Source organism: Nomascus leucogenys, chromosome 4 (assembly GCF_006542625.1).
Source record: "Nomascus leucogenys isolate Asia chromosome 4, Asia_NLE_v1, whole genome shotgun sequence".
NCBI classification, from domain to species: domain Eukaryota; kingdom Metazoa; phylum Chordata; class Mammalia; order Primates; family Hylobatidae; genus Nomascus; species Nomascus leucogenys.
This window is the reverse complement of record NC_044384.1, coordinates 142,969,993-143,114,171: the sequence shown is the minus strand read 5'-3', so window position 1 is coordinate 143,114,171 and position 144,179 is coordinate 142,969,993. Positions and strand designations below refer to the sequence as shown.

General features: G+C 43.8%; 1 protein-coding gene across 2 annotated transcripts; it reads right to left on the bottom strand.

Moving 5' to 3' along the window:
* Window positions 1-30,542: 30,542 nt before the first annotated feature.
* PRAG1 (PEAK1 related, kinase-activating pseudokinase 1) lies at window positions 30,543-107,611 on the bottom strand. Of its 2 annotated transcripts, none has more exons than XM_030812408.1 (6): window positions 107,434-107,611; window positions 102,235-102,651; window positions 97,176-99,019; window positions 59,255-59,412; window positions 40,541-41,292; window positions 30,543-32,086 (listed from the first exon to the last, which is right to left on the bottom strand). In XM_030812408.1, the coding sequence occupies exons 2-6, from the start codon at window positions 102,562-102,564 to the stop codon at window positions 30,947-30,949; spliced, it is 4,224 nt and encodes a 1,407-aa protein (XP_030668268.1). In that variant the 5' UTR covers window positions 102,565-102,651; window positions 107,434-107,611; the 3' UTR covers window positions 30,543-30,946. The 2 variants fall into 2 exon arrangements, with proteins under 2 accessions (XP_030668268.1, XP_030668269.1); XM_030812409.1 differs by lacking the exon at window positions 107,434-107,611 and adding an exon at window positions 106,756-107,352.
* Between the last annotated feature and the right edge of the window lie 36,568 nt (window positions 107,612-144,179).

Here is a 144,179-nt window from a genome sequence, read left to right as displayed (position 1 = left end):
TTTGAGACCAGCCTAGGCAACATAGGGAGGCCCCATCTCTACAGAAAAATAAATAAATAAATAAATAATTAGCTACGCATGGTGGTGCATGCCTGTAGTCCCAGCCAGCAGGCTAAGGCAGGAGAATTGCTTGAGTCCAGGAGTTCAAGGCTGCAGTGAGCTATGATTGTGCCAATGCACTCCAACCTGGGTGAGAGAGTGAGACCTTGTCTCTAAAAAATAATAAAATCAAATAAAAATGTTTCCATGGGAGAGAAGCATGGCATCTATTGTCTTCACACCTCAATCAAACCCAGACAGGAAGTGCCATTCTCACATTGCGTGAGTAAAGCACTCATCACTGGACTGTGTTTCATAACTAGCAGCTTTCTTGGTTCTCGTACCTCCATCTGAATTTCAGCCCCCGCTCCCTGTGTCTCAAATTGGGATCACGAAGCTCTCCAACATAACTTTTAATTTTTATTGTAACCAGAATCTAAAAATGTGACAAACACACAGCACAAGTTAATGCATGCGTATTCATTATCACAATGATATTCACAATCTCCGTCTTTCCCCCATCACACATATTTACGTGACGGGGAGAGGCTGGCGGAAGGGGAGAGGACAGATCTGAGGGGACAATAACGAGAGAGACAACTGTGGGGAAAAAGGAAGGCTTTAGGCATGGGGAGGACAGGGCAGGCTGTCGCAATGGAGACTTTGGGGAGCGGGAGCAGAAAAGAAGAATTTTGGGGTGTTTGGCTGTATGTGTAATGCACTCATTTAAATCCCTTTCAAGAAAACCTCAAAGAAACATCTACATTACTCTTGGAGGTTTCTGGAATAGTCTGCATGTTTTTCTTCTTTCTTTGTTATTCTTGTTGGCTAGGAAGGTTGGCTGTTGCAGGCAGAGGTTGGCTTCAGGTCAGCCCCTCTCTATTCAGGCTGCATTCCATGTTGTTGGATAAATACAGGTATGGCCAGTTGATTTCAGTTGTACTAATCACCCATAATCTTCAGGTGGGGTAACTGGATGTTCTCATTTATCCAGAACAGTCCCTATTATTGCCTCTTGCACCAGCATAATGAGTAATAACATCCCCTTTCACTCTCACTCTTGTCCTGGTTTGGATGATGGATGATACGGTCACTCTTCCTTTAAGTAACAGCCTTTGCCTTTACTGCAGTGCCTCTCTCTGCTTATCTGGCTTAAGACTAGAGACTGTCTCAGGGAAAATAAGAGAAGTCACAATTTATTTCTATTAACAAAAACAATTTGTGACTTGGAAGAAAAATTATTCGGGGACTTAGTAACACCTTTCATCCCCATCATCTAGAGACGTGAGAAATAATTTAATTAGCCTCTGTTGCAAAGGAAGTAGCCCAAATGCCTCTCTTCTTCCCCAGCCTGGATATACTTTAACATCAGTGACTCAGGGAGCCTGTTCTGCCCACATTGCTCCACACAGGCTGTTCCCTGTGTAAAGTGCTCCTGTCCCTCTCCTTCCCGACCAAAATATTTGTGGGAATTTCCAGACGTTCACTTTGCTACCAAACAAGCCTGACTACATCAGTACCCCCAAGATATCTGCTACATGCTTCATTTCCCACTCTCTCCTCTTTCCATGTCAGCTGCCTACTTGAAGGAGCCACATTCTTGCTATAGCTGATAGAATCCCAAATAAGGCCCAATGTCAGTGCAAAGGTACTTTCACCCAGTTCTCCCAAAGCCGCCCTTCCTCAACAGAGTTGGGCAGAGCTGGGCTCCAAGAACAGCTGCAGGAAAAGACTCCCTCTTGGCCAGTTTGTTACTGAGTCCCACGGCAGCATGCCTGTGCCTGCGCTCAGAGTCCTTCATTTTCTGGCCCTTAATCCTTATTTCCTTTGGGGTTCCAACCAGGCCATAGGGCTAGATAGGAAACCGTGTAGCCTCTGTTCTCTGTCTTCCGTTTCTCTTCCTCCTTTTGACGAGAACAAACCTTCCAATCCTATCACTTCATGCGCACAGATACCTGATGAAGGAGATGCAACCTTTTAGAAATACTCGAAATCAGCCTATCCTATCACAGAAGTCCTTTTTAATCATTAGAACTGTTTGAAAGTAGAATTACATGCTGGTTAGTTCATGGTTTGCCCACAATAGTGGTGATATTCTGGGAGTAACTGGATCCGGGGAATTAGAGAGGGTGTCCCTTCATTGGGGGAGAACTTAGATGTGAAGTCCACCAGGATACCTGCAATTCTGGGTTGGCCAGAATTCTAAAATTAAATTATTTACTCTCCATTAACAAACTTGGAGATATGGAAAAATAGACTCGTTGCATATTGATTAGATCATGATATTTATAAACTGGAAAATGACAATGAACAAAGGATTATTTTTCTTTTTTTCTTTCTTTTTTTTTTTGTGATGGAGTCTCACTCTGTCACCCAGGCTGTAGTGCAGCGGTGTGATCTTGGCTCACTGCAACCTCCGCCTCCTGGGTGGAAGTGATTCTCCTGCCTCGAAGTGGTTCTCCTGCCTCAGTCTCCCAAGTAGCTAGGACTACAGGCGCATGCCACCACGCCCAGAGAATTTTTGTATTTTTAGTAGACATGGGGTTTTGCCATGTTAGCCAGGCTGGTCTCGAACTCCTGACCCCGAGCGTAAGCAATGCTGTATTCTCTGCTTGCGAAATTGTCATCTTGCTCTCTTAACTAATATTTTGGCTTGCGACAAGACACTCCTTTTGGGCTCTTTATACTCTTGCCTCATTGACTCGGACCTGAATATCAAACCCTCTTAGAGCTGCACTTTATCACGGAGCAGAGGCTGTGCGCAGCAGGGTGTGTGCTGAATGAACCCAGCCCCTCCTGTGTGGCATGCATGTGGCAAGGTGCCCGGTATGCAATCACTCAACCGCCTTGCGTTCTCCACGGAGGTGAGGTTGTCCAGGTGTTTTATCACGTCCTTGTTTCCGGTCACACACTATTCATCAGGAGAGATCATTGACAGGATGTATACAAAGTCATGACTAATACTCATTCCCCCACATCACCTAATCTTTTATTTGGTTGCTGTTGCCATAGGATTAGCATTTATTACCAGGGCCAGAGGCCTGCTGAGTGGAAGGGCTGATGCATTTGTGAGGAAATGAAGTTGCAACAAAGGCTACTACATTAATTCCATTTGTAGAAAACTTAGGGCTCTGGAGAAGCAAAGAAAGCCAAGAAAGTCTAAATAATTTTTGAATGCTTAGTAACTCCCTCACATTTAAGAATACAACTTTACGTAAGCTATAGATATGCAAACCATGTGTGTTATCCACATCCATTCCCTCCTCCGGAAATGAAGGATTGGTATACTACTCCTATGCTCTCCCTCCACCAGACAATTCGATGTGCACCGAAGCACTATACACATGGAAATAACGAATTCTAGAAAACATAACTACCACACCAGCATGGTTTAAATGTGTTTACGTATACAAATAGTTGCATTTACCCAGCAAAAACAACAGTCAAATGTTTAAAAAATACATTTCCTGTCATATGCAAATAAACTAGGAGAGTGACCTTGCTCTGCTGGGGCACGGTGACAGTGACTTGAACACTTTTCCAACTCAGCCAGGTCTGGCTAAGTCGCATGCTGTTGCCTGTGCTTCTCTGCCTTCCTGGACCTTCCCCGTTGCATTCCTCCTTTCCCCTTGCCTATTTCTAAGGCTGATTCTCCAGTTTTTATCTTCATAGGGTAAGATTTTGGAATTTTGGAACTCTTTGGAGAAAAGCTGCTCCACAGAAAGAGACAGAGAGACAAAGAGAGAGGTTCCCTTTATCTCTGTTACCATCTGACTCTCCTTTCCTGTTTCTCTACCCTGGCTATCTCTTTAAGACCATTAAAATGATTTTATTAAACCTAAATATATGAGGAAAAGGCATATTGTGGTTCACTACACATGCAAAAAGATTGAATCATTAGCTACCTGGTAGGACCGAGAAATATTACCCTGCATGTTTTTCTTCTCTGCCCTACAAGTTTCTATTGCAGTTTGGGTTACAGCACAGGGTAATGCAATGTGCCCTGGAATTGGTCTTGGAAGATCAACGTTTGCATTGCTATTGAGGCTACTGCTAGGTTTCACAAGTCAGTTAGCCTCCTAAGGATCTCTTCCATGCTCACCATTTTCATTCGTGTCATGCAAACTTAAGGTACATGCAAATACGCTCATGAATACACACATAAACACTTGTAGATATACACACGTACTTTACAATCTTTATGTACTTTTTTTGCTTTGTTCAGTGTAAATTAATAGACCTTCACCTTGCCCCAAATTTTTCACTACCGGCATAGATTTTTTTGAGGATATGATAAGGTTGTTTTTCATTTTGCTTTCAAATAAATAATCATCCGTAGGAAAAGGAGATTATTATATGTATAAACATGTGTTCTCCGTGCAGGGGGTATCAGATGTATGCTAACTCTTTTGTGTAAAGAGATCATGTCTAAATCCCTTGAGTGGCTGTTCAGCTAAAGTTGAGAGTCTCTTAATCTTGTATTTGATGCTAAACCAAATAGGCCCTTAGGGAAGAATTAAGAATAAGCCAGACAGTATAAAATTCTTATTTTGTTAAAGTTGAATAGCATTCGTTGCATTAGGTATAACCAGCGTAATCACTACCAGGGTTAGTTGAGTATACTCTATGTACATATACACTCTAAAATAAAATGACCTAGGTATAGAGAAGGACTGAAGGGATTAAATATTTCTATATTATTATTTGACATTGAGAGCACTGCCCTTTTGTTGAAATGAAATGTCATTCAGATGAATACAAAAGGTCATGCCTCCAAGATCACAGTGAATCTAAATCAGGGGGAAAAATAAGTTGAGTAACAAATTTTTACTTAAATGCCATCAAATTTTATTTTGTATTTCTGAGTCTTGGATTTTGTCCACAGAAACATTCTAATATTGTTTAAGCAACAGGGAATAGAAAAGATTAATCAGTAATTAGCAAAGCTTTAAAAACTTGAAAATGGACCTGAGGCCTAAGACACACTGTGATTTTGGCATTTGTTGCTGTTGTTGCTGTTGTTGTTTTTGCTTTGTCTTCCAGGCTGGAGTGCGGTAGCGTGATCACAGCTCACCGCAGCCTTGGACTCCTGGGTTCAGGTGATCCTTCCACCTCAGCTTCCTGAGGAGTAGTGGGGGCTACAGGCTTGTGCCACTGCATTTGGCTAATTAAAAAAGAATTTTTTTTTGGTAGAGCCAGGATCTTGCTGTGTTGCCCAGGCTGGTCATGAACTAACACTGTGATTTTTTAAAGATGAGCTCTCCTTTGGGCAGGCATCGTAATAAAATAAAATATGTTCTTTTTTCTGAGGAAAAGAATGATTTATGGATGCATTTTTTCTTCATTAAAACACAGATTTAGCCTAAAGTCTAAGTCAAAATAAAAACAACTTAAATATTGCTCCATAAGGCTAGTAGTTGGTAATTTTTTTTCTTTTGAAATGGGATCTCACTCTGTCACCCAGACTGCAGGGCAGTAGTCAAATCTCAGCTCACTGCAAATTCTGCTTCCCGCATTCAGGCGATTCTTCTGTCTCAGGCTCCTGAGTAGCTGGGATTACAGATGTACACCTGGCTAACTTTTGTATTTTTAGTGGAGACGGGGTTTCACCATGTTGACCAGGCTGGTCTGGAATTCCCGACCTCAAATGATCCACCCACCTCACATCCCAAAGTCCTTGAATTACAGGTGTGGGCCACCATGCTTGGCTAGTTGGTCATCTTTTAAGGTGAGGTTGCATTTACAGTAGTCAGTTGCATTTACTGCCCTCGCCCCACATTTTGTTTTCAGGGATTCAGTGGAATTTGTTCTTGTATTTATTTGTGAATAAGATTACATATTTCACTTTTTTCCATTTCTTCTCTTTGGCTGTTGCTGTGCTGCATGCTTTAGTCATTATTACCAAGCCCCACCCTTGCTTCCAGATACCCAGGTGGCTTGTATTTGGTACCACGGCTCTGGTACGGATGCACTGCCTCTCCCGGATGCTACACAGGGTGAATTGGCCATGCTCAGGCTGAACACCGCCTGGCTGCTGGTGCTGCAGCCCCTGCCACCCTCTCTGGCCCTGCTTGGCATCACTGCCTCCAATTAGCTGCTTTCACTGCAGACACCCTGGAGCCCATACAGCAGATGCTGAGGTACTGGAACCTCAGGGTTGGGGAGGAGATGCTGAGCTGCATAATATTCCTTGGTAAAGTGGGAGACAATTCTTTCCTCCCTTTGAGGGCTGTGCTCCATTAAACTGGTCGGAAGTTTGGGTATAAAGCTTATACCCAAAGGTTTTGGAAAACAGGCATTTTCACTTGTAATTATATGATTACCTCTACTCTATTTATTTATTTATTTATTTTTTTGAGACAGAGTCTCCCTCTATCTCCCAGGCTGGAGTATGGTGGTACAATCTTGGCTCACTGCAACTTCCACCTCCCAGGTTCAAGCGATTCATTCTCCCACCTCAGCCTCCTGAGTCGCTGGGATTATAGGCGCCCACCACCACACCTGGCTAATTTTTGTATTTTTAGTAGAGATGGGGTTTCACCACGTTGGCCAGGCTGGTCTCAAACTCCTCATCTTAAGTGATCCACCTGCCTCGGCCTCCCAAAGTGCTGGGATTATAGATGGGAACCACCGTGCCCAGCCCCTACTCTATTTAAAATAAGATTCAGGCATGAGTCCGCTAGGCTGGACCAGGGAAAGATCTGAAAGACAAACATAGCCATTCTTCTCCTGGATAACTGACTCTTCAGTCTTGGAAGACATGGGCCGGCCTGCTCCTCTTTCCCCTTGGGACAAGTTTTATGTATGTGTGTATTTTTCTTCCCCGGGGGTCACTTGGGTTTTTGTGGAAATAGACTGCTGTTTGCCAAAGCCACGTCTGGGTCCCAGAGTTGATGTATTCAGACTGAACACTGTCAAGATACTCTGGATAATGCAACGCTGGCTGGTGAGAAGAGCAGGAAAGTTATATAGGAAGAGAATGAGAGGGAAGATTCCCAAACCCCTTACCTACTTATCATTGTAAGTTGGTGTTATATGCAGATTACTAATTCTTTTTTATTTTTATTGTTATTTTTGAGATGCAGCCTTGCTGTTACCTAAGCTGTAGTGCAGTGGCATAATCATAGCTCACTGCAGCCTCCATCTCCCAGACTCAAGTCATACTCCCTCCTCAGCGTCCCAAGTAGCTGGGACTAAAGGCATGCACCACCATAACCAGCTAATTTTCAAATTTTTAAATTTTATTTTACTATTATTTTTGAGGCAGAGTCTCGCACTTGTTGCCCAGGCTGGAGTGTAATGGCACGATCTTGGCTCACTGCAACCTCTGCCTCCCAGGTTCAAGCGATTCTCCTGCCTCAGCCTCCCGAGAAGCTGGGATTCCAGGCATGTGCCACCAGGACCAGCTAATTTTGTATTTTTAGTAGAGAAGGGATTTCTCCATGCTGGTCACGCTGGTCTCGAACTCTTGACCTCAAGTGATCCGCCTGCCTCAGCCTCCCAAAGTGCTGGAATTACAGGCATGAGCCACTGTGCCCAGCGTTTTAAAATTATTTTTTGTATAGACAGGGTCTGCCTATGTTACCCAGGCTGGTCTCCAACTCCTGGGCTCAGGTGATCTCCAGCCTTGACCTGCCAAAATGCTGGGATTACAGGCATAATCCACCACGCCCAGCCAGATTACTGATTCTAATCCATTGCATATAGCTGTAGGTTCTCTCTTCTGTGCCTCAGTCTCCCCATCTGGAAAGCAGGGATAATAATAGTATTCAACTCATAGGACTTCTGTGAGGCTTCAATGAGTTAACAAATGTTTTATGCTTAGAAATATACTTATATAGCTACTACTATGTAATTATTAGCTATTATTATTTTCCGGGCTTTTTTTAACTCATGCTCTCATATCCTGGATATCATCAGATAACTTAGTAGTTTCCACAGGTGACCTAAATTTGTTTTTCTCTTTCTAATTTTTGCCTCCCTACGTCCTGTGTGAGGATTTTTTTTTCTTTTCTTTTTTTTTTTTTGCATCCTTCCTGCTTTTGTTGAGCACTTTTGCTAGGATTCCTGACATGGTTGGTTTCTCCGTTCACACAGCTGCTGATCTCATTCATTTTTCCTCCCTGCTCTGGGCAAATGGGAGGGTAGGTGGTGCTTCAGGGTCAAATCAAGGACAAGCAGGAGCGAGTCAGGATCCAGGTGAGAGGATGTAGAAATAAATGATCCTGGAAAACAAGAAGAGGAGGGGGCTGAGAAGAGAGTTCTCGATCCTCCACACAGCCTCCTCCAGATTCACGGACTGTATGAGGCTTTGCCGACCCCGTGGAGAGTCCGGAAAGGGAAATTCAGCCCTGCGCCGAGCTCACCCTGCAGATTGTGCTTCAGTGCGCTCTGGGCACCCTCAGCTGCCGTGGCTCTCCAAACGCCGCATGCTTCTCACATTAGGAGCCTTCGTGCAGTTGTCTCTTCTTCCTGGATTGAGCGTCACTTGTCTCTTTGGGAAAACCATACTCCACCTTTCAAGACTCACCTCAAAGCATGGGCTTAACCATCCCCTAAGAAGTAGCCCCTCCTTCCCCGTGTCCCAGTCTAGTCCCTATTCCTTGGCCCTCTGTGCTCCCCTCTCATCACGAGCACAGGACTTACCTTGGGCTCTTGTGATGATGCGGTGGCATTTCCCTAATGGCACTGGGAGCCCATGGAGGCTGGGACTTTGCACCCCTGTCCTAATAAAGGGTTTGGCACTTGGTACTTGCTCAGCGGTAATTACATGCTGGATTCAATGAAAGAAGAAGAAAGATAAAGAGATACTTGGCAAGAGGAGAGATTGCCAGTGTGCAAAGAAAGGGCAATGGGATGCCGGTGAAGTCCAGCGTACTGAGGTGGCTCCATGTTGTAAGAGGCGAGAGTGGGAGGAGGCAATGGGAAGGCAGAATTCAATGGTTTTCCTCCTGTGAATGAGGCACTTGACTGGGCCTTACACTGAGAACCTGTTTCTGCCTCGCTGGCGCCCTCCTCCACCTAATCCCCCACCGCTTGACCATGGCTGAGGCCAAGTCCACCGCTTTCCACTCACCCCTTCCTGACTGTGCGATTGGCCTCTGCCAGTAGAATGAGGGGTGCTGAGTATGGTGTGGACCCCAGTACGTGAAACCACGCCTGGCACAGTAGATCATGCGTGTTATCCCAGCACTTTGGGAGGCCAAGGCAGGAGGATTGCTTAAGCCCAGCAGTTTAAGACCAGCCTGGGCAACATAGCAAGACCTTAACTCTACTAAAAATAATAATAATAAAAAAACCTTAACCACATGCTGTGGCACACGCCTGTAGTTGCGGCCACTTGGGAGGCCGAGATGGAGGGATCTCTTCGAGGCTGCGGTGAACCAAGATTGTGCCACTACACTCCAGCCTGGGCAACAAAGAGAGATCCTGTCCCTAAAAAAATAAAAATAAAAATAAGATAACATTCGAACAAAAAGCAGTAACTGTGAGAATCCAAGGCCAGCAAGCCCAGCTGATGCCCCCCTGCTGCAGGCCTGTTTCCCCACCCCTGGGCACTCTCCTGGATGATCTACCCGGCTCACAGCAGTGGCTTTAGAACCCTGGGCACCATGCCAGGGCTCCACGCAGCCTCACTGTTCAGCTGCAGTGTGGGACCCCCACAGCTTCACCCTGGCCTGTGGCCTCAGGTGCATGGCCGTGGAGCCCACTTAGGAAGGGCTGTGCTACCTCTGTGGAAACTACTGTTTTTTGGGTCACAAACCATATTCCACCATCAAGGTCACCATCATCTTCTCTCAGCTGCCAGTCTTCTCTTTGAACGTACCTCAAAGGAAAGGTGAGGTCAAAGAAAAAAAACAGAATAAAATAAAATAAATGGAAGTGCTGAGCCGTCAGTGCCATTTCTGAGCCAGCACCTTTTTTTTTTTTTTTAGATCTAACCCATTCTGTGGAGAAAATGTGACTCTGCAAAGACTGGAGAGCAGGATTTCTGGAAAGTGCTTCCCATGCAAAGCTCCCATTTTTCATGTCCCTGAATCAATATTTGTAGATTGACCCCATGTGCCAGGGGCAAGACACTGCCTCCCGTTGTCCACCTCTGATCGGATCCTCCCTTCCTTACGGAGGCTGCTAGCACAGGTAAGGGCTTCCTCTCACTTGCTCCCAAGGAGCCCAGAAAGAGTGAACCCATCATGGAGCAGCAGAAAGTTTCCATTTGTTTAAAGAGGAGAATGTGCTGGACTCGCTGGATGAAGCCTTGCGCCGAGAGTCCTGCCCTGTGCCCTAGAGCGGAGCTGAGTGACTCACCCCCTGTTCTCTGCTGGGAGTGAAGGGCCCATGCGGCTTTCCTCCCTTTCTTTCACCTGGTGTGCAGTTTTGCTCACAGCTTCTCTCCTATCCTCTGACTCATTGACCTTGATAGGAAGGGAGGGTTACCTGGAAGCATTCCAAGAGGCTGACTTCAGCAGTCACCTCCGCCCTGGGCCGAAGGGGCACTGGGGACACCAGTTCATGACTGTTCCCGGCTTGCTGCTTTCCTTCTCACATCCACTTTCTAATGGTGGGCTGTTTTCCTAGGAACTCAGCAAGTCATACTTTCTCAGAGACTTCTGCAGAGCAGCAAGACAAAGCTTACTCAGAGGCACCCACAGACCAGGAAGGTTGCGTCACCGGAGCAAGGCTACGGGGATCCTGACCCACTGTTTGCATCCTCTCTAGAGCAACAGGACATTTTCTTATTTCCAGGCCTCTGCGTGGTCGGGCTGTCAAGGGAGCCTCTGCCTTCAGCCAGGCTTGGAAGAACACCAGGAATGCAAAAGGTGGTGGTGGGGACCTTCTCCATGTTCATGGGTCCATGCTGAAAATCCCAGTATAGATATGAAAAAAGAGAACTCTTATGGGCAACGGAAAAGCTTAGATTGGTTCAAATAACACAGTGAAGCCTACTGATTTAAGATGATGCTTTGAATAGAACGCTTAAAATTTAGGTATTTCCTTAGCCTCCGAGTTGTATAAACCAGATGATGTAGGGACTTTGATGTCCTCCAGTTTCTTTCTTATTTGAACTGGAGCTAATGGTATCTCCTGCCAGCTCCCAGAAGGACACAGGGGAAATATAAACATTGAAGTGGTGGTGGCATCATAGCAAAAAAAAATCACGAGGGTTCATTTTGCTAAAGCAAGACTTGGAATGACGTGCTAAATGGCCAGGAAAGACAAACTGTGGGAAATAAATTCCTCTCCAGACTTTAGCTGTTGGGGTTAGGATTTCCGGTTCAAAGCTTTACTTAGGCAGGTGAGCAGGCTCAGAAAATGCGCAGCCCCCTTTGAGGGCTGACCACCCAGACAGGGCATCTGGCTCAGCTGGATAATTCCTCTGGATTAGGGGAACTCTGGGGGAGGGATTTTAACAAGCGGAAATGTCTCCCCACTCATGGAATAATGGGTTGAAACAAAGAGCAGGTGGAAATCAAGAGAAGGCCAAAGAGGGTGAGAGAGACAGATAATGTGACAAGAGGAAAGAAGAAAGGACCACTATCTATAGCAGAGGGTTCATTGTCGGGGGAAAACTCATGCTAACATTCAAGAAAACCTCTCCTAAAGTAAGCTGTTTGGCCATCTTGAGAAAGGCTTAGCCTCTGGAAGCAAAGTATTAGCTAAATAGAAAGACTTGGTATAGTTTGGATGTTTGTCCAAGCCTCAAGTTGAAATTTGATCTCCAATGTTGGACGTGGGGTCTAACGGGAGGTGCTGAGTCCTGGGGGCAGATCCCTCATGAATAGATTAATAAGCTCCCTGTAGGGGGTTGTGAGTAAGTTCTCTCTGAGTTCCTGCAAGAACTGGTTGTTTAAAAGAGCCTGGCACTTCCTCTCTCTCTCTTCTTCCCTCTGCATGTGATTTCTGCACCCGCTGGCTCCCCTCCAACTTCCACCAAGAGTGGAAGCAACCTGAGACCCTCACCGATGCAGATGCCCAAACTTGGACTTTTTCAGACACCAGCATTGTGAGCCAAATAAACATGTTTCTCTATCAATTACCCAGCCTCAGGCCTTCTTTCATAGCAATGCTAAATAGACTGAGATAACCCAATAGATATTTCAAAAGGATGGTGGTAAGAAGAACATGACAGAGACTCTTCAGTAACCTTGATTCTTAATGGTGTTTATTGAAGATCTTACTCATTCATCTGTTTGGCCATAGGATCTCTTGAGGCCAGAAGTTCAAGACCAGCCCAGGCAACATAGTGAGACATCATCCCTACAAAAAATTTTAAAAACTAGCCAGGTGTAGTGGCATGTGCCTGTAGTCTCAGTTATTCTTGAGGTTGAGGTGGGAGGATCACTTGAGCACAGGGGTCTGAGGCTGCAGTGAGCCATAATCGTGCCACTGCATTCTAGCCTGGGCAATAGAGGGAGACCCCCTCTTCTAAAAATAAATAAATAAATAAATAAATAAATAAATAAATAACTTTAATTGTAAGTTAAAAGAAGAGTTGCATCCAGTCATTAATAGTTCATCCTGTATCTTCTCATATTCCCCCAAGTCAAGGCCCTCACCTCTCCTACAAAGCACAGAAAAAGCCAACTCAGATGCTACCCTGTGACCATCAAAACAAGGGGGCACGTCAGACTCCCCTGCCTAGACCCCAATGTGAGCTAGCCACGCTGGGAAGGGATCACCTTGGTGCAGGCCCTCGGCTAGGTCTGGCTGGGGTTTGAAAAGAGTCATCCCATCCAGTCCCTTAGAGGTTGGGCTGAGCCAGTTGTCCAAGCAGATAAACCGCCACATTCTGCCAAACTGCCCATACGAAGAATGCTAACGGGCTAAAACTTGACAGGAAAAATAAAATCGTGGATCCCCAAGCTCACTGCTCAGGTAAGATGATGGGGCTGCAGCCATGATAAAGTTCTCTAACATCTGTGCAAAAGCAGAAACCTTCACTGCGAAAGAGACAGATGCAGTAGTCACTGATTTTTTTTTTTTTTAAGGGAAAATAGCCTTAGGAGAACCATAAAACTGTAAACGACATGAAAGATGACCTTCTAATGTAACCCCTGGGCTGAATTTTTCAAAGAAGATATTATAGATGGAGCAATTATTTAAAAAAAAGCATATCCATAAGTGATTACAAATAGTGAAGTGGTGCTCGAGAGACAGAAAAATAAAAGCTGCAGTTTTAATCAGGCTTTTAGGAACTCCAGTTAAATCCTACTCTTGGGCAAAAGCCAGCTCATGGTCTGGAAATCAGCCTTGGATGCTCATAACTATACCTTCCCATTCCCACCACAGTCTGCGTTTCCTCGATGTCTACCTCATCAACTCCAACCTACCTTATGCTTTGAAATCTTTACCCCTGAAAAGATTCAAGGAAGAGCAGGGGGCCATAGTGGAAGCCAACAATAATATCAAGAAACCCCCCAAAACCTTTCTTCTCCACACACACTACCCCAACTGAAGGATGGTACATGGGGCCTTGCAGTACAGGAATTTGGAGGGAAATGAAAGGGATTTTAGATGTGAAGTCCAATAAGATGAAATCTTTGGTAGGAAGGTAAACAGAAAGCAGAATTTTGTGAAAAACAATTCACGATATGAAACAAAAGAGTTAAAATGTTCATATCACCTCAATGACTCTTCTCCCAAAAAATCACAAGAAATCCTTCCCCCAAACCCACACACAAAACACACACAAATATGTAAAATTAAAATGATAAAGACTGGTCATGCCAAGTCACATAGAAGAATTGGAACTCTCATAGACAGCAGGCGATTATATATATAATGGCACAACCACTTTGGAAAACTATTTGGCAGGTTCTAAAAAGTTAAGCTAACACCTACTTTATGACCCAGTCTTTCTACTGCTATGTATTTACCCAAGAGAAAAGAAAGCATGTCTACACAGAGATACCGCAGAGATATTGTGGGTTCAGTTCCAGACCACTTCAATAAAGCGAATACCTCAATAAAGTGAGTCAAAAGGTTTTTTTGGTTTCCCGGTGCATATAAAAGTTATGTTCACACTATGCTGTACTCTCTTAAGGGTGTAATAGCATTATGTCTGAAAGCAATATACACACCTTAATTTTAAAATAGTTTATTGCTAAAAAATGCCAACGATCATCTGAGTCTTCAGGGAGTTGTAATCTGTTTCTGGTGGAGGGTCTTGCTTTAATATTGATGGCTGCTGACTGATCAGGATGGTGGTTGCTGAAAGTGAGGGTGGCTATGGCAGTTTCTTTAAATAAGACAACAATGCAGTTTCCACCATTGATTGACTCTTCTTTTCACAAAAGATTTCTCTGTAACATGTAAGAATGTTGCATAGCATTTTATCTATAATAGCACTTTCAAAATTGTAGTCAACTCTCTCAAATCCTGCCCCTGCTTTATCAACCAAATTTATGTAATATTTGAAATATTTTGTTGTCATTTCAGCAATGTTCACAGTGTCTTCACTAGTGATAGATTCCATCTCAAGAAACCACTTTCTTTGCTCATCCATAAGAAGCAACTTTTCATCTGTTCAAACTTTGTTTTGAGATTGCAGCAATTCAGTCACATCTTCAGGCTCATTTCTTATTCTGGTTCTCTTATTGTTTCCACCAGCTCTGCAGTTACCTCCTCACTGAAGACATAAGCCCCTCAAAGTCATCTATAAGGGTTGGAATCAATTTCTTCCAAACCCCTGTTAGTGTTGATGTTTCGACGTGTTCCATGAATAAGAATGTTCTTAATGGCATCTAGAATAGTAAATCCTTTTCGTAAGGTTTACAACTGATTTTGCCTAGATCCATCAGAGGAATCACTATGCATGGCAGTTACAGCCTTATGAGATGTATTTCTTAAATAATAACACTTGAAAGTCAAAATTACTTCTTGATTCGTGGGCTGCAGATGCATGTTGGGTTAGAAGGCATGAAAACAACATTTATCTCCTTGGACATCTCCATCAGAGCTCTTGGATAACCAGGTGCATTGTCAATGAACAGTAATATTTTGAAAGGAATCTTTTTCTGAGCAGTAGATATCAACAGTGAGCTTAAAATATTAAGCATACCATGCTGTAAACAGATGTGTTCTTAGCAGGCTTTGGTGTTCCATTTATACAGCACACACAGAGAAGATTTAGCATAATTTCTCAGGATCCTAGGATTTTTGCAATGGTAAATAAGCATTGGTTTCAACTCGAAGTCTCCAGCTGCATTACCCCCTAACAAGAGAGCCAGCCTGTCCTTCGAAGCTTTAAAGCCAGGTACGAGATTTTTCTCTCTAGCTATAAAAGTCCTAGATGGCATCTTCTTCCAAGAGAAGGCTGCTTCATCTACATTAAAAATCTGTTGTTAGTGTAGCCACCTTCATCAATGATCTTAGCTAGATCTCCTGGATAACTTGCTGTAACTTCTATATCAGCCCTTGTTGCTTTCATTTTGGACTTGTATGTTATGGAGATGTTTTAGTTCCTTAAACCTTATGAACCAACCTCTGCTTTCAAGTTTTCTTCTGCAGATTGCTCATCTGTTTCAGCCTCCATAGAACTGAAGAGAGGTAGGGCCTTCCTTTGAGTTAGGCTTTGGCTTAAGGAAATGTTGTGGCTGGTTTGATCTTCCATCCAGACCACTAAACTTTCTCCATCTCAGCAATAAGGTTGTTTCACTTCTTATCATTTGTGTGTTCACAGGAATAGCACTTTTAATTTTCTTCAGGAACTTTTCCTTTGCATTCACAGCTTGGATGTTTGGTAGAAGAGGCCAGTTTTGGCCTATCTTGACTTTCACCATATCTTCTTCTATCTATGGCAGTACATAGCCTTATTAAATGTATTTCTTAGATAAAAAGGCTTGAAAGTTCTTATTATGAAACTAAGCTTCATCATTTCTAGCTTTTGATTTAAATTGAGAGACATCTGACTCTTCCTTTCACTTGAACACAGAGGTCATTGTAGGATTATTAATTGGCTTAATTTTAATATTGTTGCATCTTTGAGAATAGGGAGGTCCAAGAAGAGGCAGAGAGATGGGGGAACAGCTGGTCAGTGGAGCTCTCAGAACACACACAGCATTTATCCCTTAATAATATAATGTGAGCACGATTTGTTATGCTGCAAAACAATTACAACGAAAAGCATCAAAGATCACACCGATTACAGATCACGCAACAGATGTGAAAGCTGATCATAAGAATTGGGTCATACTTGTCATACCCAACTGAAACAGAGACCAGAAGCCAGGGAGGAAAAGGCACTCAGGGTACAAAAGACTGTTTAAAGAACGCAATTCTCTGCAAGCCTGACTGCTGTAACAGCTTGTGGTAACCTGAAACCAGCATTATTTATCTTTGGTGATAACTTGCTGCAACTCTAGGACTAATTTTGCCTACTGCCATCGCTCACAAATCAGAGTTTGCCATCTCCCCAAACACTTACTAGCACCAAAAAACTTTGTGAAAAAGCAATATGTAACATTTCTTCTTTTTTTATAAAACTTCTAACCTTCTCTTTGTTTTTTGGACATCCTGGAGACCACCTAGTCTGTGTGTATGCCCCAAATTACAATTTTTTCCCCAATAAAACTTTAAATTTAGAGATTTGTCTCTACATTTTTATTTTGACTTCAGTGCAGACATAATAATAATGAAAAAGTTTGAAATACTGCGAGAACTACCAAAATGTGACACGGAGACATGAGGTCAGCATGTGCTGTTGGAAGAACAGCGTCAACAGACTTACTCAATGCAAGGTTGCCACAAATCTTCAATTGGTAAAAATGGTAATATATGTGAAGAGCAATAATGCAGAATGCATCAAAACAAGGCATGCCTATACAGAGACTTGTATGTAAGTGTCCCTAGTGGTTTTATTTACAGTAGCCCCAAACTGACAGCATTCAAATATCCACCAAAAAATGGTGAATACAACAAACTATGGTATAGCCATATGGGAGAATATCATTCAACAGTAAAAAGGAATAAACTCCTGATATACATAACAACACATGTCAGTCTCAAAATGTTTAATGCCAAATGAAAGAAGTCAGATAAAAAGGATATGTATTCTCTTATTTTAATGATATCAAATTCTAGAGAAATACAAATTAATCTATAGGGAAAGGACACATATCAGTGGCTTCCTCGGGATGCGTGGGCAGCAAGGCAGGAGGGAGGAATTACAGAGAAACACAGGAAATCTTTGTGGGTGATGAAAATGTTCATCGTTTATGAAAATTAGCCAGGTGTGCAGGCAGGTGCCTGTAATCCCAGCTACTTGGGAGGCTGAGGCAGGAGAATCGCTTGAATCGGGAGGCGGGGAAGTGGAGGTTGCAGTGAGCTGAGATTGCGCCACTGCACTCGTCTGGGCGTCAAGAATGAGACTCCATCTCAAAAAAAAAAAAAAAAAAAAAAAAAGAAGAAGAAGAAAATGTTCATCATCTTGATTATGGCAAAGATTTTATGGGCGTATATGTATGTCCAAACTTATCAACTTTTTATTTATCAATTTTATTTACACTTACATATATACAGTTTATTATGAAAATCAATTATACCTCAAACTAGCTGTTAAAAAATAAAAAGTCCCTCCCAATCTTGTCCATCTTGTAGACTTCGAATTATCCTTCAAAATTCACCTTCAAGGCTGGGTGAGGTAGCTCATGGCTGTAATCTCAGAACTCCGGGAGGCCAAGGTGGGTGGATTGCTTGAGCTCACGAGTTTGAGACCAGCCTGGGCAATGTGACAAAACTCTGTCTCTAAAGAAAAAGAAAAAAAAATTAGCCAGGCTTGATGGTGAGTGCCTGTAGACCCAGTTATTCATGAGGGAGGCTGAGGTGTGAGGACGGCTTGAGCCCAGAAGGTGGAGGTTACAGTGAGCAGAGATTGTGCCACTATACTCCAGCCCGGGCGATAGAGCCAGGCCTTGTCTCAAAAGCAACAACACCAACAAACAACAAAATTCACCTTCAATATAAGTCCCTCTGTGACCTTTCCAGTTCCTCTTCTTATCCACCTCATGAGCCAAAATTAGCTTTTTCTTCCTGTGTACTCTCCTTGCACCTTAGATCATTTTTCCATTATAGCTCATATTTAAGTCACTAATAATTTTTTGTTGCCTTTTCTTTTTAGTTACACTGGAACCATTCCTGTTGATGTTCCCATCAGCATTAAGATGCTTAGAAAAGTTTATGATAGAAATAACATCCTAAAGATGATATGATAAGCACCTTGATCTTCTAAGCAGAAAGGTACAATGGAAATCTCATAAGTAAGTCCTAAAGAAAACTTAAAGTTAATGTTTTACTAAAGGCAACCCTCAAGACATCAACTTGTAATGCCTGGCAGAAAGCAAAAGGAACCATGCAGTTTAATTAGCAAAAGAGCAAAGGGCATAAAGAGACCTTGTCTTGTTCTTGTTTTTGTGTGTGTGTGTGTGTGATTGTCTTTAAAAGTGGCTCCCCTTCAGACTGTCTTCTATACTTCAAACATTGATTGGAAATTGACAGTTATAAAACACTTCATTTTCTGACTTAAATTCAGTCTAAAAGCCAAAGAACTCTATGAGGCTTCCAGTTATACTCTAGGACTGGGAGAAAGAGTATTGTAAATTCAAGATCATTCTTTTTCTTCATTAAACTAAATCTTTTGGGTGATCTTGGAAAGACCAACTAACTTATTCTCTTTCAATTATTCCATGTACCAGTCTAATGGACTAAAAGTCCAAAGACAGGACTAGACCATCGCCCCTTAGACAGGTAAGTCAACCCCTCGAATTTCAGTTTCCTCATCTTTTAAATGTGGACAGCAGAACTTGCTGTCTGGATTACAAGAAGAAAATACTTTAAAAACCTAAGGCATGCCTCAGTAATTCCTCTCCTAGGTATATACCAAAAAGAGATGAAAATAGATTTTTTTTTGTTGAGTTTTTGAGACAGAGTTTCCCTCCGTCACCCAGGCTGGAGCGCGGTGGTGTGATCTTGGCTCACTGCAAACTCCGCCTCCCAGGTTCAAGCGATTCTTGTGCCTCAGCCCCCTGAGTAGCTGGGACTACAGGTAACTACCACCAAGCCCGGCTAATTCTTGTATTTTTAGTAGATATGGGGTTTCACCTTTTTGGCCAGGCTGGTCTCAAACCCCCAGCCTTAAACAATCTGACCATCTTGGCCTCCCAAAGTGCTGGAATTACAGGTGTAAGCCACTGTGCCTGGCCGAAAATCGATGTTCATACAGACACTTGTATGTGAATGTTCAAAGCAATTTTATTCATGACAGCCAAAGAGTGGACAACCCAGAGGTCCATCAACTGATGAATGGACCAACAGGCTACCCTGTTCCTTACTAAAGGAGGCTGGACAGGTGGTACACAAACTGAGAGTGAGAGTCTTACCTGGCTGTAAAAAGTGATTTGGGAAAACTCCCTGAGGTTATCATAGCTCTTAATAACTGCACAAGGTTGCAGATTTCTATCAGTGAAAAAAGCAATAATTGAGGACATTGTTTACGGTTGGGGACATTAAAGTCATGAGAAGCATGACTTCTCACTCCAGGATTCTGGTTTGTCCGTTTCATTTACTTTTGAATGCAGACAAATTTCCTGAGGAGGACTATGGGTATGAGAACCAGTCAGATACTAAGACTCACATATTTCTACCTTTTATGTGCTATTTCTAAACAATCAAATTTCAGCCAATCTCAAGATCCCAGATTTTACCCAGAGCTAGATATTACCAACTTAGCCAGAGGACTAAGAAGAGGTTCTACGGCCTTTTGCCACACCCAGCAGCCTCAGCCCATTTTCAGAGATTTTCAGTTCATGTTGATGGCCCTTGGAAAGATGGTTGGATTTCTGGTCTTAACTTCCTCTGATCTTTCTGGATAATGGGAGCCAGGGAAAAGGCATGGCAACCACAAATCTGCCCTGTTGCTGCCAGAAAGAGTCCATTGCAGGCAGCCCCCAGGTCTGGACATAGAAAATATTGTCTGTCACAGCCAAAATAAACAGTTCTCCATCTGGGAGGCCCACTGAGTGACAAGTAGCTTTTGATGTAGACATCACTCCCCCAGAGAGCTGTTTGTTTGGAGGCTGAGACAGGGAAAAGCTTCTCTGCCAAGATGCTGTGCTATCATATTTTTACTTCCTGCAATGCAAACTTCATGAGTCTGGGCAGAAGCGATTACCCTGGCACTTTAAAAGGAAAGTTGCTTCAGAAACCAGATTCTTCCTGGCAGAACTCAGACAAGCCTTTATTGGGGCTGATGAAATAATCAGCCCAGGGTTTAGTTCACTTTGACAGACCCTTCTGACCAGAAATAGGAAAGAAACTAGGCCAAGGTCTGGACCCTGCTAAGTGTAGCTGTCAGGGACACTGGAGTAGTTTCCATAAGTTCTCAGGAATTATTTTGGAAAACTGAATTCCTGCTATAAAAACATAACATTAGGAAACATCTCAAAAAGAAGGCATCCATGATCCATAGCCAAGAAATAGAAGTGTGTCTTTTAAAGCCGATCCAAATTTGGGGAAACCTAGAGAGCGTTTAACCCAACATACATGGAATATTTTGCTCATGGAATTTTGTCAATATTCCCTAAGAATCACTGACAAACTTTTAAGTTATCTGTATGTGTCTAGCATGCCTATGTTAGTTCATCTTCATGCTGCTATAAAGATACTTCCTGAAACGGGATAATTGTTAATGGAAAGAGGTTTAATTGTCTCACAGTTCCACATGGCTGGGGAAGCCTCAGGAAACTTACAATCATGGCAGAAGGTGAAGGGGAAGCAAGGACCTTCTTCACATGGTGACAGGAGAGAAAAGTGCAAACAGGGGAAATGCCAGATGCTTCATCAGATCTCATGAGCATTCACTCATTATCATGAGAACAGTATGGGGGGAACTGCCCCCATGATCCAATCTCCTCCCAAGGGGTCTCTCCCTCAACACCTGGAAATTACAAGTCAAGATGAGATTTGGGTGGGGACTCAAAGCCTAACCATATCAATGCCTTTCAGCACCAAATCTTGCTGACGTGAGACCCCTGAAAGAGGTTCAGTTCCTAATAGTGCAGGGACAGCCTCAGCATAAACCTGAGGTGGCTCATCAGGCTGGCGTTTCCTTAACACTCAGCCTCAGTTTTTGTCTTTTTTTGAGATACAGTCTCACTTTGTTGCCCAGGCTAGAGTGCAATGGTACAATCTCAGCTCACTGCTACCTCCGCCTCCTGGGTTCAAGCAATTCCCCTGCCTCAGCCTCTTGAGTAGCTGGGACTACAGGCACGTGCCACCATGCCTGGCTAATTTTTGTATTTTTAGTAGAGATAGTTTTTGCCATGTTGGCTAGGCTGGTCTCGAACTCCCGACTCAGGTGATCTATCCACCTCGGCGTCCCAAAATGCTGGGATTACAGGCGTTAGTCACTGCACTCAGCCCAGCCTCAGTTTTAAGGAGAAAAATCTTACAATACAGAAGGAAAAATAAGCAGCTTGGGAGGTGTGAGGACTCTTGCTCCCTTTCTGTCCTGGTAGTTTGGTGTAGAAAACGGAATGTGATGTTTTGTAGCAGCCTGGCAGCAGAACAGTACTATGCCTTTTGTCCACCTGTCCTGCTAGAAATTGGACACCAAACTGATAAGCCTGAGGTGTGGGTCACTTGGGCAGGTGATTGTGGAGGCGCAGCCACTTGCCTGCAGGTTTCTTGCCTAGGAGGATTGGGGGTGTGGCAGGTGGGCAGGAGCAGAGCCTGCGGCAGGGCCTGACAGGGGCTAAACTGGGCAAGCACCTTGAAATCCCCCATATGCCCACCTGACTAGCCCCACAAGGCCTCTAAGCAGTGGGGCAGCTTGGCATGTGGCTTGAGTCAAACGGGTGTGGCTTGAGTCAAACGTTAGAGGACTGGCTGGGTGTGGCGGCTCTTGCCTGTAATCTCAGCACTTTGGGAGGCCAAGGTGGGCGGATCACCTGAAGTCAGGAGTTCGAGACCAGCCTGGCCAACGTGGCAAAACTTCATCTCTACTAAAAATACAAAAATTAACCAGTCATGGTGGTGGGCGCCTATAATTCCAGCTAGTTGGGAGGCTGAAGCAGGAGAATTGATTGAAGCCGGGAGGCAGAGGTTGCAGTGAGCCCAGATCATGCCACTGCACTCCAGCCTGGACAGCAGAGTGAAACTCCATCTCAAAAAAAAAAAAAATTGAAGGACAGGCAAGATGCTGATGGGTACCCAGTAAACACTGGGGTATACACATGGAGGTACAGGGTACTTAGTAGAGAATGGAAGGCATACAGCCTAGACTCTAGTCCTGAATTTACACTTCACTTATCAACTCACTTTTCCACACAATTTTCTCTTAAAATAGAGATTATCTTTCTAGATTTCTCCTTATATCAGAGGAATGTTTTAAGAAGGTAAAATAATATTTCAAATGACAAGACTTTAAATCTTGGAGCAGAGAAGTCAGGTAAACAAAGACACTCTTATTCTGTCATTCATAGTTTTCCAACATTGTCATCAGACACCAAACTAAAATCTTCTGTTCAAGCAACCCAGGGAGTCTTTGGATGACAGGTCAGTGGCATTAATGAATTCCTTTCTCAGGGCTCAGCCCACAAAGATCTGTGAATGAAAATGAGACAGAGGACCCGGATGTAGTGCCAGTTTCTGTTTGCTAAACTGAGTAGTGTCCATTTACAGAAACACAGATACCCCGCAGAGCCAAGCTGTGGCCATTATCAGGGCTTGTATTATGCTCTTAACATCACTGCAGGAATATTCACTGTCTGTCTCCTGCATTGTTTCTTTCCCTTCCTGACAACCTTACGGTTACCACAAAGGAAACACTCCAGACCTCACCAAGCCTGTCCTACTGAAGGTCATGATTCCAACCCTTCATCAAACTGCTACCAGAGGCCTGTGACCCAGTGAAAACCCTTTTATGGGAGCACCTGTGACAGGTGTTGTTTAGAAATGATTATCTTGGCCTGGATGTGCTGACTCACACCTCCAATTCCAGCACTTTGGGTGATGGAGGTGGGAGGATGGCTTGAAACCAGGAGTTCGAGACCAGCCTGGGCAACACAGTGAGACCCCCATCTCTACAAAAAATTAGTCTGGTATGGTGGCATGAACCTGTAGCCCCAGCTACTTGGGACGCTGAAGTCAGAGGATCACTTCAGCCCAGGAAGTTGAGGCTGCAGTGAGCTATGATCATACCACTGCACTCCATCTGGGCAATGGAGCAAGGCTCTATCTCTGAAAAAAAAAAAAAAAAATAGAAATGAATATTCCACCAAAAGAATAAATAGCTGCCTTCGCCATTTGACATCGCCCTTGGTTTTCTTCATTTTGACTCTTTCTCCAATGAAGTGTTGCCTTTTCAGAGATGAAACAAAAGGGGTTGTTGGGTAATAAGCCAGGGCCCAGCAGCCGGCTCCAGCGAGGCCTGTCTGCAGGATGAACGCTGTGATCAAATGTGTGACTCATAGTTGGGAGGTGGCTGCCAACCCCGGCTGCAGGGCACAGTCCGCACTGGCCGGGAAGGCGCGCTGATCTGCACCCTTGTCTGCTTCCTGTGCTGGGAGCGCAGCCCTTATCCCACCTCATTCCCCCAACCCTATCTCCAAATGGAATTGTTCCACTGGCTCTCACCCACGGAGCCCCTTCTTTCTACCCATGTTCAGTTGGGTACTTGAAACAGCACATGACTCATGTTGTACTCAGCCAAGACTAACAGCATCAGGCTTCTATTGTTCAAGAGCTGACTCCAAGTTCCATGAACGATTTCAATGAGTGGAGTCCTTGTTGCTTACATTGCAGCTCTCTAAAGTCATGGAAAGAAATGACCACACTAGAGCCAGAGGAAAGCCAAGGCACAGAGTAGCACAACTTTACTCTTCCTTAAACACTATCTCTGAAACATCATCCCGAAGCATTTTCCTTGAAGAACCAACCATAGCCACCAGGTTGGGTTTGCCTCAAGGGACCAACACAGACCTTGTCAAAGAAGTGTTGAGCTGCAAGTGCAAAGACTAGCAGAGTCACTCCAGGGACTAGTAAGGGCCTGAGGGTGAATTTTATCATTAACTCAGGGCTCTGCTGCCAGTGTTAACTGCATTTTAGAGCAAGCCTCAGGATTCCATCTGGGAAGAAAAAGAGTCTGTATCTCCCAATGGAAATTAAATGAGTTGTCCTAAGACCAAAAACAAGGAGCAATACCAATAATAGATCATTAAAATTTTGATGAATTAATGCTCTCCAAGCAGTGCAAATGATGTTTTAACACCTGGGGAAAAGGTGATGAAACCTGTCAATTCCCTGGCTCAGGGGAGAAATCAAGTCACTTCTGCTCTTTAAGAAAGTTCCAGCTGAGCGCGGTGGTTCACACCTGTAATCCCAGCACTTTGGGAGGCTCAGGCGGGCAGATTACCTGAGGTCGGGAGCTCGAGACCAGCCTGACCAACATGGAGAAACCCCATCTCTATTAAAAATACAAAATAAGCCGGGTGTCATGGCGCATGACTGTAATCCTAGCTACTCAGGAGGCTGAGGAAGGACAATTGCTTGAACCCCAGAGAAGGAGGTTGCGGTGAGCCGAGATTGCACCATTGCACTCCAGCCTCAGCAACAAGAGCGAAACTCCATCTCAAAAAAAAAAAGAAAGAAAAGAAAAGAAAGAAACTTCTTGTTGAGATACTGCTAAGTGAGGAAAGCAAAGTGCTCTCGCATCTCAGGCATGGTAAATTCTGTGTAAGAAAGAAGGATATACTTGTATCTGCTCATTTGTGCACAAACACAAGAAGGATCAAGCAGAAATTGGTGAGTTTGGTGACCACAGTGGGTGGGTGCTCACAGGGGAAAGGAGGGGAGAATGGCATGGAGGAGAAAGCATGGAGGATTGGGATTGACACCTGCTCTGAATGCTCTGAGCATCCTTTTTTTTTTTTTTTTTTTTTTTAGACAGCCTCTCTCTGTCTCTCTGTCTCTCTGTCTCTCTGTTGCCCAAGCTGGAGTGCATTAGCACCACCCTGGCTCACTGCAGCTTTCATCATTCAGGATCCAGTGATCCTCTCACCTCAGCCTCCTGAGTAGCTAGGACTGCAGGTGTGTGCCACCATGCCTGGCTAACTTTTTTATTTTTTATTTTTTTGTAGAGACAGAGTCTCTCAATATTGCCCCGGGTTGGTCTCGAACTCCCGGCATCAAGGAATTCTTGGCCTCCCAAAGTGTTGGGATTATAGCTTTGGCCTTCCAAAATGCTGTGACAGGCGTGAGCCACTGTGCCCATCCCTGAGTATACCTGTTGGATAGTTTTATTTTTGAGTGCCATGTTAGGGCTTGCCTACTCAAATAAATAAAACCAACAAAGCTGAGCGGTAGGAAAAAGAAAATCCATTTCTCTTTTAGGAAAACCAGAACTTGCTTATGTCATTGTGGTGGTGGGAATGGCCAGTAAATAAAGGGTTTAAATAAAAGGCTCAATTGTTAAAGTCTTTCTGACTTTTTAAGGAATCTGCTGTAAGTTCTGAAATTGAACTCTACACAATCTAGAAAAGAGGAAATGGTTACAGCTTCCTCATTCCTGGAAACCTTTCAGAAGAGAATAGACATACAAATGTCTGTGTAATCCTAGTAAAGGAGTGAAGGCATGATTACCCTTTCAAGATTGTGGAAAGTCACCAGGACTGGATCCATGCATATGATATTAAATTGGTGCAAAGGCTATTGCTGTTTTTGCCATTAAAATTAATTAAAAAGTAATGGCAAAAGCCACAATAACTTTTGCACCAACTGAATAGAGCAGGTAGTTTGTCTTCGAATCTTGTGGTCTCAATTCCTGCCTTGTCTTCTCTCCTTAGACTTCCACATTCAATTCCCTCAACCTGTCTCCATGTCTGCTTTGCCCTGATAAGGCAGTAAAGCAGAAGTCTGCAGAGTGGCCTTTAAGTTTGTTACAGTGCACAAACATCTAAACAATCTAAGCCCATCTGGTGTCTAGGGCAGTATTTTTCAGGGAATAGCTGTAATCACCTCTGGTATAGCAGCTGGAAATATTTGAATCTAACATTTAGAATATGTGATCAATATCTATGTTCAAACCCCATGGGGATAATGCAATACAAAGTCAGCCTGTTGACATGCAGAAAAATCTTGAGTGAACTTGACTTTCCTTCCTCAGTTCCATAAGCTTGGCATGGATGTAGTCAAGTTCTCGGGGAAAAGATCCAGATCAGACAAGACTGAGTATCCTGGATCTGGTAAGGATGCAGATCGGTCACAGAAGTTCTGGCCCAACCCCAGAGTCCCCTAAACCAACAATATCACTTTTGAATGAATTTGGCCTCTTTTTCCGGAACCCTAGAGTCCATCGGGCTACCTCCTGACCACTTTCCCGGGGTGCAATTCCTTCCTCTAAGACATCTTTTACAGGGAGGTTGCCCCATTGCCTGCATTAATTAGCCCTGCAAAAAAGAAAGAAAGGGTAATTTGTCAAGAGAGTCATCCCATGGTACTTGTTCCAACCATTTTATTCTTGCCTTTTTTTTTTTTCAGCAATGACATCAGCTGAGTTAAACTTTGATTTCTAATAAATAAATTCCATTCACACCACCCTCTCTTAAAAATGGCAAGTTGGTTTTATGTTACAAATCTACTACTTTTAGTGGGATTTGGTATGCTAATCTTTAGATCTCCAAAGATTTTCAGATATTCAACAGAGCAGAAAAGGGCTGCCTCATTTATTGATTGTGTATTTTAAGAGCAAATTTACAACTCACTAAAGTAACACGTGTCTTCTTTTTAAAAAATCTTTATAATTATTTTGTGTACATGCGTACATCTCAAAAGAGTTTTTTCAGCCCTAAGCTCTTGGAAACCATGAAGTGTTATATAAAGTGGTAACTACGGCTCCCCAGAACCAGTCTTTTCAGATCTGAGCCATATGTTATGATAAATAAATAATCCCTAAAGCGCTTATCTGGCTTCTGGCAAGGATATAACCATTTAGATATGAGGCTTTATAACGCATACATTAAAAAATTAGAAGAAAAACGATTCCACATCTTGGCATGAAAATGAGAATGGCTTACAAACAACAAAAATTACATAGTGAAAAGCATAATGGGGGTGACTTGACTCAGTGGGAGAGAAGAAAAACTGGAGATTTAAATACCAGTAGTTGGGTTTAGAGACAAGAAAAATGGGAGATGAAGTCACTGATAACAGGAGTATTAAATTGCCAGATGCCCTGCAACTGTCCTCGTACAAAAGTCCCTGATTATTTCTGAACCTCAGTTCTGCAGAACAAACTACTGTTTCTGGGCATAATGGGTTTCATGCTAGAGTTTTCTGTGAGATAAAGCCATGCAGCCTAGGTGTATTTTGAAGTAACAAAAAACCAATTATATTGAACCTCTGAATTTACTGCGACTGAAGTTGTTTCCTAAACCTAGTATTTATAGCCACATGACTAATCATTTATGGAAAAGGCCAATCCATGGAGAGGAATGAGTGGCAATCATTTCCAGAGAGCTTGAGGAAACTAGGTTTTAACACTCCATATTTAAACTTCACCAATGGTAGCGATAAAAAAATGCCCTATCATATAGAGTACCCTTGACCTAACAAACTCCATCTTAGAATAAGACTTCATTTTATGTTTCAGAGGGCACTTTGCCAACAAGGATAAGATGTTTTAATAAATAAAAAAGATAAAGATTGCATCCAATCAGATAAAGACACAAACAAGCACATTATCCAAGATCAGTTCTCACCAGAGGACTCTGTGACTTTAAAATGTCAGGCCTTCAGCAGCTCGAAACGGGCCTGTCTTAACTGACACTGTCTTGCAGTCACTCATGATAAGAACTTGGCATCTGCTTCTGCCACCTCAAACACTCTTCCTTCCAAGACTGACCTGCTCCCACTGGACTGGTTCCTTAACCTTTCTCCTATCTCTTTCTCCTCTTGATGTTCAATGCTACTTTGTTTATTGCGGAATGTTTAATCTGTAACATATGTATATTGATTAAGCATACTATTATGTATGGTTTGCCATACTAAGATTTGCGGAGTGGCTCAAGCCTGTGTGCCTGTGGCTCTGACTACCAAGAGAACAGGAGGTACTAAAGAGAATTGCCTCCTTGGGAACTCCATGTAGCTTCTGGCTTTTGTGACTGAATTAGCATCAGTGAAAGCCTGACATTGTGGAAAGACACAAGCATGTGTGGACCCAGTTATTTTTAACCTGGCATCACTCATGACACCTATCTTCAAAAAAAATTTTTTTTTTTTCTTTTTAAAACTGCTATTGGGGCGTTATTCAACGTCTTCAAACACAGAATCCTTGACAAATTTCCTTCAGAACCAAGCACTGGGCAAAAATTTCTTCCTCCTGATGAACCGTTTCCTAAAATTGCACACAAAAAAGAATTCCGCAACCAGTTTTCTTTTTATAGGTTGGTGGGCAGCTCAGAAGTAAGTTTTATGTTTAATTGCTCTTATTCCTCTCATTCAGAATTTATTGCTATTGTTTCTTCTTTACCCTTTAATTTTTGGTTCATGTTGGTTTTTAGAACAGTTTTTACAACCTCGTTTTTTTTTTTTTTTCTGAAGTGGGTGGCATAAAAAAGTTGCAATTAATTCAGGAATTAAAAATCTGGCTCCTAAGACCTTTCTTTCTTTCTTTTCTTTCTTTCTTTTTTTCTTTCTTTCTCTTTCTCCTTCCTTCCGTCCTTCCTTTTTCCTTCCCTCTTCCTCTTTCTTTTCTTTCTTTTTTTTTGATAGAGTCTCACTCTGTTACCCAGGCTGGAGTGCAGTGGTATGATCTTGGCTCACTGTAACCTCCACCTCCTGGGTTCAAGTAGTTCTCCTGCTTCAGCCTCCCAAGTAGCTAGGATTACAGGCATGCGCCACGACACCGGCTAATTTTTGTATTTTTAGTAGAGACAGGCTTTCACCATGTTGGCCAGGCTGGTCTCAAGCTCCTGACCTTAGGTGATTGACTTGTCTTGGCCTCCCAAAGTGCTGGGATTACAGGCATGAGCCGCCACATCGGGCCTCATTTTCTAACGGCACTGCATTCCCCTGGCAGAATATTTACTTCTCCCTCTCCATTGTTTATTTCCTTGAAGTGAAAAAGGACAAAAAAGCAAAAGACAGCAAATTGATGGCAGAAGGTTTGCCTGGAAAATTCTGAGGAACAAAGAAAGAACTGGCAAATAATGCCCCCCCCGCCCCCCCGAAACAGATAGGTCCTAGGGAGAAATAAGATTTCCACGTTTGCAGACTCTTTCTCTTGTACAAATGGGTTGGGAGCTGGTTTTGGTTCAGCTCTTTCCTCAATGCTCAGAAAACAATTGAAATTACAAATGTGCCCCAGGTGCTGTCTTCACCACCGATGCATGGAAATATGAATGTGTTTACATGTACTCAGGGGCTGGAAGGTGGAACTCACAAAAGGATTGAAATTAATATGCAGAAGAGGACCTGGGAGAGTTCCCTGTCCTTTCTGCTAAGCGCATACCCAGGTTTCTAAAACATCCATTCAGATCCTTGTATTTGTTTTAATTTGTCCAGAGTTATTAACAAGGTTTAAGAAATTAATTAGTTCTGTAGTTGGAAGATTACCCATTAGGTAGAAATACAAGAGTCTTGGGGCTATTTCTCTTCAAATAGGTAATTTTTGACTTTTGTGCTTGTATCTAGTTTTGAGGAGGAAAGATCTGATGCCTCCTAATTTTCTTTGTGTGTTTTTAAAGGCATAGTAACAAATATTGACTACAGTAAGTTGTAGGTACCAATAGATGTGTTAAATGAGGTTTTAGAAAAGGAGACTTGAAGGAGGCCCGAACAGCAGAGGGAGTACTGGCCTGGGAGTTGAAACACCTGAATTCAATTCTTGCCCTGCCAGTATCCAGTACGGTAGGAACAGTGGGCTGTCTGCCACCTGGCATCCCACGCATTCTCTACCTCCTCCCTGCCCCAGGAGGCTTATCCTTCAGACTGCATCACCAAGGTCCCTTGCTGTCTGGCATCCTATTAGGTTGGAGATGACAGACGGGAAACAGAGACTCCCATCTCTGGCTGTAGAGATCTCAGTGCAAATACCTCCTGTACGTTCCCCTGTCCTGCTGTTCTGGCCCTTGCTTTTGGCCTTGTCACCCTTTGTTCTCATAACCCTGATCACACCTAGCTAAGTGGTCCCCTTAAGGTCTTTTCATCTGAGCCATCTGGGGTGGACTGTGTTTTCAGGCACGTCTCTGAATGATACAAATGGCAACCAGCTTTAGCAAACTGGAAATGGGTTTGAATTCCAAACCACTGGGATCACAGCGGCTGTGTCTGGATTCTTTCCAGGAGGCTGGCAGGTGGGAAGAGAAACAGGGAAGATTAATTGGTACCCACTTGCCTGGTCCTTTGTAGACTGCTGCTCTATCTCCCGAAAAGCGTAATACCAAACACAGGTTCGTTTTACCCATCAAACATATTAATGCACTCAGGCACTTAAGGATAAAGAGTTTTGCTCATGACTCAACCAAAAAAATTTTTAATGGAATTTTCTTCTTCTTCTTTTCTTTAAATAACAATTTGACAAAAGGGTGAAGAAATCCTAAAGGTATTGAGGCCAGTGTCCAGGCTGCATTCTGTTCACAGAACTGTCCTCAGGACGTTGCATGGAACTAGAAATGTATATAATTACAGAAGAAAACAGGGAGGACTTGGTGCAGAGAGGACACCAGTGTGGATGGGCAACAAAATCCTTAGTCTTTCATATTTATATATGGTATATGTATTTTCTCTATATATATTTATATATTTTACATCCAGGTATAACAGTCATCTGTACCATTTCCCAGGAAGACACGGGCGCTTCCAAGGCAAGGGTTAGGCAGGGAAGCGGCAGCAACAGTGCAGGCTGGGGCTTGGCTCACAACAGCTGCAGGAGCTTCAGCGACTGTAAGAGGGCTCCGGGCTCCGCAGACGCCAGGTACTGGCAGCAAAGCCAGTCCTCCAGCTCCACGCCCCGCCTGCGATCCACCGCCTTCTCCGCAAACTTCATCATCATCAGGGCCCGCTTCATGTCGATCCAGTTGTGCAGCGTGCCACACAGCGCCTCCTCGGAGGTGCCCGGCTGCTGCACCAGCTCGCGCCGGGGCCCCCACAGCAGGCACTGCAGCACGCGCTTGGCCTCGCCGATGCGGATACGCTTGATGGGGTCGGCCTCCAGCAGCAGATGTGCCAGCTGCTGCAGGCCGGGTGAGTACAGGGACACCGCGGGCAGCGGCGGCAGGTCCTCCTGCCTGTAGTCCCGCTCCCGCAGCTGGGCGCGCACCTCAAACGGGTTGGGTTGGTGCAGCAGCTCGTAGATCAGGATGCCTGTCTGGAACTCATCGAACTTGCGGTACTGGGAGGCAGACACGATCTCGGGGGCCAGCCGGGCCTGGCTCTTCTTCTGCTGCAGGTTTGGGGTGCCGCCCGGCTTCTGCTTGGCCTTCAAAAAGTTGCTGATGATGAGCCGGGGCAGCTGCTTCTCCCGGGGCCCTTCCGGGGAGGCGGGGCCGGCTGCGGGGCTGAGAGTGCCACCAGCTGGCAGGGCGGCAGAGGAGCAGGTAGGCGCGGCGGCGGCGGCGGGGGCGGGGGCGGGGACGGGCCCGGGTGCTGCCTGGAGGGTGCAGTGCACCAGTAGCAGGTTCTCCAGGCACAGGTCCCGGTGGATGATCCCGTGCTCCTTCAGGTGCTCCAGCCCGTTGCAGAGTTGCAGAAGCAGGAAGCACACGCGCCGTTCGTACGCCTCAGGCTCCGCCTGGTGGCTGGCCGCCGAGTCCCGCACGAAGTCGGAGGCGGTCTGATGTGGCACCTCTCGGGTGATGACCACGACGCAGTCCTGCTCCTGGGCAGGGGCGTGTGCGGACACGGCAGGCACAGGGTCCTTGGGCGCGTCGGGGGAGGTAAGCATGCTGGAGGGCACTGAGGCGACGAAGTGGCCGCAGTCCTGCTGGATGTTAAAGTGCACGGGCACGGACGGGCTGCAGTAGGAGACTGTTTTGGGCTCAGGGGTTTTACAGATCTGTAGGGAGAAGGAGAAGTGAAATCAAGAGTGGGGCCCATGGTTCTGCCCAACAAAAAGTGTGGAAACATTTGAGTATTTACGTGCAATAAGCCTATCCTCATAGGCTTAAGGGTAAGAGCAATCCATACACATGCTAGAAGAAAACATGGGACAGAGTCTTTGAGGCCTTGGGTTGGGCAAAGATTTCTTAACTGCCACACCAAGAGCATCATTCACAGAAGAAAAAAAAAATCACAAACTTAACCTCAAAGTTCTAAACTTTTGGGCTTCAAAAGATACCATTAAGAAAGTGGAAAGACAAGTAATATACTGGCAGAAAATGTCTGCCAAAATGTATCTGAAAATGGACTTGTTTGTGGAATTTATATTAAAAAAATGCTCTTTTACAACTCAATAATACAAACAACCCAATTAAAAAAGTATACAGAATCATGGCATGGAGGAAAAAAAAAAAAAACATGGGCAAGAGATATGAATAGGCAATTCACCAAAAAAAATTGTAAATGGCCACAAGCATGTGAAAAGATGTCGGACATCATTATTCATCAGGCAAATGCAAGTCAAAACCACAATGAGATATCAGTTCATACCCACTAGAATGAGTTCTAATAAAACACAGTCCCAAGTGTCTATGAAAATGAGCAGAAATGGGAACCCTCAGACATTGCTGATGGGAATTTAAATGCGGAAGACCCTTTGGAGCAGTTTGTCAATTTCTTAAAAAGTTCAACATAAAATGATCATATGACCCAGTGAGTGGGGTCCCTGCCGAGCAACACACAGTGTGGTAGGCAGGTATTGGTAGGAAGACATCCCTCTGTGCACAGTGCGGACAAATTCTCACAAAGCCAAATAGCGTTTATAAGAAAGCAGCCTCACTTCCCACATACTTTTCCTCCAAGGTGAGTCACAGCAGCTGAAAGAAACCAGAAAGCTCTCCAGGGAGGAAGGAACCAGAAGGAAGCCTCAGAGGAACCCCAGGGCACCATCTGAGATGAAGGTAGGAAAAACAAGATGGAAGGTCTCAAGCTTCTCTGTGGGAAACGTAGCTGGGGATCCGCACAACTGTGTCTTTCTCGCCTCCTCCATTTCTTCTTGTACAAATGACAGTGCCAGCCACCTGGGGATCTCTAGCAATCCTGGTCCTCATCTGGCTGCCACTCAACTAGAGAGTCTTGAACCAGCCGTTAACGGTCCTCTGTCAGGCCTCAATCTCCCTGTCATTACCCTGAAAGGGACTGAAGTCTCCTCTCTCAAATGAATATTATTATGCAACCTCACCCAGGCTTTGTAGAAAGACAAAGATCAGTGTGTAATGTAGAAAGACAAAGATCAGATGTGAGAAGAAAGGCATCACATCTACCTATAAAATATTTTCCCGCAAACACTCCCAAAATAACCCTGCCTTCAGGCTGCAGTGTTGGAATGATGATGACGCAGTGTTTTTGAAGTACCTCAATGCTTACAGGCGATACTTTTAGAAGTTCTATTGCAAGCACCTTTTCACGGAGATTTATTTATATTGCAGCTCCACAAACCTTCTCAGTATGAAACCTGGCATACAAGAGCTCAGCCTCCAAGAGATGTTTTTAAAGCTGATTGTGGGGAATGGTGGGTAACAATTTAATTTAGTAATCTCTCTGTTATAAAAGCAGAATGGTAATAAAAGGGAAAGACATTTACCCCAGACATTGCTTCCTATTACACTAACAAAAACGATTTTGAAATACATGTCTAAAAGACACTGTTCAGGCTCTTTCTTATTCTGGCCTACCCAACTGTACTCGGTTTTTATTTTCTACTTTTTGAGACAGGCTGGAGTACAGTGGTGCAATCACAGCTCACTGCAGTTTTGACCTCCCAGGTTAAAGCAATCCTCCCACCTCAGCCTCCCGAGTAGCTGGGACTAGAGGTGCGCATCACCACGTCCAACTAATTTTTGGAATTTCTGTAGAGACAAGGTTTTGCCATGTTGCCCAGGCTGGTCTTGAACTCCTGGGATCAAGTGATCCTCCCGCCTTGGCCTCCCAAAGTGCTGAGATTACAAGCATGAGCCACGGTGCCTGGCCGGCACTTGGTTTTTAAATGGCAGGCTTCTGGAGCACTATTAAACTAAAGGAAATTTGCGGCAATGGCGGTGGGGGGAGTCCTCAAAGAAAGCATCTTGCATGTATGCAGCTGTGTTGTCAGTGGAGATGTGGGGGGACATCACTGTTATTGTCTCACCCCTAACAGATACAGATTGGGCTCTTGCATTTGCAAGGACTGTGCCCACTTGAGGGTTCCATGCAGCATTTCATTCAATCTCATTAAATCCAAGGAGGAAGATGGTATTACAGAGGAGGAAACTGGGGCTTCCAGAGGTTAAATTATTTGCTCAGGACTATACAAATGAGAAGTGTTGCAGAGGTCAAAAGCATGGGCTCTGGAGTGAAAAAAGGCCTGGGTTTAAGTATTAGCTCTGTAACCTTCGGCAAGTTACAGGAGATTTTCATTATTTGCAGGAGTTATGTTCTGTGAAGGAGCCATACACACTGAATTAGTGAATAGTGAACCATTGCTCCTAGGGGAAAATACAAGGTAAGTTTCCTGGGAACCTCTGATCACAATATTTTCATTAATCCACCAGTATTCAACCTTGTTTCATGTATGCTTCTGTTTAGAGATATCTTGTTTAACATACCTTGTTCAGTCATTAACATGAACGCACAGGCAACCGCACTAGAGCTCATCCCTGAACAAAGCTTATCTAACACACATGTTTTTATCCATGAGGCACATCCCAGCCTTGTGGTGGTTAGGAATACTAGACAGCACTTCAGCCCTATGCTGGGGCCATTTTATTTTATATATATATATATATATATCTCTAGCTTGGGCCATTTTAAACAGCAAAATCACCAACATGTAAACCCAAAAATAAAATTCTAAGGCCCTCCAACCACCTGAAATGGACCCCTCCTCTCAGCCAAGGGCATTCCAAAGTGAACATAAAAAAATGACTTCAGGCCGGGCGCAGTGCCTCACGCTTGTAATCCCAGCACTTTGGGAGGCCAAGGCGGGCGGATCAGGAGGTCAGGAGATCGAGACCACGGTGAAACTCCGTCTCTACTAAAAATACAAAAAAATTAGCCAGGCGTGGTGGTGGGCGCCTGTAGTCCCAGCTACTCAGAGAGGCTGAGGCAGGAGAACGGCGTGAACCTGGGAGGCGGAGCTTGCAGTGAGCCGAGATTGCGCCACTGCACTCCAGCATGGGCGACAGAGCAAGACTCTGTCTCAAAAAAAAAAAAAAAAAAAAATGACTTCAGGCCATGATGGGAAGGGGGAGCTGGACATACCTCATGCTACCCTCCTCCCTGTTGGGATTACTGATAGGGCAGTCTCTTCAAGTCTGATAAAAACATTTACAGTGTGTTCTCACTGAAGCCTGCTACCTGGAGGCTGCGACTGCATGATAAAGCCTTGGTCTCCATAACCACTTCTCATAACCCAGACATTCCTTTCTATTGATAATAACTCTCTCAATCAAGTGCCAATCAGAAAATCTTTGAATCCACCTATCACTTGGGAGCTCCCCCGGCCCCATCAACTTCAGTGTACATCATACATGTATTGATTGAAACCTATGTCTCCCTAAAATGTAGAAAACCAAGTTGTGGCCTGACCACTTTGGGCACATGGTCTCAGGATCTCTTGAGGGCTGTGTCATGGGCCATAGGTGACTTATATTTAGCTCAGAATACATCTTTTCAATTATTTTACAGAGTTGGACTCTTTTCATTGACAAGCAAAAAGCACACAAATGTGAAAAACAAGACACTAAATAGACTGCAAAAAACGACCCTGGCTTCCAGGATGAGGGCTGAAACACTGTTGCCTCATTCCCCTTCAGCTGGAAACATGCACATTGGGTGATATGGTTTGGCTGTGTCCCCAAACGAATCTCATATTGAATTATACTTCTCATAATCCCCACGTGTGGTGGGAAGAACCTGGTGATGTTCTCATGATAGTGAGTGAGTTCTCATGAGATCTGATGTCTTTATAAGGGGCTTTCCCTATTCCCTCCCTTTTTTTTTTTTTTTTTTGAGACAGAGTCTTGCTCTGTTGCCCAGGCTGGAGTGCAGTGGCGCATCTCGGCTCAATGCAATCTCCGCCTCCTGCCTTCAAGTGATTCTTCTGCCTCAGCCTCCCGAGTAGCTGGGATTACAAGTACCTGCCACCACACTTGGCTAATTTTTGTATTTTTTATTTTTTAGTAGAGATGGGGTTTCACCATGTTGGCCAGGCTGGTCTTGAACTCCTGACCTCGTGATCCACCTGCCTTCGCCTCCCAAAGTGCTGGAATTACAGGCATGAACCACTGCACCTGGCTGCTTTGCCCCCTTTTGCTTGGCTTCTCCTTGCTGCCACCATGTGAAGAAGGACGTGTTTGCTTCCCCTTCCGCCATGATCGTAAGTTTCCTGAGGCTTCTCCAGCCATGCTGAACTGTGAATCAGTTAAATCTCTTTCCTTTGTAAATTACCCAGTCTCAGGTATGTCTTTGTTAGGAGCGTGAGAACTAAACATCAGGTGACTCAAATTTTTCCTTGCCTTACACATATCCAGAAATCACTGGAAAGCGCTTCGAGTATTGATTTTGGAATTACACATAAATTTGAGCAGGTAGATGATTTTGCAAATACAGAATCCATAAATAATCAAGATGGACGGTATTTATCTAAAAGCATGTTTTCTCCTCTGAATGACAGGGGCAGGGATAGTCCTTCCTCGTAGGGCCATTGTGAGCATCAGATGAAATGATGCAGGCAGGGCTCTCAGCGTCAGGCCCAGCCCAGCGCAAGCACAATGGGGAGAGTTGCTATGGTGACTGCTCTTGCCATCTCGGCTGTAGCCCTCTGGTGGTGCGGAGGTATTGTACAAACCCGAAGAGCACAGCTGCCCAGGAGCCTGGGAAGGGTTTTCAAGGCTCCTTTTTCTCAGGGATATGAAAAGCCTGGGCCCAGCAAACACTTGAGGCCTGGAGCTCCAGTCAGGCTGCTGACATTTTGCACAGAGATGTAAATGAAGGAGCAGAGTAAATGGCAACTGGGCTGGATGCATTTCAAAATCAGTGCACTGGGCCTTTGGCAAGACCCGCAGCTTCCTCAAAGCCCAGCAACGGAGAGGGCTGCGTTGGGCGCATGCTAACCAGCCCTGTGAGTGAGCTCTGCGCCCGCGCCAGAGATCATTCTGCAGCACTGGATGGGGGAAGGGGCGGTGAGGGAGGGAGCGGCTTTTTCTCCATCTCCATCTCCCTACTCCCTGCCCCCAACCTCATTTCATTTTCAGGGAGCCCTGCACTCAGATTTTTAGCTCTACAACTTTACATAGACTCTTGGTTCAGCTCAAGTTTCAAACGTTTTGCTGAGCCAGGACTCATTTAAACTTTGGAGTCAGGGCCTCATTCCCGGGCGTAAGTCTGGGCTAAATCATGTCTGTTAAATAAAAAAGGCCCAGCAGCTTAAAACGGGTCCCTAATTACCAAACTAGAATTCTGTCTAGATGGCTGAGAAATGAAACTGCTTCGAAAACGCACACACAACTCATGATTTTTTTTTCCTGTCACCTATTCATGCGGTGGAGCTACAAGAACCAGCTTTATCTCCTCACTGCTGCAGGGCGCTGAGCCCAAAGGAGTAGGTTCCAGCATCAGCAAGGAGCAGGTGTGACCCTGCTATTGTTAAATGGGATTCCGCGACCGAACGAGGCTCTGTGTGCCTTCAGTGCCGGCTCCCTGTTTAACATGCGCAGATGAAATACGCTCAGCCTCAGACAGGCAGCTCGCTGGCTGGGAAGGGAGACCCACTCTCCCTCCTGCGGATCCCCAGATGACTGTATTTCGTCTAGACTGGAGAGCTAATGAAGTGGAACAGCTGCCCGTGCGAAATGATGCTCCAGGGCCCCCACGGCCCACCCGCCCCCCACCCCCAATGACCAGGCGAGGCACATTTGCAAATTAATATTGTTCCTGGTAACCTTGTTCCCAGGATTACCATCCTCTGCATATTGGATGCTAGTCTCCAAATTTCCTTTTTCACTTCGCACAGACACGGTCCTTGAGCTAGCACGTCTCCAGGAAAGTCAAATAGGAAATCCCTGCCACTCTTGTTAGAGGGCTAAGGCTTATCTTTTGGTTTCTGTGTGGCTTCTATTTCTAATGAAACAAGGAGCAATACTTGCTTTTAACATTCTTGAGGAAAGTTAAATTCCTTTTGTGTTGTTTATTAGAGAATACAGCTAATTCTGCATTAATATATGGGGCACTAGAATCCAAGCTGCACAGCACAATTATTTATGTTTGTGAAAAACAAAACTGGCGGGGCATGGTGGCTCATGCCTGTAATCCCAGCACTTTCAGAGGCTGAGGCAGGTGGATCACAAGGTCAGGAGTTTGAGACCAGCCTGGCCAATATGGTGAAACCCCATCTCTACTAAAAATACAAAAATTAGCCAGGCATGGTGGGGGGCCAGTGCCTGTAGTACCAGTTACTCAGGAGGCTGAGACAGGAAAATCGCTTTAACCCAGGAGGTGGAGGTTGCAGTGAGCAGAGATTGCACCACGTACTCCAGCCTGGGCAACAGAGCGAGACACTGTCTCTAAATAAATACATTAATAATAATTAAAAAAAAAAACAAAACGTTTGTCCCAAGGGCCCCTTACTTATTGCAGAAGGGTCACCTCACTTTCTATACCATGGACAAGAGGAATTCAATCTCTTCCACCAGGCTTTTTCCTCCTCAAAACAGAAAGGTCAGCCGTCTCTTGATACTGATTAATATTATTCAGTATATATTATTTATAATAATACTATTACTACTACTATTAAGAATATTTGGTATATGTAAATAAAAAATAATTGTAAATAATATATACTGAATAGTAGTATTACTACTACTAATTATAACTACAATATATTATTTATATATACTGAATAATATTATTAATAGTAATAATATAATAACTTAAATATTATTTAATAGTATTATTTTTAAAATATTAGCAATATTATTTTTTAAAATTGTTGGTAAGCAAGCTACCCCACCAAGGCCATTTCAAATCAGCTTATTCTTTGCACTTTTCTAACTAGAAAAAAAGGATGTCTTAGGGCAGGTGATGAGAGAAGACAGCTCAGGGTCTCCCTCCTGACTCCCAGTAAAAGCCTACATTTATAGAAGGGCCAGGGTCTCAATAGGTAATCAAGGAACAGCAAAAGAAGATGAGAAATAGGGCCACAGGAAGAACTGGTGTTCATGGTAGAGACCCTAGGGGTCCAAATGAGTGCAGATGGCTGAACTAGCTCACACAGAGCTGCACTCTGACAGTGCAATGCAGTGTGGGTAGCAAGAGGCCTGATCCAGCATCAAAGGTTAAAGAGCTGTGCTGCCTTGAGCTAGTCGCTTAATGTCTCTGAACTTCATTTATCTTAAATGGTAGGGACATCACTTAGGCTTTGGAGACAGACACACCAGAGCTCAAATCCATTTCAGCCACCAACTAGCTGTGGGCAAATTACTTAACCACTTTGAGCCTCCGATCCCCCATCTGTAAAACCTACCTAACCTGTAGGATTACTGTTAGGATTAGAGGTAAGAGTCTAGTTGTAGAGTGAATGCTCACAAAAATGATATTATTACTATTATTGTTCGAGATGATTCCTAGGTCAAATGCTCTTTCTGGATCTAACACTAGAAGAATGACCTCATTATCCATCTCCCTCACTACATCATAGCTCTATAAGGAAGCTTATATTCACCCCTACATACTCAGATTGTGGCAAAGTACCTGGCATACAGTAGACACTCAATAAAAACCTGGTCAGTAAATGAATAAACTCTCTGTTGCATTAAAAGGCAACTGTTTTCTTAACTCAGCTAAAGCACAGGATGTGTCTTATATTCATACTACAAATCTCATTGCACCATGTCCTGGGGCAGAGAGAGAGTGAAGCTGTTGAGCACTAAGTGTTAAAAGAATGCTTAGGGGTCAGGGGTGGTGGCTCACACCTGTAATCCCAGCATTTTGGGTGGCCGAGGTGGGTGGATCATCTGAGGTCAGGAGTTCGAGACCAGCCTGGCCAACACGGTGAAACCCCATTTCTACCAAAAATGCAAAAATTGGCTGGGCATGGTGGTGCACACAAATAATCCCAGCTACTTGGGAGGATGAGGCAGGAGAATCACTTTAACGTGGGAGGTGGAGGCTGTAGTGAGCCAAGATTGTGCCACTGTACTCCAGCCTGGGCGACAAAGTGAGACTCTCTTATTTAAAAAAAAAAAAAAAGGAATGGTTAGGAATCAGCTCCCCTTCTAATGCCCAGACAGGTGAAATGACTTGCTCAGGCCACAGTTCTGCCCAAGCCAGCACCAGCCAGTGGCACAGCAGAATGCAAGGAGAGAGTGGTACCTACTTTCACAGCATAGGTGCTGCCGGGGTCCTCAGAGCAGGTGGCACAGTAATAAATGGCATCCCCTGAGTCACAGCAGGGCTTGTTACAAGTCAGCTTGAAGAGCGACCAGTTATTCTCATTGAAGTGGAGCTCCTTTTTCTGGCCGCCCATGAAGAGGTCCTCACATTTGGCTACAAGGCGGGCCAGGGACTGGGTGTAGAGTCCCCCCAGCTTGGCATAGGTGCCCTCCTTGCTGCTGATGTTGCTCAGGAGACCGTGCAGCTGAAGCTGGGTGCTCCCAGTGGAGGCTTGACTGGACACGCTCAGCTGGGAGGACGAGGCGGAGGGGGCCCCTTTGCACTGGAGGCCAGGGCTCCTGCAGCCGCCTCTGTTGCCCGCCAGCCCTGCTGCTGGAACCCAGTGGCCACTGCCTTTGAAAGCTTTCTCCAGAGGATCAGAAGAGGAGAAGACAGGACGGTGGCGGTTCCCGGGGCTCAACAAATAGCTAAAGTGAGACTCGTCGTGGACGTTGGTTTCTGAATGGCTTAAGTTCAGCTTGGGGCTTGCTGTTCGGGGCTTGGGGGAGCCTTGGGTCCAGAAGAAGCCATCCGGTGAAGAGGCTGCCCGGCTCACTATCTTTTTCTGGGGGAGTGGAGGGGGCTGCAGGGGGCCACTGGGGGACACATCCTCAGTAGAGCCTGAAGGAAACGGAACAGGAGCAAAGAGCTTCTTCCCGCTGTTGGTGGGCGAGTGAGCCAGCTCAGACGAGGGACCTGAAGAGGAGAGACAGAAACCATAAGACCAAGGCCAATGCCACTCAATTCTAGGGTCCTGAAGACTTTTTTCCCTTTATTTATTTATTTATTTGGTCAGAGCAATTAATTTTATTTTACTTGTTTTCTATTTCTCGAATAGACAATACATGCACAATGGAAAAAATCAAAATGCAAAAAAGGTATAGACTGACAATTAAGTCTTCCTCCTACCCTGTCCCTCAGCACCCAGCCTCTCTTATCAGAGGAAACCACTGTCAGTAGTGTTTCATCGTGTGCACATGCGCGCGCGCGCGCACACACACACACACACACACACACACACACACACATATAATTACATAGAAAAGAGCAAACAGTGGCTACTGTTTGGAATAATGCTTTTCTTTCACATCTTGGAGAGATTTTTTTAATCAAATATGCAGATCTGTTTAATTATTTTAAACAGTCTTACCATAATATATCATCATATGCAAGTATCATAATTTATTTAACCATCGCTTTTTGATGGACACTTAAATTGTTTCCAATATTTTGCAAACAATGCTGCAACAGCAATAACGAACTTGAACATGTGTGGTTTGAGTGGAATTTTTTAAAAGTCAGGTTTATAGAGGGTGTAATTGGCCAATGGTAAAATTCTCCATTTTGGCTGGGCGTGGCGGCTCATGCTTGCAATCCCAGCACTTTGGGAGGCCGAGGTGGGTGGATCACCTGAGGTCAGGAGTTTGAGACCAGCCTGGCCAACATGGCGAAAACCTGTCTCTACTAAAAATACAAAAACTAGCCAGGCATAGTGACAGATGCCTGTAATCCCAGCTACTTGGGAGGCTGAGGCAGGAGAACCACTTGAACATTGGAGGAGGAGGTTGCAGTGAGCTGAGATTGCGCCACTGAAATCTAGCCTGGGAAACAACAGTGAGACTCCATCTCAAAAAAAAAAAAAAATTCTCCCTTTTTAGCATGCAGTCCCTGGAGATTGCATGTATACCCTGCTGGCTTAGTGGGCAAGGCGGGCCCACAGAGATTTTAGAAGGCAGGAAGATCATGATTTTAGAAATGAGGAAATGGATCTTAAAGAAAAGTGAGTCTTTTCAAGGCCGCACAGTTTCCGGAGTGGTGCATATGGATAAAGAGTCTGCCTGGGCAAAGGCTCACTCAGGGATACAGGTGTCGGCAGGGCATGGGGACAATCAGAAAACCTTTCTAGGTAGCACACAAAATGGTGAGATGAAGGTCCAGTCTCTACAAACGTGAGGGCTGACCTCACTCTTGGCATCGAGGTATAAAATGGTGGCTTCACAATGAAAGAAGAGTTTAAGTAAAAGAAAAAAAAAAAATATATATATATATATGTATATATAAAAGAGACATACACTATTAGAGCAAAGGGCAAACTGAAATAGTACTTATTTCCTACATTCTCAGAACAGCTCTAAGGTGTTATCTGCTATTTTAATAACAGCTTTTAGGGGGATAAAAGAAATAATAAATCACATTCATAGTTTGTAAAATGCACCCTATTATCTTGAGGGTTAAAATATGAAAGAAATATGGCTTGCAGACGGAGTGTGGTGGCTCACACCTGTAATCCCAGCACTTTGGGAGGCTGAGGTGGATGGCTCACTTGAGCTCAGGAGTTTGAGACCAGCCTGGCCAACATGGTGAAATCCTGTATCTACTAAAAATACAAAGATTAGCTGGGGGTGGCGGTGCGCGCCTATAACCCCAGCTACTAAGTAGTCTGAGGCAGGAGAATCGCTTGAGCCCGGGAGATGGAGGTTGTAGTGAGCCAAGATTGTGCCACTACACTCAGCCTGGGTGACAGAGTGAAACTTCATCTAAAAGTAATAATAATAATAATGGGTTACAGCCCTAAGGAAATGCGTACTTAGGATGTGTACCCCTCAATGAGTTCTCCATGCCACATCACCCTAAGTGAAGAGCATGGAGTGTCTCTATGCCTTTCCACACCTTGGCAGTGGGACCAGAAAACTACAAAAAAAAAGCAGAACAAAAGCATAGCGGCAGACAAGGGGTAGAAGTCCCCAAAGGAAGCAAATTATGAGTCTTGTGTCACCACACTCAGCTGCACAGGACATTTCTAGGGCTGCTCCTGAACAGTTAATAACCTTCTAGCTCACACTGAGCCCTTCTCTGCTTTCTCCAACCCAACAGGGAGCAGAACAGACCCCTGAGCTCAAACACCATTTGCAAGCCACTCAGATCAAGACTGGGTCTCTTTATTTCTGCTGCTCCACAGGGTGGAGGGTCTCTCTAGGGAGCAAGATGGATGGCCATGGGCTGACATTCATGCCCCAGCCTCAGTGATCGAGGCAGCATTAGTGAGAGACAGCAGGGCACAACCTTGAATGCAACGCTGACGGGAGGACAAACACAGTGCACGCAACCTGTTGAATACAGGAGCAGAGAACCAATGGGTTCATGCAAAGAAAAGCCCTGGGCAGCTGAGCAAGACTATGGGGTCCCTGCATCAATTCCCTCCTGGGCTCTATCATCTATCATAAGACTCAACAGGGGCTGGGCACAGTGGCTTATGCCTGTAATCTCAGCACTTTCGGAGGCCAAGGTGGGAGGATCACTTGAGCTCAGGAGTTCGAGACCAGCCTGGGCAACAAGGCGAACCCCCAACTCTACAAAAGATACAAAAATTAGCTGGGCGTGGTGGTGCGCGCCTATAATCCCAGCTACTCAGGACGCTGAGGGGGAGGATCGCTTGAACTCAGGAGGCAGAAATTGCAGTGAGCCAAGACTGTGACACTGCACTCCCACCTGGGCTACAGAGTGAGACTATGACAAGTGAAAAAGAAATTCAAGAGGGAGCACCGTGTTTCTTAAGCTCGCCTTGCCCACTTTCCCATCTATAGTAAGCAATCCTTGTTTCCCTGTGGTTTATCAAGATCATAGGGAATCGTCCTTCCCATTTGCTAATGACAGGCGGGGCCCCTGGCAGCAAGGCTGAGTGAGTGATTTATATCCCTTCCAGGAGGGCTCAAGTTAATAATAAATCAAGCAGTGGTGGTGCAGTCTGGACCAGTCACTTTTACATGCCCACGAATTTCCCCCTCAATAGTCAGAATGAAGGGTGCACAAGAAATAGCGAGCCAGAAGAGGGAAGATCCAGATGGCAGTAATCTCAGCAGGTGCTGAAATCCTGCAGTCCACAGGTCTCCCCATCCCACGCTCCCCAGGAAAGCAACGGGAACAGACGGAGGCTAGGGCAGATGATTCACTTCCTCTCCCTCCTCCCTCTAGCAGAAGAGGCTGAGAGGAGGAGGTGGAGGACCACTTGCCACCTCCTGGATAAAAAAGGGAGGGCAAGACCACCTACTTATGGGGCTCTCAAAGGACTGTAAGCCTCAGCCACCAAACTCCCAGCCTGATGAGCAGGAGGACTGAGAGCCGTGAGCACACATCCACTTCCTGACCTTTCTGCATTCTGGGCAGCAGAAACCATCACCAGCGAGGCGTCTGATTGTCAATTTATCATCAACATGACAGAAGCTGAGGCTGGGGGATGGGAGTGGGGTGTGATCAGAACCCTGGTCAATGCTTTCATCGGTGCCCTAGGAGACAAGAACAACCTGCCTAGGGTCAGGATTCCTTCCCATGCCAAGTCCAGTCGGCCAGAGAGGTTCATAACAGATCAGTTTCCTGGTTAGTCTCTTCTTTAAGCCTTAGGCTTATTTCTCCATGTTAATTGCTTTTGTCTTCCTTGTCTTTATTACAAGGCTCTCCTGATGCCACCAGTATGCCCCTTTCTGCTTCTGCTCCAATTTGAGGGTGAGCAGTAGAGTGAACACTTCACCAGCTGTTGGCCTGCCCCGCCTGAGTTTCCTCCTTTAGAAAATGACTGATGACATCATTGTGAAGGCCCCTTGCAGCACTAATAGTCTATAATTTCAGCTAGTCTCTCCATTTTCAACCTCTCTAAACGTGCATTTTGTCTCAAAGCTGCCACTGAAATCAAATAGCTCTAGGCAGATCGTTATCTTGCTTCAATTGTTCTTCCTTCTATCTGTAGTTCCCACAAATTACCACTGGTACAGTTTCCAATCTGTGAGGAGACCAGGGATCTTTTAGCAACATAATCGGTAACACTTCTAATTCCCTAGATGACCAAAGAGAATCAAGAGGTTCTGCTTTAGACTGTATGGTAGGTCCCAGCACAAAAAACACTTCGTGTATTCAGGTAAAAGGAAGTGATTTTGTCCCTCCCTCTGTTTTCTCTTGCTTTCTTGTGGGAGCTGTTCGTCAGTGACTTTGATCAGATCTACACCCTATCACTACTTGGGTAAATCTGACAAGGGGTACCAGGTATTAGGACAGAAGCTTGATATCAAGGATTAGCACATGCGCTGATTAATTTTTCTTTATTTCTTAGATGCTATGAGTTTGGGGCACCCAACTCAGTACTCACTGCATTATACACATACTCATCAGAGGCTAGCACTGCATCCCCAAACATTCCCTAACCACGCCCTTGCCCAGCAGAAGTAAAGGCCTGTAGCTACCCAAACCTCATCAGGTGAAATACAGCTCCCCTGAAATGTGGACTTCACAGGGCTAACTGGGCATTATCTACACATATTATGATTTTTTTTTTTTTTTTGATGAAGTTTTGCTCTTGTTGCCCAGACTGGAGTTTAATGGTGGGATCTCGGCTCACTGCAAACTCTGCCTCCTGGGTTCAAGTGATTCTCCTGCATCAGCCTCCCAAGTAGCTGGGATTACAAGTACCCACCATCACGCCCAGCTAATTTTTTGTATTTTTAGTAGGGACGGGGTTTCACCATGTTGGCCAGGCTGGTCTTGAACTTCTGACCTTCAGGTGATCCACCCACCTCAGATTCCTAAAGTGCTAGGATTCCAGGTGTGAGCCACTGTGCCCGGCCTATTATGATTTTTGTATTCAGAAAAGATGTGCCTGGTTCTATGACAAGCATACTACATTCCAACCTAATGCATCCTTCCTCTGAGCTTAGGGATCTTTAAAGCTCTCCAGGTGTGGAATTACAGCTGGTGAGAGGTCAGAATTCACTCTTGGAGCCCCCACCCCCACCCCACCACCTCCAGGCCACTCCAGGCCTCTGAGGATTCTATAGTCTCTCAGGTGTTAATATTCTTGGGGATACTTTGAAATAGATGCTAACATGCAGCCCTTGTAGATGAAACTGATTTCTCCACTACATGGCAAATAGTAGCTGTCTTCTATGGAATCTGAAGGCACTCCTAAAGACCTCCTCTGGCTAATTCTCCTGATTTACCTGGGGAACTACCTCTCCATAAACACGGCCTTAGGCAACACAGCAGCTACGTTCTTACTGTTTGCAACAGCTGCCACACTCTGGATTAGGAAAGCTGGAAATAACAGGGAACAAATATACCCTGACACCTAAAATAGCTCTGAATTCACAGGCAAACCACCAGTTCAGAAAAGTGTGCCTAAAAAATCCTCCATGTCTTTAGCCAACAGCCGATATTCTCCAGACTTGGACCCCAAGGGACATGAGACTAATTCAAACACATTCTGGTTTGATGCTGGTGTTGGATTGCCGTTTCCAAATTCTGCCTTACAGTTAAGGGTGTAAAAGGGGTGAGAGGGGAGAACATTTTTCTGGGACCTTGGCCTATGTCTCAGTTGCCTCATTTGTTGGTTTTTAATAATTTTGCATGATAATTGGGCCAGTGGGCTCCAAACCCCAGGTCCTAAGTTTTCCTTCCAATTTCCAATTCTGCATATAAAGAAAGTTCCTGGCTATAGAGTACAACACGTTCCATGCCTTTAGTGAATGTGCTTCAGGGAAGAGAAAGCGTTTCTAGTGGGAAGCTACATATCACATATGCTGCACTGGATGGGATCTTAAAAAGACCAAGGGGGCCGGGCGCGGTGGCCCACGCCTGTAATCCCAGCACTTTGGGAGGCTGAGGCGGGCGGATCACGAGGTCAGGAGATCGAGACCATCCTGGCTAACACAGTGAAACCCCGTCTCTACAAAAAGGTAGGCGAGCGCGGTGGCGGGCGCCTGTGGTCCCAGCTACTCGGGAGGCTGAGGCAGGAGAATGGCGTGAACCCGGGAGGCGGAGCTTGCAGTGAGCCGAGATAGCGCCACTGCACTCCGGCCTGGGCGAAAGAGCGAGATTCTGTCTCAAAAAAAAAAAAAGACCAAGGGAAGATGCACTAGTTTGGTGTCATTATATTTAGAACGCAGAGATGAGAAATCAGGATTTCAGTGGTTGGGAAGAACAGCTTAACCTCTCTGCAGAAATGCAGGCCAGAAGTTCAAACATGGTACTCTGAGGTTTTCCTTATTATAGAGTCCTCTCTTCTTGCTGGGTTTTAATAGGCACTTTCATTGTTCTCTGCAGCCAAAATGAGAGCTATGCTGACAGAGGAAGTGGTCAGTCCTGTTTTGGCTCTTTCTTTGCACAGCTCTGCTGTCTGATAGCAGCTGGGTCAGAACAAACGCAGAAGCAAAGGGCAGCGTCCCAATTAAGTTTTCCCAAACCTTTAGCTTTTGTTTTGGACCATTCTCCAACTTTGAGTAAGGTAAAGCAAGAGGAATATAGATGGAGAAAACCTCACCCACACCCTGTGCCCTGTGGCCCTAGTGCAATTCTCTCATGTGAGAGGTGAGAAAACTAAAGCCATCTGCATGGGCACCTTGCCAATATCACCCAGGAAGTGGTTGTCATGCAGGTTTCTGCCAACCCCCATTAACTATTCCTGCATCGGAGAGGATGAAGGGTGGGGCAGAGGGATGCTTTGGCTTCACATGGACTTGTTCCTCTGAAGGCAAGTTTTGCAATCTCTTGTTTGGTTCCACAATCAGAGCAGGCTCAACATTAAATGCAGAAGAAAAAACAAAAACAAAAAGCAAAGCAGGCCGGGCTCGGTGACTCATGCCTGCAATCCCAGTAATTTGGTGAGCTGAGGCAGGCGGATCACCTGAGGTCTGGAGTTTGAGAACAGCCTGGCCAACATGGTGAAACCCCGTCTCTACTAAAAATATAAAAATTAGCTGGGCATAGTGGTGCTTGCCTGTAATCCCAGCTACTCAGAAGGCTGAGGCACAATAATCACTTGAGCCTGGAAGTGGAGGTTGCAATGAGCTGAGACTGCACCACTGCACTCCAGCCTTGGTGACTGAGGGAGACTCCATCTCAAAAAAAAAAAAAAAAAAAAAAAGCAAAGCGTTTCTTTAAAAGAAACGCTTTGCTTTTTTCAAGAAGATAAACGTGTTCTGAAACTGGAAGCAGGTTATTAACATTTTACAACTGGATGGAAAATGTGGCATTTGTGAGGAGTCTCTCCAAACCACTTAATCATCCCAGGAAACAATAATCAAGATGTGAACGTGATTTACATGCAAAAGAAGAGAAAGCTCTGTCACTTTGGAAAACAGGCTCTAAGTACCTCGAATGCCCTGCCTACAGCTCACATGTGGTCCTGGAACTGTGATCTTTCAATCTCCTGTTATAACATAATCATTAAGGGTTTTCTTCCAAGTTAGTAAAATTAAAAGTTAATTCAAAGCACTTTCCATGCCAGGAACGGTGGCTCATGCCTGTAATCCTAGCACTTTGGGAGGCTGAGGTGAGTGGATCACTTGAGATCAGGAGTTGAGACCAGCCTGGCCAACATGGCAAAACTCCGTCTCCACTAAAAACGGAAAAATTAGCCAGGTGTGGTGGCGCGCCTGCAGTCCTAGCTGCTGAAGCAGGAGAATCGTTTGAACCCTGGAGGTGGGGCTTGCAGTGAGCAGAGATTGTGCCACTCCAGCCTGGGCAACAGAGCAAGACACTGTCTCAAAAAAAAAAAAAAAAAAAAAAAAGCACTTTTCAGATGCTGTGATGGAAAAGTAAATTGACATTTTTAGAGGATACTTTGGTAATATTTATTTAAAATACACATACAGTTTGATATGTCAGTTCCATTTCTTCTAAGGATTTATCTTATAGATTTGCTCACCAAATCATGCTAATGTATGGCACAGAGTCTTACTGTAAGTCTTGCAATGAAATCAACCTAGACATGCATCAGCAAGAGAGGGATTTATAACCAATTCATACGATTAAAAATAAGCAGCAATTTCAAAAAATCAGGCAGTCCTAGCGTCAGGCCTCTGAGCTCAAGCCAAGCCATCGCATCCCCTGTGACTTGCACATATACATCCAGATGGCCTGAAGTAACTGAAGATCCACAAAAGAAGTAAAAATAGCCTTAACTAATGACATTCCACCATTGTGATTTGTTTCTGCCCCACCCTAACTGATCAATGTACTTTGTAATCTCCCCCACCCTTAAGAAGGTACTTTGTAATCTCTCCCACCCTTAAGAAAGTTCTTTGTAATTCTCCCCACCCCTGAGAATGTACTTTGCAAGATCCACCCCCTGCCCCCAAAACATTGTTCCTAACTCCACCGCCTATCCCAAAACCTGTAAGAACTAATGATAATCCACCACCCTTTGCTGACTCTCTTTTCAGACTCAGCCCACCTGCACCCAGGTGAAATAAACAGCCATGTTGCTCACACAAAGCCTGTTTGGTGGTCTCTTCATATGGACGCGCATGAAATTTGGTGCCGTGACTCGGATCGGGGGACCTCCCTTGGGAGATCAATCCCCTGTCCTCCTGCTCTTTGTTCCGTGAGAAAGATCCACCTACGTACGACCTCAGGTCCTCAGACCGACCAGCCCAAAAAACATCTCACCAATTTCAAATCTGGTAAGTGGCCTCTTTTTACTCTCTTCTCCAACCTCCCTCACTATCCCTCAACCTCTTTCTCCTCTCAATCTTGGCGCCACACTTCAATCACTCCCTTCTCTTAATTTCAATTCCTTTCATTTTTCTGGTACAGACAAAGGAGACACGTTTTATCCGTGGACCCAAAACTCCGGCGCCGGTCACAGACTAGGGAAGGCAGCCTTCCCTTGGTGTTTAATCATTGCAGGGATGCCTCTCTGATTATTCACCCAGGTTTCAGAGGTGTCAGACCATGCAGGGACACCTGCCTTGGTCCTTCACCCTTAGCAGCAAGTCCCGCTTTTCTGGGGGAGGGGCAGGAACCCCGACCTCTTATCTCTGCACCCTGATCCCTTATTTCCATGCCCCGCCCTCTTATCTCTGTGCCCCGATCCATTATTTCCACAACCTGATCTCTTATCTCTTTATTTGCCTCAACCCTTTATTTCTGTGCCCTGACCTCTTGTCTCTGCACCCCAACCCTTTATTTCTGTGCCCTGACCCCTTTCCCACTTTTCTGGAAGGCAAGAACACCCCACCCCTTCTCTCTGTGTCCCTACTCTCTCTTTTCTCTAGGCTTGCCTCCTTCACTACGAGCAAGCTTCCATCCTGCATTCCCCTTTCTTCTCCCTTAGCCTGTGTTCTTAAAAACCTAAAACCTCTTCAACTCATACCTGACCTAAAACCTAAATGCCTTATTTTCTTCTACAATGCCACTTGACCCCAATACAAACTTAACAGTAGTTCCAAATGGCCAGAAAACGGCCCTTTCAATTTTTCCATCCTACAAGATCTAGATAATTCTTGTCATAAAATGGGCAAACGGTCTGAGGTGCCTGACATCCAGGCATGCTTTTACACATCAGTCCCTCCCTAGTCTCTGTTTCCAATGCAACTTGTCCCAAATCTTCCTTCTTTCCCTCCCACCTGTCACCTCAGTCCCAACCCCGAGCATCGCTGAGTCTTTCTAATCTTCCTTTTCTACAGACCCATCTGACCTCCCCTCTCCTCGCTAGGCTGAACTAGGTCCCAATTCTTCCTCAGCCTCCGTTCCTCCACCCTATAATCCTTTTATCACCTCGCCTTCTCACACCAGGTCCAGCTTACAGTTTCATTCTGTGACTAGCCCTCCCCCACCTGCCCAGCAATTTCCTCTTAAAAAGGTGGCTGGAGCTAAAGGCATAGTCAAGGTTAATGCTCCTTTTTCTTTATCCCAAATCAGAGAGCGTTTAGGCTCTTTTTCATCAAATATAAAAATCCAGCCCAGTTCATGGCTCATTTGGCAGCAATCCTGAGACGCTTTACAGCCCTAGACCCTAAAAGGTCAAAAGGGCGTCTTATTCTCAATATACATTTTATTACCCAATCTGCTCCTGACATTAAATAAAGCTCCAAAAATTAAATTCTGGCCCTCAAACCCCACAACAGGACTTAATTAACCTCGCCTTCAAGGTGTACAATAATAGAGGAGAGGCAGCCAAGTAGCAGCATATTTCTGAGTTGCAATTCCTTGCCTCCACTGTGAGACAAACCCCAGCCACATCTCCAGCACACAAGAACTTCCAAACGCCTAAAGCGCAGTGGCCAGGCATTCCTCCAGAACCGCCTCCCCCAGGAGCTTGCTACAAGTGCCAGAAATCTGGCCACCAGGCCAAGGAATGCCCACAGACCAGGATTCCTCCTAAGCCATGTCCCATCTGTGCGGGACCCCACTAGAAATTGGACTATTCAAGTCACCTGGCAGCCACTCCCAGAGCCCCTGGAACTCTGGCCCAAGGCTCTCTGACTGACTCCTTCCCATATCTTCTTGGCTTAGCAGCTGAAGACTGACACTGTCCGATCGATTGCCTCTGAAGCCTACAGGACCATCACAGACGCTCTAGGTAACTCTCACATTGGAGGGTAAGTCCATCCCCTTCTTAATCAATACAGAGGCTACCCACTTCACATTACCTTCTTTTCAAGGGCCTGTTTCCCTTGCCTCCATAACTGTTGTGGGTATTGACAGCCAGGCTTCTAAACCTCTTAAAACTCCCCAACTCTGGTGCCAACTTAGACAATACTCTTTTAAGCACTCCTTTTTAGTTATCCTCACCTGCCCAGTTCCCTTATTAGGCCGAGATACTTTAACTAAATTATCTGCTTCCCTGACTATTCCTGGACTACAGCTACATCTCATTGCCACCCAGCTTAACCCACAAGTAGAAGATACCTCTACTCCCTCCTTGGCGACCTAACATGCACCCCTTACCATCTCATTAAAACGTAATCACCCTTACCCCGTTCAATGCCAATATCCCAACCCACAGCGTGCTTTGAAAGGATTAAAGCCTGTTATCACTCACCTGCTACAGCATGGCCTTTTAAAGCCTATACACTCTCCTTACAATTCCCCAATTTTACCTGTCCTAAAACCAGACAAGGCTTACAAGTTAGTTCAGGATCTATGCCTTATCAACCAAATTGTTTTGCCTACCCACCCCATGGTGCCAAACCCATATACTCTCCTATCCTCAATTCCTCCCTCCACAACCCATTATTCTGTTCTGGATATCAAACATGCTTTCTTTACTATTCCTTTGCACCCTTCCTCCCAGACACTCTTCGCTTTCACTTGGATTGACCCTGACACCCATCAGGCTCAGCAAATTACCTGGGCTGTACTGCCGCAGAGTTTCACAGACAGCCCCCATTACTTCAGCCAAGCTCAAATTTCTTCCTTATCTGTTACCTATCTCAGCATAATTCTCATAAAAACACACGTGCTCTCCCTGCCGATCGTGTCTGACTAATCTCTCCAACCCCAACCCCTTCTACAAAACAACAACTCCTTTCCTTCCTGGGCATGGTTGGATACTTTTGCCTTTAGATACTGGGTTTTGCCATCCTAAAAAAACCACTATATAAACTCACAAAAGGAAACCTAGCTGACCCCATAGATCCTAAATCCTTCCCCCACTCCTCTTTCCATTCCTTGAAGACAGCTTTAAAGACTGCCCCACCCTACCTCTCCCTGACTCATCCCAACCCTTTTCATTACATACAGCCGAAGTGCAGGGCTGTGCAGTCGAAATTCTTACACAAGGACCACGATCGCGTCCTGTAGCTGTTTTGTCCAAACAACTTGACCTTACTGTTTTAGGCTGGCCATTATGTCTCCGTACAGCAGCTGCTGCCACCCTAATACTTTTAGAGGCCCTTACAATCACAAACTATGCTCAGCTCACTCTCTACAGCTCTCATAATTTCCAAAATCTATTTTCTTCCTCACACCTGCCACATATACTTTCTGCTCCCCAGCTCCTTCAGCTGTACTCACTCTTTGTTGAGTCTCCCATAATTACCATTGTTCTTGGCCCAGACTTCAATCCGGCCTCCCACATTATTCCTGATACCACACCTGACCCCCATGACTGTATCTCTCTGATCCACCTGACATTCACCCCATTTCCCCACATTTCCTTCTTCCCTGTTTCTCACCCTGATCACACTTAGTTTCTTGATAGCAGTTCCACCAGGCCTAATCGCCACACACCAGCAAAGGCAGGCTATGCTATAGTAGAAGCCACTAGCCCACCTCTTAGAACCTCTCATTTCCTTTCCATTGTGGAAATCTATCCTCAAAGAAATAACTTCTCAGTGTTCCATCTGCTATGCTACTACTCCTCAGGGATTCTTCAGGCCCCCTCCCTTCCCTACACATCAAGCTCAGGGATTTGCCCCCACCCAGGACTGGCAAATTAGCTTTACTCAATGTGCCCCGAGTCAGGAAACTAAAATACCTCTTGGTCTAGGTAGACACTTTCACTGCATAGGTAGAGGCCTTTCCCACAATGTCTAAGAAGGCCACCACGGTCATTTCTTCCCTTCTGTCAGACATTATTTCTCAGTTTAGCCTTCTCACCTCTATACAGTCTGATAACAGACCAGCCTTTATTAGTCAAATCAGCCAAGCTGTTTTTCAGGCTCTTAGTATTCAGTGAAACCTTTATATCCCTTACGGTCCTCCATCTTCAAGAAAAGTAGAACGGACTAAAGGTCTTTTAAAAACACACCTCACCAGGCTCAGCCACCAACTTAAAAAGGACTGGACAATACTTTTGCCACTTTCCCTTCTCAGAAGTCAGACCTGTCCACAGAATGCTACAAGGTACAGCCCATTTGAGCTCCTGTATACACGCTCCTTTTTATTAGGCCCCAGTCTCATTCCAGACACCAGACCAACTTACACTGTGCCCCCCAAAAAACTTGTCATCCCTACTATCTCCTGTCTACTCATACTCCTATTCACCATTCTCAACTACTCATACACGCCCTGCTCTTGTTTACACTACCGGTTTACACTGTTTCTCCAAGCCAGCACAGCTGATATTTCCTGGTGCTATCCCCAAACTGCCACTCTTAGCTCTTGAAGTAAATAAATAATCTTTGCTGGCAGGACTATGCTGAATCTCCTTAGGCACTCTCTAATCAGATGTCCTAGGTCCTCCCAATTCTTAGACCTTTTATACCTGTTTTTCTCCTTCTCTTATTCCATTTAGTGTTTCAATTCATACAAAACCGTATCTAGGCCATCACCAATAATTCTATACGACAAATGTTTCTTCTAACAACCCCACAATATCACCCCTTACCATAAAATCTTCCCTCAGCTTAATCTCTCCCACTCTAGGTTCCCACGCCGCCCCTAATCCCGCTTGAAGCAGCCCTGAGAAACATCGCCCATTCTCTCTCCACACCACCCTCCAAAAATTTTCACCACCCCAAGACTTCAACACTATTTTGTTTTATTTTTCTTATTAATATAAGAAGGCAGGAATGTCAGGCCTCTGAGCCCAAGCCAAGCCATCGCATCCCCTGTGACTTGCACATATACATCCAGATGGCCTGAAGTAACTGAAGATCCACAAAAGAAGTAAACATAGCCTTAACTAATGACATTCCACCATTGTGATTTGTTTCTGCCCCACCCTAACTGATCAATGTACTTTGTAATCTCTCCCACCCTTAAGAAGGTTCTTTGTAATTCTCCCCACCCCTGAGAATGTACTTTTCGAGATCCACCCCTGCCCCCAAAACATTGCTCCTAACTCCACCATTCTGATTTGAAAGGCCCCAAGATATATTAAGTGCAAAAATCTGTAGAACTGAATTTTATATTTGACGTATGGATACACATACGTTTTTAGGACGGTACAGAAAAAAAACTTAAAAATGATGGTAGGAGCTGGGATGCGGTGTCAGAAAACTGACTTTTCATTTTATTCCTTTCTCTGTTGTTTGAATTTTTATAAAAAAAGTATTAACTTTATCGGAGCAATAATATATTATTTAAAATTCAGTTTAACAGGGAAGGTTTAAATTAAGTTGAAGCTTCACTTCAGTGATATTATGGCTCAGGCCACAGAAAATTTTTAAAAATAAATGTTTTTTTCCTTTGGGGCACCCCCACCCCTCCCCACCCTGTTCCTGGCTTGATATTTCTCCTGGCACTCGCTGCCTTCTGACCAGTAGCTACTTTACATCTTATCTTTCTTATTGTTTATCTCTCCTACCAGAATGTAAGCCCCTTGAAGGGACTGGGAATGATTTCCATTGCTGAAACTTCAGCATCTAGAATTGTACCCAGCACAGAGTTTGCACTCAACAATATCTATCAAATGAATGACTGAATTAATATACGTTTTTTAAAAATTTGCCAGTAGTAGCCAGCTTGTTGAGAAAAACAAGCTGACTGACTACCGTCAATATATTTAATTAGTGTTCTGTATCTCTGGTTTGCCAGCTATAAAAATAAGAATGATATCACTGCCCTAGCACATATATTCATGCAAGTGAGAATATCTATATGAGCTGTATTTTCAGACCTCTTATCTACTGCTGGTGCCAATGGTTTCAGTTCAACAGAGAACTCTCTAATCTCCTCTAATCTCCAGGCATTCAGAAATGTTTGCTGAACTGCTGAACTGAATTTTAATGGTATCCTACATCAAAGAGGGAAAAGATCTCAATGAGACATTAGGTTTGCAAATTTACAAGTAACCACTTAAAGCAAAAAGGTCTCCTGATGACCATTTCTGATCATCATTTCCCTCATAGATCCAACCATTCATTCCCTGCAAAAACCTTCCCCTTGGCAGCCTTCATGGATCTGTCCTGACACATGCAATCTGTCCCTCCTAAACCAAGCATAAACCAAACAACTGCTTCAACAAATTTTCCTTGCACTGAGTTGACTGGCTGTTCAATTGAATTGGACAAATGGGATAACAGATGCACTGGAGGAATATGTAATCTGATACAAGTATAAAGAGGTGAAATTAACATTGATACAAAAGTGGCATTTTGTTTGCCACTGTAACATTTAGAATAAGCACCTGTTTTAAACATGTAACAAAGTTAGAGATTTCGATTAGGTTTTCCTTATACAACTAAAACCTCCCCCCGCCCCGCCCCGCATAAAACTCGAATCATTAACTTTAGCCATTAACTCTGATAAAAGTATAAAAAGGTGAAATTAACATTGATACAAAAGTGGCATTTTGCCACTGAAACATTTAGAATAAACACCTGTTTTAAAAATGTAACAAAGTTACAGATTTCTGTTAGGGTTTTCCCTATACAACTAAAACCTTCCCCCCACCCTCCCTGCCCCCCTCCCCCTGCCATAAAACCTGAATCACTAACTTTAGCCATTAACTCTGATACATTTGCAAGAAATTTACACAAACTACTATCATGATATGCCCTGGAATGACTTTTTCCTCCACTCATGCAGGCCAGCCTATACTGTGGATGGAAAAAGTCAATGAAACGCATAGTTTTCACTAGCAGATTCTTACTGACAAAATAAATGTAGAGTCTAATGGTATCTTTTGGCTTAATGTATAATATTAGAAAGGCAGACACTACATTCGTTTCAAAGAACTTCAGCATGAACTAGTTCTGCTTCTATTTGGATCTAATCTCTCAGCTTCGGTACTGCATGCCAAACAGTAACTAAAGTTGCAATGGATAAATATTTCAGTTACAAGATAAAAGTGAGTTAAGGATCCATGGGACTGGAAGATAACTGTGCAATAACAGATCTAAGCTGCTTTGGTAAGCAGTGAGAATTGAATGAAGGATTTCTCATATTACATGACCAGTAGTTCTGTATATTCTCCAGATTAATGATTAGTGTTTAAAAGATGTCAAAAAGAAGAGAGACAGAGAGAGAGAGAGAATGTCATGCCTTTGGTCTCTTGCCAGTTTCAAAACATGGTTCCGGGTACAGAGAGCCATGCCCAGGGGCAGCAGATAGAATGGTTGGCTCTCAGGGGCCAGAGTCCAGGGACAAGGTACATATCTTCTTGTTGGTCTGGGAGTCCAAGTTTTGAAGTGCATTTCTACTGAACAACTAGCTTGTGATAAAGGAATACCATGACAATATATTCATTTTAATTCATATTATTCAGAAACGAACATGAGAAAATGTCTGAATAGGTTTCCCCATCGAACTCGCAAACTTCCAGCATTGAACTCACAAACCTCCAGCAGCTCTGTCTCCCACCTGCACAGATTGTTGTGAGAGCCATGTACAATTCAGCCATGTACAATTAGCTTCCGACCAAGCTCATGTCCCATTTCCCCTTGCCGGTGTCTAATAAGCACGTCAGACTGGTCTCATCCTTCTCCCACGTGCACTGCCATCCCTGTGGCTTCGTTTCTCTGTTATTGTTTTCTGAACCTGGAAAGCCCTCTCCTCCTCACCCCCTACCTCCCCAATTCTGGCCATATTTCAGATATGATCTCTACATCCCATGTTCTCATAAAGTCTTCCCTAAACCCTCCATCAGCCTTCAGTGATTTCTCTCTCTTCTGGAAGCCTTTATAAGAAGCACTCACGTTCTGGGCTGCCCAGTTTCCTACCGTATCCCATCCACCCATGTGCCATGTGTTTTAACCTTATCTTTCCTAGTCAGTTCTTAGGAACCCTGCGAGTGGACGTCATGATTTACTGGTTCTGGGAAACAAAGTAGTGAAGCCATGAAGTCCAGTTTGCCCGACACCCGCTGGCTGGTGACTGATGGTTCATTGTAGATCACTCCCCAGAACTGGTTACAATCTCCCAGAGAGTGGATCAGAGCTGACCAGCACAGGGGCTCATGGTCGAGATGCCCTGCCCTCTATGGAATAATCTGCCTTGTTGAATTTGTTGTACAATGGGCTGGGAAAAGGAAGAAGATAAGAGCCTACAAAAATCTACAGAAAAGGAAAATCTGTTGTTGCTACATTCCTCCCAAATCAAGGCTAAGATATTTCCTGTTTTTAAGTAAGAACTGTCAGAGGTTTCTCACCAGAACACACTACAGACTGACTTATAACACACACTTTTGTCTCAGCCAGTACCTATCGTTTAGGTAGAATAAGGTTGCTGACAGTAAATTTGCAATGGAACCCTCTACTGTGTCATTGCCTACTGAGAAGAAATATTTCCATAGGAGTGAAAAAGGAAGTCATGTGAGTACAAGCCTAAATCCAACATGCTAACGCATGTCTAAGAGAAACGCAGGAAAGGACACATACACAAAGAATGCTGAAAGGGTGAGAGGGTTTAAATATGACCCATCCAGGCCACAACTATGGAAAAACAAGAATTCCTTTTTAGGGACATGCCCAGTGGAGGACAGACCCACCCACAGGCCTTAGAGCTTAATCCAAAAAGCAGGCTAGATGGTGGCCGAATGAAGTCTTCATGCTTAATTCAGCAAACATTATGTAAACATCTGCTGTGTCCAGTAAGTGTGTGCACGTGCGGACATGCACATATAGATGCAAAAGAGAGAGAGAGAGAGAGAGAGATGGTGAGACCGTGTGGTTCAGGACTCATCCTGAGGACAGAAGTAGAAAGCAGGCCTGTACACAGATGGTTCACTGCCCAAGGAAATAGGAGCCTTTCAACCTCATCTTCCTCCCACCATGTTGCCACGTACACACTCTTATAATTTGGAGAGGGCAATATGGATGGGCTGGCTTGCCATATATTCAGTAGATAATCGACTTCAACAGCTCCCTGGAAGAGTCTACTTCACTGAGAAAGCAGGACCAAGGCAGTAGTCCTTGCTCAGCCCTTCCAATCCTGCAAGCAACGCAGGACTGATCTTGAAGGTCCAGGAGAACCTAAGCCTCTCCGTCAAGGTCAAGTTTGTTACCTCCATCGCTGCAGGTCCTGGAGTCTGAGGCCAGGCTGTCCGTGGAGCCGGTGGTGAAGCTGACGTGGACACCCCTGAAGGATGGGCTGAGGCTTTCTGCAGAGCCCTGGCTCACTTTTTCCAAATCAGAGCTGCTCTTGTTCATTTTTAAAAGGTGCCTGGAAAAGGTAGGAACAAACAATACAAATAACTCATTCGGTTTCCATTCAGAAACCAGGCTGATGGATCATGAACTTACCATGCTCTTGAAACCTGGCCAATGTCAGCAAGTTTATTAAAAGAAAAAAAAAAAAGATTCTGGGGAGACAGTAGAGGTTCTCTTCTGAGTTCTTATGTGCATGAATGACAGGAGACTTCGGGAGTGTGGTTAGGAGAAGCGAGTCTATTAAATTTAAACAAGCACCAAAATTCTTACATGGAAGGAACTGCCTTCATATTCTGACCCCATCTGCCAAAACAATTGTATCACCTATTATATCCTGTGTAAAATCTCTACAAAGAGAAATGAAGACATTATCATACACACCAATGTATAGAGATATACAGAGATTGGGTTGTTTTTGCAAGATCCCAGGACAAATGAATTGCAAACTAGGCCTTTACAAGTGGGATTTCTTTTTTTACCTGGTACTCTTTTGCCAAAGCTTCAAAGGGTCTAGATTGTTTCTTGGAATTAAGGAAAACTTTAGATGTGAACCAGACTTCCAGTGACATGCTTAGATAGAACCAAGTTGACATAACCCTTATTCCAGAACAATGGAACCAACCTTTTGATTTTCTATGAAATCTTTCGTTGCAACTCTAAAAAGCACCACCAACAGATCAAGGACAGAAATACCAACTTCAAGAGAAAAACACTCACACTGGAGAAAACAGTTCTTTTATTAGGTTGGGTGTTTAGCTTATTGATTTCTCCTTCCCACTTTCCAAGGGCCACATGAATATTCATTTCTGATCTGACATTTTCACCATGAAGGGAGACAGATCACACCAGGTCCAGCTCTTTCCCTGTTGGGGGAAACCCACATTTGTCTGAACTGATATTTCCTGATGACATTCCTGTTCCTACTACAACAGATCCATATCTCAATATCTGCTATGGGAAATACACAATACAGTATTGATTTGGCATCAGAACTGCCTTATTTAATGCACATGACCTTACAGTCAAGAATTTATCGGCTGTTCTTTGTGTTCAACGTTGCCAGGCCCTGTTTTAATTTTCACAGTCACAGGAATCCCTTGTGTATTAACAGGAGCGTTTAAAGTTTGTTTGGTACCACAAAAAACGCTCCTTAGAAAACACGTCCCTCTCCCCACTCCCAATCTTTCGAATCGTATTTGTGTTAAAGCTGTCAAAAAAATGTGACAGTGACGGCAACATTATGACTAATCTTCATCTTTGTATCTCAGTATCGCTGTTGGAATCTTGGAAATATCAATTCCTTAGGAAATGCTGTGGCAGTAGCTGATCCTTATTTAATCTCCTGGCAAAATAAAATCAAAGACAGTTTCATACAATATTCTTATATTCACATCAGATCTCTCACTAATAGTTTTCTCTAAGGGAAGCCAGGATATGAAGTCATGCATAACAACTCCTCAGTCTAGGAGAGAAGCCAGAGCCAGCTCTGTGGCTGTCCCCTACTTTGCCCCTTCCAAAGTGCTCTCTAGAGTTTCTTGGTCTTCAGGCCCAGAAAATCACCAAGGGAGAAACTCCAGCACCATGGCTACAGAGCTGGCACAGCTTCCCACTCCACAAACTTCATGAAATGTATGTAAATAGACAAAACTAAAAAATACATAAATATGTGTATGTATGAGTATATATATATTCATACACATATGCACACACACACTTATGTAAAGTAACAGCCAAGATTAAAAGAAAGAACAATTCTCAGGTGCCAGATACAAAGAGGGAAGTCCACACACAGGCAGTCCAAGGGATGCTTCAATACTAAGTGTATGTTTACTATAGGTTTCAGTAGACACTCTTTATCAGGCTAAGGATCTTTATTTCTATTTCAAGTTTTCTAAGGTTTTGTATTTCAAAATCATTTTTGGCTATTAGGGTTTATTAAATGCCTTTTCTACATCTATGGGAAAAAATCGTATCATGTTTCTCCTTTACTCTGTGAATGTGATGAGTTATGTTAATAGCTTTTCTTCATTAAGCCATGCTTGCACATGTTGTATGAACTTATTTTACTACACATTGCTGGATTCAGTTTTACTAATATTTAGTTTAAGATTTTTACATTTACATTCAAATAGAGGCTAGCCCATAATTTTTCTTTCTTGTCCTGCCCTTGTCCAATTTCGATATAAAGGTTAAATTAGAATTTGAAAATGACATCCCGGTACGGTGGCTCCCTCCTGTAATCCCAGCACTTTAGGAGGTCAAGGCGGGCAGATCACTTGAGGTCAGGAGTTCAAGACTGGCCTGGCCAACAGGCCAACCCCATCTCTACTAATAATACAAAAACTTAGCCAGGCATAGTGGCGTGTGCCTGTAATCCCAGCCACTTGGGAAACTGAGGCAGTAGAATCGCTTGAACCGAGGAGGCGGAGGTTGCAGTGAGCCAAGATGGCGCCACTGCACTCCACCCTGGGTGACAGAGTGAAACTGTGTCTCAAAAAAAAAATAATAATAATAAAATGAATTGAGTAACTTTCACTTTTTCAATTATCTCACATGTAATTTTTTTTTTTTTTTTTTTTTGAGACTGAGTCTCGCTCTGTTGCCCAGGCTGGAGTGCAGTGGCACCATCTTGGCTCACACAAGCTATGCCTCCCGGGTTCACGCCATTCTCCTGCCTCAGCCTCCAGAGTAGCTGGAACTACAGGTGCCCGCCACCACGCCCCGCTAATTTTTTTGTATTTTTAGTAGAGACGGGGTTTCACCGTGTTAGCCAGGATGGTCTCGACCTCCTGACCTCGTAATCCGCCTGCCTCAACCTCCCAAAGTGGTGGGACTAGAGGCGTGAGCCACTGCGCCCGGCCTTAGCTCATGTAATTTTTATAAGATAAACATTATGTGTTCTCTGAAAGATTGCAAAAACTTGCCTATAAAACCATCAAGGACCAGATGCTGTATAAATGAGATCAGTAAAGATCTGGTTCTGACAAATCTAGGACCAACATTTCCAGGACAGAGAGCTAAGAAACAGACTGGAGGATTAACAAGTCAATTCATGGTACTCACACCAGCTATTTATGATGTGAAGAAAAAAAGAAAGTAGAGCCACATCTCATACCATGCAGAAACACGAATTTTCAACAGAAAAGAAACACCCATTAAATTTTAAATTCATCAGAAAATGTAACAGAAAACTTTATGAACTTGGGGTAGGAAATAATTTTTAAAATAAGGGCTAAAAATTAGCAATATAAAGAAAAAGATAAATCTGACTACTTTAAAATTTAAAACTTCTGCCTGATAACATAAAAGGCACCATTAAAAAGTGAAAAAAAACAAACCTTGGAGTGGCCAACTCACATCTTTGCAACCCACATAACTAATAAAGTATTGGTATGCAGAATAGAAAAAGAGTGCTTATAAATCTAAGAAACAGACAAATGACTCCATTTTTAAAATGGAAATGAACACGCAACTCACAAATGAAACACGAGAGGCCAGTCGACACATGAAAAGATGATTAAATTTACGAATGATCAGATTATAATTAAAACAAGATTCCATTTCATACCCATCAGATCAGACTGGCAACATCAGATTTTGTTAAAGTTATAGGGAAATAGGAACTCTCTTACACTGTTTGTGAGACTGTAGATTGGTAAACTCACACACAGGACAACAATGTGATGAATCTTGTAAAATTAAATATACACATTCCTATAATCCAGTCACTCCATTTTTGGGTATACGTCCTTGAGCAATGTTACTTAAATAACTAGTAATGAATGAATGGCTAAGTCACTTGAGTGGGTCACTAGCAGTTTATTGACCAGCAGTTTATTTTAACAAAATAGAACAGAACAGAAAATATGAAAATATATAGAAGGATTTGTAAAACTTTGTTTTGTAAAATTTTGTTTCAGATGTGTGTTTGTTGGGTCATGATATTAAATATGTTCCTTATTGTGGGTCATGGTTTTTAAAAAAGGTTAAAAATTACTGCTGTAGAATATGAGTCAACAAACTTTTCCTTAAAGGGCCAGATGGTAAATATTGTAGGCTCGTGGACCATAAGGATTCTGTTGCAACTAGAGAACTCTGCTGTTGTAGCTGGAAAGCCGCCATAGAAATTAGTGGCATGTTTTCTAATAAAGCTTTATTTACAAAAACAGATGGCTGGCATGTGGGCAATCAGTTACTGGCTGGTCTTGACCAGCCTTGTCCAACAGAATTATAATGCAAGCCATATATGTAATTTTAAGTTTTCTAGTAGCCACATTTAAAAAATGTAAAATAAATGGGAAAAAATAATTTTAGTAATATATTTTATTTAACATAATGTATTTAAAATATTGTCATTTTAATCTGTAATCAGTATAACCCATCTCAATTATTAATAATTACAGATTTACAATCAAGTAAATTATTAATTATTAATAACTAACCCTAACCCTAACCCTAAATTAATATAAAATGCAATGGCATGCATTTTATATTTACTCACATTGCAATTCTGACTCACCACATTTTAAGCTACTGGCTACCATACTGTGCAGTACAGAGCTAGAGAAACTCTCATAAGTGGAGAAAGGTGTTCACAATGTTACAAATAGCAAATAACCTTCTAAACTGTTGAACTGTGCTTCAACAAAGGAATGAAAACATTGTGGTATAGTCTTTTGGTGGGATACTTTATAGCAGTCGAAAAAAATGAACTGGATTTTAGGGTAGCAATATGAAAAAATATTTTAAAATGCTGACTATTAAAAGTAATTTACAAAAGGCTCAAGTGTGATGCCATTTGTATACAGATTAAAAACATATAAGGATATATCCATGTTTTATGGAGCACATAATAAAATGTAAATGATACTCATCAACTTCAAGACAGTCATTGCTCTGGGTAGCAATGGGAGGTTGAAATGGGAATTGGATAGGGAGGGATCTTCTGCAGTAGCAGTAATATTTTATTTTTAAAAAATCTAAAGCAAATGGGAAAATGTTAATATTTGAAAAATCTTAGGGAACACCTGCAGGTCAGTTAAATTATTATCTGAACTTCATTGCATGCTTGGAATATTTGATACGCTAAAAATGAAAATTTCTAGTGAGAAAGCAAACCACAGGGCCTGAATGAGGCAGAGGTGGCCGCTCCTGTTGATCTGTTGTTGGGCCTCTGGGAGGCAAGGAACACACAAAATAACACAGTGGGATTTCCATCAGACCCCTCAGCGGGAACAGGCAGTCTCAAGGAGGGTTGGTTCCACCACAGAGCACCCCTGTGGCTGGAAACAGTTGCATCATAGACCTAACTACTCTTTTAAGACTTGGGAGTTAATTCTTCTGTCTGTAGTTACTATGAGGCAGAAGTCACTGCTGTCAAAACTCTCATCAAGTGAATGCAGACAAAATTAGTCTATCCCTGTAATTATAGGATAAATTATCCACAGGGTGTGTGTGTGTGTGTGTGTGTGTGTGTGTGTGTGTGTGTGTGTGTGTGTTTTAGGGAGGAAGGGAGCCTCCCAAAGTGGACTTTGGTAAATCTTAGTTTCTAAGCCACAAGTGGAATTTTCATGGTTTTTGGGATCTAACCGCTGCTTCTTTACTGGAAAAGCTCAAGAAATCCAGGTTCCTGCCAGGTCGTTAAAACCCAATAAGTGACCAGGCATCGTGGCCCAAGCCTGTAATCCCAGCACTTTAGGAGGCTGAGGTGGGAGGATCACTTGAGCCTGGAAGTTTGAGACCAGCCTAAGCAACATAGTGAGACCCTGTCTCCACAAAGAAAGAAAGAAGAAAATCAGAAATCAGTAGGCATTTGGAATGCTCAGTCCTAAATGGGGATATAACAGGTCTTCTAATACACACGTAGGTGACCCTTTTGCTTAATAGCAAAATCTTAAGGCTGGGCACAGTGGCTCACACGTGTAATCCCAGCACTTTGGGAGGCAGAGGCGGGTGGATCACTTGAGGCCAGGAGTTTGAGACCACCCTGGCCAACATGGTGAAATGCCATCTCCACTAAAAACAAACCAAAAAATTAGCCGAGCATGGTGGTGTATGCCTGTAGTCCCAGCTATTCAGGAGACTAAGGCAGGAGAATCGCTCGAACCCAGGAGGCGGAGGTTGCAGTGAGCTGAGATGGCACCACTGCACTCCAGCCTGGGTGACAGAGCGAGACTCCGTCTCAAAAAATAATAATAATAAATAAAATAAAATAAAATAAAACAAAACCTTAGGACTGATGACTCTTTCCTATGAACTGCATTAAAAAGCATCTGCCCTGGAAACCTGTGCAATCTGCACTTTTTGAGAACTGCCACTTTAATTAGGGCATGAGCAAAACCACATCAAATTTGAAAATGAAAAGGAAGCTTGCCATCAAAGCACAAATTTACAATCAAGTTGTTTTTGTGTCTTTACACCGTGTGTGAAATAGACTTCTTAAGAATCCCTGGAAAAGACTTACTATTGCAAAGGTGACTTTTCTGAGCCCTAATGGATTGTTCTATCAGATGTGAGGCCAAATGACGATGAGTGTACTCAACACGGTATAGCAATACTACTTAGTTTTTTTAAAGGCATTTTTCCCTCATTAATAATAATTTGATCTGTCTTTCACAAAACTGGTGCAAACCATCTGCAAAATACTTCCACAGACAAAAACCTCATACTTCAGTCTTTTCTCTCTGGTTGGTGAATAACATTCTTATCATCTACAGTGAGAGTACAGTCTCCACAGATGTCTTCACTCACGTAGTGTGATAAAACACGTCTCGTGCTTAACCTCAAACTTCCTTTCTGCCTCCCACTGTTGATTACATACAGTCCAGGCAGGCAGGGTGAAATGTACAGGCCAGTGGCACGGTGTCCTCAGAGCCCCAGCCTTGCAGCTGCTGCCCAGTGTTTTGAGAATAGCTTTTCCCTCCATTGTCCTTAGAGAGAGAGGTCTTTCCATAGGTCTCCGTACTGTGTTGGTGGAAAGCTGGAAAAAAAGACTCCAGCCGGAAGAGCCATCTGCCAGACTTCCGCATTTGTAGGAACAAGCCTCATCTAAAAATACCCCCGAAGCTTTCAGAATGAGAGCTTTCAGAATGCCCACAATCCTTAACGGATGCCGGGCCCCAGAGTGCAGCAGAGAGTGAATCTCAGACTTTCCGTGGCTGTTAGAATCCTCATATGACAGCGATATTCAAAGTGTGATTGAGGCCAATTTTCATTCTCACTGCCCCTGACTTTTGTTCGGTTCACATGCATTTGGCCGAGAGCTTTCCACCACTGGAGCGGAACGTTTGAAAACCCACATAGTGCCAGCATGCAGTTTCAGACTGGCTCTCGCAATCCCAGCACGCATTCACACCGCTGGCTCTTGGGATTGGTCAAATACACTAGTACGTTTAGTAATGATCTGGAGAAGATCTAAAGGAAAGTTTTAGAGAATCAAAAGAATGCTCTGAAAGCATAAACAAGTTTTTAAAAAGTCTATACATGTTTTTTCAATTACGAAGAAGAAAGGAAAAGACTGGTTTTAAACTCAAACAACCAATAATTGTCTCAATCAAAGACTGAGAACCTCTTACCATTCTAGACTCGGGCCCGTAGTGCTGTCCTCATCAGTGAGGCCTCCCCGGCCTTGTGACTAGCTGGGACAGTGACTTCAGGGTCCCAGGGGGCAGCCCTTGGGGGTGAAGAGGCAGCCGGAATGCTTCTCCAGGCTGCTGTGAATTCACCAGCTCAGAGCTCTCTGTTTCCCCCCAGTTCCTCTCTGACTTTTCTATAAAATGCACTTCCTGCAAAAGCACAGGAAAACAGAGACGGCTCTGCCTCTCTGACCTGCAGCTTTCAATCTCCAATTGTCTTATTTGGCTCCATGATTCAAAGCAATTCAACTATGCTCTAAAATACATTAAGTTTCTCTTCATTTATTCTCTACTATTTAGCCACTCACTAAAGTCAAAATCATTAAGCAATTCGAGTTTTCTTGGTGAATAAGAACACCCTGTTTTTAACTTATCATATGCCTGTGTTACCTGCAGCGGATCTTCCTCTTTGTCTATCCTGAATACTTTTCCCAGGCTTTTCAGCATTAAGCCTACTCTGTGCCAAGTGCTGTCAGGTGTTGGGGACACAGTGGTTAACAGAGCTGACAAAATCCCTGTGCTTGAACAAACCTGCAGACCTAGAAGAGAAATATTTATCAAGCTCCTCTAGTGAGAGATCAGTTCACATCTTTTTTTTTTTTATTTTTTGAGGCAAAGTCTCAATCTGTCGCCCAGGCTGGAGTGCAGTGGCGTCATCTTGGCTCACTACAACCTCTGCCTCCCAGGTTCAAGAGATTCTCATGCTTCAGGCTCCCATGTGGCTGGGACTACAGGTGCACACCACCACACCCAGCTAAGTATTGTATTTTTAATAGAGACAGGGTTTCTCCATGTTGGCTAGGCTGGTCCCGAACTCCTGACCTGAAGTAATCCCCCTGCCTCGGCCTTTCAAAGTTCTGGGATTACAGGCATGAGCCACCACACCCAGCAATTCACATCTTCAGAGAATATTTGCAACCTTGGTGAAAGCACTCTGACTCAAAATCTTTGTAAAATACTGTTCTCATAATGATGGACGATCCTGAAAGGGTCCTACCTGGCACTCCTATAAGGATTCTCTCTAGCTTACTCACCATGTTGGATTGACTCAGGTCCTCTGTAGTGACAGAAACACACATCTCAAATTTTCTTTGACAATCTCAACTTCCAATATTCCCCCCATAGTCTATTCATTCCATTGTACACATTCCAACACATTCCTAGACTTCTGGTTTAGAAAACAAAGTATCACCATTTTCCTTAACATACTGCTATTTCCTCTCCTAACTTCTCTGTTCCAAGCAGGCTCATCTTTGTCTTCTGATTGTCCCCAAAGCACCAAAGTGCTCCTTCTCTTCTCCTAACTGTGGCTCAGAGGAAATGCTCCTCTCTCCCTTTCAAACCATCTCCATCCTCAAAACCCAGCATCAGTTTCACTTACCTACGAATTCCTCCCAAACTATTTCAGTCTTCTCTGACCCTTCTCATTCTTCTGGAGCCCACACTGCACTGAGTCTGAATCACATCACTGAGAATTTGGTTATAATCCTGGTTAAATTATTCTAATTGTTTGATGTGAAACAGGCTTGTAACCATCCCAAAATTATAAATGGTTTGAGGAGCTGTGTCACAGTTGAGACGTGCTGGAACACAGAGTCATTATTAAATAGTTCTTGATTAAGTTTATCTGCCTCTGTTTGGAGGCCACAGTGGCATCTGGGAGAATAAATGTTTCCTTTAAGAAAGAATTACACTTGCCCAGCAAAACTTACAAAAGGCAGGAACACAGAGCAACTAATAACCATCAAAAATACCAGATGCAATAGCTGAAATTTTCTCATATCTACTAGCTTGGTGCAAAAGTAATTGTGGTTTTTGCCATTAGTACAAAATACACCCGTTCTAAAATATTCTGAATTTTCAGAAATCTTGTAGTTTTTAAATGCATTTTTATCCAGAACATGAGAAAGGCAGACAACTAAGCTGGGGAGGTTTCTATTATGTATGTATGTATGTATGTATGTATGTATGTATGTATGTATGTATTTATTTATTGAGATGGCGTCTCGCTCTGTCACTCAGGCTGGAGTGCAGTGGCGCAATCTCGCCTTACTGCAAGAGCCTCCTCCCAGGTTCACACCATTCTCCTGTCTCAGCCTCCTTAGTAGCTGGGACTACAGGAACCCGCTACCTCGCCCGGCTAATTTTTTTATATTTTTAGTAGGGACAGCGTTTCACCGTGTTAGCCAGGATGGTCTCAATCTGCTGACCTCGTGATCCACCCACCTTGGCCTCCCAAAGTCCTGGGATTACGGGCGTGAGCCACCGCGCCCTGCCGGTTTCTATTATTTTTATCGTTGGAGCTTTTTGATGAAGATGCTAAGGGAGCTATTTTGCAAACGTCTAAATGCCACCTGAAGAAACTGATAGGGCCAATCTGCTCTGGGGGCATGCTTTCCCCCTGCTGATTTATTAGCATGCATAAATATAGGAAAGCAGTTTCATCTTTGGTCAGATGACCTCTGTGGTCCCCATGGTGCAGGCCTGTTAATTTGCATTTTCAGTTAATGCACTAGTGACTCTTCTGGAGCTCTACAAGTTTAAAAGCCCTTTATTTTAACTTGATATTCAGTAGAAACCATTTAACACAAGAGTAAAGTCATAGTTACATTAAAAGATAGGAAAATACACACACACACACACACACACAGACACCACACAAACACACATACATGCACACACACACACACATTTGGGTTACTAGTTGGTTTCAGTCAAGGATAAAAATTCTTAAATTGGTCAGATGGAAGTCTGCCCTGACTATATACAGATATACTTTAGCATGAGAGATACAAACATTTTTTTAAAGATGACCATTCAGATTTCAGAAAAGCAAGTCTTTTATTTGTGGCCCCAGCCTACATACTTGTGGAGTTTTCCAAAGAAGTGCTGCGCTGCCTGGTGCAGCAGTGAGAATGGCAGATGTTTGGGGGTATCCAGGTGCGGAGGTTTCAGCTGAGGCTGCAGACAGGGAGATGGAGCTGCTGAGAGCAGGTAAGAGAGTGATAAAGAACTCGTAGCATGGCTCCATCACCCTTCTACACTACACTTTCATCTCTAAAATGATCATCTAAGAACAATGTGTTCCAACTCATGGCCTGGAAAGTCAAGGAGGAAACTCAACATCTGTTCACACAAGACGAGCAGATGGGAAGAGAGGGAGACGAAAAGAGGAAAAGTGGGAACTAAAGACAGAGTAACTGCAATCCACAAATGGCCTCTCCTACCAGCTGCCTTGCCTATAGGCAAGCACAGTGTCCCAGGGCCCTCAGGAGCTACTGGGAAGAACAATGATGCTAGCAGTTGAGTAACTTCCTAGACGGATTTCAGAGGCACCAAGGATGGCCAATGATATGGTGGTTAAAAGCATGAACACTGGTGCTTCACCGCCTGGGTTCAGGTCCTGACTCACTGCTTATTGGCTGTGTGTTTTGGAAAAGGCCCTTAATCTCTCTCTGTTTCAGCTTCCCATCTATAAAACGTGGATAACGTCAATACATACCTCATGCAGTTATTAGAAAGATTCAATGAGTTAATATTTATAAACTGCTAAAAACAGCACCATGTACATAGAAAGTGCTGGTTAAATGGATGGATGGATGGATGGATGGATGGATAGATGGATGGATCAACGGATGGATAAACAGGCAGACAGAGGACTTCTGCAGTCTCCAGTAAACTGAGTGTATTAGTTTGTTCTCATATTGCTATAAAGAAATACCTCGGATGGGTAATGTATAAAGAAAACAGGTTTAATTGGCTCATGGTTCCACAGGCTGTACAGGAAGCATGATATTGGCACATGGTGGGCTTCTGGGTAGGCCTCATGAAACTTACAAACATGGCAGAAGGCAAATGGGGAGTGAGCACTTCACATGGCAAGAGTAGGAGGAAGAGAGTGAGGGAGGTGACACACACTGTTTTGAACAACCAGATCTCATGAGAACCCTATCATGAGAACAGCACCAAAGGGGGAAATCCACTCCCATGATCGAATCACCTCCCACCAGACCCCATCTCCAATATTGGGGATTATAATTCAACATGAGATTTAGGTGGGGACACAGATCCAAACCATATGACTGAGTAATTCTTTTTGCTATCGACAGAAGCAGAAATCTTCAGATAGTCTAGAAGTTCACCCTACTTTGATCTCTCTACTTTTACTACAACACTTCAAAGATCTGCAAGGAAAGATAAATATAATGATGCTTTGAGGACATCCATTATTCTAAAATCATGAGAAAGAGTTGATTTGTCCATTGATGAGACCTCATTTTGAATTTGTGTGTTCAAGAACTAAATAATTTATAGGATAGCCCCAGACCCAGGAGTTGACATATTCCTCAGCTAATCAGGTTGCTTAGCTCTATCACTTCCCTTTCAGTATATAAAGATCTAGAAAGAGAACAACCTATTTTATTACATCAGCTGGCCTTCCCCGTGCAAAAAAAGAATCTCCCATGAATACCCTTAGCCTCCTAGAACTTTCCTTTCTCCCTTCACACCATCTCCTCATCCCCCAGCACACACCTACCTCTGGTGTTTGGTTAAACAAAAACACTAGTGAGTTGTTACCTACTTGGGAGTCACTGCAGTTCTGAGCTTGATCGAATCCTATTGAAATCCCACCAAGATCACTTGTGCCTGACCAAGATCTTTGTGTTTCTAGACTAATGGTTTTGGTGACCTTGCTTTCAGAATTCTCAGACCCTAATTTTCTTGATTTGGTGAATTTCCCAAATCCACTTTGTTGACCCAGCTTCAGTGTATTTTATACTAGACTTCATTTCTAACCTCCTAGCTTGGGAGGTTATTTGGACCAAAGCTCTTAGGATGAGCTACTTCCCCATTCTTCATGCTGGGGCAGCCTTTTGCTCAATAAGGAGCAGACACCATCACAGGTTGTCTCCACACTCCCTGATCAATTCTTCACTCTCTTACCTGCATCTCAACAGGTCCAGCTCTCTGTCTTCAGACTCAGTTGACCTCCCCATTCTGGATATCCCCAAGCATTTTCCATCCTCATTCCTGTACCAGGCAGCCCAGTGCTTCTCCAGGAAAGTCCACAACTATGCAGGTTGGGGCCACAGTTAATTCATACTAGCTCTCAGGGTTCCCTGGTAATGCTTCTACTTGACCCAAATCAGCTGTTCCAAGCATTCATCACTTTTATTCATCTTCTTAGTCACCATACTCATCTCTCTCAAGTAGGTCCTCTCTCTATTTCTCCATGACTCACAATTTCTCTTCCTGTTAGTTCTTAAGTGCAGAGTAGTGAGATGATCATATGCCTAATTAATGATACATTTTTACATTGGTCTGCATTATTTTACTTTTTCCCTTCATCTCTACCTCTACTCTAATTCGTCACTTTCCCAGTATCTCACTTCTAGGTATACACACTATATTTGGTATACCTGTAAGTTTGTTGTATATCGTGAGTTTTTCTTTGAATAAAGATTTTGTACTTGCTTACAAAAAATCCATTTTAGCTTTAAGGGCATACATAAGCTGAAGGTGAAGGGATGGAAGAAGATATTCCATGCAAATAACAACCAAAAGAGAGCAGAGGTGGCAATACTTATATGAGATAAAATAGACTCCAAGTCAAAAATGGTTACAAGAGACAAAGAAGGGGATCATTTAATAATAAAGGGGGTAATTTATCAAGAGAACATAACAATTGTAAATACATAGGTATAAACATTAAAGTATCTAAATATAAAAAGCAAATGTTAATGAACATAAAAGAAGAAATAGATAGCAGTATAATTATAGTAGGAGACTTCAACACCTCATTTTCAACAATGTGATAGATCAACCAGACAGAAAATTAATAAATACTGAACTGGAATTAAGCTTTAGACCAAATGGACCTAAAAAGCATATAGAGAACTTTCCATATAACAGCAGCATTCTTCTCTAGCACACATGGAACTTTTTCCAGGATAGACCGTATGTTGGGCCATAAAACAAATCTTAGAAATTCAGGAAAATTGAAATCATATCTAGTATTGTTTCCAACCACAACAGTGTGAAATTAGAATACAATAATATGAGGAATTTTGTAAAACTCACAGATATGTAAGAATTAAACAACATGCTCCCACAACAACCAGTAGTTAAAGAAAAAAATCACGGAAATTAAAAAACTGTCAAGAAAAATGACGAAACACAACATATCAAAACGTATAAGATGCAGAAAAAGTAGTTCTAAGATGAAATTTTATAGCAATAAATGCCTTCATTAAAAAAGAGAGAAAGATCCCAAATAAATGGTGTAACATTATATACCTCAAGGAAGTAGAAAAAGGACAAAACCAGGTGTGGTGGCTTATGCCCATAATCCCAGTACTTTGGGAGGCCAAGGCTGAAAGACTGTTTGAGCCTAGGAGTTTGAGTCCGTAGTAAGCTATGACTGATCCATTGCATTCTAGCCTGAGGGACAGAGCGAGGCCCTGTTTCAAAAGGGAAGAAGATGAAGAAGAGGAAGAAGAAGTAGTAGTAGGAGTGGTAGTATTAGTAGTAGTGGAAGAGGAAGAGGAAGACCACCCATTGCACAAGGGAGGAAATAATAAAGATTAGAACAAAAATAAATAAAATAAAGAACAGAAAAGCCACATAAGGAAAAAAAAAGTCAATAGAACTGAGAATTGGTTCTCTGAAAAAAACAAGCAAAATCAACAAACCCCTAGATAGACTAAGAAAATAAGGAGAGAAGACTCAAATAAAATCAGAAATGAAAGCAGGGACATTGTAACAGATGTCTCAGAAATAAAAATGATCATAAGGAACTATTATGAACAATTATATGCCAACAAATTGGATGACAGAGAGAAAATGGATAAATTCCTAGATTCAATATTGAATCAGGAAGAAATAAAAAGCTTGAACAGACCAGTAACAAATAAAGAGATTGAAGAAGTAATTAAAAACCTTCCAACGAAGAAAACCCGAGGACCAGATGGCTTCACAGCTGAATTCCACCAAACATTCAAAGAACAATTATTACCAATACTTCTTAAATTCTTACAAAAAAAAATAAAGCTAGAGGGAATACTTCCAAAAACATTTTATGAGGCCAGCATCACCTTGATACTGAAGCTTGACAAAGATACCGCAAGAAAAGAAAAAGTACAGGCCAATGTTGCTGATGAACATTACTTCAATTCTCAATAAAGTATTGCAGACTGAATTCAACAATACATTCAAAAGATTAGGTAATGTGACCAAGTGGGATTTATCCCTGGCATGCAAGGCTGGTTTGGCATATACAAATAAATCATTGTGATATGTCACATTAACAGAATGAAAGATAGAAACCACATCTAAACTGACATAGAAAAAGCATTTGACAAGGTCCGGCATCCTTTCTTGATAAAAACTCTTAACAGCTTGGGGATAAAAGAAAAGTTCCTCAACATAATAAAGGCCATTTATGAAAAACTCACAGCTAATATAATAATCAATGGGGAACAACTAAATGTTTTTCCATTAAGATCCAGTACTAAGCAAATACACCCACTTCTACCACTTCATATTCATCATTGTATTGGAGGTATTAGCAAGAGCAATCAGACAAGAAAAAGAAAAGGCATCCAAATAAAAAAGGAAGAAGTAAAATTATCTGTATTTACAGATGACATAATCTTTTATGTAGAAAATCCCAAGAATTCCACCAAAAAAAGAACTAAAATGAATTCAGTAAAGTTGCAGGATAGAAGATCTACATACGAAAACCAGTAGCATTTCTACACACAACAATATAGCTGAAAAAACAAAAATCAAGAAAACAATCCAACTTACAATGGCAAAAAAAGTTAGGAATAAATTTAACCAATGAGGTGAAAGATTTGTATACTGAAAACTATAAAACATTAAATGCAAGAAATTGAAGAGGATATAATTAAATGCAAAGATATACCATGTTCATGGATCAGAAGAATTAATATTGTTGAAATGTCCACACCACCAAAAGTGATATACAGATTTAACGCAATCTCTATCAAAATTCCAATGGCATTCTTCACAGAAATAGAAAAAACAATGCTAAAATTCATATGGAACAACAAAAAAACCCCTTCAAATAGTAAAAGCAATATTGAGAAAGAAAAAAGGAAAGAAGAATTTGGGGCCTTCATACATCCTGATTTTAAATTATATTACAAAGCTATACTAATCAGAAAAGAGTATGGTAGTGGCAAAAAACCAGAACCATAGAGCAATGAAACAGAATGGAGAGCTCAGAAATTGATCCAGACATACATGGTCAACCAGTTTTTGACAAGAGCATCAAAAGGGCACAATAGAAAAGATAATCTCTTTAATAAATGGTGCTGGGAAAACTGTATTTCCACATGAAAAAGAATGAAACTGAACCCTTATCTTATATCATACACAAAAATGAACTCAAAATGGATAGAAGTCCTAAATGTAGGACCTGAAGTCATAAAACTATGAGAAAAGAACATAGGAAAATCTCTTTGATATTGGCCTTGGAAATGATTTTTTGGATATCACACCAAAAGCTCAGACTACAAAAGCGAAAATAAATAAATGGAACTACATCAAACAGAAAACTTTCCACACAGCAAAGGAAACAATCAACAAAATGAAAAGGCAACTTAGGAACTGGGAAAAAATGTTTGGAACCCATGTGTCTGATAAGGGGTTAATGTCCAAAACTTATGAAGAATCCTTACAACTCAATAGCAGAGAAATAAGTAACCAAATTAAATATGGGCAAAGGATCTGAACAGACATTTATCTGAAGACATAAAACTCACCAAAGGATATATGAAAAGGTGTTCAACATCACTAATCAGGGAAATGCAAATTGAAACCACTGTGAGATATCACCTCGCACCCATTAGGATGGCTATTATCAATATGAAAGACAACAAATGTGGGTGAGGGTGTGGAGAAAAGAGAACCCTAGTGCATTTTTTGGTGGAAATGTAAATCATTATGAAAAATATACAGGTTTTTGTTTTGTTTGGTTTGTTTGTTTGTTTTGCGACAGGGTCTCACTCTATCACCTAGGCTGGAGTGCAGTGGTGCAATCACGGCTCACCACAGCCTTGACCTCTTGGGTTCAGGTGATCCTCCTGCCTCAGCCTCCCAAGTAGCTGTTACTACAGGAATGTGCCACTATGCCCAGCTAACTTTTTTGTATTTTTTGTAGAGATGAGGTTTCATTATGTTTCTCAGACTGGGCTCGAACTCCTGGGTTCAATGAATTTGCCCATCTCAGCCTTCCAAAGTGCTGGGATTTCAGGCTTGAACCACCACGACTGGCCTAGAGGTTCTCGGCGGCATTTTTTGCAGGAATAGAAACATACATCCTAAAATTCATATAAAACCTCAACATATCCTAATAGCCAAAACAATCTAGAAAAAGAACAAAGTTGGAGGTCTCACACTTTCTGATTTCAAAACTGATACAAAACTACAGTAATTAAAAAAGTGGGGTACTGGCACATAGACATATAGACTAATGTAATAGACTAGAAAGTCCAGAAATAAACTCTCATGTATATGGTCAAGTGATTTTCAACAAGAGTGCCAACAGCATTCAACGTGGAAATGACAGTCTTTTCAACGAATGGTGCTGGTAAAAGTGAATATCCACATGCAAAAAAATGAAAGTGGACCCTTGCCTAATATTGTATACAAAAATTATCTAAAAATGGGAAAGAGACCTAAACTTAAGACCTAAAACTATAAAATTCCTTGTGGAAAACAAAAAGAAAAAGCCTTAATGACATTGGATTTCGCAATGATTTCTTGGACATGACAACAAAAGCAAAGACAACAAAAGCAAAAATAGATAAATTGGATTACATGAGAATAAAAACATGTTGTGCATCAAAGGACATAATCAACAGTGAAAAGGCAATGCATGGGTTGGGAGAATATATTTCAAATCATACATCTGATAAGGGGTTAATATCCAAAATAAACAAACAACACTTAAAACTCAACAACAAGAAACCAAACAATCCAATTAAAAACTGGTCAAAGAACTTAAATTTGTCAAAAAAGAAAACAAAACAAAAACCCACAAGGGCCAGTAAGCACATGAAAAGATACTCAACATCTCTAATCATTTGGAAAATACAAATCAAAAGCACAATGAGACAACTCATCTCATTAGGATGCATACTATAAAAAACAAAAACAAAAACAAAACAAGTTTTGAAGACACATGTGGAGAAACTGGAACCCTTGTGCACTGTGGGTGGGAATACAAAATGGTACAGCTGCTACAGAAAACAGGCAGTCCCTCAAAAAATTAGAAATAGAATCACCAAATGAGCCAACAATTCCACTTTGGGGTATATATTCCGAAGAACTGAAAACAGGGTCTCTAAGAGGTATTTGCATACCTGTGTTCATAGCAGTATTATTCACAATAGCCAAAATGTAGAAGCAACTTAAGTATCTGTTAACAGATGAATAAATAAACACAATATGGTTCTGTGAATGTGTGGGAAAAACAAATTCAGCTCCTCCTATACTGTCACAATACAAAATACTTCTGCGACCTCAGATCTTGTTAGTTGTCCACCCCAACACCATGCAAGCAATCAATTCTGCAGCAAACACCAGCTGGTTACTACCAAATTCAATTCAATTCTGACACTATCTACCTAGAAGTAGAGTCAGATCCCACAGGTTGAGGGTTCAGTTTCAGAAGACTTCCCCCTACTTCCAATGCCAATCGAAAGCCCAGGTTGTTTTATCTGTGCTTCTGATCAATCAATTATAAATTGGGGCTCCCATAACCTCCTCCTTGGGTTCAATTAATTTGTTAGAGCAGCACATAGAACTCAGGGAAATGCTTACAAGTTTATTACAAAGTATATCACAAAGGATACAGAAGAGAAGCATGGGGCAAGGCATGTGGGAAGGGGCACGATGCCTCCATGCCCTCTCTGGACACACCACCCTCAAGGAAACCCCAGAGGTTATGCTCTTCAGAAACTCTCTGAACTCTGTCCTCTTAGGTTTTTATGGAGGCCTCATTACATAGTCATGATTAATTAAAGCATCAGCCATTAGTGATCAACTTAACCTTCAGCCTCTCTCCCCAACCCTGTGGGTTGGGGTGGGACTGAAAGTCTCAACCCTCTAATCTTGTCTTGGTTTTCAGGTGACCAACTCCCCTCCTGAAGTGACCAAGGAGCGGCCAGCCCTCAGTCAATTCATAAGCATACAAAAAGACACATCATTTCTGTTGGAAAAGAATGCTTATTCCTTGGTGCTACAAAGAACAATCAGCATTCAGACAAAAAGTTTTCTCAGCAAGACAATTTTACTTTCTGCAGAAAGAGTGCTGCCCATCAGCAATCCTGCCACAAGAGCACACTGAACAAACAGACAAAGGAATATTTATCCCTTATGCGTGAAGTCCCTATTGCTTTGCCCTACCTCCACTGACTGGAGCTGGACCTCACAGTCTAAGCTTAGCCCAACTGGCTAACAATCTAAAACTTTCCTAAATAGGTAAAGACAGTGCGAAACAAAGGAAAAGAGGAAGTTGCTTACGTAAAGGCTTATAGAAGCAATAACATTTCCAAATAAGGAAGGGACATAAGCTGTGAGCCGGGACATGCCTGAGCAAGCCAAAACTCATATCGTAGTTAAAGTATATACATATACATATACACATATATATAAATACATATATATACACATATATATAAATACATATATATACATATATAAATACATATATATACATAGATATACATAGATAGACATAGATATATACATATATACACATATATATACATATATACATATATATACATATATACATATATACACATATATACACATATATATACATATATACATATATATACATATATATAAAACGCTTATCCTTTTACACTAAATGACTATATAAGCTTTAATGAAGAGTTATTGTTAAGAGCTAGTCTTTAAGATAAACTATTAGTTCTAACACTTATGATTTATTCCATAATAAAAAAGGTAAGTTTGAAGAGGAACTTTTTACTTTTCACAATTCCCTCTTCTTTTTTTTTATAGGTTTTCCTCTTCAAACTGTTTTAATATTTCTTGGCTTAATTGCTCTGATTGAGTTTCTAAAAGGAGAATTTTTTCTGAATAAGGTGGAGGAGAGTTAAGATGGGTTTTAGTAAGAGTTGTTTTTATTAATCTTATTACTAATTCCCAGATGCATGCTATAATACAACACCCAAGAAGAAGGAGTACGCCTATTACAGTTGGTATAGAAGTAAGAATTTTAACGTTAAATCCTTTCCTAACAAATGGGTTCCCGCTTCAGGAATTAATAAAAATTGTATACAAGTCGATTGATCTTGTTATTTAACTTCCGTGTTTTCTAAAATTTTTGCCTTAAATCCTTCTCCTTTGACCCTGGAAACTGTCAGTTCCTGTGGGGAACGAGCTAAATCAGCTGGAGGAAAACCAACAGATGAGTGAGCTGCTCCTGAGTCGATCAAAAAGGTGATTAATTCATGTTTGGGTCCCACCTCCAAATTTATCAAGGGCTCTTGGTGGGACTTGAAATAGAAAAGACAGAGCCCCTGACCCCCCTATACATCTTCAAAAGTAGTCACAAATGGATGAGCTTCCTCTGCTTTCTCCAATTCAGGACATTCCTTCTTAAAATGACCTGGTCTCCCATATTTGTAACATCTGTCTTGCCCTCCCTGTCTTCCAAGCCCAGCGCCCCTTTTCTTCTCCTCTTTATTTTCACATCCACAGCCCCTGTGGCACTTACTTTTACCTTCTCCTCTAAAATACTGACCTTGCCTTCTTTCTCTCTGCATTCCTGAATTACCAAACTTTCTCCTCTTGCCTCCTCTAGAAAATCCTACAGGCGTGGGTCTAGACTTAGCCCTCTACATCATCTGTCCTGGTGAATTCTGCCAAAAGATTTTCACTTTCTGCCTTTGTCTTTCCTCATCTCTCCTCACATATACCTTCTGAGCTTCTCCTAACAACTCCTCTATTGACTTATTCTTCCAATTCTCTAATTTTTGTAACTTCTTAGCAATGTCTGGCCAACTCTTAGTAACAAACTGCAGTTTTAATATTGCTTGCCCAAGTGGGCTTTCTGGGTCTAAATCTGCAAATTTTTTCATTTGTTCTCTTAGTCTATCTAAGAAACTCATAGGTCCTTCATCCTTTTCTTGTTGTATGTTAAATGCCTCGGAAAGATTTTCGGTTCAGGGTGCTGATTGCCAAATCCCCTTGATTATTATTTCCCTTAAATCTTTCATATTATCTCAGCGGGCAGCATTAGTGTTATCCTACTGCGGGTCCTGAACAGGGAATTTGTAATCTGCTGCCAGAATATTTTGACCTGGAGGATGCTCACATTCCCAAATTGCCATAGCAGTTCAATGGATCATATTTCTTTCTTTCCCTGAAAAGAGGATACCCAGGATGGACATTAATTCGGCCGAAGTATATAACTGAGGGCCTAAAAACTGATGACTTTGATCTGACATCCCATAAGGATCATCTAACAGTGGACTGAGTTCCTTTTTCAGACTTCAGACTTCAGACCCAGTTAGGGGAGCATTTACAAAGTCAACATCCCCCTCAATGAGGACCTTCCCTTAAAGGAAAGAACGTTGAAGTTGACTTCGTAGAAGGGGAGGAAAGGGAAGATTCTGAATATCCTTTTTACATTGCTCTATCTCCCGCTGAAGTCCTTTCTTTAAAGAAAGATATTTAGAATGCCCAGATTCCTGGAATTCCCAAGAATCTGGGTTATATGTCGGGGGCAAATAACATGGAAGGGCCTGGAGCAGCAGTCGGGTCTGGGATCGGGTCCGGAAGGGGGTCCAGGGCAGCAGCAGCTGCCTGGGGAGGTGGCGGTGGGTTATTAAGAAATGGGGGAAGGTGGTCTAGAGGGTCCCATTTCTTATCACATGAGGCAGTCTCTGACTCTTTCTTGTTCTCCTGTCCCCCTTCACCTGTTTTCAGAGGGTAAAGAAGAACAGGTCCTTGCCCCCAGCATAGAGCATAATCTATTTCTTCTTGTGATACAGGACTCTTGTCATTAACATACATTATTAAAAGTTGACAGACTCAATCTTCATCTGACCCAAATTTTGGCCAAAAAACTGCTACCTTGAGGATTGGCTCTTTAGTCCAAATGAGGCAACAGTACTTAATCATCTACTGCTTCTTTTTGAATTTAGTTATTTCATTATCTTACCAATCTTTAACATAAACCCTAAAGGATTATTAGGGGGAATCTGATCACTTGCATCTTTCTTCGCTCCAGATTTACTAGAAACATTTCCCATATTGAATGCTGGGTAGACTCAACTTCATTTTTTTTTTTTTCAGAGTCTTAAAAACTTCTATTTATTACTGGACAGGAAAGTAAGAAAATAAAGCAAAATTTCTTTAAGTGCAAAAAGTTAAGAAATAAGCAGTAAAACCAGCTTAAGAAGGAAAAAGTAATTAAAATCAAAATTAAAATTAAAGCATAATTAATATATTAGAATGCTTTGTAAAAAATGTATTTTATTAACATAAGGGCTAAATGTTGGAGAGAGAGAATCTAAATAAAGCAATAACTATTTTAATTAAGAAGTATGGTAATCCTTCGAAGAGCTAAAAGCAGAACTAACATTCAACCCAGCAATTTCATTACTGGTTATATATCCAGAGGAATACAAAGCATTCTACCATAAAGACAAATGCACATGAATGTTCACCACAGCACCGTTCACAACAGCAAAGACACGGACCCAACTTCAGTGCCCATCAATGACAGACTGGCTGAAGGAAATGTGGCACATATACACCATGGAATATCATTCATCCACAAAAAAGAATGAGATCACATCCTTTTTTTTTTTTCCTGGATTCTCTACCAATATTTGTTTTATTATACTTTAAATTTTAAGGTACATGTGCACAATGTGCAGGTTTGTTATATATGTATCCATGTGCCATGTTAGTGTGCTGCACCCATTAACTCGTCATTTAGCATTAGATATATCTCCTAATGCTGTCCCTCCCCCCTCCCCCCACCCCACAACGGTCCCCAGAGTGTGATGTTCCCCTTCCTGTGTCCATGTGTTCTCATTGTTCAATTCTCACCTATGAGTGACAACATGCGGTGTTTGGTTTTTTGTCCTTGCGACAGTTTACTGAGAATGATGGTTTCCAGTTTCATCCATGTCCCTACAAAGGACATGAACTCATCATTTTTTATGGCTGCATAGTATTCCATGGTGTATATGTGCCACATTTTCTTAATCCAGTCTATCATTGTTGGACATTTGGGCTGGCTCCAAGTCTTTGCCATTGTGAACAGTGCCGCAACAAACACACGTGTGCATGTGTCTCTACAGCAGCATGATTTACAGTCCTTTCGGTATACACCCAGTAATGGGATGGCCGGGTCAAATGGTATTTCTAGTTCCAGATCCCCGAGGAACTGCAACACTGACTTCCACAATGGTTGAACTAGTTTACAGTCCCACCAACAGTATAAAAGTGTTCCTATTTCTCCACATCCTCTCCAGCACCTGTTGTTTCCTGACTTTTTAATGATGGCCATTCTAACTGGTGTGAGATGGTATCTCACTGTGGTTTTGATTTGCATTTCTCTGCTGGCCAATGATGATCATCTTTTCATGTGTTTTTTGGCTGCATAAATGTCTTCTTTTGAGAAGTGTCTGTTCATGTCCTTTGCCCACTTTTTGATGGGGTTGTTTTTTTCTTGATCAACTTCTTAACTCTAGAGACTTCTTGTCTATCCTGTTTTTCCCTGGCTTGCTTAAATTCTTAACCTCAGGCACTTGAGGTTTCATTTTCCCTGGGGAGGATCTTAGCTCCTCTTCCCCCACCCCCGGAGGTTTCTTACACTCTTCACTCACTTCATCCTACCTAGCTGCTTCCCTAATGGAAATTTAGGCTCCTCTTAGCATTGGAATGCCGATATAAACCTCACGGCAGGATCCACCCTAAGCTGTATGAGGTGGCCATGGAACTGCACGTAGGACCCACCCACTCCATCCAGCAGGACTTGTCACCATCCACACAAGCAACACCGCATGGCTTGAGACCATTCACACACACTTTCAACTTCCAGAGTATCCGGACCACCAAGGAAGTACTTTGTCACACCCTTGTGACGTTTCTTACCTTGGTCTGTGCACAGAGTTTACCTGCTTGCCACAGCAGTGCAAGCCTGTCCATCCTTTCCCATGTTGCTGAGACTCTGGGTTTATTCATTGCAACAGCTGAGTTCTGATTCCCAACCCGAGGCCACCGCAAAAAGGCAGTGGGGCACCTCCCCTGAGGGAAAGATCAGAGACCCTGCCCCAGAGGAGAATGGGTGGTCCTGGATGAGCCCCCAAACTGTTGGAAATAAATGCTTATTCCTCAGTGCCACAAAGAAGAATCAGTAGTCAGATAAAAAGTTTTCTCAGTACTTTCTGCAGAAAGGGTGCTGCCCATCAGCAATCCTGCCACGAGAGCACATTGAACGAAGAGACACAGGAGTATTTATCCCTTACATGTAAAGTCCCTATTGCTGTGTCCTATCTCTGGCTGGAGCTGGACCTCACAGTCTAAGCTTAGCCTGATTGGCTAACAATCTAAAACTTTCCTAAATAGGTAAAGAATGTGTGGAACAAAGGAAAAGAGGAAGTCACTTATGTAAAGGCTTACAGAAGCAATAACATTTCCAAATAAGGAAGAGACATAAGCTGTGAGCTGGGACATACCTGGGCATGCTGAGACATGCCTGAGCAAGCCAAAACTAATACTGTAGTTAAAGTATAAAGATATATATATATACACACACACATATATATAACATGCTTATCCTTGTACACTTAATGACTATATAAGGTTTAACAGTTACTGCAAAAAGCTAGTCTTTAAGAGAAACTATTAGTTCTAACACTTATGATTTATTCCTTAATAAAAAGGAAACTTTGAAGAGGAACTTTTTAATTTTCACAACTTTCAAGATACCAAAAATTTTAGGAGTTGTTTGCCAGGACACTGGAAAAAGACCAAATATGTATTTCACAATAGTACAATGGTATATACATGCAATGGAATATCACTCAACTTTTAAAAGGAAGGAAATTCTGACACATGCTACAAGATGGATGAACCTTGAGAACATTATGCTAAGTGAAACAACCAAATGACAAAAAGACAAGTACTGGATGATTCCATTTATATGAGGTAGCTAGAGTAGTCAAAATCAGAGACACAAAGTAATAGTGATTCCCAGAGGCTAAGGGAAGGGAGAAATAGGAAGTTGTTGAAAGGTGGAGAGTTTCCGTTTTGCAAAATGAAAAGACTTCCCTGGAGACTGATTTAATATATAACAAATGGAAAATACTACTAAACTTTATAGTTTAAAATGGTTACAATGGTGAATTTTATGTTATATGTAACATACTTACATATTTTATGTGTATGTTTATTTTTTAAAAACTACATAAAAGGTAAGAATGCAGCTTTCCTTAAAAAGAGACATAGTGTTATTTTATGAATCTGTTTATATTTTATTTATATTAAATATATTGTGCTATAGATTTCATTCTCTTAGTTATTTCAGTCAATACCAGTATGAGGTTCACCCATTTTTCTGGACATACTTCTAGTTCATTGCTTCTGACTGCTATTAAATAGTTTATTTCATAATCATAACATTTTACTTATTTCGCTAGAGATGAATACCTCGACTTGTGCTAACTCCCTGCTACTATAATGTTATGACGAACTTCCTTGTTTATATCCCCTTACTGACCTGTGTGAATATACACTCAGGAATGAAGGTTGTGGGGACATGATGTAGTCTCATACTTAATTTAACAGCTGTTTAATAGCCATTTTCCTGTATTTTTGCTGAAATTTGGTATTATCCCACCTTGTAATTTTCATCAATCTGATGGACACAACATGCTATTTTACTGCTTTATGCTTCTCTGATTATTAATGAAGTTAAGTAGCTCTTCAAATTCTTGCCCTGCATTTAGCTTTTCCCTCCTGTTAACTGCCTATCCATGTTTTTTACCCGTTTTTCTACTGGTTTCCACATATTGTTCTGCTTGAATTACAAGAGCACCTTACGTGTTAATCACTTGTCAGTCTTTGATACACTGCTTTAATTTCTCACCCACCTATTAACTGCTGATGGCATCCTCAGTTCAACAAAAATCCTTAATTTGATGAAGTCAAAGTCATCATTTTATGGCTTATTCTTCTAGGGTCTTAAAAATGCTGTGAATGTTTTTAAATTTGGTTTTTGGTCTTATTTCTCTCATTTGGATCATTATTCCATCTGCAGTCCACTTTTACATACACTATATGACACTATATGGTAGGATTTCAATGTGGTTTTTTTTTTCTCCATACGGTCAACAAGTGTGCCAAAATCATCTCATAAGCAGTCTGTACTTTTCCTACCAATGTACGGTCATGGCTCCACCTACAGCAAGTCTTCAATATTTAGCGATCAAATTAATGTCAAGATGGAATCTCAGACCCTGAACTGTAAGGATCTTGTCTATTCTACGTGCAGAGTACTCCTTATCTTTCTCAGGTTTCTGCTTTTTGTAGGAAACACAAACATCGAGAGTGCTTGAGACCAAGGGTCTGGAAATAGTCTGTATAGACAATTTCCCTGTTTCACGTCTTGAAGATGACATGAATACAGAGAAGATATTTTGAAAGATTTGGAGAAAGGATACCAAGGAAACATAACAGATCAGCAAATATCTCTGTCCTGGTTTTCTTCTACTTTCTCCTAGGGAGACATGACCTGTTTTCAATCAAGCATCTCTATAAAAACGGTGGTCTATCTTTTCACCAGTGGAGAAGATTCAGAAAAACTATAAGCAGCATGTGCTGGGAAAACAATAGTTTTGTTTTCATCTTCCCAATTTAAATTTATGTTACATCACTGAATTTTCATTGTTAAACTATCCCTCCCAAAGATTCTGACACAGCTCCTGCATCTGCCACCTCACTCCGCAATCCTGGACACTGAAAATCAATACAATTGCCGGCTCACACCTGTAATCCCAACACTGTGGGAGGCGAAGCAGGTGGATCACCTGAGGTCAGGAGTTCAAGACCGCCTGACCAACATGGCGAAACCCCGTCTCTACTAAAAATACAAAAAATTGGCCCAGCATGGTGGCAGGTGCCTGTAATCCCAGCTACTTGGGAGGCTGAGGCAGGAGAATCACTTGAACCCCAGAGTTGGAGGTTGTGGTGAGCTGAGATCACGCCATTGCACTCCAGCCTGGGCAACAAGAGTGAAACTCCAACTCAAAAATAAATAAATAAATAAACAAACAAATAAATACATGCAACAAGCCAAAGAGAATAAGGCTAAGTGGGCCGGGTGCAGTGGCTCACCCCTGTAATTCCAGGACTTTGGGAGGCCAAGGAGGGCGGATCACCTGAGGTCAGGAGTTTGAGATCAGCCTGGCCAATGTGGTGAAACCCTATATACATATATAAAAATTAGCTGGACATGGTGGTATGCCCCTGTAATCCCAGCTACTTGGGAGGCTGAGGCAGGGGAATCTCTTGAACCCAAGAGGCGGAGGTTGCAGTGAACTGAGATCGCGCTTGCACTCCAGCCTGGGCAACAGAGTGAGACCCTGTCTCAAAACAAACAAACCAACAAAATAAGGCTAAGTGAAAACACATTGCTTAATAAGATTTAGGATAGAAACAGTAAATTGAAGGTCTATAAAGGAAAATAATCCTTTAAATAATGGGTAACAAACTTAACTGTTATTTACCAAAATTCAGAGTTCCAAAAATGGTTAAAATTCATGGGCCATTCATAATCACTCACTAAGAGGAAACAAGACATTGTGGCATTTCAGTCTAAAATTAGAGTCTGTATTCAAAGAGAATGGCCGTCATCTGCCAAACAGAAGTGGCTAGATAGAGTCCCCCCCACCACCCAAACACATGGGAATTCTTTTTTTTTTTTTTTTTTTTTGAGACTGAGTTTCACTCTTGTCATCCAGGCTACAGTGCAATGGCATGATCTCCGCTCACTGAAACATCCATCGCCCGGGTTCAAGCAATTCTCCTGCCTCAGCCTCCTGAGTAGCTGAGATTACAGGCATCTGCCACAATGTCTGGCTAATTTTTGTATTTTTAGTAGAGACAGGGTTTGACCATGTTGGCCAGGCTGGTCTTGAACTCCTGACCTCAGATGATCCTCCTGTCTAGGCCTTCTAAAGTGCTGGAATTACAGATGTAAGTCACTGAGCCCAGCCAGGAATTCTTAAACTCTTGAATTACTAACAAAAAGGGGTATTCACCACAGAAGATTTTGCACTTTATTTTTATCTTTTTTTTTTGAGACAAGATCTGACCTTGTCACCCAGGGTGGAGTGCAATGGTGTGATCATGGCTGACTGCAGTCTTGACCTCCTGACTCAAGCAATCCTCCCACCTCAGCCTCCCAAGTAGCTGTGACTACAGGTATGTGCCACCATGCCCTATTGATTTTTGTATTTTTTTAGACGTAGTGTCTTACTATGTTGTCCAGGCTGGTCTTGAACTTCTGGGTGCAAGTCATTCTCCCGCTTCCCAAAACGGCTTGGATTACAGGTATGAGCCACTATGCCCAGCCACAGTATGCATTTTAGAAAACAAATTTTAGATTTTATGGCTGAATCAGCAAATATCCAGCACGTGACATGTATCTGCACCCCCACCTCCCTATAACCTGCAGACACCACGAGTAGATCATGGCCAGCTTTCCTGATGCATGGGCTCCAAATGATCAGAATTGGCAAGGAGGATACAATCCAAGTGTCCTCATGGTTCAAGAATATGCAGTCATAAAATCTTAACATCTTTTTGATCTGTACATATTATAAGATTTATGGGTGGATCACCTGAGGTCAGGAGTTCAAGACCAGTCTGGCCAGCATGGTGAACCCCATCTCTACTAATAATACAAAAATCAGCCAGGCATGGTGGCGGGCGCCTGTAATCCCAGCTACTTGGGAGGATGAGACGGGCGAATTGCTTGAACCCCGGAGGCAGAGGTTGCAGTGAGCTGAGGTCATGCCACTGCACTCCAGCCTGGGTGAAAGGAGCAAGATTCCACCTCAAAAAAAAAAAAAAAGAATTACGTTAAGTGATGCCACCACTCTGACTGCTTTTAAAACGGGACTCTCCCTCCTTTTCTTCCTGACCTTCAAGGTCATAAGGTCATATTACTTACTACTATGTCAATTTATCTCAACTGTTCTTGCATGTATCTAGTGGTTTTGTTTTTTGTTTTATGGTTTTGGTTTTTTTGAGATGGAGTCTCACTCTGTCACCCAGGCGGGAGTGCAGTGGATCGATCTCAGCTCACTGCAACCTCTGCCTCCTGAGTTCAAGTGATTCTCCTGCCTCAGCCTCCCGAGTAGCTGGGATTACAGGTGCGTGCCACCATGCCCAGCTAATTTGTTGTATTTTTTAGTAGAGACGGGGTTTCACCATGTTAGCCAGGATAGTCTCAATCTCCTGACCTTGTGATCCACCTGCCTCAGCCTCCCAAAATGGTGGGAATGCAGGCGTGTGCGCTTGCACCTGGCCGTGTCTACTGTTTTTTAATTTCATTAATTTTGACTGCCGTATGGAGCTCCCAAAGAGCAGAAGCTATTCCGAAGAGCTTTCTACAACTCAGGAACATAAAGTAATGTCACCACCAGCTATTTGTTTAGGTTTTAGACTTTAGAAAAGATATCATAGCACACGTATAAATTGGTATGAAATGGCTAAAAACCAAACTACTGGGAAGTTGGGGGGAACATTTAACAGCGATAGGTATACTGGAGAGAAAATATCTGAGAATAAAAAGGAATGACTTTTTAAAGTAGCCTTCGGTCTAGAAGCTCCCCTCGTCATCCAACAAAGAACAGCTGTTTATATAAATCTGCCTGTCAGAGAAGCACAGAGAAGAAGCCATCCAGTGCATCGAACTGAAGGTAATTAAAGCAGGGAATTTTACACAGTTGTATGGGAACAGTATAAACACTCCTAACGCCCAACATTTTTAGGGTTCTGCCCAAAAGTCAATAGAAAGAAATAATGAGCAATGCAAGCACAGAGGATGCAGACTCTGATCTTTAAACTCTGAAACTTATTACTGCAGAAAGGCACACAGGATATTCTTTGTAGGTATATCAACCTTGATAGAAGGAAATGTAAGATCTTTAATGAGGACATTAACAATCCCAAAATAACAAAAAATTCCTTGGGCCACTAACACAGAAAATTTCCTACCAATTGGTGAGTTTCACAACCAATAATGCAGACCAAATGTAGGCTGGCCATTATAGGAACAAAGTCCCTCTGACGACGTGAGAGACAGAGGGGGACTGACCATACTGCCTAAGCTTGTATTTTCCAATGCACCTGAGAAAGCATGAAAAATCTATTCTCAGAGAAGCAAAACCACACCCTGGAATTCCTTGTAACTCTCTGGTGGAAAAAAAAAAGTGTTTAGATGATTACTACCTGAGAAAACATTATTTTGGCAAGAGTGTGCTGGCTCTACACACCTGCTCAGGTTGAAAAAAAAAAAAAGTAGGGTAATAGAGACCAGTAGCAAGAGTGAAATGTACAATCATTGGAGAGTGATTAATCCATGAAAGGATGCATTGTGCCCAGATGGTGTTTGCCCACCTTGAATCATTAATAATGATTAACCTTAGCCTGTTAGCTTCTTTAACTCAAGGTGGTAATGTTCTTTTGAGCGAGAATAGTTACAGAATCATGATGGGTCCCCAGTGAAATATCAGGCCAGGAACTATTACATGTGTAGTTCACTCTGGCTTACTTTTTTTTTTTTTTTTTAGAAAATTCAGTAACTTACCATTGAATATCTACTACATATCCAACTCTGTGCTAAGGTATACTATGGAGAAGTCAAGGAAGAATGTATGAGACACATCCCGGCACTCCCAGGAGTTTATAATTTGTTGAGGAGATGCAAACATGGACCCATTTTAATGTAATAAAAGATACACTGTGTTAACAGCCAAAACGGAGGCCTAAAAAGAGTACTGGGGCAACCTGGAAATCTGGTTTTAGGATACACTGCATTCAAAGCAATTTGCCTTTTTCTTCAACATTTCTTGACCACCTCTTATGTGCAAAGCAAGGAGTCAGGTGTCTTTCTGGAAAATGAAATAAACACGGCACTGTCTCTGTTTACGACTGTCCATTTAACAAACATTTCTTGAGCATCTACTACACGCGATGCATTGAGCTCAACCTTAGGAGTTGCAGATGGTTAAGAATGTGCTTTACCTTCAAAGTACATCTGGTCTATTTTGTAAAAAATAATTTTTTTTTTTTTTTTTTTTTTTTTACAAGCTTGTACTAATCCTGATCTTGGATCAAGCTGAAACAAACACAGTTAAGGGAGAGGACTATAAGGTACTCCTTGACACAGAGCTGAGCTTACCTTTGTGTTCCCTAAACAGAACAGAGGATGTGGTGAGAATCCAGGTCCTATAAGAACCTGTCTCAACAAAGGGAATCAAAGCACGGGTGAAACTTTGACAGTCAAATTGCACACCTGCTGATTTAATTCTTATCAACTCAAGTCTCAGGATCCTTAAGGAACAGAACCCCAGTAACTGGCTTTTTAGCACCTTGCACAGAGCCTAATCAAAAGTAGACAATTAAATTAATAAATTAAATTGATAAATTAAATTAATAAATTTATCAATTTATAAATTTATTATATAATTATATATTGTATATATATTTATTATATAAATAAATATATATTATATAAATAAATATTGCATATTTATATATTATATAAATATTGCATATTTATATAATATATAAATAAATATTGTATATATAATATATATATTATATAATTATATACAATATATTGTATGTTGTATAAATATACATTGTATATATTATATTATATAAATATATTATATAAATCAATAAATTAAATTGATAAAGAATCTCTGATTGCTAGCCTTGGTCAAGAATGTATGCTCAAAATTAGAAAGTCTTAAATGTTGAATACACACTGCTGTCAATTCAGTAATTTTTAAAGAAATTGTAGAACAAGACTCTAGGAATCAATTTCAATGGTCCCTGCTTACAGCATCTTTAGACGTCCTGTGTTTCAAGGTTCCATCCCCATACTTATGGGAACAGGCCAACTATGAACCTGGCACGGAACAGAATATAAACATGCATTGTTGGTACATACGCTTTGTTCTGTTTGCCAAACTCTCTGTATCTGTGGGGGCCACTGAAATACAGCCAGTATTCATTCTCCCCTGACCAACTTGACCTCCAGCCTACTTATTTAAGTTTTATCAAAAAGACTAAACACAGTCCATGAAGATTCTCTAAATACACTGCTTCCGAATACAAACCGTGATTTTCAAAATGCCTCGCAGAAAAGGCCGTTACGCATCAAGAGTATGGGATTTCCTAGTAAAATGTTGCCACCCAAATGTCATCCATTATAGCAGAAAGGGCCTCTAGAAGAACACATTGGAAGCTCTAATCAGATTGGATGTGGACACTGGAGACAAACACCCATCTCACTCATCCTATGCCCATCCTTCCGGTTCACGGCCAGAGATCATGTTACAGGAGAGACCACAGTGAAATCATGCCAGTTCCTCTGGTTACTGACATGGCCACCTCTGTGGACAGAAATGAACTCCACTCATGACACTGTCACACCTGTCTACTGAGAAGCAGCTCCAGAGGAGAATTAGGAGTGCGCAAAAGACCAGGGGGCTGTAGCTCACACCTGTAATCCCAGCACTTTGGCAGGTGGATTACTCGAAGTCAGGGGTTCGAGATCAGCCTGAGCAAAATGGCGACACCCCATCTCTACTAAAATACAAAAATTAGCCATGCGTGGTGGCACGCCTGTAATCCCAGCTACTTGGGAGGCTGAGGCAGGAAAATCACTTGAACCTGGGAGGCAGAAGTTGCAGTAAGGCAAGGTACCACCACTGTACTCCAGCCTAAGCGACAGAGATTGTCTCAAAAAAAAAAAAAAAAAAGGGTGAGCAAAGGCCCAAGCATAGATTTAACCTCTGCTCCCCAGCAGCCCCACAGAAAAAGGGGTGAATTTAGCAAGTAGTGGGTTAAAATTCAAATTCAATTGAGTGATAACTTTCTTTTTTTTTTTTAAGGTGGAGTCTTGCTCTGTGGCCCAGGATGGAGTGCAGTGGCGCGATCTCGGCTCACTGCAAGCTCCGCCGCCCGGCTTCACGACATTCTCCTGCCTCAGCCTCCTGAGTAGCTGGGACTACTGGCACCCGCCATCACGTCTGGCTAATTTTTTGTACTTTTAGTAGAGACGGGGGTTTCACCGTGTTAGCCAGGATGGTCTCGATCTCCTGACCTCGTGATCCACCCGCCTCGGCCTACCAAAGTGCTGGGATTACAGGTGTGAGCCACCGTGCCCGGCCATGAGTGATAACTTTCAAACAAAGACATCAGCTGGGCGTGGTGGCTCATGCCTGCAATCCCAACACTTTGGGAGGCTGAGGCAGGTGGATTGTTTGAGCCCAGGAGTTTGAGACCAGCCTGGGAAACATGGTGAAACACTGTCTCTACAAAAATATAAAAATTAGTGGGGCATGGTGGTACGTGCCGGTGGTCCCAGCTACTCAGGAGGCTGGGGTGAGAGGATCACCTGAGTCTCACAAGTGCAGGCTGCAGTGAGATGGCACCACTGCACTCCAGCCTGAGCAGCAGAGTGAGACTGTCTCAAAACAAAACACGCAAAAAACAAAGACGTCACCCACTTTCTCGGGGAAACTTTTCTTTTGATTAGTCTCACCTGGGGCCAGACCATTTAGACACTGAAACCACATAAATCTGTCTTATTTCTTAGTCGCCTGTCATCCTCTATTCCACCTGGGCTCAGGCCTCTTCTCCTAATTTGAGGTCTGTTTGTGAAACGCTTGTCTGCACTAACCAGATGATTCTCTTTCAACTGACCTGGTCACCCAAAAGCCGTTAAGTCATTTAAAACCGGGTTTGCATCTGTGAAAAAGCAAAAGGCAGAAAGCAATTTGGTTCTTTCTCATCTTAATTGTTTCCCCAGCTCTGCTGTTCTCATTAATGTTGGCCAGGCTGGTCTTGAACCCCTTACCCCAAGGGATCCACCTGTCTTGGCCTCCCTAAGTTGGGATTATAGGCGTGAGCCACAGTGCCTGGCCAAAGTGCCATTAAGTCTTAAGCATGACATTTAAACTAAGAGTTCACCCTTCTTTCCTGAAGTATTTTTGTGTCCTAACCAGCAGTACTTGTTCATCCTCATCTTATAATTCTGCCTTATATTGGGACAGCGGTGACCCAGAGACTCTGTGAGATCCATCATTCTTAGTAAGTGTGACTTTGTGGGTATAAAAGGTTGACAGCAACAGGGAAGGAAGTATCCAGGCCTTGCCGTACCCGCCTGGGGAGGAGGGTTGGGCATGCACTTAAACTCCTCCAAAGAAGAACTGTTCTGTGTATAAAATGAGCATGGAGAGCCTTTGTCCTGCAGGCCCTCCAACAAGAGGTTTCTCAGGAACATGAAAGGGAGTTTACAGAGCACAATATCTCAAAAAGACAGATAAGCTACTGCCAAACATTCAAAACAGGACCACAGGAAAGCCAAGTCATTCTTAACATCTATTTTTTTTCCCCCAGGTCAGAATCAGTTTTGTAAAATACGGCGATAAACAGAACAACAGGCAAAAGAGAAAATCATTCCCTGTTCTTCCATAATGGCCTAAGGAAGCAGACGATCTGACTCTCTCACACCATATAAGTGAACAGGAACAGTGTCCTGTATGAAGCAAGGCCTTTCTCTAGACGTGTGAGCGTAGGTAATGCACATAATGAAGCTGATTGTTAGAAATAGGATCTATTTCACAAATGGGCCCATGTGAAGAAATCAAGTTGACCTTGAATGTTGCCTGAAGACCTTCCACGTTTTTCCATTTTGGAAAACTGACATCAGCCTGCCACAATGTGCTGGAATTGGTGCCGGATCAACTGTTGGCTGCATTCTCACTAACACTCTGATTTGCCAACACCCTGACCTACTAGGTTGGAAGACTCTGGGGTTCCTGGCACTATCCCCAGAGGAGGTACTGAGTTCCAGAATTAAAAGTCAGCATATGTTCCCAGGCCTGCCCTCTTATCTTCTCACAGGGAGATTCCAAAGATAATGTCAGTAATGATTGAGAAATGAAAATGCTTCCCCAAATGAAAATATATTCTAGTTCATTTCAAATAATATAAGATGCTCTTCTTTTTCTGTGTTCTCTTAAGCTAATTTTATTTTATAGATTTTTTCTTTTTTTGAGACAGGGTCTTGCTCTGTTGCTCAGGCAGGAGTATAGTGGCACAATCCTAGCTCACTGCAACCTCCACTTCCTAGGCTCAAGCCATCCTCCCACCTCAGCCCCCAGAGAAGCTGGGATGATAGGCATGTGCCACCATGCGTGGCTGAGTTTCTTATCTTTTTTGGTGGAGACTGGGTTTCACCATGTTGCCCAGGTTGGTCTCAAACTCCTGGGCTCAAGCGGTCCATCTGCCTTGGCCTCCCAAAGTGCTATGATTACAGGCATGAGCCATGAAGTCCGGCCCTTCTTTTTAATTCTTTTTTCTCCTCTAACTTGTTTATTTTTTAAGAGCTGAAACCTTGAACCTCCAAGATTCCCATCAAGCTTGAGCTATATGCAATCTAAGGGTTTTATCATAACAAACTGGGCCGAAAAAACTCTGATCTCAACCCAGATGCTAATTAAAACCCTACCTGAGTCATGTTGCTATGGTTACTGGGATTTCTCCAAACCCTGAGATTCTTAAAGGAGTAAATTTTAGTTACTTCTCCAAGGCTCAGAGTGGCATTACTGGGATTGAGCCACGCTAGTTCCCATAGGGTGTGGGTGTCATTGCACAATCAGCAGCCCAGGTGGCTTCTGCCTACATCATAACTAACCTCTGCATTGGATTCCATTTTTTGTCTCATTAGAGGTTTACAATAGCAGGGTGTTATCAAAGTACTATTATCATCTCATTTTAGAGAAGAGACTCCAGACTCTCAGTTTAGAGACCCACTCTTCTAGAGAAGGGACTGGAGACTCAGTCACGGTGAGTGGCTTATACAAGTTCACTCCATTTGTGACAGAGAGGGAATAGGAACTTGGTTTTCTAGTGCCAACACCTGTGCTTTCCACTAATTTACCCAGGACTGAGGCAGGCAGATACAATTCGGATGTTTTACTCTCACTCCCTGCTCAATTTCCATCCTCCTCGATGTCCTGTAGGTTCAGGAGGAGGGTAGACTTAAGAGTCTTGCAGGTACGGCAGGAACCTTAGGCTGGTTACTCTAGCTCTCTGTCTCTGCTTTGTCATCTGTAAATTGGGGCTGGCAATTCCTACCTCTTAGGGCTGTTCTGAGTAGGAAATGAGTTGTTATGTCTAACTCTTTTAACTCCATGCCTGGCCCATAGTGAGTGCCGTATAAATGGAAGCTCATCTTAGCTGCTGAATCCCTCATTCATTCGGGGACTTCACGCAGCTGCCAAAGAGTTGCAGTCATCTCAGGATCTGGAAGATGTCTGTTCTCCATGGTGGGCGGCCAATGCAATACCAGAACAAAGTAGTGGTCATGAGAAAAAAACCCACGTTAGATCACATCAGTGCCTGAGACGCCTTGATGTTCAAAGTCAAGTGTCCGGACTGCTTCTCTCTCTGGTCAATTTCCTTGTTTCTGATATCAGCCCAGAGGCACATCAGCTGAAATAGAACCACTGGAAATGACATAACTCGAGAAAGTCTGTTCAGAAAGGCTATAATTTTTTGAAAAACAGTAGGTTTCTCCTTTTCCTAACAGGAATCAGTTTTGCTCTAATTGAGAGAAATTTTTTTTTCCCAGCATTTAAATCCCATGCACAGCTCAATAACTGAAAAAAAAAAAATTATTTTTCTGTATCCTTTAAAAGGTACTTTAAACTGATAGGAGACAGCAGGGAAGCAGTAGAGAAAACTGAGTTTCACCATGCTAACACAAAACTACTTTTTTTTTTTTTTTTGAGACAGTCTCACTCTGTTGCCCATGCTAGAGTGTAGTGGCGCCATATCGGCTCACTGCAAGCTCCACCTCCCGGGTTCACGCCATTCTCCTGCCTCAGCCTCCGGAGTAGCTGGGACTACAGGCACCCGCCACCACACCCGGCTAATTTTTTGTATTTTTAGTAGAGACGGGGTTCCACCGTGTTGGTCAGGATGGTCTCAATCTCCTGACCTTGTGATCTGCCCGCCTCAGCCTCCCAAAGCGCTGAGATTACAGGTGTGAGCCATCATGCCCGGCCCTATTTTTTTCTTTAAAAACCCACATCTGAGGGTTCCTAACCACATGTAAAGCTTCCTCTTTTCTGCTTTTGGCCCCAAGACCTAATCACCATTGTGGTAACAGTTTATTGGGCACACATTTATTTAGCATTAACTGTTTGCCTCCCCAAATCTTTAAAAAAATGTTTTTTAACTTTAGCTTTAAAAATTTTATTATTTAAAGAAAATAGAGACAGGATGTCACTATGTTATCTAGCCTGGTCTCAAACTCCTGGGCTCAAGTAATCCTCCCGCTTCTGCCTCCCAAAGTGTTAGGATTACAGGTGTGAGCCATCATACGCAGCTCTCCCTAAATCTTATAGCATAACCTCCTTTTGCCCTCTTTTGCATATTTAAATTGAATGAAAATATTCAGGACTTCCTGGAAAAAGCCCACTGAAGACACTTCAGAGAACTGGGGAATAAAAAGGCAACCAGATTATAAAAATACAGGCACCAACAAATGGCAACAGCTTGGTTAAAGACTGGTTTCAATCACGAATCCCAAGCAGGGCCCCACGTGTAGGTTTGTTTGCTGGGTACAAAGAGGGCCACAACTCCTGCTCTCTGAGGGCTGCAATGGGAACCTGGGAAATTTACATAAAGGCACAATGGCCTTTGGGCAGATTCTGGGACCTGGGCCTGAAAGCTTTGATGAGGGCAAAGGTTTCTGGAAGAGCCCTTTGCCCTGCAGACAGAGTCCCAGGCAGACAATGGTACTCACCTTGACTTTGGAGGCGGAGGAGGAGGTGAGAATGTCTCAATCCCACTTCTGTCCTTGGGGAACTCAAAGGCAAAAGAGGCCGATTTGCTCATCCCGGTCCCAACTTTGCTGTTGTGCCCAGAGGAGCCACCTGTGGGGTGGAGACGGTGCCAAGTCGTGGAGTTTGAATGGTCTGTGGGGCCATTTTTGGTCTCTCTTCCCCAGCTGTGACTCAGCAATTCCTGCTCCACCTCCTCTTCTTCCTCTATCCGGCACTGACGACTCCAGGTGCCTGCCTGGAACCTGGGCCGCCTCTGTTCCAAGGCTGCGGAGGCCGCAGGCTGGGGACACCTGGATGGGTCACTGATAGTCACACCGTTGGTCCGGCAAGGAGGAGCTGGGTCAGCAGGACTTCGGGATGGAGGCTGGGGCCCAATGCCACTGCCGCCAGAACTCCCGTCACTGAGGTCAGCCAGCGGTGACACTGGGGGCCCTCCGGCAGATGGTGACACCGGGGACCCTCCGGGACTACTCTTGGACAACTTGGGGGGAATGGCGGGCCTCTCCTTGGGCTTGCTCTCGCTGGCACTGTGAGCGTGGCTTTCCCTGGAGCTCAGCCCCTGCTCAGCCGAAGTCTCCTCTTCACCCACCTCGGAGTTCTGGCTCACAGGCCCTCGTGGCCACTGCACCCCCACTGCAGAGTCAGGGCTGCTCAGGTAGATCGTCCGATGGTCCTCTTCCGGGTGGGCTGCCATGACTGTAATGGTGGCTGACACCTGGAGAGTTGGGTCTGGGCTGTCCCGGCCCCAGCCAGATGCTGTTTTCTGGGCCCAGGCATTACCTGTCCATACCTGGCCCTGGCCTTGACCCTGGCCTTGGCCCTGGGCAGCCGCTGCATGTTCTGTCTTGGTCTGTGGCTTGGAAGGCACCGGAGCTGCCTTCTTCCTCTTGGTGCTCTCAGCATAGATGGGTTCAGGCTGTGTATCTTCCCGGGGGTGGGCCGGGGGCTGGGGCTCCCCCGTCAGCCCAATGCATCTGCTAGGGGTCACCCCTGGGCAGCCAGGGTCCTGCTGCTTCTCTGGGGCAGGTTCCTTCATGAGGGAGCAGTAATCACTCTCGAGGTGGGGGACGAAGGGGCTACTGGCGCCGCTGCCGCTGCCGCTACCACAAGAGAGGCCATCAGAAGAAATGGCAGCCTCCGAGGTGAGGGACGGTTTCTTGGGGCCCAGGCAGGATGGGTGGGCAGTGGGGCCCTGGCTACAGCACTCCTTGGGGAAGCTCGGGCCCCGCTTCTCCTGCTCTGCGGGCCCCGCACACTTCCCCTGCTCGCAGCATGTGGGTGAGCAGTCCCTGCCACCATGCCTGCCCCGGGAACCTGCACTCTGGGAGGCAGCCTTCGCAACAGGGCTTCCAGGGCAGCAGTCCAGGATGGAGCAGTACTCTCCACCCTCGCTGTCCCCAGAGGGCGAGCACCTTTGATCACTGTCATCCTCCGAGGGCAGGGGTTCCCGCAGGGGCCCAGGGCCCTGGTGACAGCCAGATGTGGTCCCAGCAAAGGCAGCCAATTTCTGGCGGAAGCTCTCCTGGGTGGAGGGCCGGTCTTGATAAGGAAATGAGGGTTTTTCTTTGTGCCCAGCCTTCTCGTCCGGGAAGCTCAGTGGGTGGAAGGCAATGTTCCTCTCGCCGCGGGGCTCAAGGTTGTGCAGGCCGACCATGGTGTAAGCTGGGGGACAGCGAGAATTGCCATCAGGGGAGGTAGAGGGACCAGCAGGCTTCTGTACACCTCGGAAGCTGCCCAGGTAGACGACGGGGGCATCCTCCTGCTTCGGGAGGGGAAGCTTGCCGGGGGCTCGTCTCCAGATGACCTACACACAAGCCCAACGCAAAAAGACTTATATTAGAAGTTGTCATAGAAAAAAGAGAGAGAGGAAAAGTGAGAGGGAAGGGCAGTGATACTGTAGCTTGTCTTCTGTAGTGCAGTGCAGGGGCGCTGGGGCTGGGGACTCAGTGCACGCCCACCTTCTCATCTCCCGACGGCCCTGTGATCATTGCTGGGGCACCCGCTGAGCCATTTGTCTTCCCAGACACTGAGCTGCGCTTCCCACCCATGGATTGTAATGCTTTTGGCTTAAGTCTGTGAAGTAGGAAAAGAAAAATATAACTCTGAAAAAGAACACTTTGCCTTCTTCCTCCCTCACAACCAGCTGCTGGGTGAGAGAAGTTGTTCCACTGGATTGGAAAATGGAGCTTGGGGTTTTGTCTAATTTTTGCTTTGAGTTTGTGGGTTTTTTGATAACCCAATCACAGTGCATGCCTGAAGAAATCGAAGTCTTAAGTGTTTTTAAAACACACTGAACACACTGGAGCCAGATGCCCTGGCTCATACCTGTAATCCCAGCACTATGGGGGGCCGAGGAGGGCAGATTGCTTGAGCCCAGGAGTTCAAGATGAGCCTGGGCAACATGGCAAAATCCCATCTCTACAAAAAATACAGAAACTTCGTGGGTGTGGTGGTGTGCGCCTGTAGTCCCAGCTACTTGGGAGGTTGAGGTGGAAGGATGTTTTGAACCCATGAGGTGGAGGTTGCAGTGACCCAAATCACGCCACCACACTCCAGCCTGGGCGACAGAGCCAGACTCTGTCTCAATAATAATAATAATAATAATAATAAAGTAAAAAGAAAAACATTGGGTGGGTGGGTGTGGGCAGAACAGGAGGGTGAGGGGTGGGTTCTGAACCGGATCAGGGTGAGGGGTGGTTTCTGAACCGGATCAGGGTGAGGGGTGGTTTCTGAACTAGATAAGGGTGAGAGGTGGCTTCTGAATTGGATCTGGGCTCCCTCGCTTCTTTCTGTGCTTTGCTTCCAACTATGCCAGATGTTCTCTTTCTCCCACCTACAGCAGTGACCTCAGCCTGAGCCTGTGCAAGTGGTTGGACTCGCTGGGCTATGAGACAGATGTGGACGGCTCATTACCATCCCTGAAGTCACCGTTTCCTCCTCCTTCTGATCTAAAGTCCTCCCTTACCCCCACTTTTACAAGCAGCCTTAAAGCAGGGCCTGCCTCTGGCTTCTTTCCGAGGTGGTTCTGAGCTTAAGAGTCCCTGGCTCAGGTTGGTAAAGGTTGAAGGTATTGAGAATGGCCTGGAGAATGGGTGTAACCAGCTTAGGAGAAAACAGAGCGGCCTTGAAGGGGACATCAAGTTCATTGCAACCAAACGAAATGCCTCTCCTCAGTGAAGACTCCCCTGATTTAGAATTGACCTTAGTTTTCATATATGCTCACACAGCCTTCCTGATGTACTCACCATATTGGTCAAGAAAACTATAACAGGCAAAGAGGTCAAACAGGTAGCAAGCAGTTCCTGGAATATGTCTTAGCCGCATAGCTTCCTACATGTGTCTAAAGACAGCAGAGGCCAGCAGACCTGGGCTATGTGCCCTCTGACTTTGTAAAGGTCACCTGTGGAATGAGCACAATGGTCTAGCCTCTAGGGTGTAACTGTTTTTAGTGACCCTAGAAAAAACTGGTAAAATCCAAGCTTCAAAATTGGAAACAGGAGTACTGGCTGGGTATTAGATAATATTAGGGAATTACTGCTAATATTTTGAAGTGGGGGGCCAGGCATGGTGGCTTATGCCTATAATCCCAGCACTATGGGAGGCTGAGGCAGATGGATCACTTCAGCCTAGGAGTTCGAGACCAGGAATTTAAGACCAGCCTGGGCAACATAGCAAGATCCTATCTCCACCAAAAAAAACAACAAACAAACAACAAACGAACAAAAAAACCGCCAAATTAGCCAAGCATGGTGGCATGTACCTCTACTCTCAGCTTCCTAGGATGCTGAGGCAGGAGGATCACTTGAGCCTGGGAGGTGGAGACTGCAGTGAGCCGAGATCGCAACACTGCACTCCAGCCTGAGCAACAGTGAGACCGTCTCAAAAAATAAAATAAAATTAAATTAAAATTAAAAACTAAAAAAATACGCCAGGTACAGTGGCTCACGCCTGTAATCTCAGCACTTTGGGAGGCTGAGGCGGGTGGATCACTTGAGGTCAGGAGTTAGAGACCAGCCTAACCAACATGGTAAAACCTTGTCTCTACTAAAAATACAAAAATTAGTTGGGCATGGTGGTATGTGCCTAGAGCCCCAGCTTCTTGGGAGGGTGAGGCAGGACAATAGCTTGAACCCTGGAGGTGGAAGGTGCAGTGAGCTGAGATCCAGCCTGAGTGACAGAAAAAAAAAATTAGCGGTACCTCATGCCTATAATCCCAGCACTTTGGAAGGCCGAGGTGGGCACATCACAAGGTCAAGAAATCGAGACCATCCTGGCCAACGTGGTGAAACCCATCTCTACTAAAAATACAAAAATTAGCTGGGCATGGTGGTGGGCGCCTGTAATCCCAGCTACTCAGGAGGCTGAGGCAGGAGAATCGCTTGAACCAGGGAGTCGGAGGTTGCAGTGAGCCGAGATCGCACCACTACACTCCAGCCTGGATGACAGAGCGAGACTCCGTCTCAAAAAAAAAAAAAAATTTAAGTGTGATAATGGTATTGTGGTTATGTTTTTCATAAAGACTTTATCTTTGAAAGGTATATATTGAAATGATGTGATATCTGGGGTTTGCTTTAAAATCATAGGGAAGAGGGGTCAGTGTGGGGGAGGTGAAATAAGATTGGTTATGACTTGATGGTTGCTGAAGTTCATATTGAAATGTACTGGGTGCATGCAATTCACTTTGCAATTACTGCTACTTGTGTATATATTTAAAATGATCAACTAAGAAAATTTAAAAGTTTTTTAAAAAAATGTTCATTTTTTTGTCTGCCCTACACAGTCTGCAAATCACAGGAGGAAATTCTGGGGGCCTGGATTAATGGTTCTTAGCCTAAAGGGACAGAGAAAAAGGAGAGCAGCTACAGCGAATCCCAGGCAGGAGCCATCTCAGGGCAAACTGACAGGAAGCCATCCTGCAGGTTTCTTGCTGGAACAGCCCTCCCTGGCTGCCAGCCAGTCACCAAGTGTTCAAACAGGAGCAGCCCCTGTAAAAATACCACGAGTGTTAGTCAGTCTCACCTGCGAGACTTCGGCACTCAGGTTGGCCTCTGTCCACACATCAGAGGCCTCGGAGCTCATCATGGTGGGCTTCACGGCAATTGTGGGCTTGGAGTAAGGTGAGCTGTTCACACCTTCATCTTCCAGGCGGCAGTTCTCAGGCCTGGGAGGCAGGCGCGGTGGAGGGGGCAGGCTGCCCGCTCTGGGCTGGGGAGGGCCGGCCACCAGCTGGTGGTCGCTCCGCAGGCAGAAGCAGTTCTTGCAGGACCCGGGTTTCCAGATGTGCTCCACAAAGTCACTGCACGCAGACATTTTCAGGCTCTCGGGGTTCAGGCGGAGGGTCTGGTGCATCTTGAGCCGACAGGGTGCTGGTTCATCTTGCTCCCGGCTCTCTTGTGTGGTCTTGTGGGATTCAGAGGTGGGTCACAGAGCGGCTTCCTAGAAAGGCAGGACACTTTCCTGATTAGAGATTTGCCATGTCAGACAATGGGTGCATTATCAATTAGAGTCTCATTATTTGATCAGGGAGGAGAAGGAAGAGAAAAAGGTAAAGATTAGGATCCCATTTATTTTGGGACCCTCACCCATTTGCCACAGGGCTCTTAAACATTCTCTGGTGGTGTGGCCTTATCAGAAGCTGTAAAAACTAAACATAGCCTTGTTGCTTTAAAAGAGTATATAAAAGACATTTCAGTCCTCTAAAATCCTGGGTGGGGAGTGCCCTAAAATCCTTGGAGGTTTGGGGCAGTTATGGGAAGAAAACACATAGGGGTTAAGATGAGAAGCCAGTACCTCATCCATGTATTCCCTGACACCAGGGGCCTAGAGTCTGGGACGCTGACCCAGAGAAACAAGAACTGTCAAGTAGTACAGCAAATAAAAACAATGGCTTTTGGAAAATAATTTTTGACCAAGAACTGTGTGAGAGGGGAGGCAGGTTTAGGCCCTGAAAGGTGCATTGTAATCCACACTTACAACCAGGTGGAGATAGGAATGGTTGGGAAAGGGGAGAAGTGGGGTGCTGGCCTGTCCTCTAGACCTTATGGAGAGGTCTGGCATCTTGAGAAATATCCCTTGCTTAATATACATTACTTGACCCTGTGCTGCTGAGGTCCACAATGCTGGGTGTTATAGGCCAAAGGGGCAAACCAGTAGCAAGACAAACTCATGGTCAAAGGTGGCTGGATAGATGATGAGAGAGAGAAGAGATTAACGAAGAGCTATTTCCCAGTGATGGCTCTGGAGAGAAGGCGATTGGCTTGCTCAAAAAATTCAGTGCTTCTGAGAGTAAAACTGCAAGTGACAGTTTGCACCATGGTCCCTTGTAAATTCACCACTGAGAAGGAGCTCAAAGGGTTCCAGCCATTAACCAATTACCTTGAAATCATTCCATCAGGTAGCTGTTGTCCCAATTTTACAGGTGGGGAAACTACGGCAAAAACAAGAACTTGGACCAGCCCATAGACACAGAGAGTTTGCCCGTTCTAGAAACAGAAGCCAACTTTGCAGGCAGCTCCTCACTGCAGAGGTGATCTGCGCGTTGCTCCTGGCTCTTCTTAGCCTATTTCAAATAAACTGACTTCCCATAAGGAGAATGTTCAAGAGAAAAATCTTCCTTAAGAACATAAGGTGAACAGGTTCTCATTAAATAGGGAGCATTTTGCCTTAGGGTTTTCTCTCCACTTTCCTCCCATAAGGATCTGCCTGAAGTCTGACAATCTCTAAACTGTCAACAGGACTAAACAGGTGGAATGAGCCAGATACCCCAAAAATCATTCCAGAGTGTTTGTGGGAAGTGCTCTCTCTTATCTCCACACTCATAGACAGGGGTGTTTATTCAACAAGTGCTGAAGCTACATGTGCCTCTTTTCCCTCCAAAGTGAAAAATGGGTTGGGGCCGGGCACAGTGGCTCACACCTATAATCCCAGCACTTTGGGAGGCCAAGGTGGGTGGATCACCTGAGGTCAGGAGTTCGAGACCAGCCTGACCAATATAGAGAAAACTGTCTCTACTAAAAATACAAAATTAGCTGGGCGTGGTGGCGCATGCCTGTAATCCCAGCTACTCAGGAGGCTGAGGCAGAGGAATTGCTTGAACCCAGGAGGCAGAAGTCACGGTGAGCTAAGATTGCGCCACTGCACACCAGCCTGGACAACAAGAGTGAAACTCCATCTCAAAAAAAAAAAAAAAAAAAATAGGTTGGGAGTGGTGGCTCACACCTATAATCCCACCACTTTGGGAGGCTGAGGCAGGAGGATCGCTTGAGCCCAGGAGTTTAAGACCAGCCTGGGCAACACAGAGACACTCTGTCTTTACAAAAATAATAACTATTAAAAAAAAATTATCCAGGTGTAGGTGTGCGTGCCTGTGGTCCCAGCTACTTGGGAGGCTGGGTAGGAGGATTGCCTGAGCCCTGGAGGTCAAGGCTGCAGTGAGCCATGATCACACCACTGCACTCCAGCCTGGGTGACAAGAGTGAGACCCTGTCTAAAAACCAAAAAAAAAAAGTTAAGAATAAAGCCCACTGCATCTTTAAGCTAAATAAATCCTCTGAAACAAAAGTATCTTTTAGCAATCACTGTTAGGGTCTCACAGGTCCTTTTCCTTAAGAAGACTGTTAGCTAGGTTCTTCTCTTCCAAATACGCCCAAGTAGCAGGTTCCTTCTTTGCCAAGTTCTCCAGAAGAGGTCACTGGGCTTCAACAAGCAGAGGAAACAGCCAGGTTTTGTCTTTCTCTTATAATCTCAGGCCACAGAGAAATGTAGGCTTGCTGCTAAGTTTTGGGAGGGGGAAAAAGCAGAGGAAGTATTCCAGCCTTCAGGAATAGGCAGTAGGTCCCTTCCTGGGATGCTCATGGGTGAAGACTGCCTACACCTTCTAGGCCACAGAAAGGACACTGCCCAGCCCACCTCCACTGCAGGCAGATGCTCCCATGCCTGCTCCGTGGGATGGAGGAAGACAGCCTGGAAACCAGCTCTGTGTGGGCTATGCAAGTTCCCACAGTTCCTCCTGACACTGGGCTATCTGAGGAGGTGGGTGCCCAACCACTTCCTCAGGGACTACCACAGATTCACAAAGCAGCGGTTTTGCTTGGCGACATGTTGCCTCCTCAACAGGCAAGTAAGAACACAAACTTGTTTTTGGGGAAGGGGTGACATTGGTATCAGAGGCCCTATTTTCTAAGATTCCCCAACCTTTGCACAGCCCTGGGAGTGTGAAAGGATGTAGATTGCCAGCATGGGGGAAGTTTCCTTGAGAATGTCTCATCAGTTTACGAGCAGTCTTTGCTCCCATCCTCAGCTCTGAAATCCTTGGATGTTTAGACAGGCAACTTTCATCACATGACTGCTGGGGATGGACCCAAAGATTTTTAAAGGGAAGTCATTGAATAAGAAAAGAACAAATGAAGCCCTGGGCTTCCCACTGTCATTGAGTCACTGCATCCTGTTAAAACTGGTTTCTCAGTGGCTGCAAACAGAATTTACCACCGCGTGCAGCCAAAAAAAAAAAAAAAAAAAAAAAACTCTTCTGGTTGCACTTCTGTGCCTGGAATTATCTCCTATTTGTTTTAAGTAAAAGATGGTGAGAAACACAAGTGGCACCCACAAAGCCTTGCCTTGCCTTGCCTGGTGCAGCAGTGCCAGCTCTCCACAGCATGGGGAAGGCACTTCCCAGCCCACATTCCTTACCTCTGAGGGGAGGCAGCCCCCAGAATTATGCAAATCCCCCCATTTCAGTAGGAGGCTGCAGTGTCAGATTAGAAAAAAGAGCTCAGCATTCTTTCTGATGCAAGTCATGAAAAAAATGTCTTTGCCTCTGCAAACTTCTGCACTAGATTTGTGGCTACAGTTTGCAAGACTGAAGCTGTCAGATACACTCCCACCCCGTTTCGAAAAAGAATCTGAAGAATCAAGGTGGCCAGATCCTTACGATTAAATATTTTGGCCCAAAATACCCCCTCAGACTTATATCAGAAGTTGCTTATGCCTTATCCTGAAGTGACAGAATTGCAGAAAACATTCACCTAAAATTTTTTTCTGTATGTTACAGTTAAATTAATGCAACGCCAGCTAAAGGAAAGAAATATGTGTGGAAAGTGTCTGAACTTCGGCACACTCCACTTGGCCAGGGTTGACCAGGCAGAAAGGAGAAAGTGACAACTTTACCACCCACTAGCCCCCTACCTCCCTCCTCACACAGAGGGTAAATTATGATATTCACCCAACTTTTCCTTTTCTTTTTTCTTCCTCCAGTGCTGGAGGAAAGAAGATCTCAGAGGGAGGAATGCGGTTTTGCACCCACTGCAGTCGAAACCAACCAGACCTCAGGAGAGCAAAATAACTGCGGAATTCCCTAGGGTTTCCTGTCAAATTTCCTTCTCAGAAAGGGAAGGGGAGAGGAGTTGTTAAGGATAGTTCAGGCCAGTGATCAGGAAAGCCTTCTGAACCTGACTCCGGACTGAATGCATCGCAAAACTCCTCGCCCCTAGACCACTGGGCTTTCTTATCGGCTCTGCAAAACCATGTGCAGGGCGAGCTTACCTGAGAGAAACGCACAGACCGTGAGCTGGCGCTCACCGCTGCGAATGCCCGGCCGCCTCCATGCCCAGCAGAGGATTCTATGTTCTAAGTGTGTGTGTCCCCGGATACCAGCAAAGGTTAACTACGTGCTCACAGCATGCGTTTCAGAGGGCTCAGCCAGGGCTCGGGGAAAAGGGCATCATCTCGTTGCCTCTGGAGCCCCGCTGCTGCATACCTGGGAGCTACCCTGGACCCCCAAACCATCCCCCCGGGTCCTGGTCCCAGCAGCCAGGCGGCCTTCCGTCTCTGCCCCTTGACAATACTCTGGCGGTGGAAAGCAGTCCTCAAAGCGCTTCAGCCTCCGGCCGCAAACAGAGCAGCAAGACCGGAGAAACCATCCTAACAGTCGGTTCTCCCTTCTGGAACTCGTAGGAAAGTTTCCCCGTTTTAAAGAGCGCGATTCTCGAATGAATCAAAAACACCCTCCAGCTCCTCGGTCCTCCCGGCCAGGCGCCTCCCTGCACCTTCGGGCACCACCCCGGGCTCACGCGGCCCCGGCGCTGCCCACTCCCCGAGCGGCCGCCTGTCCCCCGGGGGGTCGCCCGCTCGGCGATTGCAGCGCCGCTCCAAAGCTCCCCTCTGCGATCACGCTCGCCAGACAAAAAGAGGCCGAGTTTGGAGAGCGCGTCGCGGGCTCACCTCGGGGCTGCGCTCCCCCGGCCCCTCCTTCGGTCTCCGAGCCGCCAGCCGCCCGGCCGGAGCATTGTTCGCTGAAGGTCTGCGCGCTGTGCGTGCCCGGCCGCGGGCGGCTGCCGTCTGCCTGGGCCCGGCGGCCGGGTGGCAGCTGCAAGCGCGGCTCCGCCCCCTCCGCCTCCGGTGACGCCGCCCGCTCGCCCGAGCTCCCGCCGCACCTCCGCAGTCCCTGCCGCCGCCCGGCCCCGCCTGGCCCGCGCGCCCCGCCGCCCGGCTCGCGCCTGCCGCTCCCACCCGGCGGTCTCCTACCCCCAGGGCCCTGACTCCTCCAAAGTCTCCACGCCCCGGGCCTCCCTCTCTTGCCCACCCTCCCTCCCCGGACCGGCAGGCTCCGCCCCCAGCCCCAGACTTGGCGCGGGCTGACCCCCGAGCCCAGCACCCGTTTGCACCCCCTCCTCAGTGGGGACCCTGCACAGCCCTGCAGGGGCGAGCTCTGGCGTTGCAATCCTCCTTTTGCGATCATGCGTGTATAGGTGCCCGGCATCACTTCATCCAGCTGGCCTTGCGGGACTCTGGGAAGAGAGGGAAGAGGAAGGGGAAACGAGGAAGTGAGGGGTCGGGAGTGGAATACAGGTCAGGGTCCGAGGCGGGCTCTGAAAGCCACGTGAGCACAGCGAGCTCTCCCTACTCCTGGGAAGAGGGTGGCGCCGGCAGGAGCAGGGCTGGGAGTCGCGGTGGTGGATTCCAGGTTCCGCTCAGTCCCTGGACTGCAGGCCTCTGGCAAATAATCTTTGAACTTTAGTTTTCTGGATGTAGAATGCAAGCGTTGCACTGCAGGGAGCTGGCCTTCTACCATGCTAGGACATCCAAGTCTTCCGCAGGCCAGTAATACACCTGTCTGTATACCCTTTCCAGTGAGTCATTCACTGAGATAGAACGAGTTCGAGATAGTCCTCGCGCTAAAAAATCTTTTAACTGGGAGTATAATAGCTTAAGACCCAGTCAGTCCTGTAGCTTGACCTGGGTGTTTACTCGGGGAGCCAGACCTACGGTCACCTCCCAGGGCCATGCCAGGTGGGGAGAATTCAGTGAAATGGAACAGGAAGAGGACCCCCCTCCCCCAAAAAACACAACACCTGCGGCTTCTCAAAAAACACAACACCTGCGGCTTCTCTCGCCCTCTACCCCCTCCCCAGAAAGGTAGTTTATTGTGACTCCAATGAAGGTCCTCTGCCAGTCAGCCTGCGAGCCCCCACCCACTGAGAGGAGGAAGATGGGCCCCCACCCTCACCCCCAGATCCCTGGCTCTCCTCTTTGCTGCTGTGGGTGTGGACAGAGAGGGAAGATGTGTATTTGAGGTTTGGCTTCTGTGTGAGGAAAGGGAAAAAAGGATCCAGGGAATTCTTCCTCATGTTCCAGTGACACCCATGCCTCCTAAGAGGATAGAATCTGGGGAAAGCTGTAGAGGGATGGGAATGCAATTGACATTCCTTAAGGACCTACCTAGCGCTAAGCAATCCTATGAGGAGAGCATCATTATCCCCATTCTACAGATAAGAAAACTGAGGCTCATGGGGCCTCACAATTTGCCGGGGTTCCTCAGCTGAAAAGTAGTAGTACTAAGATTGGAACCAAAGGCTGTCTGGCTTCGCTGGTAGGCAAGTCTACTCTGACACTCCGCCCTCGCCAAGTGCAGGTAGTCCAGCCCTATTTTTCTGTCTTCCCTAAGTGAAGAGAAATCATTTGAACAAATACTGGCTGGGCACGGTGGCTCACACCTGTAATCCCAGCATTTTGGGAGGCCGAGGCTAGCAGATCACCTGAGGTCAGGAGTTCAAGACCAGCCTGGGCAACATAGTGAAACCTCATCTCTACTAAAAATACAAAAATTAGTCGAGTGTGGTGGTGGGTGCCTGTAATCCTGGCTACTCGGGATGCTGAGTCAGGAGACTCGCTTGAGCCCGGGAGGTGAAGGTTGCAGTGAGCTGAGATCGCGCCACTACACTCCAGCTTGGGTAACAGAGCAAGACCCTGTCTCGAAAAAAAAAAAAAAAAAAAAAAGGAAGGAAAACTTTGGTTACAGTTCATGAGCATCCAACACAGCTGAAGGATCCAGACCCTACCAAGACTCAAGAGGGGAAGATGTTGATTAAACATGTAGGTACGAAGTGGTCTGCACTGGAGAAATACAAAAGTGACTTCAAAAAGTGTGCAATTCGTTTACAATGGGAGAAGGCAAACTAAGATGTTTGAGAAGTTCCTGGTTCTCAGAATTCAGGCTGAATGTTTCACTTCTTTCCTCTGTAAGAGAGACACTGACCTCACAGAATAAAGGCCATACTGAACATATAAAAGAGGCACTTACTTTTGCACTTTATTTTCTTCTCTTAGTACCTAACTTATTCTTTTTTTTTTTTTTCTGAAACAGAGTTTTTTGTTTTTTTTTTTTTGAGACGGAGTCTTGCTCTGTCCCCCAGGCTGGAGTGCAGTGGCGCGATCTCGGCTCACTGCAAACTCTGCCTCCCGGGTTCACGCCATGCTCCTGCCTCAGCCTCCCGTGTAGCTGGGACTACAGGCGCCCGCCAACACGTCCGGCTAATTTTTTGTATTTTTAGTAGAGATGGGGTTTCACCATGTTAGCCATGATGGTCTCGATCTCCTGACCTCGTGATCCGCCCGCCTCGGCCTCCCAAAGCGCTGGGATTACAGGCTTGAGCCACCGCGCCCGGCCCAGAGTTTTGTCTTTTGATCAGACTGGAGTGAAGTGACAAGATCTTGGCTCACTGCAGCCTCCACTCCCCAGGTTCAAGCCATTCTTCTGCCTCAGCCTCCGGAGTAGCTGGTATTGCAGGCGCCCACCACCATGCCCTGCTAATTTTTCTATTTTTTAGTAGAGACGGCTTTTCACCATGTTGGGCCAGGCTGGTCTTGAACTCCTGACCTCAAGTGATCTGCCTGCCTCAGCCTCCCAAAGTGCTAGGATTACAGGTGTGAGCCACCACGCCTGGCCCCTGATTTATTCGTAATACATGAACAGGCTAGAGAGCATAATTATAAGAGAAAGCCATAATGCGGCAAGACTTGTAGTTCTGTGCCATGGGGCAGTACTTGAAGGGTTAATTCAGTGTGTCTACAAAATAAACTGTGTTCTCAAGTGGTTTGCTGTGCTCACACAAAGTAAGTGCATTATACTGTGGTTGCTGACATATAATGTGCATCTTTTTAAAAGCCAGCAACATGGCCATAGAGACGGCATCATCTTGCCTAATGAAAAGAATCAAGAAACACTTCAAAGGAGTCACTGAGATGCACATAAAATACCCACACTCTTATGTAGTGCTCTACCAGCGACGGTTAAGTATATTATATCCTCAGTCAAGCTACGGTAAGCTCATGCATTTTCATAAAGAATTCTTGCTTGAACCTCCAAACTGTACCCTGCAATGCAGTGTAATTTGTGTAGACACAGCATCCTGCTTCCAGCTGCTTATCAGTCCATTTTTATGACACTTTTAACTGCAGGGCGTGGGCTCCCTGATACAGACCAGACCTTGAAGAAGAGCAATTCCTCGTCAGAGTTTTAGTCCAGCAGCACCATTCTCTACAAGAGCAGTTATATTTTAGGAAATTGGGACAAGAGGTTAAGGCTGGGAGTGCTTTGGGGTGAGTAAAGTAAGGTAGTTTGGAATTAAGCAAAATGGCAGGATTAGGAAGGGCATGCCATTAAATCATACTGGAAAAATACAAGCTGGGGTATTCGAGAGGGATCAGAGAGTATGAAGATTGAGCCAAAGAAATCCCACACATGTTATCTCCTCAGTCAGAGAATACATCTCAAATAATAGAGACATGCATCTCACCTAAAAGTGAGAAAGATGTTCAGTTTTCTCAATGAATACGTATTGAGTGCCTTCTACTTATAAGCACTGCATGAGGTCCTATTGGGAAAAGAAAGACGAGCAAGAGCCAAGAAAAATAAGCTCTATGAGAGGAAGATAAGCCGGGGCAGTGGGGGTTCAAGGGAGAAACAGACAGAAGAAACACAGAAAGTGGCTTTATAGAGGAGGGGAGCTTTAGAAGATGAGAACGATTTCAATCTGTGGACGATGGGGACTTTCCAGACTGAGACAATGGTATCTGCAAAGGAATGGACGTGGGAGAGGCGGAAGACTTCTCAGAGGTTTTGCATTCTCGCCTGGCTGGATCATGGTTATTGGAGACAGGCCTGGAAACTGAGTGTGGCACTAGAAGGGAAGAACTTGGTTTCCAGGTGAGCCATCGAGAAAGTGTTGACATTTCCGAGCAGCAGAATGACATCACGAAGGCAGTTTTTCATTAGCTTTCTCTGGATCTTGTATCCCAGATGGATTAGGAAGTGGGAGAAGAGATTGGAGACGAGGAGTCTGGCTTAGCGTTCCTATCCCTGGTCCAGATGGCAGTTGATGTGTTTTGATAAGGGACATGGCAAGGGAAACAGAAAGAATGATGCTGTGTGTGGTTTTGAGAGACTTGAAGAGGGAGAAATGGGGATTGGTTGCTTCGCGGATTCACTGTGAGCAGTAACCTATTAACGAATAAACCCTTACGTTATGGAGCACCTACTCAGCATCGCGCCCTGTGTGCTCAATGACGTACCTGGCTTTTCTCATGTAAGCCTCGCAGAAACACTGGAGTAGGTGCTATTACCGAGGGAGAGGAAGGAATCAAAGGTGATCGGCAGCGTTTTAGCCCCTAGAGAGCGGTAGAATTATGGTATCATTATTACAGACAGGAAAGTGACTGAATTCAGTTTGTGGTCTGTTGGGTTGGAAGTGTGTAGCCACCATTCGGTGAATGAAGCCATCCTGCCAGAAGTGGTGTTTGGAGCCCCCAGAACAAACAAAGGGGTTGGAGGAGTATTGTGAAGGAGGCACAAAAGTGATAGGAGGAGGCGAAGAATTGGGGGACCCAGGAATACAGAAGAGGCCATGAGAAAATAAAGAAGCATGACCCCTTCCCTTCCAGACCTTTTAAAATGCAGAGCAGTCTAAAGAGAGATCTCTTGTGGAGGACAAAAAGGAAAGAGATGTTATCACGGAAATTCCAGGTTCCAGTTAATTGCATGAGCCAGGGAGTGTCTGAGACAAGCTTAAGCTCTTAGTGACTTTGTTTATAGTAACAAGAGGTTCTAAAGGACCCCATGGAAGAAAGGAATTAGATGGGAGGACAAATGGAATGGATAAGGTAGGCTCGATAGGGATGCTGATAGAAAAAAGGGGTATTTTGGCCAGGTGCAGTGGCTCATTTCTGGAATCCCAGGACTTTGGGAGGTCAAGGTGGGAGAGTTGCTTGAACTCAGAAGTTCAAGACCAGCCTGGTCAACACGGTGAGACCCTGTCTCTATTAAATTAAAAAATTAGCCAGATATGGTAGCATGTGCCTATAGTCCCAGCTATTCAGGAAGCTGAGGCAGGAGAGTTGTTTGAGCCTGGGAGGTTGAGGCTGCAGTGAGCTATGATTGCGCCTCTGTACTGCACCCTGGGCAAGGGTGAGACACTGACTCCAAAAAGAAAAACAAAACAAAACAAAATAAAAGGGAGTATTTCACAAGGGGAGGAGGGTAATTGCAGATGGGAGAGGTTGGTGCCCTGGACGTCCTGACCATCTGCTCCAGGCTTGAAAGCTAAGCCTGCCCTAGTGGCAATTTGGGTCCCAAAACCACCATGGAGAGGACCGGGTAGGGAGGGAAGGAAAAACATCTTTCAAAAACTTGCTGTGATGAGCCCTTCTAGCTTCCTTCTGTCCTGCTAGGAGATAACAGTCTCAGTAAGCCAGTTAGAGCTTGGTCTAGCAAACGCACACAGCCCCACTCCTCTCTTTTCTCTCAGACTGATAACCGGCTCTTTCATTTGCCACCCCAAAGCTATCTCTTTCTTCTCTGAGGTGTGGAAATTCACATATCTTATCAGTTAATCCCTGCCCTGTGATTATGGAATCACATCCTCATGTCCCACCTTTTTTAAGAAAAACATATCAACATATCCAACATCCCATTCTTCTCACACGTTAATTCTAGGCAGCACTACACAAGATAAAACATTCTAAATAATTTATAGTATCGTATTCCAAGCACCGAATAGATTTTTTTTGCCCAAACTGAAAGCTATTATTTAAATAATGACTGCAGATGTCAGAATCTCAAACCACACAGGACTGAGAGCCAAAGGTTCAAGGTTGTTATGATCTTTCTTTTGTGCTCAAGCACCACAGAGCACAGATGTCAGTGGTAAAGAAGAAAAACACTTTTTTCCCCTTTTGTGTATGTATTAATCTGTTCTCACACTGCTAATAAAGATGTACCTGAGACTGGGTGATTTATAAAGGAGAGGTTTCAGGGACTCACAGTTCCGCATGGGGCTGGGGAGGCCTCACAATCATGGCAGAAGGCAAATGAGGAGCGAAGTCACATCTTACATTGCGACAGGCAAAAAGAGCTTGTGTAGGAAACTCCCCTTTATAAAACCATCAGAGCCAGGCCCAGTGGCTCACACCTATAATCCCAGCACTTTGGGAGGCTGAGGCAGGTGGATCACTTGAGGTCAGGAGTTCCAGACCAGCCTGGCCAAAATGGTGAAACCCCATCTCTACTAAAAATACAAAAATTAGCCAGGATTGTGGTGGGTGCCTGTAATCCCACCTACTCAGGAGGCTGAGACAGGAGAATCGCTTGAACCTGGGAGGCAGAGGTTGCAGTGAGCCAAGATGGTGCCACTCCATTCCAGCCTGGGTGACAGAGCAAGACTCCAACTGGAAAGAAAAAAAAAAAAAAAAAAAACCATGAGATCTCATGAGACTTACTATCATGAGAACAGCATGAAAAAGACCCACCCCCGTCATTCAATTACCTCCCACTGGGTGCCTCATGTGGAATGACATGTGGAAATTATGGGAGCTCCAATTCAAGATGAGATTTGGATGGGAACACAGCCAACCTATATCAATATATAACCATAGGTAGGTGTGCATTCAGTGACAGATACATTATTAAGTTTTTGCAAATGTTGTTTTTTCAAAATGTTACTGTTATGGGCTAAATTGTATGGCTCCCCCTACCAACCCCCCAGAAAAGATATGTTGAAGTCCTAACCCCCAGTGCTACAGAATGTGACCTTCTTAGAATTAGGGTCTTTACAGATGTAATCAAGTTGAAATGAGGTCATTAGGGTGGGCCCTAATCCAGTGATTGGTGTTCATCTGTAGAGAGAGATGGAGACAGCCATGTGAGGGGAGTGACGCAGGTACAAGCCAAGGAGCACCATGAACTGCCAGCAAACACCAAAAGCTAGGAGAGGCAAGGAAGGCTTCGCCTCTAGGGTCAGCAAAGAGAGCCTGGCCCTGCTGACACATTGATTTGGGACTTCTAGTCCCCAGAACTATAAGATAATTTCTCTTGTTTTAAGCCATGTAGTTTTTGGTACATGGTTATGGCAGCCTTAAAAAACTAATAAAGGGGGCTGGGCGTAGTGGTTCATGCCTACAATTTCAGTGCTTTGGGAGGCTGAAGCAGGTGGATTGCTTGAGTCCATGAGTTTGAGAGCAGCCTGGGCAACATGGTGAAAGCCCATCTCTACCAAAAATACAAAAAAAAATTAGCCAGGCATGGTGGCACTGCCTGTGGTCCCAGGTACTTGATAGGCTGAGGTGGGAGGATCACTTGAGCCAGGGAGGTGGAGGCTGCAGAGAGCTGAGAAGGTGGAGGTTGCAGGGAGCTGAGATTGTACCACTGCACTCCAGCCTGGAAAATAGAGTGAGACCTTGTTTAAAAAAAAAAAAAACAAAAAAAACCTAGCAAAGGAGAAAAGGTACTAAAATTAAAGTATGCCGGCCGGGTGCAGTGGCTGACGCCTGTAATCCCAACACTTTGGTAGGCCAAGGCAGGCAGGTCACGAAGTCAGGAGATCAAGACCATCCTGGCTAACACGGCGAAACCCCCGTCTCTACTAAAAATACAAAAAAATTAGCTGGGCATGGAGGCAGGCGCCTGTAGTCCCACCCACTCGGGAAGCTGAGGCAGGAGAATGGTGTGAACCTGGGAGCCGGAGCTTGCAGTGAGCCGAGATAGCACCTCTGCACTCCAGCCTGGGCGACAGAGCGAGACTCCTTCTCAAAAAAAAAAAAAAATTTAAAGTATGCCAATGATTGATATACACTAATGCTCTTAGTTAGAAAGTTAATATTTTTCCAAAAATCAACTCATAAGAAAGTGGCATACAGGAGACATGTTAGTGGCTGCTATGGGTGGAATGCCAGGCAGTTCACTACAGTAGGAAAGTGGGATATCCCTTTATTCTCTCTATGGGAGCTTTGATCTGGCCTACAAGGAGAATGGTCATCCTTTCATCTACAGCTCCCTCCTCCTCAAATGTTAGGGTCTATGGTCAGGCGAAAGGGCTGGTTCCTTAGCTGAATGGGCACGTGAATGATTAGAAACTCCACCTCTACTTTCAGATAGTGTGGAGCGAGACATAGATCAACGCCCATCAAGAGACAACTCTTGGTCCACAAACACTTCTAGAGACACTTCTAGAGACGCATTGATGGATGGGGGAAACATTAGGGATCATCCAGATCTGACCCTTCACTTTCTTTTTTTTAAATTTTAATTTAAATTTTTTTGAGATGGAGTCTCACTGTGTCACCCAGGCTGGAGTGCAGGGGCGTGATCTTGACTCACTACAATCTCTGCCTCCCAGGTTCAAGCGATTCTCTTGCTTCAGTCTCCTGAGTAGCTGGGATTACAGGCTCCCACCACCACTCCCAGCCAATTTTTGTATTTTCTTTTTAGTGGAGATGGGGGTTTTGCCATGTTGGCCAGACGGGTCCCGACCTCCTGACCTCAGGTGATCTGCCTGCCTTGGTCTCCCAAAGTGCTGGGATTACAGACATGAGCCACGGAGCCAGGCCCTGACCCTTCACCTTCACTACACTGTTCTTCTGAGCTTTCAAGGTTGTTTGGTTTTAATATGAACTCAGCAATGAGTTAAGAATATGAAAATGAGAAATATTTAAGGAATTAATTCATAACTCCCACTGCTTGGCTTTCTGACTGAGCTGAGGTCAGAGTCTAAAAGAAGCAAAGTATTTCACATTAGGAAGGGTCCCAAAGGGAAAAACTAATCCATCTGAAGACTCTGTTCAGTTTACCCAAAGAAAACCTCTCCAGGGTACAGCCATTTTGGAAAAACAGTTTGACAGTTTCATAAAGGTTAAACATAAATTTGTGGTCTGACCCAGCAGCCCCACTCCTGGGTATCTACCTAAGATAAATGAAAACATGTCCACACCAAGACTTGCACACAAATATTCATGCCGCATTATTTATAATAGCCAAAGAACGGAAGCAACCCAAATGTCCATCAATTGGTGAATGAATAAACAATGTGATGTAGCCATACAATGGAATACTATTCAGAAATAAAAAATAATGAAATACTGATCCATGCTACAGGATGGATAAGCCTCAAAAGCCTTATGCTAAGTGAAAGAAGCCAGACATGGCCAGGCGTGGTGGCTCAAGCCTGTAATCCCAGCATTTTGGGAGGCCAGGGCGGGCGGATCACCTGAGGTCAGGAATTCAAGACCAGCCTGACCAACATGGAGAAACTCCATCTCTACTAAAAATACAAAATTAGTCGGGCATGGTGGCTCATGCCTGTAATCCCAGCTACTTGGGAGGCTGAGGCAGGAGAATCACTTGAACCCAGGAGGCAGAGGTCACGGTGAGCTGAGATCCCGCCATTGTACTGCAGCCTGGGCAACAAGAGTGAAACTTCATCTCAAAAAAAGAAAAAAACAAACAAAAAAAGAAAGAAAAAGAAGGCAGACACAAAAGGCTACTTATGGTATTATTCCATCTGTATGAAATATCCAGAAAAGACAAATCTAGAAAGTAGAGTAGTGGTTTCCTAGGGCTGGGGGTGGTAAAGGGACATGGGGCTGGAGATGAACACAAAGCATCCTACTGCAGAATAAAAATGTCCTAAAACTGGATTGTGACAATGATTACAGAACTTGACAAACTTACTAAAAAGTATTGAATTGTACACTCAAAATGGTTGAAGTTTATACATAAATTATATTTCAATAACACTGTTTATAAGAACAGAGAGAATGCAGCCAGGTGCCGTGACTCATGCCTGTAATCCCAGCACTTTAGGAATCTGAGGTGGGAGGATCGCTTGCGCCCATCCTGGGCAACATGGCGAAACCCCGTCTCTACAAAAAAAAATACTAAAATTAGCCTGGTGTGGTGGTGTTCACCTATAATCCCAGCTACTTGGGAGGCTGAGGTGGGAGGATTGCTTGAGCCCAGCTGCAGGGAGCCCTGATCATAACACTGTACTCCAGCCTGGGGTGACCATGGAAAGAAAAGAAAAGAAAAGAAAAGGAAAAAGAAAAGAAAAAAGGAAAGAAGAGAGGAGGGGAGAGGAGGAGAGAAGAGGAGAGAAGAGGGGAGGGGAGGGGAGGGGAGGGGAGGGGGGAGGAGGGGAGGGGAGGGGGAGGGAGGAGGGGAGGAAGGAGGAAGGAAGGAAGGAAGGAAAGAAGGAAGGAAGGAAGGAGAAGGGAAGGGAGGGAGGGAGAGAGAAAGGGAGGAAGGAAGGAAGGAAGGAAGGAAGGAAGGAAGGAAGGAAGAAAGGAAGGGAGGGAAAGGAATATTATTTATGCTCAATATACTACAACATTGATGAACCTTAAGAATATTATGCCAACTGAAATAAGTCGATCACAAAAGGACGCATACTGTATAATTCCACGTGTAGGAAGGACCTAGATTAGACAAACGTATAGAGACAGAATGTTGGTAGCCAGAGGCTGGAGGAGAGGTGAGTGGGGAGTTCATGTTTAGTGGGTACAGAACTGCAGTTCGGGAAGATAAGTATTTGGGTGATGGTTGCAAGAAAATGTGCATGTACTAATGAATGCGCCAATGTACTGTGCACTGAAAGGGTTAAAATGATGAATTTTATTATGTTGTATACACATGCACACAGACACACATAATTACAATTAGTTACAATTGTAGTTAATATAATTAAACTATAATTGTAGAGAGAGAGGCCACATTGTTTCTGTCAGTAAACTAAACTTCGGGCCTATTGCTGCTTGATAAACCATGGATGAAAACTTGTCACATGTTTTCTTGTGGCTCAACAGTCCCATCCCTGAATGTTGCTTTTCCCTCTGTCCTTCCGGAGGCAGCTGTGTATTTTCGGTTGTACTAGGTCAGTAGGCTTCAGTCCGTCCTGACCTCTGGGTGGTGTTTGTTGACTTCTACAAGAAGGCTTCTGTGTGATGATACCTCTGAGACCTAAATGTGCCAAAATCCAGCTGTGAAAATGTCATGACGTGGACCATCTCTTAGGGTGTTTTACTTGCAAAGGTAAACCGATGCTCTAAATTAAGTTTTCCTGAGGTCTGCCTGTTTGGTGGCAGGAAAAGGAAAGTTTCTATTTATCTAAAAAGAATGTGTCATTTGCCGTTTTTAATAGTTTTATAAACCTGTTGAAAAATAGTGTTTCTTTGACCTATTCATCCTTGAAATAGAGTGGCCTTCTCTCTTTCCCTTTTTTTTTTCCTTATGGTTCTTATAATAAATATAGCCATAAAAGGATTTTTTTTTTTTTTTTTTTTTTGAGACAGGGTCTCACTCTGTAGCCCAAGCTGGAATGCAGTGGTGCGATCTTGGCTCACTGCAACCTCCACTTCTGGGGCTCAAGCGATTCTTGTGCCTCAGCCTCCTGAGTAGCTGGAACTACAGGCACGTGCCGCACACCCAGCTAATTTTTTGTATTTTAGTAGAGACGGGGGTTCACCATGTTGCCCAGGGTGGTCTCGAACTCATGAGCTCAGGCGATCCACCCGCTTTGCCTCCCAAAGTGCTGGGATTGCAGGCCATGAAAGGATTTTAAGACAATCTTTTGGACTCTTAGAGCATTTTACTAATAAAAAGCATTGAGGAAATCCCATTTTGATACAACACAAGTAACTCTGGGAAAACTTATTTCTCTGCATAGTATACCACACGGTAAAACCCCCCAAAAGACATAATGTGCTTCCTCTTTTTGAGTTTCTGAGAGCAATAATTCGGTCATGAGACAGATGTCTGATTTCCGCCTGGGGTGGAGCGGGACGAGGTGATAGAGGGGAGCAAATAAACCTCCCTTCTAGGGCCTGTGGATATGTGCAGCCTTCCTTCAATTTCAGATCCACAGTACGTGATTGACATAGATTAGTTATGACCTACCTATGCCAACCCCAGAGCCTTCTACAAACACTGGCTTTTATTAGCAAATTACTTCTCCCCCAGTCACGGCGCATAGAATTAACATTCTCATTTTGCATCTCAGGAAATTGAGGTGGGGAGGACTAATAGAGTCAAACCAGTCAGTTATCAAACATAGAAGATTGGAAGCAACTGACTTATTTGTCTTCCAGATCCCCTGTTGAAACTCTCTAAAGGCACTGCACGGTGTCACCACTGTTGGACTTTGTTTGGTCAGAGGATGATCTTCTTGTGGATTTACATTCGTAACTGGCCCTGATGGGGAAGCCATACAGTAATCACCGTATATTATCATATGACCACACCATACAATAATGGTGGCTGAGAGGCTTCCGGAAGGACACTTGGTAGCATGTCCAGTGGTCACAGAACGTAGCAGGGTCAACAAGTTTTGCAGCCACCAATGAATGGGAGGAGGGGGCGCCATGCCGAGGAAGGAGGAGGGGAGCCAAACTTGGACTAATTTCCTGGAGAGCCACAGGCCTTGTTAAGGAGTCTTTAGGATAATAGCTCTTTTGATTGGCTGTTGGTTTTTTTTTTCTCTTTTAGAAGTAGTAGTAGTGGTTGGCTGGGAGAGAGTTGTGGAGAAAGCTGGGTAGGAAGGCGGTCAAAAGACACGTGATGGGGGGCTGATTAACAAGCAGGCTTTGTAAGCTGGGCTGCAAGAACACCTGCAGCTCTTGCAGACAGGCTTGCCCAGTAGGGGTTGTTTGAATGAGAAAACAGCTTCCAAAAAGATGTAGCACAAGAGCATAAAAGGAAAAGAAAAATGTGCATTTGTGAGACGAGGGAATGGTAGAGTTTTATCTTGGGATTCTCCTTTAAATGACTTTCATTATCTAATATTCTCAACCTTAGGTCAGCATCACAAGATGCATGAAAGAGGACTCATCGCCAGGGCATGGAGCTGGTGTTTTGATCAAAATGGAATTTGCTTTCAGACATGTATTCACTAATCTCCTTTCTTTTAAATAAATAAATAAACAAAACAAACACAAAATCTCTTCCAGCTCAGCTGACTAAGTCCTAGTGGGGATGACAGCAACATTCACTTGCAAGATCCCACAGAGCTAGTGTCCAAAGTGAAAATAAATGTGACTTTTCATATCAAGGCATAGTGTTGCTTTGTTTGCAATTCAGTTAAAGAACAGGCATTACAATGCTATTGTGCTACAAGAGATGCACATCTTTGGGGCTCTAACACGGCAAAGTCTTTGCTTGACAGATTGGCATCAGTATCTTCAGAGAGCCAGAAGGGCATAGTTTTTGGTTTCCAAGGAGCTAGGTTTGGGTGGGGTGGAAGTGAGGGAGCAAAGAAAAAAAATCCCCGTACCTCCCATGGTCAATCAGCTTAGACCAGATCTATTCCAGATGGCTATGTCTCATATTCATTGATATTTCCCACAGCTAATAGAGCCTTGGTAAACAGCAGTTGTGTGATCAATTTATATATATTAAATTCCCACTGAGATAGCTAAGTTACCAGATAAGGTGAACACTTGAATTTGATTTCAGCAGGAATTGGAAGGACTTAGGCAAGGGTATCATCACTGTCACCTCCTTTGAAATGCCTTCCTGACTCTGGAAGATGAGTTGGACGCTTTTCCTCTGTCTGTCTTTCTTTCTCTTTCTTTCTTTCTTTTTCTTTCTTTCTTTTTCTTTCTTTCTTTCTCTCTCCTTCCTTCCTTCCTTCCCTTCCTTCCTTCCTTCCTTCTTTCCTTCCTTCCTTCCCTCTCTCTCTCTCTCTTTCTTTCTCTTTCTTTCTCTCTCTCTCTCTCCTTCTCCCCCTTCTCCCCTTCTGTCCTCTCCTTCTCTCCTCCTCCCATTCTCCCTTTCTCTCTCTTCCTCTCTTTCTTTCTCTCTCTCCTTTCTTTCTTTCCTTTCCTCTCTCTCCCTCCCCTTCTCCCCTTTCTTCCCTTCTCTCCCTCTCTCCTTCCCCTTTTCCCCTTCTCCCCTCCTCTCTCTCTTTCTTGTCTTTCTCTCTTGCCCAGGTTGGAGTGCAGTGGTACAATCACGATTCAATGCAACCCCAATCTGCTGGCCTCCGTGAATCTCCCACCTTAGCCTCCCAAGGAGCTAGGACTACAGGCGTGCAACATCGCATTTGGATAATTTTTAAATTTTTTTTGGAAGAGATGAGATTTCATTATGTTGCAGAAGCTGGTCTTGAAATCCTGCGCTTAAGCGATCTGCTAGCCTTGGCCTCCCAAAGTGCTGGGATTACAAGCATGAGCCACCACACCTGGCCGGCTGATTTTTCTTGGTGCTGTCGTTAGCTTCAGTTTCCTTTTATGTAAAATGCAGTTAGTGACACCTTCCTTAGAGGGTTGTTTTGGAAGTTACATAAGCCAAGTTATAGTAAAGTGCCCAGTTCAGAACCTGGCCTATCCTGTGCTCTCAATAAATGATGGTGTTAGGGCATTCATCAGAAAGTGAAATCCATTCCTTCACTCACCAGCAGCCTTTGATCCAGGAAACACCTTGTGCCAGGCTCTGCGCAAAGCCCCGATGCGGCAACAAGCCCAAGAGATATGCTTCCTGACTTTCTGAATGGGACAGCATAGCAAGATGTAGGGACACAACCAGATGCCCCCGTGCATTTCTTTTTTGTTTTTGTTTTGTTTTGTTTTGAGATGGAGTCTCACTCTGTCTCCCAGGCTGGAGTGTAATGGCACCATCTCGGCCCACTGCAACCTCCGCCTCCCAGGTTCAAGCCATTCTCCTGCCTCAGCCTCCCAAGTAGCTGGAATCACAGGCGTGTGCCTCCACACCCAGCTAATTTTTGTATTTTTAGTAGAGACGGGGTTTCACCATGTTGGCCAGGCTTGTCTCGATCTCCTGACCTCAGGTGACCCGCTGGCCTCGGCCTCCCAAAGTGCTAGGGTTACAGGCATGAGTTGCTGCGCCCGGCGACTCAGGCTTTTCTGATGACACATTGTAACAGGTGCTCTGAAAGGCCTGTACACTATAAGGTCATAGAGTGGGGGGCTTTGCATTCTAGGGAGTCAAGGCCGTTTTCCCTATCAGTGGACATCGGAGCTGAGATTCCAAAGATCAGGGTTACCCCCTTGGCAGATGAGACATGGGAAAGAGGCAGAAAATGGGCAAGGGTATCTGGTCTGTTATTTAATTTCACACTCCTAGAGGATCAAAATATTGGTGGCTGTGAACTTGAACTGAATTCCAGGGCTTTTTCTACTATGTGAGTAGCTACTCTCTGGCATCACAGGGACGGGTTTGGAGGGGACACAGACAATGCTGGGGAGAAAGTTAGGGGTCTGTGCGGAGGACACATGGCTGGAGGATTGTGGAGGTAAGTAGGAAGATGCCAGTGGAATACTGGAGCGAAGTGGCCAAGGAGCACAGGGCTGAATTCTGTCCCTGCCTAGCATTCCTATTTTACAGATGAAACAAACAAACAAAAAAACAAAAACGGGTTCACGAAGACTGCGTATTTACCCAAGATGTATACACCCAGTAGGTGGTGAAACTTAGACTAAAATCTAGGCCTTTTTATTCTAGGTCTCTTGACTATACCACATGGCTGGTCTGTAAAACGGAAAGCTTTAAGAAAACAACTGCTGGCTGGGTGCGGTGGCTCACGCCTGTAATCCCAACACTTTGGGAGGCCGAGGCTGGTGGATCACCTGAAGTTGGGAGTTGGAGACTAGCCTGACCAACATGGAGAAACGCCATCTCTACTAAAAATACAAAATTAGCCGGGCTTGGTGGCTCATGCCTGTAATCCCAGCTAATCAGGAAGCCGAGGCAGAAGAATCACTTGAACCCGGGAGGTGGAGGTTGAGGTGAGCTGAGATTGGGCCACTGCACTCCAGCCTGGGCAACAAAAGTGAAACTCTGTCTCAAAAAAACAAAAACAAAAAGGAAACAACTGCTAAGGTCCCTTCCAGGTCTAAATAAAGTATAATATTATGGGATAGTACCTCCTCAATAGCAGAAAAGAAAAACGAACAGAAACAGAGAAAGAAAGGTAAGGTAAGAGAGGAAGGAAAGAAAGAAACAGAAACGATAAAAGGAGAGAAAAAATCCTTAATTTTCTCCATAGGCTTTTCCCTTTGGAATATGTCCAATTTAATCATTTCTAGACCATTAAAACCCATGTCAGAGCCACCACCAGTAGACCATTCTGTCACCATCCCACTGTTAAGGGCAATCGCTAGGAGAGACGTGGGACTTCTCCACCCTATCATCATAATGCGTATTTCAGCCAATGTTTCATCATCTGTGCCAAGCGCAGGCCAAGCCGTGGAGACACAAACCCCTCCGAGAGTTCAAAACCATTCTGACTCATTAGCTCTAATATCCTCGCAGGTCCAAAAGCAGCTGCGCTGGAGGTACTCTGCTGAGCGCCATTCCCTTAAGCATTTCCATGTTATTGTTTTGAGCCTATAGGTAAGAGCTTGGAAAAAGCACAAAGCAAAGAAACCGTTCACTTCCCACCAAGGCCATACCAGCAAGTTCAGTCACCTGGCTGAAATTAGGGTCTCCACGATACCAGACAATGTCTTGCCCTTTTATGACTTGTGCCAAATCTTCTTCTGGCTGCTCCGGATACAAAACAAATAAACTTTTCCTGAAGGCCTTTTTGGCATTTCCTTAAACCCTAAGCCATAGCGACCAAAGACACCCTTCTTCATGCCAGCGTGTGCTTCCCTGCCAGCCTCTGCCACCCGCACACAAGTTTTCTGTTAATGCTTTCGTAAAGAATTTAAATGTGTTGCCAGTTAAATGACGTATTAAGGGCCCTGGGGTTTTTAATCCCCGATTTTCTATTAGAAGAAAGGAATCATGGTAGAAATTGTGCTTTGCAGTTCTATTGGAATTTAAATATTTTCTGCATAAAATTTTGGTATCATCAACATCGAAAAGCCCAGACATCAACATCAGCATAAAACCCCTCATTTTATAAAACAAAAGTGTAAAAAAGTGGAATCCACTTTTTCGGTGGAATAGACTCAGGAGTCACATTGAAACTTTTTATTAGTAATAAATCGCAACAGCTCTTGGGCTCTTGCTGTTGAAAGGGAAAGTTAATGGTGTAGAAATGGAAAGCAAGTGACCAAAATTAAGATACTCTGATGTGCTACTACTACATGGAAGAATAAACCATCTAAAAGGACAGCATATTAACAGTGCACTTAATTTAGCCAAATCTACAGTAAAACAATCTTTTCAACACTTATCCCAAATTCTATTGTTTAAGACTTTTCTAGCCTGGGCTTGGTGGCTCACACCTGTAATCCCAGCACTTCGGGAGGCTGAAGATTCTGGATTACCTGAGATCAGGAGTTCGAGACCAGCCTGGCTAACATGGTAAAACCCCATCTCTACTAAAAATACAAAATTAGCTGGGTATGGTGATTCATACCTGTAATCCCAGCTACTTGGGAGGCTGAGGCAGGAGAATTTCTTGAACCCGGGAGGCGGAAGTTGCAGTGAACTAAGATGATGCCACTGCACTCCAGCTTGTGTGACAGAGTGAGACTCTGTCTCACTGGTGTAGAAATGTACAGATTAGAAAGTACAATGGATTTACAAGGCAATCAAGAGAGACAATAAGGGGGCCGGGTGCGGTGGCTCACGCCTGTAATCCCAGCACTTTGGGACGCTGAGGTGGACGGATCACAAGGTCAGGAGATCGAGACCATCCTGGCTAACATGGTGAAACCCCGTCTCTACTAAAAATACAAAAAATTAGCCGGGCGTGGTGGCGGGCGCCTGTAGTCCCAGCTACTTGGGAGGCTGAGGCAGGAGAATGGCGTGAACCCAGGAGGTGGAGCTTGTAGTGGGCGACAGAGTGAGACTCCATCTCAAAAAATATATATATTTATATATATATATAAAAAATAAAGAGAAACAATATGGTCAGTTTGTATTGGTACACACATTACTTCAAAGAAAGGACACATGCCTGGTTTGTCTTAATAACCTACCAGGTGTGTATGAACCATGAGTTGATATTTATAGTTTTTGGAAAAATAAATATGTAGTCCATATGTGTTAAGGTTAAGAAGCTTTTAGAGATTGCGCCACTGCACTCCAGCCTGGGCAACAGAGTGAGACTCCGTCTCAAAAATAAAAATAAAAAAAAAAAAAAGAAGCTTTTAGAACTTACACCCTAATAAAAAAGAAAAAAAGGCCATGCGTGGTGGCTCACGCCTGTAATCCCAGCATTTTGGGAGGCCAAGGCGGGTGGATCAACTGAGGCCAGGAGTTTGAGACCAGCATGGAGAAACCCCCTCTCTACTAAAAATATAATAATTAGCTGGGAATGGTGGTTCGTGCCTGTAGTCACAGCTACTTGGGAGGCTAAGACAGGAGAATTGCTTGAACCCAGGAGTGGAGGTTGCAGTGAGCCGAGATTGCACCACTGCACTCCAGTGTGGGCGATGGAGAAAAAAACCAAAAACCAAAAACAAAAACAAAAAGAAAAGAAAAGAAAAAGAATCTTAGTAATAAAAAGAAAATAAATAGGTTAAGAAGTTCTATAAGGTTTCCACCTACTTTGCAAAGTATTACTGTATTTTACTTAATCCAAATGCTGTCTTTTTCAACCTTCAAAGGGTAATCCTGCTAACCCTTTGGGGTCCAGGGAAGCAATTCATATTCTCTAATCGCTTCTGCAGGATTTCCTCAAATCTCTCTTGTTCTTCTCTAAGCTTCAGTACATTCTAGACAACACCCCTTTAAACCTGTCACCATTGACGGAATGTATTTACCTTCACCAATGGGTACTTCTGCCACATTTTCTATTTTAGTCAGTTCTATCTTTAGAGTCCTTTACACACACACACACACACACACACACACACACACACACACACACATAGCATCCCACTTAATTTTATTCAGCCTTCAAAGTTCATCTTAGGTCATTGTTCCCCTCACTTGTCCCCGTGTACTTTCCCCGTTGGTCCAATGCATTCTGAATGTTTATAACATTTACATTAATTCTTTTCTTTTGAGATGGAGTTTCACTCTTGTTGCCCAGGCTGGAGTGCAGTGGCGCGATCAGCGTAACCTCCTCCTCTCGGATCCAAACCATTCTCCTCCCTCAGCCTCCTGAGTAGCTGGGATTACAGGCATGTGCCACCACACCTGGCTAATTTTCTGTTTTTAGTAGAGACGGGGTTTCTCCATGTTGGTCAGGCTGGTCTCGAAATCCCGACCTCAGGTGATCCACCCCCCTCAGCCTCCCAAAGTGCTGGGATTACAGGCGTGAGCCAGAGCGACCAGCCTACGTTGATTCTTTAATGTTTACTCCTCTGCCTTCTTTTATGTTCATAACCGTTTTACAGGTTTCTCTCTTGCTCTTGTCTCAACAATAAGAGCCCAGAGGTCAGAAATCCTGATTTACAACTCATTTTGTGACCCTCTTAGCCTGTAGAGGTGAGCCGCACTATATGCCATGTATTACTCTTTGATGTTTCCCTGTCAATCTTTGTTAAGACATTGAGTTCAAGTTGGTCCTCTTGCCAAGTTCATTTCCCACTCGGATCACTTCTATTGCTGTCTGTGCACACGAGGACATCTGAGATAACTATGGAAGCTGGTTATTTCAATATGAAGTCGCAGGAAAGGAGTTCAATGGATGATCATGTTGGTGGGTGAAAATGATGCGGTATATAGAACATTGACAGATTTCATGGAGGCATAGACCAAGAATTTCATTTTAACTTTGTGTGATAGAAGGGAAAATAAATATTTGTGTTGAATTGGAGCCATTTCTGGCTGAAGCAGCCAGTTATTACTCATTGCTAATTGATCCACTAGCTTTCTGGATTTTGTAGACTGTATGAGTCTCACAGATTCATCCTCCCACCAACAGCATTCCTGACCTTCACGGTGCCAATACAGTCTGGGTCCTCTGTCCTAATCAAACTCACCACACACACCACGCTCTCATCACCACTTTTCTGAGTCAGGGGACGTTATTTTTTTCCTGATGCGATTTCTATCATTACAGGCTCAGTGGTAAGCCAACAACAAGGTGATGGGTTCCTAAAACAAGTGAATACAATCTTAGCCTCATTATAATGTTGGGTGTTGAGCTGATGGATGAGGTCATGGATATAGCCAGGAGACTGGACACTGTTGATAGGAAGCAGTAAGGAATTGGAAGCTGTTTCACCCAGTAAAGATGGCTGGAGATAGAGATGGACCTTGCGTTTTCATCTACACATGTGGAAGTGAGACGGTTTACACAAAAGCTAGAACTAGTAAGAGTAGGTTACAGAAAGGCTCAATGTGTTTAAAAATTGAAGGAACTGTTCCTTATTATTGAAGGAACACAGTGAGTGAGCTCCCAACTCTACTAATATATAAATATTTGAGTTCAGATAACTAATTGAGATATAATGGAAGAGATTCCTACATCGCATGTAACTAAAACTTAAATGCTCCCTAACGACATACACAAATTAATCTGACTCCAAGGTTCTTTAAACCTGTGATGATTTCCAATTCATTTATGTCTTTCATGAGATATAGCAGCTGTAAACAAATAGAATTCCAGCTTCAGATGAATCAAGATTTTATACAAGAGCAGGATTTGAGGGTCTGTATATGGGAAGGGGAAAGTCTTGCCCCAAATCAGTCTTGATGTCTTCATCAAGTCTGTCTTTCTGAAAAGACTACCATCTGAAAAGACTTCCAGTCTTTCTGAAAAGATGGTAGTCATGCAGAAGAAAATACAATACTAATTGTGTTCCTTCCTTCACATCCAATGCACAACTCAATACACACACCAGGGTTTTAGGCATTCTGCAACTTTTAAAAGTTTGAAAAACACAGGTTGCTTTACACATGTCCAGGCATGTCTATGTACAATGGCTGGGAGTAGAAAATAGTTTGACTTTTAGGGAATGGTATTATTCTTGGGAGAAAAAGTACCATTTGTTGAGTTAATTTCACACATACTACCACAATCGAACTCTTAAATGGTTCTACGAGATAAGCATTGTTATTCCAATTTTACAGTTGATAGAGCTGGAAGAACAAGCAACTCACTTGTGTTTACACAACCATTAAGTTGTTGAGCCAGGATTTGAATCTAGGCCAAACTGATGCTATATCCCTTTCTCACAGGATCTTACAGTCCCTAATCATAAATCCTTCATATTTTGAAAGATAAAAGGCCATGTTTAGAGATGCCCATGACTTCAGAAAAAAAAAAAAAGAAAACAAAAAGAAAAACGGCTCTACTTTACAAGGATGGAGTAGTCTTTGCTGAATGGATAAGAACTCTAGTCTTGTCAATGCACAGGCTAAATTTCAGCTCTGCCCTCTAAGTAGCTGAATGCCCTTCAACAAATACCTTCACTTCTCTAGGTCTCTGTGTTCTTACTGGGAAAATGGAAGTGCTAATAGCACCTTCCTTATAGGATTGTTTTTATTTTTTGTTTTTTTATATCTTGAGACAGAGTCTCACTCCATTGCCCAGGCTGGAGTGCAGTGGTGCAATTTCGGCTCACTGCAATCACTGCCTCCCAGATTCAAGCAATTCTCCTGCTTCAGCCTACCAAGTAGCTGGGACTACAGGCGTGTGCCACCATGCCCAGCTAATTTTCATATGTTTAGTAGAGATGGAGTTTCACCATGTTGGCCAGGCTGGTATCAAACTCCTGACCTCAAGTGATCCACCCACCTCGGCCTCCCAAAGTGCTAGGATTACAGGTGTGAACCACTGTGCCAGGCCAGGACTGTTTTTAATAGTAAATAAAATAGTACTTGGAAAGCACCTAGCACCATATGAACATAGGAAGTAAGTTTTAGCTATTATGAAGAATATATATTCTTTTTTATCTGTCTACACTGAAGGTTGCTGGTGGGCTCAAAAGATATTTCTGAAGAGTCAAGTTATGGGGAAGTATCCCAGGAGAGGAGAGGCAGGACAAGCAGACTATTCCTGGGAAGCTAGACTTACTGACAACAGTAGAACTCTCCTTGGCTCCAACTGATTTCTTTGCCCGGGGTTATTCTCTATAGGTACCTCTGATAATCTTTCCATATCTCCTGCAGCATCTAGCACAGGGCTCAAATGCTCGCTGTCTGATTAACACAGGTGTGCACAATGAGTGGTCTCAGATGAGGGAAGAGAAAAAGCACACAGCTTGCAAAACGCAGAGATCTGCAGCTTATTCACAACCCAAGACTGAGCTGATAAGCAAGGGGGCGGTAATGATGCGGTGTATTTTTCAGAGGATCTTGAGGTAAGATCTGACTTGCAATTCCAGTGCAAGTCAGCAGTATCTCAGGGCTGCACAAACGGCTTTCCCACATTCCCCTGTGGGGAGAATGCAGAGTATGCATTAATGACTGTATTTTGCAGAGAAGAAAACAGATTTAAGGCCCTAGCAAATCAGGGCATACGGCACTAGGAAACGAGACGTTTAAATGATACAGTATACTTTGGAGGTAGTTCAGTAGCTCAAGCCACTGGTGGATGCAATTTGAGATGCCTATTTCAATCTATTAAGACCTACATTCTCTTCTCTCTCTCTCTTTTTTTTTTTTTTTTTTTTTTTCTGATAGAGTCTGCTCTGTCACCCAGGCTGGAGTGTGGTGCCATGATCTCTGCTCACTGCAACCTCCACCTCCCTGGCTCAAGCAATTCTCCTGCCTCATCCTCCGGAGTAGCTGGGATTACAGGCGTGCACCACCGTGCCTGGCTAATTTTTGGATTTTTAGTAGAGATGGGGTTTCACCATGTTGGCCAGGCTGTTCTCGAACTCCTGACCTCAAATGATCTGCCCGCCTCGGCCTTCCAAAGTGCTGGGATTACATGCCAGAGCCACAGTTCTTGGCTCTCTTTTTCTTTTAACTTTCTTTTCTCACCATCAAGGCTTCCATTTCACTACTCCTCCCCGTCTACTGACAATTAGGATTCCATCATGCTGTTTCTGCTACCTGTCGCTGGCTTTGAGTCCAAATGAAACACTGGCTGGCACTTTTAGTGGCACATCACTGCCCTGAAACTCCTTTGCTGACTTATTCTGGCACCCTCCCCGCTTTTTGGTTAGCTCTTCAAGGCAAATAAAAGACTTCTTTAAAATATATATATATATAAATATATATTATATATATATTTTCTTTTTTCTTATATACCACCAAAAGGCACAGTCCAGAAACAGAAAGAAGGAAACACAACTAACTCCACTTAACACATCCATGAAGAAAGTGCACCCATGAAGAAAGTTCCAGACAGAACACGGCTTCTCTTCTGGGGGAATCACCTGTCCATCACCTTCATGCACCAAGAAGCTTTAAATTGTTGTATATGTTTTCAACCTTCAAATACGGCAAGTGAGGCCAGGTGTGGTGGCTCACGCCTGTAATCCCAGCACTTTTGGAGGCGGAGGCAGGTGGATGACTTGAGCTCAGGGGTTCGAGACCAGCCTGGCCAACATGGCAAAACCATGTCTCTACTAAAAATACAAAAATTAGCTGCGTGTGCTGGCACACGCCTGTAGTCCCAGCTACTAGGGAGGCTGAGGCAGGAGAAACGCTTGAACCCGGGAGGCAGAGGTTCCAGTGGGCAGAGATCATACCATTGCACTCCAGCCTGGGTGACAGAGTGAGACTCAAAAAAAAAAAAAAAAAAAAAAAAAAGATAGGGTAAGTGTTTGATGAAGAAACTGAAGCACAAGCAAATCTCAGCAGAAGTGTCTAGAATTGCACAGAGAACAGGGCTGTGCTCTGTCACTTCCCTTCCTCCTCCTTCTCAAACCAGTTGCTCAGTGCCCTTCCTTGTTGAATTGAGCTCCAGGAGAGTATGAGGGGTTGGTAATTCATAATTGCCATCTTTTCCCTGCTGAAACCATTTGCTAGAAATCATTGTCTCTCTATGCAGACATGGGCATCATCCTACATCATGTTTTCAGAGGTCATCTTTATTGAGGCATAATTCATATTCAGTAAATTTACCCTTTTAGATGTTACTATTTTATAAATTTTGACAAACTTAAGCAGTCATGTAATCACCACCACAATCAAAATACAGAATATTCTCATAACCCCTACAAAATCCCTCATACCCCTTATAGACAACCCCATCCTGCCATCACAATTCCCCAGTAATTGCTGGTCTGATTTCTGTTCCTATAGTTTTGCTTTTTCCAAAAAGTTATATAAGTAGAGTCGTATAGTATATAGCGTTTTAAGTCTGGCTTCTTTCAGCTAGCATAATGCTTTTGAAATTTATCCCGTTGTTACAAGTAGTCGTGATTTGTTTCTTTTTATTGTTTTAATTTTAATTTTTTTGAGAAAGAGTTTCGCTCTTGTCAGCCAGGCTGGAGTGCAATGGTACGATCTCGGCTCACTGCAACCTCCACCTCCCAGGTTCAAGTGATTCTCCTGCCTCAGCCTCCTCATTAGCTGGGATTACAGGTGCCCACCACCATGTCCTGCTAATTTTTGTATTTTTAGTAGAGACAGCGTTCACCGAGTTGGCCAGGCTGGTCTTGAACTCCTGACCTCGGGTGATCCACCTGCCTCGGCCTCCCAAAGTGCAGGGATTACAGGCGTGAGCCACCACGCCCAGCTCCTTTTTATTGTTACATGGTATTTTCTTTATGCGGTTGAACCAAATTTGTTTATCCACTTGCCAATTGGTGGACAGTTGAGTTGTTTATGGGGTTTGGCGATTTAAAACAAAAATTTATTTTGAAAGTTTTTTTTTGTTAAATCAACCTTGTTTTATCAAGCAACATATCAAAACTTACTCATGTAACAGTTAGCAATTGCATTTTTAGTTTGATTTGAAATTAAAGGATTTTCTTCTGCCCTTTCAGCTAATGCATTCATTCTAAAATATAATCATTACGAGGGCAGCCTTGTCCTAGATGTCCCAAAAGGTATCCCTATTTCTGCACTTGTCATTCCAGGCCTGTGACTTTCCATGTGGAGAAGAGAACCCTGGCTCTTGTCCACATTTGAACCGGCAAAGTACTCTTAGCAGAAGGGCTCAGAAGAGAACACGACGATATGGCCTGAGATCCAGTAGTCCCTTTTGCAATGAAGCTATGATGTAAGTCATCATATGTAAAAGGTTTTTAAACTTTACCCATAGGAAATTGGGAGCCAAACTTTAATACATCAAACTCGGCTTCATTTTTAAAATTACGTACCTGAGAAGGGAGAGGACAAATCTGTATAAAGACATCAAAGTTCTAAGATCCATAAGTGCTGATTTATTATATAGTTAACATGCATCCAAAAATAAAGCTCGTCTTTTAGATACACTTGCCTCGGGCATAATAGTGTTGCAACATGCTACCATATCACTGCTGCAAAACTATTGCTGTTGAAACTTATCTTTCTTTCTCTAACCTCTTTCTCTGCCCAGCAAAAAGAGAGGTGGGGGGAAAAAAGAAGGAAAGAAAATGGGAGTGGGGAGAGTGGAGAAGAAGGAAGCAGAAAGCCTGGGTAATGATACAGCACCTTTTATCTCAGAATCTCAAAAGCTGTTTTCTTGATCAGACTCATTGAATATTACTGGGTGGAGAGGACATGGAAAGCTAGGTAGGAATTGGAACGAGTTACGGAGGAGAATCACAGGGTGGTGGTTAATTTTATGCGTCAGTTTGGCTGGACTGTGGGGCACCTGGATATTTGGTCAAATGTCATCCTGGATGTTTCTTCTGTGAAGTGTTTTTTGGATAAGATCAACATTTTTTTTCTTTTGAGACACAGTCTCCTTTCATTGTCCAGTCCGAAGTGCAGTGGCGTGATCTCTGCCCAATGCAACCTCTGCCTCCCTGGTTCAAGCAATTCTCCTGCCTCAGCCTCCCAAGTAGCTGGGATTACAGGTGCTCGCCACCACACCCGGCTGTTATTATTTTTTTTTTTTTGGAGACGGAGTCTTGCTCTGTCGCCCAGGCTGGAGTGCAGTGGCGAGATCTTGGCTCACTACAAGCTTTGCCTTCTGGGTTCATGCCATTGTCCTGCCTCAGCCTCCCGAGTAGCTGGGACTACAGGCGCCCGCCACCATGCTCGGCTAATTTTTTGTATTTTTAGTAGAGATGGGGTTTCATCATGTTGGCCCGGCTGGTTTCAAACCCCTGACCTCAAGGGATCCACCCACCTTGGCCTCACAAAGTGCTAGGATTACAGGCGTGAGCCACCGCGCCTGGCCTAGATCAACATTTAAATTGGTGGACTTTGAGTATAGCAGATTACCCTCTGTAATGTGGGTAGGGCTCATCCAGTCAGTTAAAGGCCAGAATGGAATAAGAGACTGACCTCTCCCAAGCCAGATGGGAGTTCCGCCTTTGAACTTCAGCAGCAATTCTTCCCTGTGTCTCCAGCCTGCTAGCCTCCTCTGAAGATTTTGAGTTTACTAAGCCTCCATGTTTGCATGAGCCAATTCATCTTTCTCTTTCTCTTTCTCTCAGTATACACACACACACACACACACACACACACCCTTCCTAAGAAATCGCAGAACTTCTATATTTGAGAAAGTATTAAAGACAATTCATTCCAACCCTTACCCATAAATTTCTTCTCTAGCATCTGCCCAAGCAAGCACTGAACTGTAGCTGAACATTTTCTGCCCAGTAAACCACTAGCTAAAGAGGCAGTGACTTTTATTTTTGGACAGCTTTAATTGCTTCAAGTTCTTTTGTTTTGGCTATTGTGTGTTTGTTTTATATGGCAAGCCCAATCTATTTCCCAGTGTCTTCTACCCTTTGGCCCAAAATTGTGTCTGGGAGTCACAAAGGCTGTTTGTACACAGGTGTACATTCCCCTTGTCCAGTTAATCTTAATTAACTAATTACGTGTATTTTTTGAGACGGACTTTTACTCCGTCACCGAGGCTGGAATGTGGTGGCGTGATCTCAGTTTACCGCAACTTCTGCCTCCTGGATTCAAGCTATTCTCCTGCCTCAGCCTCCTGAATATCTGAGATTCCAGGCATGCACCACCACACCCAGCTGAAGGGGTTTTGTCATGTTGCCCAGGCTGGTCTTGAACTCCTGACCTCAAGTGATCCACCCACCTCTGCCTCCCAAAATGTTGGGATTACAGGCGTGAGCCACAGCACCTGGCCAGTTGATCTAAATTTGAATAATCTATGCAGCAGAATAATTCTGGAATATTAACGAGTTTCGTTTGCATATTTAGGATGTCCTAAATCACCTAAGACAACCATGCCTAATGCTCCATGGAAGGGAAGATGGCGGAACATAGAGGACAGAGTCGATTCTGGGTGCCTGGAGGGAGGAGGGACAGAGCAGAAAGAGCACTGCATCAGAGGGAATTGCCCAGATGGCAATGGAGCACAGCTCACATGGACTGTGCACCTGGTGACCAGGGCGAGGCAAGATGAAGGGTCTCTCAGGGATGTGGCTTGGAGATGTGATATCCAAGCACTAGATGAACCCCAGCTCCCACAATGCTATAGACACAATGACGGAGCAAGAAAGAAAGAAGAAAACTGGAATTGGCTGGGTTTAAATCTCTTCCACTGAATAGGGACATGAGATAAAAGTTTAGCTGAGTTTATAGAAAAATCTAGCCAGTTACATGTCTTACATTTCTAGCGACATTTCTTCCTACTGAGAGTATAGAATGAGTTTCACGGTGGCTTTTATCCATCAGTGCAAAGAAGCTAGAGAAAATGACTCTTTGCTTTGAGAATAGTCCTGTCCCTGGAAGGGTCTGGATATAGAATGAGAAACCATGGTCTTGGGAAACACGCTGGGAATCACAGGCAGGTACTTTTATTTTAAATTGGTTCCTTGTCTCCATTCTATCCTGTTACTAGTATTCCTTCAAAAGACGTTTACTAAATGCTTGCTGTATTGGGGTTGCTCTTCTCGAGGAGTATCTTTGTGGCGTTCTCTGTATTTCCTGATTTGGATGCTGGCCTGTCTTGCTAGGTTGGGGAAGTTCTTCTGGATAATATCCTGAAGATCGTTTCCCAAATTGGTTCCATTCTCCCTCTCACTTTCAGGTACACCAATCAAACGTAGATTTGGTCTTTTCACATAGTCCCTCATTTCTTGGAGGCTTTGTCCGTTCCTTTTCATTCTTTTTTCTCTAGTCTTGTATTCATGCTTTATTCCATTACGTTGATCTTCAATATTTGATCTCCTTTCTTCCGCTTGATTGATTTGGCTATTCATACTTGGGTATGCCTCACCAGCTCTCTCTCGTGCTGTGTTTTTCAGCTCCAGCAGGTCATTTGTCTTCTTCTCTAAACTGATTATTCTAGATAGCAATTTCTCTAACCTTTTGTCAAGGTTGTAGCTTCCTTGCATTGGGTTAGAACATGCTCCTTTAGCTCGAAGTAGTTATTACCCACCTTCTGAAGCCTACTTCTGTCAACTCATTAAATTCATCTTCTGTCCAGTTTTTCTCCCTTGCTGGCAAGGAGTTGTGATCCTTTGGAGGAGAAGAGGCATTCTTGTTTGGAACGCAAATGTTCTAGTTTGATTGAAAAATCAAAGACAAAATAGCCTTGTTCCCTGGAAGAGAACGCGAAATTGTGAGCAAGTGCAATTAAATGACAGCATTACATTAATTTAAAAAATGTAAAAAGGTCTCATGTCTTTTTGCTGTGCAGGCCTGCTTAAAGGCATTTATGATAATTTTTTTTATTTTTATTTTTTGAGATGGAGTCTCACTTTGTTGCCCAGGCTGGAGTACAGTGGCACGATCTTGGCTCACTGCAACCTCCACCTCCCGGGTTCAAGCAATTCTCCTGCCTCAGCCTCCCACGTAGCTGGAATTACAGGCATGTGCCACCACAGCCAGCTAATTTTTGTATTTTTAGTAGAGACGGGGTTTCACCATGTTGGCCAGGCTGGTCTCAAACTCCTGACCTCAAATGATCCACCCGCCTTGGCCTCCCAAAGTACTGGGATTACAAGCGTGAGCCACCTCGCCCAGCCTGGTTACCTTAATTTTTATCCTTAAAAGTAATCATTAGGTGAGACCCTGAAGGAGCTAGTCAGGGTATAGAACTTACAGGGAGCCAAAATTTATAATGGTTGGGAATCACCCTGTAGAATTTAAAATCGCTGAGTTCACAGGCAGGTGAGGCAGTGCTTGGCTTTCTTGGTGATGAATGTGGCATTTTTGAGGACATTGTAAATGCATGTCACAGATAACATTAATTAATTAATTAATTTATTTATTTATTTTTGAGACTGAGTCTTGCTCTGTCGCCCAGGCTGGAGTACAGTGGCGCGATCCCGGCTCAGTGCAACCTCTGCCTCCTGGGTTCAAGCGATTCTCATGCCTCAGCCTCTCGAGCAGCTGGAATTACAGGCACTCGCCATGACGCCCAGCTAATTTTTGTAGTTTTAGTAGAGACAGGGTTTCACCATGTTGCCCAGGTTGGTCTCGAACTCGTGGCTTCAAGTGATTCACTCGCCTCAGCCTCCCAAAATGCTGGGATTACAGGCGTGAGCCACTGCGCCCGGCTATTTAATTATTTTTATAGGGCTTTGTTCTGTTACTCAGCCTACAGTACAGTGGTGCAATCAAAGCTCACCACAGCCTCAAACTCCTGGGCTCAAGCAGTCCTCCCACCTGAGCCTCCTGAGGAGCTGGGACCACAGTCGCATGCAACCAAGCCTGGCTAATTTTTTTAATTTTTGTAGATATGGGGTCTTGCTGTCTTGCCTAGGCTGATCTGGAACTCCTGGCCTCTAGCAATTCTCCCTCCTCAGCCTCTCACAATGCTGGGATTATGAGTGTCAGTGAACATGCTGGCCCACAGATGACATTATTAAGCAGTTATCATGCTCTGTGCTTGACACCTATTGTATTTAATCCCCACAACAATCCAATGACGCAACTACCAGTGTTAACCTATATTATTGATACGGAAATCAAGGCACAGAAAGTAAAATGACATCACCCAGTGTCACAAAGCTAATTAGGGGCAGAGCAAGCATTCAGATCCTGATCCTACCCAGATCAAAATCCTTTACCCACTATATGTTATTGCAGCCTAAAATGCAGACAGGATATTAAAAAACCCCAAAGAGCTAGAAACCCTTTCTTATACTCCTACAATTTTATTGAAACACAGCCATACAAATTTGTTTGCATATTACCTGTGGCTGCTTTCACACAACAATGGCACAGTTAAGTCATGGTGACAGGGACAGTGTCGCATGCAAAGCTGAAAATATTTACTGCCTGGCCCTTTCTAGAGTAAGTTTCCTGACTTCTGAACTATGATAGGGAAAATTGTCACAGTAGTAACTCACAAGTAATTTGACTAGGTAAGGTTCTTTTTAATCAGCAGCCACGTTCTTACATAGCTATCTTTAAGCTAGTTTCCCTAATGTTAGATTAAAAAGATTTTATTTTTTATTCTTTTAATAGAGGCAGGGTCTCACTATGTTGCACAGGCTGGTCTGGAACTCCTGGGCTCAAGCAGTCCTCCCACCTCAGATTCCCAAAGTGCTGGGATTACAGGCATGAGCCACCACACTCGGCCCTGATTAGAGATACCAGGCAGTCTTGCTAGACCTCTGTGACCCAGTTTATCATATTTGAACAAAAATTAGTCATCCTTATGTCTTCTTGAGTAGGGTCCTTCTGAATCTATTAACAGTGCCAATATCATGAGTGACAGACTTCTCATGGATCTCTTTCTTGATAAGGCTGGGAATTAGTAGTGTGTCCTAATCACCTCTGAGAGAAGGACAGAAATAATTACCTTAAAACTTGGAATGTTATCTGGGTTTTGGAGTGACGTGGGAAGTGTTTCTGCTGGGATTATCTCATTTGAATTAACGCCAGTCATGACATGCCCAGAAAATTCCTCTCGAAAGCAAAGGGAAACATGCCAAGAATGGCTGGCACAATTGTTTACACTTTCAGTATAATGTATATGCTGTCTATATACACATGTATCCACACATATGTACACATGCACACATATTTCCGGCACTCCAGCCTTCTCCCTGTTGAGATTTATTTTGTGATAACCCCTCTTTTGCTTCTAAGAGGAAGAGTTGGTCCTGTCCTCACTCTGTTCCTCTTCTCTTCCAGTCTGGGAATGATTACATTTGCCTTGGTCTTTTTCCTCTTGTGCTGAAATCCACACTGGTGATTTCAGAGTCGGCTGCATTCTGTCTTGCAAATCATTCTCCTCCCGACCAATTCCCCATCACCCTTCATTATCATCACTCTTGCTTCTCTTTAAAGTTTTTGTCTGGACAAATGTTCAAGTAGTGACTGGGATCGCCATGCGCTGCTGGAGTAATAACATCATAAAGAGAATTGAAGAGGTGCCCACCCACCCTGTAGGTGGTAACCGCTACAGCACGTGGTGGTGCCATGGGGGCAACTAAGTTATCCTGGCACATCTGTCACCCAGGCTGGAGTACGGTGGCACAATCTCAACTCACTGCAGCCTCAACCTCCAGGGTTCAAGCGATTTTCCTGCCTCAGCCTCCCAGATAGCTGGGATTATAGGCGTGCGTCATTACGCCCGGCTATTTTGTGTGTGTGTGTGTGTGTGTCTGTGTGTGTGTCTGTGTGTGTGTAACTGAGTCTTGCTCTGTCCACCAGGCTGGAGTGCAATGGCACAATCTCAGCTCACTGCAACCTCCGCCTCCCAGGTTCAAGCGATTCTTCAGCCTCAGTCTCCCAAGTAGCTGGGATTACAGGCGCCTGGCACCACGCTCGGCTAATTTTTGTATTTTTAATAGAGACGGAGTTTCACCGTGTTGGCCAGGATGGTCTTGAACTCCTGACCTCAAGTGATCCACCCGCCTCAGCCTCCCAAAGTTCTGGGATTACAGGCATGAGCCACCGCACCTGGCAATTTTTATATTTTTTAGTAGAGACAGGGTTTCACCATGTTGGCAGGCTGGTCACAAGAAATATTTCTTACCACAGGTGGTGTCTGATTAGAATTATAAAGGATGAGTAACGGTTATTCCCAAGAAAGAGAAGGGGAGAAAAGAGAAAAGGAGGAAGGTTAAGGAAGAAGAATAGCAAATGCTCTGGAGACCTGGGCAGCCATTTGGCCATGCGTTCTGGATAGCCTTTCCCAGGAGGTAATTCCTGCCTCAGCCTACTACCCACCATAGTTCTGCAGGACAGCATCCTGGGAGACGAATGAAGCCCAGCCATGTAACTGAGGAAGTGTCATCTATTGAATCACGGACCTCGGTGGAACCCCAACTCCTGTCTGTTTCTGTTTCTGCTTCTGGTAACAGCGCCTAACTCAGTATGAAACAGCGTCAGGTCTTTCCTCCACATGCCGGGGAGGGTTCGCTCACCCTGGGTGGTGCCAGTTACAGCTCCTCCGCAGAGCTCTCCTTATCTACATTTGATTTGAGGCATGATCTGCCAGTGTGCTGTTGAATCAAAGAACTACCTTCAGGACTTTCCTTATTTAGTGAAACTATTGCTGACAAACCAAAACTGCATCCAGACCTTCACCCACAGTTTATTCAAGCCAGGTAATATACTAAGTGCCTTGTGTAAGCAGTAGTCTCTTTCTTTTCAGAAATGGTTGGCTGTCACAAAAGGAGAGTTCAGATGTCCGCCTAGCACTTGCATAAATATCTTCCACTAAGATTCAGCATTAGCTGACTCTCTGCAGGATACAATGTAAATACTCAATAAGGCATGGTGGGGTCTTTCTAATTTACATATAAATAATATATTTTTTTCTTCCAAAGTTCACAAATTAAAACTATCTCTTTCCTGAATTAAGTAATAAACAAGAATTTTAATAAAACATTTTCTACATAAAATCCTTAGAAAAGTCTATGGCAGAGTTTGATGGCTGGAAGACTGAGCTGAGAGACAGTTTAACAGCTCATATGTCAGCGTTAGTATTTGTTGGTAGTGCTTATCTATTCTACATAATAAGGTTTTGTGTATTGATGCAGGCACTGCCTTTCACAGTAATATAACACGAGACCATGATTTTCAGCACATTTTGAAGTAAGTGTGACACTAAGACCCTCTGAAATGCGTCCACTTTGCCCCTTGCAATATTACAATGGGGACATTCTTTTTCTGAGACAGTCATTGAGACCAGCACTAACAGATTATGGCTTGATAGCTATTTATCACTTTGGATTGTTGTGAAAACCAGGCATCCCTAATCACCAACAACTTTAAAAAGCTAAAATATTATCAGAGAAGACAGTTTTACAGAAATATTCAAAATTATTTCATTAGCTTTCTAAACCTTTAAAAAAATCTGGCTTTCTATTCAAATATTTAGCTAAATAGTACATGATGCGGTCACACCTGATCAGTTTTCTAAACCACTTTGCTTTATGTATTTAATGTGGAAAGGACCTGGAGAACAGAAAGAATTTCATTGCTCTCACAAGGATTTGTCAAAACATCTTAGTTTTTACTCGTAGAAGATGTTGCAAAGAGAAGCTGGAACATAGTAAGAAAGAAGGTTGATCCCATTACATGTGATGCATTTGGAAATTGATTGAAGGGATCACATTTCGGATGCACCTCAGGGCAGAAGAGGCAGCCTCTTGAAAGTGACAGCCACATTTTGTGTGAGGGGAGGGGACTGGGTAGAAAGGACTCCTTGTCTGAGTAACAGCTTTCTGTCCTGTGTTTCATCATGCCTATCTTGGCACTTCTCTAGCCTAAACCTCATCATAATATGAGGTGTAATTATCTGCCCATTCATCTGCTTCTTGTGCTAGACTGCGAGCTCCTTGATACCAACCACACGTTATTTATATTGATTTTCCTAAATCCTAACCAAAGCAGATGCTCAATAAGCATTTTAATAGGAAGGAAGAGAGGCAGAATGGGAGAAGGGAGGGAGGGAGGAAGGAAGGAGAGAAAAAAATTCACTTATAATGTCTATAACGGTATTAAACAAAATAGAACGTGTATTTAGTTTGATGAGACTTTTTTTTCAAAACTAAGTATGATTTACTTAGGATCAAAACACAAGTTATAATAGAATAGCTACGATGGGCCTTATATAAAGAAAAGTGAGTATAATACATTTTTACAGGCTTTTAAGTATCTGTATTAAATATAAACTAAATGGATAAGATTTTTCATCTCCAAGAATTACCTGGGATATTCGATTTGCAAAGAAAAGTAAAAAGAGGGAAATGAGGTTGAGTGAATTATTCGAATAAATATATGCAGTCATTATAAACTTCCAAAGGACTTTAAAAGTGAGCAAAGAAATACTGCTAGAATAAAGTAGCTTTACTTATCACTTTCATGAATTATAAAAACAAAATATTTTAGTAAGTCTTACTGTTAAGTGATTGATTTAATTCTTTATACATGAAGTTCTTTCTAAACCTGGATAATGTAAATATGTTGGTTAATCATTATAGAACTCCAAGTCTTTCTCTTTGTTCCACGCCTTAAACAACAAAAGGATCGTAAATCCTTGAAGTTTCCTTGGAGTTAGCTTAGGCAAAGTCCAAAGTTTAAGAAGGTGTTCCATGAACCATAAACGTTGCCACCATTGAAGAGTCAAAGCATATCCTAACATTCTGGGGCAGTTCTCACCCAGCTTGCCTTCATCCTATTATCTTTAAGGATTCATATATATTTAGCATTTACCCATGCCCTATCCAGGGATTTAAACGTCTTTTCTTTTTCTTTTTTTTTTTTTTTTTTAAAGAATAGAGGTGGAGTTTTGCCACATTGCCCAGGCTGCTCTCAAATTCCTGGGCTCAAGTGATCCTCCTGCCTCGGCCTCCCATAGTGTTGGGATTACAGGTGTGAGACCCTGTGCCCAGCTTTAAACACTTTTTATTTTAGAATAGTTTCAGATTTATAGAAAAATCACAAGGATAGTGTAGAAAGGTGCCATATACCCTGTACTCAGGTCCCCCTATTACTAGCATCTTACATTAGTATAATATGTTTGTTATAATTAATGTAGCAATATTGAAATAATATTATTAACTAAAGTTTATAGTTTATTCAGATTTCCTTTATTTTTTACCTAATATTCTTCTTCTGGTTGAGAACACCACATTATACATATATACAGTGTACATATATAATATATGTATAGTAATACTGAATATAACATATATAAATATACCACATACATATATAATTTTTATATCATATATACATATATGAATATTATCTACATATAGTATATTGTTATATTTTATAATATATATGTGTGTGTGTATATATATATATATGTAGAGAGAGAGAGAGAGAGACGGGAGTCTCACTATGTTTCCCAGGCTGGTCTTGAACTCCTGGGCTCAAGCGACCCTCTTGCCTCAGCCTCCCAAAGTACTGGGATTACAGGCATGAGCCACCACACCTGGCCAGGATATCACATTATATTTAACGGTCAAGTGTTCGTAGGTTCCTCCTTGTGGCTGTAACACTTACTCAGACTTTCCTTATTTTGGATAACTTTGAAGAATGGTCAGGTATTTTGTATGATGTCTCCCAGTTGGGATTTGACTGATGTTTTTCTCATGGTTACACTGGGGTTGTGGGTTTTTAGGAGGAAGACGTCAGACAAAGTACATCTCTCAGCACATCATATCAAGAGTATGCCAGCCTGAGAAATAGAGCGAGACCTTGTCTCTACAAACAATTTTTAAATAAATTAGCTGGGAGGGGTGGCACACCTGTAGTCCCAGCTACTGGGGAGGCTGGGGTGGGAGGATCACTTGAGCCCAGGAGGTTGAGACTACAGTGAGCTATGATTATGCCACTGCACTCCAGCCTGGGCAATAGAGTGAGACCCTGTCTCTTACCAAAAACAAACAAACAAACAAACAAATAAATAAATGTACATACCATCAATATGAGTTACCACTGTTGATGTTAAACTTGATCTCCTGGCTGAGGTAGCATTTGTCAGCTTTTTCCAGGTAAGGTTACTTTTTCCTTCCCTTTCCATATTGTATAGTTTTGAAGGAAATCATTAAGTACAAGCAACACTTAAGAAGTGAGGCGTTACACTCTACCTTGAGAGAACAGTACATAAATTAGATGGAATTTTTCTGCACGGGAAATTTGTCCCTTTTCCTCATTTGTTTATTTATTCAATCATTTCTATTGGCATAGACTTATGAATACTTATTTTACACTTTAGGTTATAATCCAGTTCTGCTTTACTTTATTTCATGGCTCCAATTTTTCGAGTTTTGGCCATTAAGAGCTCCTTCAGTTGGCTCCTTCGTGTCTTTGACATACTTCTATTATTGTGGGATTCTGTGGTTCTTTTTTTAAAGCACTTTCTTACTTTCTGGCACTATAAGAAACTCCAGGCTGATCTTGAGTATTTCTAGCCGCAGTCCTAGAATCAGTCAATTTCTCCAAGTAGTCCTGTGTTTTTTTTTTTATTGGGGAATGGTATTAGAAACCAATATCCACTTGCTAGATATGTGTGATAATTGTTTCTTCTAGTCCTTCTTAGCTGATGGAGCAAGGAAACATA

What these genes read in the sequence shown, in the direction of transcription:
- PRAG1 (XM_030812408.1), bottom strand. Translation starts at nt 102,564, where the DNA reads ATGCACCAGACCCTCCGCCTGAACCCCGAGAGCCTGAAAATGTCTGCG. An exon ending in TGAGTGCCGAAGTCTCGCAG is followed by an intron (nt 99,020 to 102,234) that starts GTGAGACTGACT and finishes GCTTGTGTGTAG; the next exon opens with GTCATCTGGAGACGAGCCCC. An exon ending in CCTCCGCCTCCAAAGTCAAG is followed by an intron (nt 59,413 to 97,175) that starts GTGAGTACCATT and finishes TACCTTTTCCAG; the next exon opens with GCACCTTTTAAAAATGAACA.